This window comes from Balaenoptera musculus, chromosome 10, assembly GCF_009873245.2.
Source record: "Balaenoptera musculus isolate JJ_BM4_2016_0621 chromosome 10, mBalMus1.pri.v3, whole genome shotgun sequence".
Taxonomy (NCBI): domain Eukaryota; kingdom Metazoa; phylum Chordata; class Mammalia; order Artiodactyla; family Balaenopteridae; genus Balaenoptera; species Balaenoptera musculus.
This window is the reverse complement of record NC_045794.1, coordinates 43447463-43583311: the sequence shown is the minus strand read 5'-3', so window position 1 is coordinate 43583311 and position 135849 is coordinate 43447463. Positions and strand designations below refer to the sequence as shown.

Genomic DNA, 135849 nt, shown 5'->3' with positions numbered 1-135849 from the left:
TAACTGTCCCAGTGAGAGGAGAGACTGGTCCCTGGGGGCCAAGACTCAAATTGTGCAATTCCAGGACCCTGTCCAGCTGGGAGAATGAAATGAAAGGGACTGGGGGTTGGGGAAGGGTCTCAAGGTTTGGCCTCAAAGGTCTCTGGGCTCTGGGGTAGCAGAACAGACGAGAAGCCAGAGGCCCTCCATTTGGGGGCTTCTTTGACTGCTAGAGGGGGAAGGAGGGGGGAAGAGGGAATGAGGTGCGGGGGAGGGGCAGTCAGGAACAGATGCTTCCAGATCTAAAGAAATAATTTGAGGGGGAAAGGCAGGATCAAACGGAGGAAGACGAGGGGGAGGAGGGGGAAAAGGAAAGAGAACAAAGGTATAGTGGAGATTGGAGCCTCTTTGGTGGAGGAGAGATAAAGGGCAATCCGGGTGAGACGGCTAAACCAACATCTGCCCCGGGCTATAAAACCTTGTTCTATTTGCCCCTGGCCAAGGGGCCACTCTGGAGCGGTCAGATGGGCCCCTGAAGTGACCTGGACTGAAGGCTCAGCCAGGAACCTTTGAACCTCAGCTGTGCCTCCCAGGTTGTCGCCCCTACCTTTTGGTTCCTCTTCTGCTTTCTCAGTTGGAGGGGAGTTTGAGGAGGAGCACTGGGGCTGGGGATTGTCCCGGCAGATTATTAGGAGATGACAGGGCAGAGGAGCAAGAATTCGAGGAAATACGGAGCACAGAAAGCAGCAGTAATGCGAGGCTTCCTTGAAACTGCCGAGCAAAGACAGACAGACAGACAGACAGAGCTGGAGGCAGTCACATTCCAAAATGGTTCAAAATCATCAGAGAGACTGAGTCCAAGAAGAGAGGTTTCCAGCTGGGGGCCCACATCTCCCCATCTCACCTCTGAGTCTGATCAGGCAGGATAAGGGTGAGGTGGGGGGCTGGAGAAGGGCAGCTAAAGGCAGGAGCAAATGCACATGGGGAATATTCCGTACCTCCCGCATTTTCTCCTCTCCCCAGCTTTCCTTTCCTCCAGCTAGAACTCAACCCTTGTTCTGTAACCTTAATTACTAAGGTCTGTTCCAGCTGAGTGGAAAGACTCCACATGTACAAAGTTACAAACACTGGGTTACCGCCCAAAGGGACAGAGTCACAAACAGGAGCCAGGCAATCAACGGAGGGGGGGTAACACCTCAGAACAAGAACAAACTGGTTGGGGGACATCTCCCAAGTGACTCATTCCCACACCCCCGTGGATAACCCAGCCCTGTCCCCATCCATCAGATTGGAGAAGGTGCCGCCCCCTTTCGTAAGAGCCCTAATCCTAACTTGACATCCAGAGACAAAGGCCAGGGGAAGAGGGAGGCAATTCTCCCTAGGATTTGGGGTGGAGGTGGGGGGAGGACCCACTCTCTGCCTGGAATTCCTCTGATGGAGGAGACTGTGGGTTTGATGACTTGGATTCTTCAGAGTCGCCAAGTCCCGGCTTGGGAATGTTTACTACTAACTAGATCTCTCCTCTCCGTCCTTCCACACAGAAATCTTGAGAGGGTCCCATTTCCTGCTCTTGTAACTCAGAGAAAACTATCCTTTCATTTCCAGGAAATGAAATCTCCTTATTTGGCGGTGGGGAGTTGGTCGGTAGAGGAGCAATCGAGAGTCCGCTCCATTTTCCACGAAAAAATGGAAGGTGGAATAGGGGGAAGCAAAGGGAGCTTGGGCTCTAAAGGGCGAGTCCCCGGAGGTGGAGCGGAGTTCACCGCGCAGTGAACCCGCTCGGCCGGCCACGCAGCCCGAAGCCCCCGCCCCGCGCCCTATTGTCCTCCGTGCGAGCCCGGGGTCGTGACCCAGCTGAAGGCGACACCGCACCCACCCGGAGCGGACGCGGCGTGGAACCCGGAGGAGGAGCCGGGCCGCCGCCGGCCTCTCGCATCTCGCCCTTGCACCACGCTTTTGCCCGGGCTGGTCACATTTTGCCATCTTCCAGACCCTGGCCGCTGCGAGGAGGGGAGATGGGACCACCCCCACTCCCCCACCCCCACCCCGGCTCCGGCCCCGGCCCCGGCCCCGGCCCGCATGCAGGCAGTTGCTCTGTGCCCTGCTGTCTTACGCCCGGCTTCCTGGGAAGCCAGAGGCCAGGAGCGGGAACCTAGGGTTGGGCTGTTTGGCCGTGCCTCAGATACGCTGTGATTTAGGGTTTCTCCGCCCAGAAGTTCAAATATACTTCCCGCTCCCAATCTCTGATGCTGGAAGAGAGGGTCAGAAAGGAGTGAGTAGAGGTGACACTTCTTTGGGCTGGATCCATAGCCCATCACCATCACCACTGGCAGCTAGCAGAGCGGATCCTACAGGACCCTACATCTTAGGGAATCTGGCAATTGCTGATGGGGACTGGAAATTTTAAATAGTCCCTTTCCATTTATTAGACTATGTAACCCTATTTACACTCAAACATACTCTGAGACCCTCCCTACCCATCCTTGTCTCCCCTGCCTCCTAGTTCATCAGCTAGCTGGGCCTGCAGGAAGCGGCAGGCTGGAAGACAGTGCTGCAGAGGACCTTACCCCTGCTTGCATGGTTGTGGGCTTGGCCTCTGGATGGATCCTGTGTTCAAAGAAGCTACAGAGCTGACACCAGAGAGAAGAGCAGGAAAATCCCGAGGCATAGAGGGAGAGCCAAGCCTGAGAAGAGGCTCCTGGACGTGGGGGGCAGTGAGCAGACCTTGTTTTCTCTCTGCTCCCCAAGTCCAAAGGGGATCTGAGCTCCTGGAGCCGCACAGATTTTAAGATGGCTGAGGGAGCCCTTCAGGTCTCCGGTTCAAACAGTGCACCCTACCGTTTTTAATTCTCAAGAAGCAGCTAAAACTCAGACACTCAAAGCAGCCACACACTACAGGAGAAAAGTTGAAATGGGGCTAGCGAGATGGGATGCAGGAAAAGCAGGCTGAGGGGGGTGGTCAGTTCCATCAGAAAGATTAGTTACAGGCAAAGACTTTTTTTTTCTACTAAATCTCCCAAATGTTTATTTTGGGCCCCTACCCATCCAGATAAATCAAGCTAACAGATTAGGAAGTTCATAAAATTGTATTCTTAGGTAATGATATCCAGAGAGGTAATAAATATTCCCTCGGCACTGATGGCTGCTGGAGTTGGGGGTTCCTCCATCTCTTTTTCCAAGTCAGAGAAGGATTTCTTGAAAGGGGAACACTTTCATAAGAATTAGCTCTCCAAAAGTGGAGTGCCAGATAGAAGCTGTGGAAAACCATGAGAAGTGGCTTTGTGAACCACGCTCCCCCAGGACTGGGCAAAAAGCTGAGAAAAAGATGGTGAAATTGCCCCAGCACGCTGCTCCTCCCCATCATAGCACCCTCCATCTCAAGGACACCCTTCAGTCTCTTTAATCTCAGAAAAGCAGACAAATTGTGCCTAGCAGAGCGTACCCTGGCCCCAAGCTCCAGAGAACCCCTTAATTGTTTATCTTCCCTAGCACTCCCCCGAACGCGCACACATATACATACATCTAACAGCAGGAAGATGTCTCTGGATTGCAATCCGCCCAGTCCATGCTCAAAAAAAAGCTGATGCACAGATTGCAGAGAAAACTTTGTAGGCAACTTCACACAAGTGGCAGTGAGAGGCCCTCAGAGAAACAAAGTTCCCCAGTCCTTCCCCCCAGGCTCACTTTTTCGACTCTCTCTCTCCTTTTTGAGCCAAGTTTCTTCACTCCTCAGGTACACGACTCTGCACAGAAATTCCATTCTTCCCAAGCAGAAGCCCTCTGCTCCTGATTGGATTTCCCACCTTCCCTCCCCAAGACCGGGAGTTGAGATAAAAATTGAATCGCAAACAGAGATAGAGTTGAAACTGCTGTGCTCCTCGCCCCCAGAGCAGATCAGTGCTAACTACTTACACGTCAAGGGGATTTTTGACCTCTGGGGAATCTCCTGGTGCTTGGAGAGAAGGACCTTGGAAGACTGGTGTCGCCGTTTTCACCCCGTCTTCTTTTTACTTAGCCATTGGAGAGACACACAATACGCTAGCAGGCATTCATGCGCCTTGCCTCTCCCATTACTCGGGGCAAGAAATCCCCAGCCCTACAAAAGCAGTGGCATCCTATCTGGAGACCAGGGGCTGAGCAAGGGCTGGCTTGGGAGGGTCGGAGATGGGGGTGGGGGAGAGGTCAGAGGCGCTGCTGAATATAAAGGCAATGGGAGAGAAAATGCTGTGTCCTCCCCGTGAACCTGGGCCGCATCCTCCCCGTTCCCCCCCCACCCCCCCACCCCCCCGCCACCCCAGCCTTTTCCCACTGCTCAACCCAACTTCAATAAAAGCTCTGGCCCTCACCTTCCCAGTGAGGCTGTAGCAGCATCCAGTGGACCAAGACAGCTGGAGCTAGGGGCCCCGGCCCAGGTCGGTCCCCACACCCGACATCCTACTCCTCTCCGCCAGCCTGATCGCATTCTGGGTGGCCAGGTCCAAGGCAAAGGAGAGTTTTCGGGAAAGAGGAGAGAATGGAGCTCACTGGAGGGAAGGCCAGAGGCCAAAATTTTCCAAAAATCAAATGTAAGAGGGTTTAGTTTTGTTTTATTTGTTACAAACTAGGGATGTCTGATGTTTCCCCTTTTCAGACCGAGGAGGACAGAGGGAGGAAGGACAGAGTGACCACGTGTGTATGTGTGGGAAGAAGAATTAAAAACAGAAGCCCCTAAAGAAGGAAAAATAAAAGAACTGTCCCAATCCTTTTATGCTGCTTTTCCAGAGCAAGAGCATGTCCCTTCAGCAAGTTCAGGAAGAAGCGTTAAGACATAAAAGATAGTGAATTTTCCCCTCCTTGCTTTCACCTCTTCCACTTTAGGGAGGAGAGGGAATAAATTCCCCTGAAACCAAATGAGCAAAGTTAGGAAAGGACTATGGATCTTAATTTCCATTTTCCCCTCTCTTTCCATCTTAGCTTCCTTACAGGATTGGAAAGACACCCAGGTCCACCCCTCAGACCTTCCTTCCCTTCCCCCAAGCACAACTAGACCCCCTTTTCCTGCCCCAAAGTCAATTGCCTCAAGATGATGGGAGCCACAGTCAGATTTGGCCCCTAATTCACTTGATTACATAAAATCACTCCAGATGATTGTTGGCCCTGCTTCCTCACACTGTAGGCAGCTTGTTTTGCTGTCCCCAGGGCACCACTGAGGGAGGAGAAAGTAGACCTACAGGACTGATTCCCCCCAACACACACACACACACACACACACACACACACACACACACACACACACACACACACACACACACGCTAAGTACCAGCCAGCAAGTCATTCAAGAGGAAATAAATCCAAAGCACACCAAACAGATTTTCATAACTTGGTTCTTCTGTTGCCTTTCACTCCAGAATCTGGGGAGAGAGGACAGTGGTATCCATGTCTCCCCTACTTACCCCAGATACCTTCTCCCTCTCTCTTCTACTTCTGATAGCCCTCCATCCTGAAATTTGGTTAAACTGCCTGAGAAGCTCACCAACTACCCCCTCACCTTCTCCCAACGAACAAGCAAAAATTTGAGCAGGCCTTGCTCAGAGCCTGGTCCCCAGGACCAGAATTCTTTAGAGGCTTTGGCTTAAATTAATCATTCAGGTAATCCAGCTCAGTTTTTTGTTTGTTTGTTTGTCTTAGCCCCCAAGGAAACAATTAAAAAAATTTTTTTTTTTACAACCAGGCAGCCTTGTTCTGCCTATCCCAAGCCCTGCGGGGACCTGGGAAGTTGTAGGAAGAGGGGTGTTCCCTGCCTCTCCCTGTGTCTTTTCTCAACACCTGGCAGGTCCATGATAAAAGTTAGGGGGAAAAAATAAAAGTGCTTCATTATCTCCAGGAATCAGGCTTTGAGGCCTACCCATGCAAGGGGGCCTCCCAGGCCTCTGGCCTCTACTTCACCCTTCTTTCCAAGTCTAAACAAACAGAGAAGCCATCCTGACAGGTCACTTTGCTGCTTTAGAGTCACCAGCTCAAAATGTTTCTTCTTTTAAGGAGAACAGGCATGTGGAGTGGGCATCTTCCTTAATCCCTTATTCCCAAAGAGCTTCCCAAAGATGAAAACTCTTCTTCCTCCCAACTCCCTAAACTTGCCTTCTAGTCTGCAAATTAGGCAGGCCTACTCATCAGAGAGAAAGGAGAAGAGAGGAGAAGGAAATAGACAAAAGAAGGCACTGTGCTAAACTCTAGAAAAGTGAGACACCCCTCCCTTCCCAGCTCCACTCTAAGTACCCCCAGGAGAGTCTGGCCTCTGCAGAGTCAGGGAGAAATTGGCCCGAATCTTCCACATCCCCTCTCCTGAGATCCTCTGCCCCAAACCTTTTGCTGGTTCTTCTAAGGACCTTGGGAAACTGGAGTTGAGAGTTAAGATTTGTGTGTTTGCTTAGAGTAAACTTCGGCAACTATATGGAGAAGGTGGGATGTTACCAGGTCAGAAGGAGGAGGGGGATAAAAAGAAACCATCAGACATTGACGTAAAACTAATTCACATCCACTGGTTTATTATTGATCACGGGGCATTTCACATTGACACTAAAATTCTTTATTGCAAGTTTTACAATAATCAAGTAAATTCAGTCCAAAAACACAATAACCACGATGGGGGGATGAGGGGTATTCTACCTATAGACTGCCTCTCTGAACTGAAAGTTCATTTTTATTTTCTTTTGGCTCCTCAAACTGAACAGCTCTGAGAGGCTCTCCAGATGCATTTAGCTTTGTTTGCTGTCTTCCCCCCTCTCCTCCCAGCTCCCCCCAACAATAATACAAAAGAACTTCATAGCTTTGTTCTCCTTAAAATGACTTCCCCCTCACTAACCTCCCCTGGTGCATTTTCAATGCAAAAGGCCTAAGGAAAGAGCGGGGAAGGAGGAGGAGGAGAAAGAAGAAGGAGGAGAATTGGCTTAAAAATCTCTTTCCTTTTTTCTTTTCCTCATTTCCCCTGAAACGCACCTAAACCAGACCATCGTACCTTGCAATATGTAATTTTTGCAGCTTTTTTTCCTTAAAAAATAAATAACCCCCCAAAATGGCCTTAAAAAAAAACCCCAGCAGGTACCATGCTAAGACAACATCACATGCTTAAAAGGGTCCTTAACAGTGGAAAGGAGAGAAGGGCAGGGGGCTTGTTTGTTTATCTGTTTTGTCTGTTTGGAAATGACGAGGGATAAGGTGGGAGGAAGAGAGAAAAGAACCAAAATATATATATATATTAAATTCTATAAATAAGAGTCAGTTTGTGTGTGAGGGGAGGATGGGGGCCTGGGGTGGGGGCAGGGTGTGAGTTATGTTTTATAACCTGGTAATGTCCTCTGCCCGTTGCTGCTCCGGTGGCGTGGCGCTCTGGGAGTGGTCTTCAGAAGTGCCCGGGGTGGCTGCCGAGAGGGTGCTGGGCACAGCGCCCGCCGGGGGCGCTGACCTGACTTTGGTGTTGGGGAGTCGGTGGTCCTTCTTCCATTTCATGCGACGGTTTTGGAACCAGATTTTGATCTGCCTCTCAGAGAGGCACAGCGAGTGGGCGATCTCGATCCTTCTCCTTCGGGTCAGGTAGCGATTGTAATGAAACTCTTTCTCTAATTCCAGGACTTGCTGCCGGGTGTAGGCTGTCCTCGAGCGCTTGGGTTCCCCTCCGTTATAATTGGGGTTCACTGGGGGAGGGGGAGGGGAAAAGCAAATAGTGGGGTTCAAAGGCAGCAGGCTCCCTGCCCCCCACCCTCACCCCATCCTCAGCTCTGTTGTAACAGGAGGAGGGGGGTGGTGGAAATAAAGTCGTCAAGCTAAAGGGGTTATAAAGAAGTTGAAGGGAGCTGGAGACTTTGTAGTGTAATAAGAGGGGAATCCTCATTGTAACGACACTGAATTATTTATGCGCCCTTAGAAAGCGAGCATAGTTTTCACACATACATAACAGATCGTAGCACATGGCTCGGACTGCCCAGAGTAGCTAAGCCATAAAATTTATGGGGGATGTAATTACCCATTCTCGCTCGTAAATCCAGTTCAATTGTGCTAACCCAGAGTCGCTCCTGGAGAGAGAGGGGGAAGGAGAGAAAGGAGGACGGGGGCCGGAGGGGGCCGAGGAGGGTGGGGAGCGCTGGGGAAGAGGGGAGGGAGGGGGAGAGCAAAAAGCAAAGTTGCCTACCCGTGCTAACGTGGATTTTTTTCATCCATGGGTAGACTATGGGTTGCTTGCTGGCGGCGCTGGAGGGATGGTCAGGGGCTGGCTGGCTGCAGGCTGGCGGGGCTGGGGACGGGGAGGCGGAGGCGCCTGAGAGAGGCGCCGGCTCGCAGAGCGGCTGTGATTTCTCGGGGTGGTGGTGGCCCGCCTGGGCCGGGCCGTGGCCTCGCGAATTGCCCGGCCCCTGGAGACTGGTGCAGCTATACTGGCGCTCAGGGTAGCTAGGGCGCGGAGGCGGTGGTGGGTACAGCTCCTGGTGGTGATGCTGGAATCCCGATTCCCTGGTCCGGCCGTAATATTCCGGACTGTGTTCAGGGATGTAGCTATTTTGCGAATATTCTTCGCATGGAGGAAATTTCGGATCGATGTAGTTAGAGTCCATCAAATACGAGCTCATGATCATTAATTTCTGGAGTGGAAAATAATTTTTCTCGCTTTGTCGTTTTTCTGCTCCATAAAGCCCTCCTACTAGCTAGCGACCCTGTAAAGTTACTTTCACCATGTGACTCCGCCGGCCAATCACACGGAGCAACCCAGTCCCCGGATAAGGAACCGAATCGCTTTATTCAAAATGTATCCAATTTTTTTTGTGCGTGTGGTGGTGGTGGTGCTGGGGTGGGGGGGGGTGGCTGTGATGTGGGGTTAGCTGGCAGGGGCTGCGGTGCCCCCAATGCACACCCCGCCGACTGACAACCCTCCCCTGCAAAAGGAGATGGGAAGCCCCCAGCTCCCTTCCAAAGCCTGGGCATTGGGGGGCTGTCGGGAGGCTGTGATTCAGCCCCCTCCCAGGGTCTCCCCTTGGGCCTCCGGTGGGCCCCTCGGGCTTCGGCTCCCGAGCTTTTCTAGAGGTCTCCATTCATGGCGATCCTGTCTCAGTCTGCGTAGGGCACCGTGGCAGCGCCCCTCTTTCGCAGGAAGAGGAAGTTGAATGAGGACTGGAGTGGAGGTTGGATGGGGAGAGGCCCAGGCTGAGCCCAGGAAGCTGGTGAGCCTGGGATGCCCCCCATCCAAGGAGACCGGAGTCCAGCCCCCTCCCCCATACACACTCACCCAACCCTCTGGCCATGGGGCCGGCGAGGCAGGGTCCCAGCTGGACAGGGCAGGTAGAGGCAGCGGGATGCAAATGATTCTGACGTCATTTCTGGAGGTCTGGGGGTTGAGCCCCCGCTGAAGAGAGACAGGAAGTGGTTGGCAAAAGCAAAGTTCAGAAGCCTTGCCCTCCCCGAGTACCCACTAACCCTCCCTTCCCAGCCCAGAGCAGAGCATCTCTCCTGCTGGCCGCTGTTTCCACTCTCCATTCCGTCTGGCCTGCTGCTTTCTGACAACTGTCTCCAAGGCTGGTTCCCAAGGACCTGGAGCAGGGAGGAGAGCACTCTGCCAGGGGCCAGTGCCCTGGGATGGTGCCCAGCCAAGGCCCAGGGAGCTCTTCTTTCTCCATCCCCACAGAGGGCAGACCTAGCTAAGGGGGAGGCCTGCGTCTGTAGAGCCTGCTTCCGGCCAGGGATTGTATCCATGTAACACATGTGTTTACATGTAAACACGCATCCCCAAGGGCCAGCTCCAGGCCGCCTTCCAAAAGCTGAAGGGTGAGCTCACGAAGCTGGGGATGCTGGGCGGGACTTGGGGGTCTCCAGCCCGTTCCTGCGCCCTCCCCTCTCCCTGCTACCCACCCACAGGAATACCCTGATGGTGGGGTGGCAGGGCCGTGGAGGAGGGAGGGGGCAAGGAAGAGCTGCTTTCTGACACACACCCCCCTCAGCTAGGGGTGGCCACGTCTTGCACCAATTCCAATTAACTGATCCCATAACTCAGAGTCGAGGGGGGGTGGCAGAAGGGAGAGCCCAGGGAGGGAGCCGGGTCCCCTTGTTGCACTTGATAACAATTATAGTTTAAAATCATAGCTTGCCGGGGCTCGGCTATATTTTACTTGATAACAATAAAAGTGACACATAAAGTTAACTGTTTATGTTTTATTTATTAGACTAAATCTGCCAGCGGTGGTAGAAGCGCTTGCCTCGTCGCTACAGCTTTTATAGGGCTGTAAAACGTCATAAATCAGTCTCGAGGAATCGCCCGCACTCTTTGTGTCGGCGGCAGCGCAGGGCTGGCGGCCGCTGGCTGCCTGCTCCCTCCTTTCCACGAAAAGTCGTAATGTGATTTTTTTTCCCTCTGATTTTATTATTATGATCGCCGCTGTGATTAGTCAATCTACCTTTAATTCGCCGCCCTACGCTGCCTCCTCCCAACCCAGCCTGGTTGACACTTGAATAAGTACCTTTTAAAACGGCATAACAACTATTTGAGGGTTTAATTAGAACATCTGCAATTAAGGGAATGAGGAGGGGAAAGGGAAAAAAAATAAAACCCTTGTGAGAGGGGAGGCTGAAGGCGGGAGATTCCCTATCTGTCTCTCACCACCTTTGGGATGTCAGAGAGGGTCCCCACTTCCAAATTAGGGCTCACCCTGAGGGCTGGAATGAGAGCTGGGCCACAGCCGGTGCCCAGAGGGACTGATTCGCCCTGCCTGGGCCCCTGGCTGCCTTCCCTTCTGCAATGCTCAAGCCCCCCACACTCACCCCAGGCTCACCAAGAGCCAGTGCTTGGGGGTCCCTGGATACCCTCTCCCCAAGAGGTCAGTGCCCGACCCCTGCCACCAGATGGGTGAGAGAACCGGAATTCCCTGGAGGTTGACCATCTCTTAGAAGAGGTTCTCAGATTTCCAAAGTTGGTTGAGAACTCCTGCCCACTCCTGTCCGGGACCCTCTGCGTGTGAGGGCTGGCTGGTTTGGCTGGAAGAGGAGCTTGAGACTGTGAGAAAGGGAAGGCTGCTGCTTGGTTGACAGTGATTTGGAGTGCGTGAGGGTTTTATTATTGGTGGGAGGGGGGTAGGTTAATTATAAGTTGTTGGAAGTGGCAGAGGGAAACCAATGCTGACTGCTGATCTACATAAAAATTCTGAACCCAGCCCCAGACTGCTGCCTGGGGAGAGGCAAAGCTCCTGAGAGCTCAGGTAGGGTGGGAGGAAGACTGCTGAAGGAGAAAGCCTTCCAGCCCCACCCCCATCCTCCCTTCTAGGCCTGCACCTGGATCAGGCTGCCCCACCTCATCCTGGCAGGGAATAATCTCTGCTCCACCTGGCTCCCCTCCTCCCAGTCCTCACATTCACCTTCTACCAGCCCTGCCCCCACCTCAGCTCGCTTTTCTTCCATCTCTTCACCCTCTTGGGCTTATTAGGGAGTCCTTCCCAAGGCATTGCACATCTTACACCACCACTCCCCAGGATTCTGAGCTCCTGCAGGTGGGTCGAGGGAACGGGAGCAGGAAACCCACTTCGGGCCAGTATGTGTAAGTAGATCCAGAGAGTTCAGATGCCTCCAACCACATGTCAAATCCGTCTTTGGTTATTACTGCTAACAAATATATATGCATTCATACTATTCATATTTATTAATGTATTAAATGCCTCCTTATGCAGCCATAAATCTGTGGAGTTTTCATTCCAGGTTTCACAGCTAATTCGATATGCACATCCAGAAAGTGAAATCTGGGAGATTCCCCCAAGCATGCCCACACTTATCTACATCATTTACCAAAACCCTCTCTTTGGGCTCCTATATCTTAATAGCAAGAAACTTGCCTATGGGGAAAATAGCAAGCCAGGCTCTACCACACACACACATAAGAACATTTTCACCAGGATATTATTGCAAGCACAGAAATAAGATCCCTTCGGAGGGCTTCTGTACTTAGCACTGGCTTAACGGGTTGGGGAGGGGGGCAATAAAGCGGTTCTTGGCCGTGATGAATCCTTGTATCTCCTTTTGTGCTTCGCCCTCCTGTCTCCTCAGCCCAGGGATCTCCAACCCCTGCTCTGCCCTCCACCTCTCTCTGCCCCAATTTTATTTTTTATTTTTTCTGATCACCTTTTGCCAGCCTCTAAGCAATCACTGTCTGAAAGCCCCCCTCACCCCATATCCTTTCTAAATCTTGATCTGGTTTCTCTTTCGGAAACATGTTTCAGTACAAAGCGCTTTCCTTCTGACACCGCTGAAGAAAAATATGTGTCCATTGTGTGCGAGGCCTTATTGTGCCCGGATTACCATACTGACCGTTGGATAACCCATATTCCTCCCCTCCCCAGTAACAAGCTGCCGGCTGAGAGACCTCAGCGGCTCCACTGATTCTGCGATGCCTTAAAATCTCACCTCTCAGAATCCCTGGATTTTCCTAGGGAGAAAAATAAGTGGGAGAACCAACTCAGGACTTGGAGGGCAAAGAGAAGGAAAATGAGGGTCATTCCATTTCCCACTCTCAGAAGTGCAGGATGTGGGTGTGTGCGGGCGCGCGTGCCCGTGTGTGTATGTGGTTTTTGTTGTTGTTTTAGAGATTAAAAATTGCAACATGTCTCTTTCTTCTTCCTCAAATAAATTGACTTTTAGATGGTATACAATCAAGTAATTCATTTCATTTTTATTTTTTCTCTGAGCAACTTGAAAACCCCAAACTAAAGCAAGGCTCCCATTTTTCCCCCTGTGTGTGTATATGTATATATGTATGTGTTTTGTCCCTTTCTAATGCCAGCAGGCAGGGCTAATGTATGCAAAAGAATATGCAAATGCTTAATTGATTTTTTCTTAAATCTCTTGTCAGTAAAAGTAATGAATTGGTCTAAAATGATTTTAATAACCCAGAAGTGTCACCAGAAAATACTCAACCTTTTTTTTTCTCCTGGAATCGCTTATAGTCTCAAAAAAAAAAAAAAAGCAATCATGGAATGTTAATTTGCCCCCCTTTAAATATTAAAGATGAATCTCTCTTGTTTGTTCGGAGACCATAGGCAAGGTCCTCTCATGGATTTCCCCCTCCTTGCTTTGCCTTCCTTGGAATTCAATTTTCCTCAAATCTCGTTTAAAGTGGCTTTTTAAAAAGTGGCTGCATTTTAATATTGGTTAGACAGAGTGACCTGCATTTCACCTCGGGTGTTTGACTTGTTCCAATAGGTCACTGCCATGGGGTTATTGATGGGGAAACTCCATTGAAATTTGTCTCTTCGCAAATGGCCTTTAGATCTTCCAGCGAGTTCAATAACTAGTTATAATGTGGAAGGGGAAAAAATGAAGGCCCTGGGCTAACGAATTTGATGTTTCATTTTTATGCTGGAGAAATTGTTAGTTAGAGGTTGGGTTCCCCACCCCCTTCCTTGCCCATCCTGGCCTCACTGACTCTTGTCAAGTGAGGCCCCCACTCTTGTCCAAGGCTGCTGGATTGTATCCCCTTTAAAATTGGGGTTGGGGTGTCCCTTTCTCCCTTTGATGCAAGCTTTAATTCTTCTTTTTGTTGTTGTTGTTGTTGAAAATTCTGACTTATGGCTGCAGGAAGCTTGCGCTGCTGAAGATTTGTAACCTGAACTTTCCTGTTAGAGAGGGAAAGGACTTTTACTTTTAAAGCTCTCTAAATGTGGTTTTGAAAGATCTAGGAATTAGGCTGGCTTAGGGGAGCTTACGGGGAGCTCCCTGACCTGGTGCTCCCAGAATTAAGAAGCCGATAGGAAGGTGGGATCCCTTTTGGGAGCTGATGAGGGCATCTCAACATGCTCTTGGCCTCTGAGCTGCCAGAGACCCATGGGATCAGACACCCAGGACCAAGGAAGGCAGAGACTGGGAAAGGCTAAGGATAGAGGGAGAATTCCAATATAGCAGGCAAGAGAATCCTGGGTCTCCTCCAGGGTCAGAAACAGAAGTCATGGGGACTTGGCCCGGTAACTGCTTGCTGAACTTCCTAAGAAGGGTGCCCGGCAAAAGCCCAGTGCCCAAAGATGATGCATTTTACTGAACTGGAGAGAGCAGAGGAAAATGATGGGGGGAGTTGAAGAGTTTATAAGGTTTCCCCTTTTTTTCTGGAGTTCTTAAGGAGTGGGAGAGGAAAGGGCAGGGAAAGGGAGGAAAGGTCTTCATTTTATTCGCCCCAATCACACCCAAGTTGGGGAGCCGGTGACTTCTCCAGAGAAGCCTCTGTGAGAAAGGGCTGTGGAGAGCTCGTTCTCTCCAGGCTGACCCAGCCATACCCGATCATTACCATCATTAACCTCAGTAATAACAAGAACATCATTCCCTCACAAACAGAGCTCCCTGCGTGCCTTATTTTTTTCCTCCAGGAACTGTTCCTTCTCTTTCCCTGCCCAAAGGGGTCCAGTTAGCTCAGGCCCAAGTTTCCCCTTAATAAGCCCACTCACCTCCCTTCCAAACCTGGATCCCTAGATGAGAGTCATTCCAAAGGCAAGCCTTGATCCCTGGGGTGAGGGAATCCAGTCCGAAGGCAACATGTAAGTGCCTGAAACTAGGCTGCCACTTCCCTCTATCCCCTTAAACCCAGAGGCAACGTCTTGGTGCCACTTGCGCTCTCAGACAAACCTGCCTGGACAGATCGGGGCACTCCAGGGATCACCACACGCCACAACCCCATGAAAATGGGGGATCCCGGGAAGGGCCCATCGGGCGGCTTCAGGGTCCGGCCTGCAAGAGGACACACAGCCTGCTCTTTCCAGCCAAGCGGGAATCAATAGCGATCTGCTATAAACTTCGCCGCAGCCCCTCCGCGCTCCGGCCGCGGCGGGAGAGCCCCATCCTCAGGCCGCTCGCCCACCTCGGCCCGCACCTTGGCCGCCTCCTCCGAACCCCGGACCCCCAAGCTCGGGCCTCGCCCTCTCCCCGTTTTAATTACGTGATTGATTTTCGCTTTGGCCGCGTCGGGACGCCTCTGCCTCCGACTGTTTAAATCTTTCGGCTCCCTGTTTTGCATTTCCGAGTCCTCCTGATGGGCTGTAATTTAGAGACCGGCCCTCGGGCGGCTGGGTCCGGGTCCGGGCTACGGCCTCGCCCTACACTCCAACGAAATGGTCCTCCCGGGCTATGCGGCGCGGCCCGCTCTGCAGCCGCCTCACCGCGCGGGGCTCTCACACCGTGCTCCTGCCCATCCGCCTTGCTGAATTATTTTGTGCTCCGTTATTCTCTGATAGAAAAATGTTCCGCGTTGGAGTTAGCACTCCATGCCTGGGCTCGGAGCCGGGCTGCTCAGCGTTTTTGTTTTCTCTTCACCCGAATGAGGTGTGTATGTATGGGAAGGTCGGGATCGAGACCCCGGGAAGCACGACGCCCGGCTCCAGGCTCGGCGGGGAGCTCCATACGCTTCCCCCAAAGACCCGGCCCCGCCGGCGGCCCTGAAGCGCCGGGAGAAGCGAATTCGGCCGCAACTTTCCACCACTTCGGCGCGAGTGGGACCGCAGGGCCGGCGGCCCCCAGCCCGCAGTTGGCCGTTGGGTCTGATTTTGCTCCCCAGCCCCAGATAGAGGCCCCATCACCCCGGCAGCCCCAGCGGGCACCGGAGCAGCCTCTGGGAAGTGGCCGCGGTCCCACACCGGAGGGACCGAAGGTGAGGAGAAGTAAGGGAAGGAGGGGAGGCACTTCCACGGACGGGAAGACTAGATGCGGGGTGCGGAGAGGACAGGGGAGACGTGAAATTTTAAAAGGGAGCCCCTTCTCCCACCGTGGCTGAGCTTCCCTTTCTCTCCTCCGGAAGAAAAAAAAAATCCCTCTTTTTCCTCCCTAAACCGCTGGTCTCCCGCTTAATCTCTCATCTATTTACAACTAATAAACACTTCTCTGATTATTTCCCCATGTCCTGTTCGTTCTTTGATCCTTTTCAATGAGGCGAGCTCTGAGTTACTATTAGCACTATTTTATGATTCTGCTTTTCCCTCAGGGAGAGGAGGGAGCTGGGAATGTCTTTCTCACTGGGGAAGAAGTTCAGTGAAACGTGAGTTGGTCACAACCTTCTCCCTGTCCCCCCCCCCACCTGCAACACCCCAGCCCCAGCTCCCTCAGCCCCTCTCCCCCCACCCCTTCCCGAAGAAATGTTGCCGGGTAAATAAGAGTCCGCCTGCCTGGCTATTAGGATTCTGGAGACGTTGGCATCTGTAGCAATCATTAGTCAAAGCCGCGCAAGCCAAAGGAGCCGAGGAGTTGGACAGAAAAAATCTTGGAAATGATATACAGGAGCCGCGGAGGCATCAATCCCGGCCGATAAGAGCTCGGCTGCCGGGAGTGAGGCGGCCGCTTAATTGGGCCCTGGGCACCAAGAACAATTGGGGAGGGGGCATCTATGGGTCGGGCAGTGACTCTGGCACCACTTGGGCACCCTACAAAAATAGTGGGGGACTTGAACGCTCTTTTCCCCAAATTTCAAAGGCCCAGTTGGCGTGGGGGGACAACACCTCCGTCAGCCTCTCCACCCTGGGAGCCAAGGGGAGCGGAGCTAGAGGGCTCTTCCCTTCTCTCTCCCTTCTTAGTGGCTGTCTTGGGAGGTACTGCAGGTTGGGGAGCCTGGGCTGGGATTTCAGGTCACAGGGACAGCCTGGAGGGGGCTGTGGTCCCTAGAGCAGGTTTTTGGAGGCAAATAATTCATTTGGACTCAGCCTTGGAGATAGCAACAGAATCACTCCCTTTAATAAGCAAAACAGCCCAAAGATATTTGTTCCCTATCCCCACTCACCTGATATCTTTATTGACACATAGATAGAGAGACAGAGAGATGCAGTTAAGTTTCAGTCCTTCTAGAGGGAGATCTATGCCCCTACATATAGATACAGGCATTATGGAACCATCTCTAAACACACTTTCAAATATTTAAGTTTGCAGCAAAACTGCAAAGACTATAAAGATCTCCAAATGTGTAGCTTCAATATGTAGCTATTTTATTAGTTGGGACTTTTGCATAAATCTAGATAAAATTTTCAAAATAGAGATTGAGCAGCACACGCAGAGTTCTTTCCAACCGAGGGAAAAAACTCACCAATTATTCATCCAGGTATTTAGGGAGAGCTATACCAATACATCCCAGCTTATACATCCAACACTATAGAGAGATTGGTAATGTGCACACAGGAATTTGACAGAGGACTGTTACGTTCACTGTGGATCTATAAATCTAAATATCTATAAATCTGCATTTAAATGTGGAGTAGAGAGGGATGTAAAACATACATCCTGTTATACACAGGGCAATCTATAAATACATTTTCACGTATACAGCTATGGGATTGCTCAGCTCTCTGTAAAGACACGTGTATTTGCATCGAGTCTTAGGAATGAGGGAGATTCTCTGATGCTTGTGGGTTTGGGATGCCCCAGCCCAGACTTCTCTGGGAAATAAATGAGAGTAAACGGAAGCCTGTGCAAGTAAGTGCTAAGAGGGCCCAGGGACTCATATAATCTATGGCCTTATTTCCAGCATATGGGGCATCTCTCTGGCGATGGATAGGAGCCCTGACAACTGGGCTTGAAAGCATCCTGACTTGATGTAGCCCAAACTGAGACAGAGGTAGAGGACTCTTTACTTCTTTTCCCTTTAGCTCCCTAAGCCAAAGCTGGGGGACAGATCCATGGGAAGCTGGGGTGTCTTTAGGAAGGGAAGTCTCATTAACATTACAAAATGGAGCCATTTAGGTAAAATATGATTTTTTTTTTTTTTGCAACAGCTTGGTTAGAGAGAAATGTGAGAAAGCTGTGGGCTTTCACACACAACCCTGCACCCATCTTAATTACATAAAACCCAGTCACTGACTGCAGAGAGTTTCCTCCATTCATACAATGCTAGATGGGGTCGTCTATATGCTCCCCTCCCATCCCCTCTCTTCATGAGCTCTCTCTTACACACCTGAATTCTCACCCTGTCAAGAAGGGGTTTTGGGCTCAGGAAAGACATCACAGGGAGACAGTGGCCCCATAAGAGAGTAGAGCCCCCAGGAGTCATGGTATCTACCACCAGGCTCAGAAGCTGATTGCTTTCCATGTTAGTTCCTTTTTAACTAAGAGGCTGGGGGAACCAAGGTCTGTGTGGGCAAAAGAAAATAAAAGATGGCATGATTTTTAAATCTGGAGTTTTGAGGGGGAAAAATCACCAATGAGCCCTTTTCTTATTGGAGGCAGAGGATTTGGGGGGCCCTGGACTTCCTTTGAATTTTCTGCTTTGGTTTACTGGGGAAAGGGAGGTAAGGAGGGCCCCAGGTGGGCTTGGAGAAGTGCAATCCAATCTAGTTGGCCAGCTTGGGGGAGAGTGATTTACAAAGCAAAAGCTCAAATGCTACTTCCTGAGAAGTCACCAGATCAAAACAGCCTCCTCTAGGCTTTATGACCCCATCTCTACTCCCAACAGGAAAAGCACCTTCAATAAAACCTCAGCCCACGCCCCCATCCTCCACCCAGAGGAGGGGGAGAGACACAATCTAAAATGAGGGACCTGACCCTTACTCGCTTCATACACACACACACACACACACACACACACAAACACACACACACTGGGTTTTCCAGCCAGAAAGTTGACTTTTTAAAGAAGTATTTACTAGACAAAAATTTTCTCCACTATCTGAGCAGAGAAGCAGCCCTGAGATATTTGGAGTTGAGCCTGAAGAGCAGATTTGATCAGATAAGGATCTGGCCTCATAGTCCCACATTACCTTCCAACCCCCTACAACTCAACAGGCCAACAGGACACTAAAGGTCACCAAGAGCCTGGCTGACCCCATCTGTGGGGGCTGCTCCAGGGGGTTGGTTTTCTGGGGAGGCAGAAGGGAAGAAACTTAACAGATGCCTAGGGCTCGAGGGCATGAGTGGGGAGGGGAGGACAAATGGTCTTCAGGCTGGGCTGATGGGAAGAATCATGGGCTACTGGGAAGTTAGTTTAAGGCTGGTTTACTGTGTCCAGCCTGGGCTTCAGACCTCTTTCATACCCACTTGGACACATACATATACTTTGTCTGTTCAGGTGTGGTGTTCTGGGCTGGGGGCTGAGAGAACTGGGGATCTTTCAAGGGCAGAACCCAGCCTCCTCTACCTCTCTGAGAGCTGTGGCACATGCAGAGCTGAAGGGATCCCAGGGAACTGAGCCCACACATTCCACACCCCCCTCCTAATATGGGGCTGCAGATCATGGCACTTTCTATGCACTTGTGTCAGGTGTAGAGAAGTAGCCTCTGTCCTGCACCGGCTCCGCAGCATGCCCAGAGCTTTCTGGTCAACCTCTCATTCTAGCTTCTAAGGCCTGGTCATCAGAGGCTGAACAAGGTCCTGGATAACCTAGCCCAACTTCCCTAAGTCCCAAATTTCATTTCCTTCCCACCCCCACCACCACACAGTGAATCTTCCCAGGAGTGGGAGAAGAAAATGGATCCCAGGGTTCTTCTGTAGGACTCAAGGACAAAGAGATCTCTATCACCTCAGTTCCTCAGTCCAGACTCCTTGGGCTCCTGGGACCCCATCAAAGCAGTGAAGGGAGGTATCACAACAGACCCACCATTCTGGGTTACAAAGACCCGACAAAACGGATGTGATTTTCTTGGCCCTCTTAACAGCTAGCCTCTTCATTAAATTGAACCTCAGAAAGCCAAAAAGCCCTAGCTTGGGGTCCTGAATCCAGATTCTGTCCCTTCTCCACTTCTAAGGGCTCCAGGGTCTCCAATCCCACTGAGGAGGAGGCTCAGAGCAGTGCCTGTCTCTCCAGGAAAGGAAAGCACAGAATTAAAGCCCAGGACAATGATGTTTCAGCTCAGAAACTCAGCCCAAAGCAATTACACAAAGAGAGTGAGAGTCAAAGACACAGATAAAGTTGACCTGGATATTAAGAGGGGCTGAGGCAATAAAATCTCTCTTCCCAGTGCCTGCTTAGAATGAGCCAACACTCCTGCCCTTTCTTTCCTTACTTTCCTAGAGTCTGGAAACTCCAGCATGAGATATCCACATAGAGATGAGGATTGGTCTCAGGCAACACTACCACACCATCTACCAGGGAAAGATAAGTTTGTGTGCTCTAATAATTCATGATAGAGGTCAATGGAGTGGTGGGATTGAAGGTGACTTGGGAAGTGGGGGCTCAATGGTTTCTGAGAAGAGCTGCCCTCCCTCTGGCTTCTCATTCTAATCCTTCCCACCTGACCTGTGGCATTGGCCCCAAATCAGCCCCACCCAGAAGGCAAATTGACAGGGGAGTGCTGACAAAGCCCAGCTCAATCTGGGCTATCCCTTGACACCCCCAGAGGAGGGCTTAGAGGTCTGGGTGGCACAGCCCATCAGAACTCTTGCTCCTCAGTCAGTTCAAGGAGGGCACGAGTTCAGGAGGAGGAGGAGGAGAAGGGGAGGGGAGGGGAGGGGAACTCAACCAGAAAATCAACCCTGGAACAAAGCCTTGGAGACTGGGGGATGGGGGTGGGGGGAGAAATGCCTGGGTCTGGACCTGAAAGTCAAGTGTTCAGGAGACATGAGGACAAGCACTCCTGCCATACATGCGCATTCTCTGTGCCATCAGATGGTCTTGCTCAGAAATAGTTTATCAGCCATTGCTTGTTCTGACCTAACCCATGTATAAACACAAACACCAAAATCCACACCTTCAGTGGCTGTGTCCTTTGATAACCATTGGCCAGGACAAAGGATCATTTTCATCATCATCATCGTATCTTGTTAGAAGAATGGAAAGGAAGGGGACTTAAATCCATCACCTGTTTAGTATGGGGGCAGGGAGGGGGAAGGGTCCTGGTTTTCTGTGCTGATTCCCTTTTCCAGAATGCTTCTTTCAACTGACTTGAAGTTATTCAACAAACTAAAGGTACCAAATACAACTTTCAAAAAGTCTCCCTTCCCTTTTGCTCCCTTCCCCAACCATGCCAGAGACACTTTGATAAAGCTAATGGCTTCTGGAGCATTTCCAGAAAGATAAATCAAAAGAGGTCTCTTCTAATCACTCCACCTGTCCCCAAGAGGATCAGAAGAGAATGAAAACGAAAAGGTGTGCAAGGTAAGTGTATAGGGAATAATCATAGTCAGAATTTGAATTCAGGGCTGGAGTTTGTATCCACACCCACTGTACAGCCTAATCTAGAGTGCATTATCTATAAAGTCCAGGGAATTGGGTAAGATCACACAGGAGAACATGAGAATAATACAGAGGATGCCCCACAACCTCAGATCCCAGTACAGTTGAGACTGATCTCGAAGTATAACTTTGTTAGAACTGGAGGACAAAAGCCAAAGACTCCCCAGAGCTGCGTCAGGGACAGAGGAAGAGGGCTAGAATATTCTCAGCATCACTTATCCCCTTCACATCAGAGACATGGAGGACCCAAGAACTAAAGAGGGTTGTGGGGAGAGAGGAAGAGGAGTGTGGGGAAGGCCGAAACTGAGACCCCAGTACTTTTTGGCTGATTGGTTGCTAAAGACCATGTGATCCTGCTTAGCGCATTTCTGATTGGTTGCTTGACCTCTTCTAGGGTTAAAGACCTAGGAACAAAATTAAAAGCTTTCCGGGTTAGTTGGGGCACCTTGGCACCTGATGGACCGCCCATCCCCCTACTCCAGAGAAACCTCAAATTCCAGAATGGGGGAGAGGTGGGAAAACCAAGAATCTCAAGGCCCGTTTGTATTTGTACTACTGCCATTTGTATTAGTCCTACAAAACAGCAAAATAAATAAATAAACCCACCACCACAACAAAAAAACAAACAACAAACAACAACAACAACGCCGTGGCAAATTATCTGAGAGGAAAGACAGTCTGCAATTACTGCGGTGGGAAGAAGGGGTGATATTTACATGGAACTTTTGAGCCTAAGAAACAGGAAAAGGGGGCGAGGGAGTCATAGAAACCCTCCGAGAGACGCTGTGTAAATCTGTAAAACAGAAACACACTCACTCACCCTGCTACACAGAGCTGAAGGGATTGGGACTGAGATCTGGCCAGGAGTGGGGGAAGGCAGCGAGTCTTGCTTGGGTGTGGGACTTTGGCCCTGGTTAAATTCTTGACTGAAGACCATTAGATTCGCTCCCCCAGACCCAAGGGAGGCTGGAGGGAGGGGGGGAGTCAAGTTATAGACCAAGGGAAACTCCCATCTCCCTGCTGCTTGGATGGAAAGTTTCCAAAAATCCTCAAAATCAGACTGGGAGGGAGGGGTAGAGTCGGGGAGGGCCCGTAATGAGAAAGGGAGAACACGAGAGTTAATTCTCCAATGAGTTACTGGGAAGAGTCCGCTGGGATCCTAACGCTTCTCCAGAAAATAAAGGGGTGGGAGGCTGGAGGGGGAGGCGGGTGGTGAGGGACTGAGGCCCGGGAAGGAAGGCTTTGGAGAGTTCTCCACCTGGGAGCCCCCCATCCCCCGCTCTTCAGCTCCTCACGCATGAGACAGTCCCCTAGAGCGAGGGATGGGGCTCCAGCTCTGACACCAGGTGTCCCTGGGTCTCTGTCCCCCATCACCCTGCCAGAGTCTGCCTGGGCTCCCTGCCTCTGCCTGATTCCTGTTTCTTTCTCAGTCTTTTGGGCGACAGGGGCACGGTAACAGCGTCCTCCTCCTGTCCCCCAACTGCACCTCTCCACCCAGTGGGCGCCCAGAGCCCCTTGCCCCCAAAGCATTCCCTCCCCCTCTGCTCTGGCTCACCCCCTCGCTCCCCTCCCCCTTTCCCCTGGCCTAGATGCCTTGCCCTCTAAGGACCCGCTTTCCACTCTGCTTTGGAATCCCTGGCCCCTTCAGAGAACCTGCGTTCCTATGTTGTCATTTTCTTGGTTTAGCTCCCAGTGAAGCACGGGCAGGTGAACACTACGCGTCCTCCACACCTGCGTGTGGAGGACACGTGCCTCCGTGCCCAATGCCTCTGCTGTTCCTTCCTAGAAACCTGAAGGGAGTCCCAGCCTGAGATTGGCCCCAGGGCACCATGCCCATATTGGGTCCTGAGGGCTCCATCGCCCAGAGGCCACTCTCTCCTCGGGGCTAGGGGACTTTCCTGGCCAGCCTAGTAAAGACATTGCCTCCACTCCCATGCCCATTTATACTCCACTCACAGCAGGAGCCTCTAGGCCTCCAGGGCCTAGTTTTACCTCAGGCCAGCGCTAGGGATGCCAGGAAAGACCCCGACAGTTAGAGGGAGGGGGAGGCATGAAACCACACTGGCCCCAGACAGACTAAGACCCCAGACTGTGGAGACTGGGACAGCTGCCCACCCAGGCCTGGTGGTGAAGAGAGAGAGAATGTTTCGGGACTCCCTGGGCTCCACCCGCCAACTTTAAGATGCTTCCGCCATTTCAGTTCACAGCCTGCGGGCTCAGTAGTCCCAAAGGCCTCCTTCCCTGTCCCCCTCCCCAGCTGCCTGCCCTGCCTGGACTCTGGGCCACTGGCCAAGGGCTGAACTGGCCCCTCCCCAGAACAAGGGCCCCAGAGGCCCTTTGCACTTGTGCCTAGAGTTTACACACTCCTAACAAACACCAAACATCCCTGTGTCTGCCGCTGTCTTTCTTCCCAGCTGAGAAGGGAGAGGGGGTCAGGGAGACCTGGCAAAGCTCTAAAGGACACAGGTCTCTCTTTACCCCAGTCGACTTGCAGCTGGAGGGACCGAGGGGCTGGGGAGGGCTGGTCTGGGGAGACAAGCTCCCCCATCCTCCTACCTCCCAGCGGCTTCTCCTCTTCTTCTCCCACCCTGGCCTGGGGAGGCCTTCTTCCCCTCCCTTCATGAGTGGGAACTGCCTCCTCTTTGAGGGGGGGGGATTAGGTAAATGAGAGAAAGGGTCAGAGATAGAGAAAATTAACTTACAGCGTTCGTCTGGGATTCATTTGCGAAGATGTAACCTCTCTCACCATCATCCCCAGCGCCGTAATCCCCTCTAACTGCCAGGCCCTCTGTCCCAGCATTAAACCTCACCAGCAGCTGCGTGGCTGGACAGTTAAGATTATATATGATGTAAATATATTGTGGGTTTGTCAGCTCTCCCTACACCATAAAACTTGGTTTAATGACATCACGTGGTCCCCCAAGAGCCACTCATGGGCTTGCCTTCGGGCCATTCACATAAATAACCTCCAAAAGTTTCAAACTCCTAAATTCACATAGAAGCAGTGCGTGTTTCCCTAATGCTCAGTAACACTAAAAGCCCTTGTGCTGCTCCTTGGCCTCACCCCCATACCCCCCTTGCAGGGTGGGGAGAGGGGAGAGGGTGGATCTTTATTTATTTACTTACTTACTTCCATAAGGACCTGTCGCCTTCGAGGTCATGTTGATATTTTTTTTTCCTCCTATTTTTTTTCTCCTCTCTCCTCTAATTGCTCAGAGTGGGCCGTGTCCCCCTCTTCCCACTCCCCCGGGAAGGTAAGTCACGCTTCTTCCCCTTCTTTCTCACTGCCAGAGGCGGTGGGTTCCAGGGCAAAGTGGAGAAGCAGGCTCCGTGGTCTCTGTTTGGGACCCAGAAGCCCCTCCACTAACTCCCCAAGAGCAATGCCAAACCCTGGTACTTGAAGATTGTTCCAGGAGGCCGGCTGGTGAAGCAGAAGCCTCTGCTCTGGGAGAAAGCAAGAGTCTGGGCCGCACCCACTCGCAGTGCAAGGGAGTATGTCCGAGGCCTCTGTCTAGGTTGTGGTCGCTGATGCCGCTGAAGCAGAGGCTGGGCCCTGAGCGCAGGTCTGCGGACTGTGACAGAGGGTGGAAAACTGGCAGGCACGGCTGTGTCTACCCAAGTCTGGCCGATTGGAGTCACTACTCCAGCTCCTCCAGGGAAAGAGAGACCCAAACCCTGCGGGGAGGAGGCATCAGTGCACAGTGGGGCTGGTGTACCCTGCCCAGCGGGTCTGAGCCACACTGTCCCCACCCCTGGCCAAGCTCCTGGTTCTCCTCCCGGGGCGATGCATCCCCTCACCCCACCGCACCTCAACCCCCAGGAGGAAGCGCAGGGCCTCGGCAGTCAGGGAGGCTGGGGTGGGTGATGGTGGGCACCACGACCTCTTTCTTAGTTAACTGTTACCCACTGGAGACGCCAGTGCTTCTCCACACCTCACTGCTCGCCCAATAGTTTTACTCAGCATGGAGAAAAAATTAAAATAACTCCCTGAAGAAAATTACACATTTTATTTGAGAGAAAGGAGACAGATGAGTTGGTGCAGGGCTGGGCTGACTGCTGAGCGCTAGTGGAAGAGAGACATTACAGGCTCCCTAAACTGGCCTGAGTGCAGTGAGAAGGGGAAGGGTGTGGCCATGGGTGCAGTTCAAGAAACATGTGTGGAGACCTCCTACATGCTAGGCATGGGGTGAGGCAAGGCTCTTGGGTCTTTCAGAAAAAAAAAAAAATGACAGACTGGCAGCTTAGGCAGTGGGATGCAGAGAAGTCAGTCCTTATAATAAATCCAAGGAGCATCAGCATTAATAATCATAAATATTCTCCTTGCCCCTCCCCAAAGCCTCTCTGCTCCCTTTCCTCTTGGCTGCTGGAATAGACTTCTAGCCCAGATACCGAACTGGCCCCCGCCCCCAGTGTGGGGGGCCTAGGCTTGGCTCCAGGAAATCACCCCGTCGTGGGAGGCGGGAGAGGAAATGCAGTAAAGTTTTATGAACCCTTCCCGCATTTGTTTCTCCTATAAAGTACTTCCTCCCCCATCCCATCCCAGGAGCCTGGGGCGGAGCAGATCTTTGGCCTAGGCCAGCCTCAGGCACCACCTGAATTATCTGCCTTCTCCCCTTCCCTTTAGCTCCCCCTCCCCCTCCACACAAAATCCCAAAGACTGAGATAAATGATGGCAAACAGACGCAACTCAGGCACTGGTCTATGCAACTCCTCTCCCAGCTAATTGTCCTGCATAGCCCTAGGCCCTAGGAGGTGGGGAAGACAGTCTGAACATTTCCTGCCAGGCAGGTACACACTGCAAGTTGCCCCACTGCTTCCCCCCAACCTTAGAAAGCTCACACACCTCCTCCCACAGCGCCCCTCTACTGAGCAGTACCAACTCTTTCTGAGCATCCTTTTGGGACCAAATAGGCCCCTAGGCTGAGGGCTCAGCCCTTCCTCTATGTCCAGCGAGGCCCGGGGACCACATAGCCCTGAGAGAGCTCTGCACAGGCCCAGAAGGGCCTGAGTCTGAGCACCGTGGAGCCATGGGTCCTTGGTCCCTGCAGATTAGCTCTGGCATGCTGTGGGGCCGCTGCCAGTCTAGAGGCCTCAGATCCATCCAGCCAAAGTGGGAGTGGGTGCAGAGGCCTGAATGCCTGGGACAGCCACAGCATGGGAAAAGCCAGCACAGACGGCTTGGGTGCCCTCCCCTTCCCCGAGGGGTCCTTCTTGGAGCCAGGGATTGGGAAAAAAGCTCAGTTTGACCTTCCTCTTCTCAATACTCCTAGAGGTTCCTAAAAATTATTTTAAAGGAGAGGCTTAAAGGCTGCGGGCCTCCCCCAACACCCCATAGCCCATTTAGACAATTTTCCCCAATACATGTCCCCCAAACAGAGAGGAGCCGCTGCATCTTTAGTCCTGTTCTCTCTTTGTCTTTATTTGATATGACAAAATATAGTTTCAGGAAAGACCTGGAGTCAATAAATAGTTGGGCAATTGCAATGAGCAGAAGGACACCGGAAGTCGTAGCAGGGACTGCTGGGGCAGCCAGGAGCCTCTAGGACCTTTGCTGGGGTCCAGTAGCAGGGAACCCCAATAGTTGAGCTAGTTAGCGGTCTGAGGCTGGGGGCCTGAGAGGGCATGCAGAGAGCGCAGGCTGGACAAGTTCCCGGGCTTTGGGGTGGGGGGTGCAGGTTGGGAGAGCATAGGGCAACCAAGGGGGCCCTAGGCAGGCAGTCAGTCATCTTCCCCCTTTCATATGCAAATCATTTAAAAATGAACATCGAGTTTAGTGGCTACAAGGAAGCACCCCGAGTCTGGTTGCCAGACTCCGCCAGGCACAACCATCCTCTTACCGAGCCCGCAGCCTGGAACAAAGGGAGGGGCGAGGCCGGAGGGTCCGGGCGCGGGGCCTGAGGCGCCCGCAGGGCCCACCTGAACCCCGGCGGCCACGCTGGGGCAGGAATCCTGAGAGGCAGCCCAGGCCGGGTTCGCTCAGCACCAGCCCTTATGCCACAGCCCTCTGGGGATCCTGCGGATAGCCTGCCCTGGGACCTCGGTGCTGAGCAGAACTGAGGGGAGTCCGGGCAGCGCGGGCAGCCACGCGGGAACCTGGGGTCGGTGGGGATGCGGAATGCCAAGGGAAAGAGCTTTTGTCTATGAGGCCGGGGAGCCGATGCTCCAAGCCCCCGCCCTATACCGAGAGAGGAAAACCGAAAAGGAAAGGCGCAGGGACCGAAGCAGGCTCGGGGTGCTCTCGGCGGGCCTCCCCGCTGCCTCTACAGAGCCTCTTTGCTTTTCATTTTGGAATCTTTCTTCCACTTCATCCTGCGGTTCTGGAACCAGATCTTGATCTGTCTCTCGTTGAGACACAAGTTGTTGGCGATCTCTATGCGCCTGCGGCGAGTGAGGTAGCGGTTAAAGTGGAATTCTTTTTCCAGTTCCAGAGTCTGGTAGCGCGTGTAACTGGTTCGGGACCGCTTGCCGTCAGTCTCTGGAATATAAACCCCCCAAGCCAGGAAGGGGTGAATAGCGTGCAGCGCCCCAGCTTCCCCACCCCAGCCCCAGGGCCCCACCCGCAGCCGGAGGGAGAAGACGCGAGCGGGGCAGGACAGGCCCGGCGGGCCGCAGGCGGGCCCGGCCCAGCCCGGGCCCAGCCCAGCCCAGCCTGGCCCCGGGAGAGGCGCCTCCGCCCAGGCAGGAAACTTCCGCCGCAGCCTTCACTCAGCAGGCCGGAGGGGCGTGAGGGGGTGGGGGGGAGAGGGAGACCCAGGCTCGGACCGAACAATAAGCACCCTCGAGATCCGAGCACCGGGGACCCCCCTCCCCCCCCTCCCAAGTCGCTGAAATCTTCCGGAGCGGCAAGCGGCGGCCGAGCCGGGCTCCGCAGGGGAGGGAGGAGGGACCGGGGGGATCCCCGCTCTGGAGCCCCGCGCTCCATCACCTTCAGATTCCTCTATTTTTTTAACTCCCTCCCTCTCCCCCCAAAATTGAATATTGCCTTTTATACACGTTTTGTTCCTATGATCCAATTATGTCGTCGTAAATTTGGGCGCACACAGCCTCTAAGCCTTTTAGTGGACAGTTTTACGAGCCATTGATGCCTGGATCGTAAAATTTATGGCCGCAGGTTTTTTTTCTTTATTTGCCCCGCATGGCCTATAAAACCCAGGCGGACCCGAGCGCGCAAAATGAAGTCCTAAAGTTTACCGTGGCTCATGTGCAGTTTGGTCATCCACGGGTAAATCTGTGGCGGGGCCGGTGGCTGGCTCAGTCCGGCGGGCTGCCCTGTCTGCGCCTGCTCCTCTTTGATCTCCCCACTGCTCTTAGCTCGCTCCTCCAGCGCTGGGCGAGCCGCCTTCTGACTGTACATCCCGGGGTTCAGAGGAGCCGCTTCATCTCTGCCCAGAGCGTGTCCCGGAGCGGCCGCGGCGCTGCAGGCGGGGCGGTCGGGGTGAGCCCGGGGGTTGGCAGCCATGTCTACCCCGTGGAGAGAGTTGGAAGGCGCAGGCGGTGGGAAAGTGATGCTTAAGTCCAATCCGCCGTAGCAATACCTGGATGCCTGCACCTCTGAGGCCGATCCATAGTTCCCACAAGTTTGCATGTTATAGGCAGGGATATTGGGGCTCTGCTTATAGAATGAATTGGCTACGTAGGAGCTCATGGCGGGGAGGGCCCAAAAAAAATTTCTGCACCCTTTTTGATTAAGGGTGATTTGTGACTCTTTGAAGTTGAGGGGTTTTTTGTTCTCCAAAGTGCACAATTTATAGGTGGAGATATCTCTTTCTTTATCCTATGCGCTCTTCCCAAATAAGGGAGCCTTAAATAGAGTCACGTGACTCGAGCGGCCACTCATAAATTTGGCTTGATGACCTCCGGGAGGTTAGTGATGGAAGCCGGCGAAACGCATCTTGATATGTTGGCAAAGCCCAACCAAGGGGGAGAGGGAGTGAGGGAGAGAGAGAAAGAGTGAGAAGGGGGAGAAAAAAAAAAAAAGGTTCTTGGAATTGGGGGGTAGGCGGGACAACGAGCCCACAGCGACACCTGGTGCCTCCTTGGAGGAATTGCAGCCTGGTTCGCTGGCTGGCCTTCAGGACTCTGGATTTTCCACGCTGTAGAGGAGAAGCTGGGTGTTGCTGCAACAAACCACTGAAATGGCCTTTTAAATTGTATTTAATTTTAAGGGGAGATGAGGCTTCACTAGGATGCACAGAGGGTTTGTTCTGCTTTTTGGTTTTTTGTTTTCTGTTTTTTCGGGGTTTTCTTGGGTAACGGATGGCCCCATTCTCCCCAACCCCGGGGTCTTTCAATGTTCAAAAATGGCTGAGGGAAGGGGATTGAGGTAGGAGAGCCCCTACCCAGGCTGGAGGGGGCTTATCTCAGGTTCTCTAAACCAAGGGTCGAAGTCCCTTTCCTTTGAGGCCCCAGGGCCCTGATACTGCTGAGGAGGTGCCTGTCAGCCTGAGAAAGTGAACCCAGCCTCTGCAGAGGTAGGCAGGATGCCCAGGAGGAGGGGTCCCGGGTGGGCAGAACTAGATAGGGGGCTCATGGAACTGAGAGTGCTGCGGACTCTGGGATGAGCCTGGAGGTGAGGAGCCAGGGGAAGATGAGTAGGCCTCCTCATCGTGCCAGGGACCCCAGAGTAGCAACAAGGCAATTTTCAATTGTGTGAGTGGGTGGATGGCTAGCTGGGTGGGTAAAGAACCAGACACAATGAACTGGAGGACTGCTCTGCATCCCTGTGTATGACCCTGATGTGGTACCCATGCCAGGTATTTTGGATGGAAAATAGATGTTAATTGAGGGCATGGAGAAGCAAGATTCAAGCTTCCACAAATATTATATGAGCAGGGCAGAGGAAAAGGCCTGTTTTGTGCCCTTTGGAGGAAAGGCCTCTGGACCAGGCTTTCCAGGGACCTGGGTTCAAAAGGTCCATAGGAGAGCAATTTCTGAGCTTTCTGAAGGTGTCCAAAAGGATCTAGCTGGGGGTGGGGGGATGGGGGTAGGCAGGGCTGGCGCCTGGGCCACCTTCACAGCCTGTGACCAGGGGCTCCGCAGCTATTCGGCCCCTTTACATCCCCCCTCCACTAGCCCCAAGTCTTATTCTTTCCTGCCTGCCTCTCCCCAGGAAATATCCGCCCCGGCCAGGAGAAGCCCCCCTCCCGCCCCCGCTGGCAGAGGCGCTGGAGGGGGCGCTGGCGGGGGATCTGGAAGGTCTGGAAAACTGGCGGATTTTTTCCCTCTGGGAGACCCCCTCACTACCTCACCCCCTAGGTCCACTCAGGTTTCTCTGGCTGGGCTTAGGAGAGAAGGCCTGAGCTGGGGAAGGGCTAGGGTCTGGCTGCGCTCCTCACCGGCCTAGTTTGAGGGGAGAAGAAAGAGTGAGGAACCAGACTGGGGCTGGCGCTGTAAGGAGGAAGGAATTTGGTCCCGGCCACGTCAGGAGTCCCAGAGCAGGCGAGAGCTCAGTTTCCAGGCTTTCTTTTCCGAGATGTCCTTGAATCGCTCAATCTCTGCCGAAGGGCTTGGGTCCCGCGGTCTCCTCTTTCCCTGGGTTCTCCGCCTCCGCCACGTTTCGCAAGAGTCGGCCTGGCGCGGGCCGGGGGCTGCCCTGCTGGCTTCCGGCTGCGCCTCCCTCCTCGCTCCGGGGAGTGGGCGGGGGTGAACTGGGGCCTGGATAATGCGTCCTTTCTGGCCTTTGGGGCCCGGGGTTCAGAAGCCGAGGACCCCAGACTACCAAAGGCAGGAAGAAAGGCCTGTGTGGGGCCGGAGACCACACCGACCAACCCGGGCTCCCACTCTACCCCCAGCGAAACCCCGTGCGGCCCTTTTTGCGGGGCGAGGGCGTTGCTCTATGTGGGGAACCCGGAGAGGCCTCTCAGCCACCAGCGCGATCCCCGGGAGAACCGGGAGGCAGGGCTCAGCGCCGGGCCGGGCGAGGCGCGTGCAGGGGGCCGGGGGCTCGCAGGCGGCGGGCAGACGCGGGAGCGCTCGGAGCCTGTTCCAAGTTTCACCCCGAGGCCGGCAGGCGAGCGAAGTAACAGAAATCCCGATATAAACTTTTAAAAATAGTATCAGTTTTATTAAATATTCGAGAACGGATCCAGAGGTCGGATTTATACAGGAGGGTAACACGACGAGATTTTTTTAATTTATTTTTTTTCTCCTACCGGCTAAACAAACGTCATTCACTATTTTTTCTTTTTGTACTTTCCCCTCTTTTTTTTTTTTTTCCTTTTTAAGATGGGATTGGAACACGGACGGTGCTAAACATAAATATAAATACAGAGACCACAAATACAGCTAAAAATATTCACACAGAAATGGTCACAGTTTGTAATATGCCATAATGATCCCCAGGATTCTTTAAATACAATTCGCCTGGGCTGGGCATTTGCTGGGGCAGAGGGGCCGGGCGGGGGCTGCGGGCAGGCCCTGGGGGTTGCTGTGGGACCACCACGCACCCTACTTGGGCCTCCCGCCCTCCCCGGCTGCCACGCCAGGCCCTGAGGCCTGGGAGCGGAGGCCCCCGGGCCCGGGAGCCGGCTGTCTGCGCGGGGGCGGGGGTGGGGGGCGCCGAGAGGGTGGGAGGCCAAGTCCTCGTTTGGAGGGAGATCTGTGGAGTCTGAAGCGAGGTTCAGGCACGAGCCCCAAGGCCTGGGCGAGGGAAGGGGCCTGCAGACGAGCCGAGAACGAGCTAGCGAGGGAGCAGGAGGAGCAGGAGGAGGAGGCGCCTTGTGAAAGAGTCTGTGCGGTGAGGGAGGGGGTCCAGAGTTGACTTTTCAGGTCCATATTTGACTCCCTAATTTTGTCTCAGGAAGTCCAAACATCAATTGTGCCAGTGATAAATACAGAGTGTTTGATTAGGAGGGAGTTGGGGGGAGCGAGGGAGCAGGAGAGAGAGGGGTGGCAGGGACAGTCCTGGTCACTCTTTCTGCTTCTCCTCTTCTGTCTCTTCCCGCTTTTCCTCTTTTCCGCCCAGGCTGTCGACCGCAGCCCCTCCGCCGCCCCCTGAGAGCGTGGACGTGAGATTAGACTCTTTTTTCCACTTCATCCGGCGGTTCTGGAACCAGATTTTGATCTGTCGCTCGGTCAGGCAGAGCGCGTTGGCGATCTCGATGCGCCGGCGCCGCGTTAGGTAGCGGTTGAAGTGAAATTCCTTCTCCAGTTCCAGGGTCTGGTACCGCGAGTAGATCTGGCGACCGCGCCTCCGGTCCGCTCCATAGCCGACCCCTAGAGATCCGGGCACAAAACACACTAAAAACAATCAGCAAGGCATCCTCCGCAGACGATTTAGCCTAGCACAGCCCTGACCCTCCCAACTTGGCCAGCAACTCACGGGCCCCCTCGGGCTCCAGCCTTCTCCTCTCTGCCCTGCCTCCACCCCCACTGGGGGTACTACAGCCAGGATCCCAACTTCATTCAGTCCCCCCCCCCAGGTTGGTAGGTGGGTCCCAAAGAAAGGTGGGGGTAGGGTGGGGGACAGAACCAGGCAGAAAGCTGCAAGTCTAAAGGCTGATTTTTGAAAAATCCCAAACACGGGGGATGGGGCCCCATTTCTGTACGACTGGGTTCCCCCATCTCCCCAAGCGCCCTAGCTCCTTGGAAACTTCTCCCCACTTCTCTGTCCCCTCCTCTCCCCCTCCCTTCTCCTCAGCCTGACTCGACTTTGGGGGGGCTCCCCCACCCCCGCCCCTCATCCCCTGCCCTGTTCCTGCCCCCTCAGCTCGCCTTGGAGCCCTCCAATCCGTCAGGGGCCGAGGGGGCCAGGCCCCTGCGAGCAAGCGGGAGGCGAGCAGAGGGGGCAGAAGAGGGGGCCCTGTCTCGGCGTCGGCGAGGAGACGAGCGTGATTGTTTTTATGGGGCCATAAAAAACTCTCTCCGCCCGTTCTTCTAGGGAAGCCGGTCATAAAGCCAGTTCAGTTTATTTAATTTATATCTCAGAGCTGTAAAACTCACCACTGTGCGAATTCATTCGCTGCATCCAGGGGTAAATCTGGATACTGGCTTTCTGGTCCTGGGGCGCAGTCCTGCCCTGCTCAGAACTAAAATCCTGAGCGATTGAGGTCTGTGTGTTATGTCCTAAGGTGTTTTGTCTGCAGTTTGAGAGCATGTCTTTCTCCTGGTAAAAGGAATTAGATCCATAGTCATACGGCCCTCGGCTGGAACTGAACACGACATTCTCCTGTGGCGAATAAAAGGGAGTCGAGTAGATCCGGTTCTGGGCAACGGCCGCTCCATAGGTCGAGAAATGCCTCACTGGATCATAGGCGGTGGAATTGAGGGCGACGTTGGGGAGGACGTCCTGGCCCCCGGCGAGGTGGCAGGATAAGGAAGGGTTAGTGAAGTAGGAATTCATCCCTTTGCCTTTACCTGGTCGGGCTATGATTTCTTTAATATTTATTTCTGTCTCCAGTTTGTACTCGGAACTAGATGGTTATAGGGACGGCTCCAATCCAGGACAGACAAAATGACAAAGTCAGCTGACCCCCTCCCAGCCAATCGCAAGCCAGATGTCAAGAAGGGGGAAAAAAATCGCTTCTGCTTCTGTTGATTCCCTAGTTGAGACTAAGTGTGTGCTTTGAAAGTAAGACTTGGATTTCTTTTAAAAATATATATGTAAGGGAACTGATTTGAAGGTGAAGGAAGGGTGAATGTCCCCGAGCAGGGCCTTGGGGCCCAGAAAAGGAGAGCTGCACTCCCAGGAAATCTCTCAGCTCCAGCTAACTTTGCTGTGCTGTAGCCACAGCCAGGGCTGGAGAAATCCCTGTATTTTCAATCTGATTTCATCTTTTATATCTGCCCCCTTCTAAAATTACATCTTGATTTCTCCATGGGAGGAACTCCCTCCCAGCTCAGGGGGATCCCCAGAAATCCTACAGGAAATCCTGGTTTGATACTCCATGGAGTGAGTCCACATCATTAAACCAGTATATTTTTCCCAATAATTTTTTTAAAAAAAATCAAAAGTGGAAAGAAATTGCATAAAACATGGTGCTCAGAGGAAGGAGAGTCTGGGGTGAAGGGAGCATGTGGGGAGTCCCTAAGTCTAAAGAGGGAAGAGTGAGACTTCAGGGTGCAGTGGCAGAGCTGAGGTGTGCAAAGTAGCCATGCATCTGCTTCCTCTTCCTCCTAGCCACCCCCCCGCGTCTACCTCCTCCTCAGGACCCCTTTTGGGGGAAACTCTTGAAGCATTTTTGCCTAAAAGGGAAGATTTATTTTAAAAATAAACAGGAAAGGAAGAGAAAAAAGTAAAAGGTGGGAGAGAGAGAAAAAAAGGAAGAAAGGAAGAAGAAAGAACTCTGAGTCTTTCTAGACACATCAACTCCTGTTTATGTTGGTGAGAATTTATGATTTAGAGCCAGCCAGGGCCGTTGGGGTAATTCACATAGGATCCAGCCAGAAAGAGAAGGCCGGCGGGGTTTTGATGGACAGTGTGTGTCTTGCAGGCTCAAAGCCCCTGCCCAGGTCAGAAGCCCCTGCCCCCTCGGACTCTCTGTCCTGCCAAGGGAGGTGCCCCTGGACCTGAGCTCTGGGGCTTGGAGATTCCAGCCAAGGTTTCCCGGGGTGCTCTCACCCAAGGGCCGGCCACACCTAGTGGGGCCGTGCCTCTCAGCAGCCCCTACCTCCATTTTCTTCCCACCTGGGGGCTGAGAAAAAGGAAGAGAAGGTTAGGAAAAGGCGGCTGTGTCCGAGGCTTCTGAGGGAGCCGCAGTGGGCAAACAGAAAGAGCGGAAGGTGTGCAGATGTTCTTTTTTTTTTTTTTCCCCTGATTAATCCAAACTTATTTTGATATCGTAACATAGGCTGAAAATGCTTTGAGTTGACAAAGCGGGGGTCAGTGGGGCAAGCGAAGGGAGCAGTGGAAGCTCATATTTTCGCCTCACCATTTTTTGGTAGTGGGGGGATACTGGCTATAACAAGAACCCGGATGTCTCCGGATTTTATGATCTTTTCCTTCTGTGTAACAAAGCGGAGTAATCAATGGGTAGCAATAAAGCCATAAACGGGACTACGCTGGGAAAAAAACTCGTTTATTCATCTTCTGTAACGTTAAGGGTTTCCCTGGAGTGTCACTAGGGGGGAAAAATAAAGTTTCGAACCCAAAAGCAGACTGTGTGGGAGCTGATGGAGACAACATGTTACTTAATACATGATGAACCTCGTTAAGGGATGGAAGAGTCTTCCTGCGAGACAATTTGTGTTGGCTTTTAAAAATACAGCCCCAGTCCTTCAGAAAGGAGAGAAATGTGTTGGTATTTAGAAGGGCAGGGGGAAGGCCCCTATAGTTATTAAGGTTCCCCCTCTTGGACCATACTTTCCTCTCCCCAAGGAGATGAAGGTGAAGCGTAGAGGAGGATTCTTAAATTAAGGAAGAAATTTTGAGATGGGTTGTCTCATTTTGGGGTGCCATGGCAGGTACACAAACAGACACCAGCGTAAGCTGCTTTTCGCTCTAGAATCCAGCTGTCCTCGAATTGAATTCGTGGCATGCCTGGGCAGTGGTTTCCAACAGCTGGCTGGGGCTCCAGGCCCCCTGGAGGGCAAGAGGGAGAGGGAGAGAGAACTGGGGAAGGGGTGGAAGACCGAGGGGTCTGAACTAAGGAGCAAGTCAGTGCACCCCTGGATACAAGTAGCCGCTCTCAGAGTTCCCATCCTCAATTCTGCCCTAAGGGTAGCAGTGTAACACGTAAAAGAGGCCGGAAGAGAGAGTAAATCCCCTCCCCACCCCCACCTCCTTTTCAGAGAGAGATTGCTAGAGGGATAAATCATGTCAGTGATATTTCCTTCAAGATATTAAATTGTTGCAATGTACAACAAATTGAATGATGGAAGATAGGATGTCTTAATGAGATTTCGCTTTCAATGAGTGTTGATTTTCTATGTATTTTAAAATCTCTTTCATGGGTGGGTGGGGGAAGGAAGGACCTTGAAAGAAAGAAGGGGCTTCTGGGGAAACATGTGCTGCAGCTCCCCAGCAAGGATGCCTGGGTTTCCTTGAGCCCCTCCTAAACCAAGTCTGGAGGGGAAAGGGGCCCCAAAGTTGGGGAGAGTCTCCTTTAGGGCCTAAAAGCGGTGGGCGCGGGGGTGGGCGACCTGAGGAACAGAATGTAAGTCTCAGCCCCGGAAAGTTAAGTGTTTTATTACGTCCCTAAACAGAGGGCAGAGACTGAAAGGTCTCACCGATTTATAATGAACAGGAACCAGCTGCTGGGGGAAAGAGGCAGAAATGCTGGACGGGGGGAGAAGGGGAAGCAGAAATACAAATAAATTCCCCTACTGCTTAAAGACTTTCGGCAAAATTAATTTCCAACACACTCTTCCCCCATCACCTTTCATTCCTGAGGAATGAAGCCTTCTTCTTTCAGTTGGATCTTTAATTATGCAGCTGAAATTTGCTGGAAGGATTCGCTCCATGGGGGGAGAGCAGGTCAGATGAGCCGGATCTTCCCTCCATTGGATTATATTTTCCTTTTTTCATTTCATGATAATTTAATTTTTTTGGCAAAAGAACAACTGTCTATGGGGGGAAAGCTGGGACTTGGGGTTTTCTAAATATATTTATATTTTCCTGTTAAATTTGTCTGAAAACAATTATGGAAACTCATCAGCAGAAGCAAGAACAGATGTTTTATTAAAACTGCAGTTGAGCTCTGTAAATATGCACAAGTCCTGGGAAGGAGGGGTGAGAACTTGTTCTTTGTTTCTATAAAACAAGCCTAGAGAAATCGGAGAACACTCCCCATCAGGCCCATAGGTCTCCGACTTGGTCTGCCCCCTTCGGCCTCCGGAATCAGGCATCGGAGGGGGTTTGGCAGAAAGAGCGGTTCGCTTTCAGAGCTGGAATTAGTGGATTCAGAAACAGAATTCCAAAAACACAGAAAAGGAATAAAGGCGGAAAGTTGCCTGGCTCCCTGCTTCAGCCACCCACCCCCATCCAAAACACATGCTTTTCATGAGTGCTAGTTATAGGAGAGAACTTACTGTAGGTGCCCTGGGCCTGAGTGGGGGGCAGTCATTGGTCTGGAGTCCCCAAAGTTGCATTGGAGGCTGGGCACTTGAGGGTTTCCCAGGGCAAGTATAGGGCTCCTACTCCAGCCTTACCCCGCTCCAGGCTGGGGGCTGGGGGCCTGTGTAGCTCTGAACTGGGGAGAGGGTGGCTGGGACTGGACGCTGGCCCTGGAGGGGTTCATGGGCAGGCCTCATCTTGCCTGCCTTTGCTTTCCACTCTGCTCTGGGAAATATATTAATTTCTTGGGTAAGGGTATCTGAAGTGAGAGGGATGAGATCTGGAATTTTTATTTGGGGACAATCTTCTCCAGAGGTCCTGTTTAGTTTGTATTCTGCCAGTCTTCTCTCTCTCCCCAGATCCCCCAACTCTGCACCGATGTCTGTGACTCGCCCAGCCTCGCACACAGATACACACACTCCATTCCTGGCTGCCGGCGCCACCAACTACAGCTCGGCGCCTCTGGAGGCTGCTCAGGGACGTGGGCACTGGAGCCGCAGGACTCAGCACTCGGCCTGAGCGCCTGGCTGCCTGGAAGCCACTATAGCTGCCGACCCACCCCCTCAATCCTCGACTTCCAGGGCGGGAGAGGAGCGGTTGCCCCACTGGTCCCTTTTGTGCCACTGGGCGAAGGCTGAAATCCCTCTTGCAGAGAAAGCTGAGTTTCAATAATTGTTCAGCTCACCTCACAATAGCACTGTTTGGTTAAGGCTTTGCTGTTCTAGAGTGACTGCTCAGTTGGCCCGACTGACTTATGATTGGATTTTTTTTTATTTAAAAATTAAAAAAAATAAATCCTACTCCAAATGCCTAGTGTTTTGTGTACGAGCTCCTTTGATCTCCACAGAATCCGGTAGAGTAAAAGGATTGCAGAGAGAGTTTTCCTAGTCTGCCAGAGAACCTGAACACGGGGAACGGGGTCTGCTTGGGGATACCAAAGCATAGCTGACGCAAGGAGCCCCCAGCTTCTCAAAGATCCAGTGGGGAAATTGTCTGAGCTCATACCTCCCCATACACACATTGCATTGCAAAAAAGAATGCTGTTTTCGTCTTTCAAAGTTCAGGCGTGGAGAACACTTGGAGAGAAGTGAAATTTGACACACCCAACCCGGAAATGGATCCCATTTGGGGGTGCTGATATTCTGGGACAGGGCCCAGGCTGGCTAGCTGAATGGAGTTGGGGGTCAGCAGGGAGGGGGGGAAGGAGGAAAAGGCCAGATGGGGGCATGTCAAGTGCCTGAGAATGCCCCAAACACCTCAGAGGCCTGGGCTTTTGAGCTGAGAGGGTTGAGAGGCTGCCCAAGCTGCTTTTGCTTATTGCAATTAAACACAGAAGAAAGGTACCTGGAGGGACAACTGCTAACTTCACATCATATTTTCTCTTTTCCCTCTCTCTGTCCAGATTTCTGCCTGACCTTTCCTTATCACCACTCCACTCAATGCTGCTACCATTAGCAGACACAAACTCCCACACCGGCATTTGTTTGGCTTCTCAATTCACTTCTCTGGCTGAAGGTTAAAAAGTAAAATAGGTCCTCAGCATCTCTGTCCCATTACACTCAGCCCTGAGCCCCTTTTGGCTCCCTCTGGAAGAAATCATTTTTGGCTTTGGGGGCCTGGCCCCCAAGCCTCCCACCTCTATCCCAAGCAGCTGAATATCAGCTGAGGTGGGGGCGTACAGAGAGACTTCGGACATTGTATCTCATCCCCACTGGGAATGGGGAGGGAGCTCAGACCCTGAGTGACACTTCAGGGAGGGAAAGCAAGTAGCCATGCTTGGCCCAGGAGGGAAAATGAAAATCCAGAATATTCAGAATATTTTTGGCCCCCAGAATAAGGACAAAGGATCCCCAACTTCCTGGCTTCTCTTATACCCCTCCGCACCGAGCACTGTTTGGACCCCTTTTGGAGGTTTATGAAAATTGTAAAATTCAAGAACAAGGCATTTATGACGTCACAGCGAGTTGTCATGAGGAAATTGTAAATGTCATAAAAGTTATGTACGACTAGGTTCTGTGTGTGGTTCCCTGCCTCCCCTCACTTTCCCCCTCGCTTTCCCCTTCTTCCCCTGGTCTAAGTTTTCCCACTTGAAAATAAAATATTATGTTCTAGAACAATAAGCCAACAATGAAACATCATCCTCATTTCCCTATAAATAATTTTATCCTTTATTGTTTGCAGACCTGAAAGAACCATTTAATCTGCGCTGGCGAAAAGAGGGAGAGAGATGGGCAGGGGGGAAATTAATTTCAGAAACTAGAATATTACTTACTTCAATGATACTCTTTCAGATTTGATAGCCAGGAGCAAAATTAGAGGCGAACAGCGGCCTCTCCGACTCTACACCTGGTGGGATTGGAGATTTATAGGATCTTTAGTGAAGGGGCAATTTAATTTTGTAGGATTTGCTTAAATTCACTGCTATTTTGGGGGCTGAGGAGAAGGGAGGGTGAGGGGAGAGCGACATGCTTTATCTAGCTTTATGAATCCGCCAACATTACCCTGATTTAAAACCCCAACAACCTATGTCTCAGGGAAAACTGCAGAAAGGAGTGGGGTGAGGGGGACTCCACTTTCTCAATGAGTGTGGCCCCCTTAACCAAGCAGTTGCCAGGGGGAAGGAAGAAAAGCTGGAGGCTGCTCTGTCTCTCCACCACCAGGACACCCGAAGGTTTATGGTGTCCCCATAATTCCCCCCACCCTATAAACAGCTGCCTTATTTTAGGACGATTTCTGCTTCCTCCCCTCCGAAAGGGAGAGTGAGGGAGATGCTAATGGCGGGAGCAGGGTGCCGGAAAGGGGAGGGAGTTCAGGATAGCGCTGTACTTTGTTCTCCTGGGTGAGTTTGCTGGTTTGGCGGGTTTCTGACGCAGGGTGGCAGCAGACAAAACAAGTAAACAACTCACAGACACAATAAACAGGGGCGGCTGCGGCGCCGTGGCAGAGGCCTGGGTCCGGGTGAGGAGCACACTTTGGGGGTAATGTCACCCTGGCACCCGGGGGCCGCCCAGGCCTAAAAGCTCAAGGCCGCCCTTGGTGCCGGTGGAGAGAAGGTGGGAGAGAGCTGCACGCCTTGGGACCCACGGCAAGTCTGGACAGGAGATTCTTGGGAGGAACTTGATCACCTAGGGAGTGGAGGAAAAACACCCACGAGCCCCTCTCCCGTCCTTACTTTCTTTCCTGGGCATTTTAATGGACATTTATACTCCCCCCCCCCAGCTCTGTCTTTCCCTGGGCCCAGAAGAGAGAAAGAAGGCTGGTTAATTCCCAGCCCTGGCCCACACTCAGTGCTTTAAGCCTGCAGGCGGTCAGACCCAGCTTCTTCTGCCCCATCAGCCGTCTCCCCGGCTTAGGTAGCAGAGAGGATTAAAATAAAGTCCCACCGGTAACCAGATCTGGGTATTTGGGGAACTTAGAGAGCCCCTAATCTGCCCTACAGATGACACAGGCAAAGCTGGGGCCCCGTGAGCGGCCAGGGCGAGCAGGGGCGGGGGAGAGATGTTCACCGCACCCCTACCCATCTGGCTGGCTTTCCCCAGAGGCCTCTCCAGGCACCCTAGCTGGCAGCCGCCCCAGACCACCGCCCAGAGGCCACCTTCTTAACCACTCCAATCCCCTCCGCCACCTCAGCAAGGCTTCAAGCACCAGGGCCCAGCGACTGCTCAAAACTGCTCACAGGCCTACCTCACCCGTGAAAGTTTCCCACCGAACTCACTTTCAACACAACGGGGTTCCCCTGCTAAAACAGTCCTGAGCTGGGGAAGATTGCAGGGAGGTGTGGAGAGAAAGCAGAAGGGAGTCAGTCTTTCCCCAGCCCGGCTACTTGGACAGCGAAGGCAATAAGGTCTGAGAAAGCCTTTGTGGCATCCCTTGGTTACTGACACCCGCATACTCCGATTCCAGCACGAACACATTTTCAGCAGAGCACGCACAGAGGGCACCCAGTGCCTCCTTGAGCCCATGCCCATCTAGTGAGGGCTAACAAAATTTCACACGCACATAAAACGGTGTTTGAGCGAATATAGGTATGGTTATATACAATTAACCATTGAAGAAATATGAGTCTGTATATATTCATGCATAAGTCTGCGCCTGTACATTTCAGCCTCTATCTAATAAATGTATAAAGCTACTAAGCCTGGTTTCGGAACACAACAGCCAACCCAACAAGGCCGCCTTCTCCAAACAAGGTCTCGTTCTTCGTGGGGATCACAACTGTCAGACCAGGGAGAGAAAGGGTTTGCTTTGCCCACTTCTCCTTAGCTAGGAGCTGGCGCATGAAATACAGCCCGTGGCAGGACTGACAAAGCCCCGTAAGAGGCAGGCCTGAGGTGCCCAAAAGAGTGGGCTCAGAGGAGACTGCTGGGGGCCCTGGGCTCCAGGGAGTGTCACCAGACCCTGACCCACGGATTCAGGGCTTCTGCCCAGCCTTAGTTCTGGGTGTGCAGAGTCCTTGAGCCTGATGCTATTCTCAACTGCCCTGGCTATTATTAGACAATCACAGCAGTGCTCTCCCTCTCTAAGGACCTTGTCTACAGGGAATCTGGCCTGCAAGGAGGCTGAGGGTTGCCAAGGGTGGCCCCTCTTGTGTTTCAGTTTGAGCACCATCAAGGGAAAGAGAGAAGGGAAAGAAAATCGAAAGTAAGGAGGGAAGGAAGGGGCTGGCATTTGGGGCTGGGTTTTTTCCCTGGCCAGACTAGAACACAGAAAACCAGGGCCAGTCACTGTTGCTATGCTGTCTCTGCATCTCTCTGTGTCCTGAGGAGGAGTCTAGGGGTGAAGGGAGTGAGGGCCTGCAGGACCCTAGCCAGGAAGGGACAGAAAATCAACTGATAAAAATATTATATAAGGACGTTTCAGGACGGTGCTGTTAACCCGACAACCACGAACCCTAGCACGCTTAAGTCTCACCAGCCACGTTCGGTTAGATCCCTGTAGGCCGAGGGGAATACCCCAGCCTTGCCCAGGCCCACCCCTCCAAAGGAAGGGGGCCCCTCTAGTATTCCAGGTGAAGCCCTACTGGCCTGAGAGGCCTTCTCCGGAAACTGTTGTCCTCAGGGGTGAACAAAGGAGACTTGTCCGTACTCCCCACCCCCCGTCCCCCCCGCAAATCAGTAAGGCCATCTGCAGGCGTGGGGGCAGACAAAATACAGCGAAAGAGGAATAGAGGCCTCACCGATCGGCGGTTCCCACAGTACGCCAGGAGAAAGGCTCCCATTTTCAGGCTTCCGGGGCCCCTCCACTGGCCCACTGTACTCCCCTTGCCTCTTGCAGGTTGCACGGACTCGGGGCCTCGGCGGCCACAGCCTGGCTCCCAGGGGCGTCAGCCCCTGGGCCGCGCCGGAGCGGCGGGAGAGCGCGCGGCCGCCCGAGCAGGCGGCGGGCTGGGCCCATTTGGGAAGAGCCAAGCGCTTTTCTCGATGGTAAACAAGGAACGCGAAATTAGCCCCTCGGCAGACGCCTCTGCCGACACACACAAGTCCTACTGGGGGTGGGGGGGTGGAGGGGGTAGAGAAAATGCCATTTCTTTCCCCGGGAGAATACCTCCGAGGCCTTTATGTGGGCTGCGAAAGGGGAATTTTGGGGGGGCAGGAGAGGAAGGGAAGGGGATTGTGGGGGTAGGGGAGGGAAGATTCACCGTCAACTCGGGCCCAAGGGGTTTGATTTGAATGCAGTCGAATTATATTTTTAAGAATTTGATAAAAACAGGTTATCCACCCCCTCCATCCCCCCCCCAGGCGACCGGTCGGGGTTTAAACAGGAAATCGAGTAGTGATCCCCTCCCCCACTCGGGCTTGGCGGAGAAGCCCAGTCGCACGGTTGGAAGAAGATGGGGGGGGGGTGCTCTTGGCTCGGACTGGAGGGGACTCTGGCCCCCAGACTCTTGGATCTCTCCAGGAATATGCACCCCCCTCCCCCAGCTCTGGGGTGTGTCTGCCTCGGTGTGTAAGCGATTGTGTGTGCATCACCGCCCTTTATAAACAGAAGCTCACACATATAGGTGCCGCCTCGGACCCAGGCCAGGGAGCAGGGCGGGGTCATATATCAAGCTGCAACACATTCAGGGCTACGTACATTTGGAAGAAATTAAGCCACTGTGTTATGCAACCATGTGTGTTGGGTTAAGACTATACAACACGCCATTAGCACCAATTATTAAGAAGCTCCCGAGCGCCCGGGACCCTCCAGGCCGCCCAATTCTGACGTCCCTACCCCATGAGCCAGCCGTGCCTTGAGTCCTCACTGTCTCCGCTCACCCAGGAGGCCCCGCCAGCGAGGCCTGGTCCTGTCCCCACCCATCCAGGGGCCTCCCCAGTTCCCACCTCCGCCCCAGACAGGGCAGATCCCAGCCCAGAGCAGCCAGGCGACGCGGGTGAAGCAGCCCAGTGGGTATCCTGGGTGGGGTGGCGGCGGCTGGGGGTGGGGGACTCCGGGCCGCGGGGAGAGAAAGCAGATTAGCCCCCTTTCTCCAAGCACAAGATGGCTTTTGAGTACCGAGTACCGAGTCCCCCAGCCCCACCCCCACCCTTCCACCCGCAGCGCAGAGCACCTCCCATCTTTCCATCCGCTCGAGTGGGGGTGGGAGCAGGGGTGGGCAGACGCTCTCCCCTCCGCCGACGCGCACCAGCCACCAGCCTCCACCCTAATTGCCAATTAACAGGCCCAGCCGCCCGCCTAGCTGCGCTCTCTTCCTCAGCTGCCCGGCCCTGGGCTCCCACTGCGCATGTGTGAGCTCTAGCGGTCGCGGTCTCCCGGAGACAGGGAGGGGGCTGCGGAGCAGGGAGGGGGCGCTGGAAAGTTTGTTTGGGGGTTGGGGGGCTGACTCTGCTCAGGGAGCAATGGTTACAGCCTACAGGTTTTCTCACCTGCCCTGGAGTTTGAGCTCCGGGCCCCCTCTGTCCCAGTCCCATTAGCCAAGAGGCCGCAGATCTATAAAACGTAGGGACATGGTCCGCGCACTAGACCCAGGCCTTGAGCCCCACCAGTGCAGTCCTCTGCCCCCCCGACCCCCAATTTCAGCGCACAGTGACATAAGGACAACACACTTCCCCCACTACCATATTCCAAGTTAACCCAATTTCTTCTCCTCCCTCCCCTCCCCCCCATAACTGCCCACGCGCCCACCCTCTCACCCTCTCACCAGCCCCCTCTCCTCTCTAACCAAGACAAGCCGCTGCTGTCCTTATCTTGAAACCGCCACCCAGTTACGGACCATTAGTTACATATTTGAACCAATAAGGAAACACTTACCGGGCGCTGCTGTCACTCTCCCTCTCCCTCTCTCTCTCTCTGCCTCTCTCTCTCCCACTCTCTCTTTCTCGTCTTCCCTCATTCTGTGCCGCTGCCGAGACTGTTTCAGCTCCACATACATATATATACTTTATATAAATTTAAAAATAAAAAAGAGTAGTCCCAATAATCAAAAAGCCAAATAAATTTTAAGCAGAGTTGCGAGAAGGAGGCAGGAGGGAGAGCCTGGGAGAGGGGAGGGGCGGAGGCATCTGCAGCTCCCTATCTCAACTCCTGCTCCCGCATTCCTCCTGCCCCTTGGGGGGCTAGAGGGTCGGGAAGGGAGAGAGGGGTGCCCTCTACTCCTGCCTCTCCCCCCACCCCGCTCCCCAGGTGCTTCCAGCTTCCAGCAACTCCATCTGGGAGGAAAGAAATTAAATGAGGGGGAGAAAATAATTATTAATCAGATTAATTTAAAAAAAAATACTGGTAATGAAGGGAGCGCCCAGCGCAGGTTTCCCTGGCAATGGTTAGGCTCTTACAGGGAGGACTGTTCTGCGGAGCGCTCCGAACGGACAAACCACAATAAAAAGTTCACGTTCATGGATGGAATCCACATGACTTCTTGTGGCCAATCCAACTTGTGAGTCGATCGTAAACTTTTATTACTCAGCTGTAAATTTTCTGCAAACAACCGGGAATGCGATGCATTTGTGTAGCGTGTGCAAATGGGCGCCACGGTCGCCATGTTTACCCAATTCTCTCGCAGAGGGAGCATCCCCAGACCCCCACCCCACCCCCACCCACCGCCCACTCCCCACGGGCCGGGCTGCTCCTGGGTAGCGCGGAAAGGGCAACGGGAGGACGTGACAGGAGAGAAGGAAGGATTCTGGCTGCTCAGTCAGCTGCCTCCCTTTGCCATACCGAATTTTACATATTTTCCTTAATAAATGGGGTATTAAGGCTGGCTCTGGCGGAACCAAAGCTTTGCAAAGGTTTGTGGCATTGGGGCAGTGCCGGTGGCGGCGTGAAGGGACTGAGAAGGGATTCACTCCCTACCCCTGCTCCCTCCCTACCCCTGTTTTTTCTAGGAAGAGAACAACATCCTTCCCAATGGGGCGTCCGGGAAGCCCCCCCCCCACTTCACCCTAGCTGGGAACGGGAGGGGCAGGCGGCTGGAGGCCTAATAACCAAGCCTGACCTGGCCACGGTCTGAAGAGCAGAGAGGGTTGAGACCGGTCCTGGGCAGTCCTGAGGAGGCAGCAGGAGGGATGGGAAGGGGGGGAAGCCTCTAGAACCCCGAAAGCGCCCGTCATCCCCAGGTTCCTTTCTCAGAGAAAACGAATGACATTTTCCCCCAAGACCATCCCTAGTGTCAGGTCTCCTCAGTTCCTAGGTTCAGACGGCAGCTTCCTCCTAATCTTTCTAGAATTAAAAATAAAGGCCCACAATCTTGGCTCCCACTTCTTTTTCCTTTGAGTGCATGGTCGTGTGAAGCCTTTTCTGTCTTATCAGGTGGCCCACAGCCGCCTGCCTTTTTCGGAAAAATTCTAGTATCTGGGCAGCTGGGACACACCTTGGAGGCTCTGAAAAAAGAACCAATTCTTCCCTAAATTCCACCTTCCATGCTAAACACCGAGCACCCGAGACTCCAGACCCCTGATTTTGGCAATGAATCCAGCGTGGGGGAGCCCAGAATAAATTCCCCCATAGAGACTATTTGCCAACCAGTCGCAACCCAGCCACTTTCCCCACCAGCTGGAGATCTGAAGGCGCAAAGTTCTTCCCTTGGTCCCAAATTAAGCTGGCATGGGGACTTCCGTGGCTGGGTGCCCCCACCCCAACCAACAGGGGGTCCCTCATCCCCTCCCCAAACTTCCTCCACAGTAAGAGAAGCAGTTCCCTCAGCCGGATGCAGAGACCTTGTTCCTTTTACAAACCCACCCATAAATTTTATAACAGGTAGTTAAAAATTACGACAAGGAAGCGCTGGCCCAGCTTTTCACAATGGGCCGAGGGGAGAATGGGGCAGCGCTGCGGGCAGTTCACCGGAAATTTTACTTCTAGTCTGTGGCATAACCTGTCCTGAGTTCGCTTTAACTGGGGCGGGGTGACTCTCTCTAGCCAACACGCGGCCGCTGGGGCATCTCATTTAGGGAAGCTGAGGCTGGGGAGGCCAATCCACTCTCCCATCTCTCCCAAGGAACCCTTTAGGGCACTCACTGCCTCCCTCACCCCCCAGATCCCCTGCAGGCCCGCTACTCCCTTGGCCTCTGCAGTGAAGTGGGGAGGGAGAGAAAATGCCGAGAATTTTCAAAAATGCCAGAGAAACGAATTTGCCCCCCAACTTAATAGCTGCATTATCCCTTCTCTACGGTTGGGATTAGAATAATAAATGCAAGGCGAAATGAGCGAGATGCTTCAACTCAGCAGTTTGAAAGATACTATTTTTCACAAATCACAAATAGCTTTCGGAAGCCACTTTGATTGGCTAATAAACAAGTAAAGAATGGGAGAAAGTCCTATCTGCTGCAGCCGAATGGTCCCCATTCCGGTAATGGGACGGCGGGAGCATTTGGGAGGACGCGTTTCTAAAGAGAGTACAAGCCGCTCGCAATTAAGTTCCCCCATAAAACGGGTTTTGCCTCTTTTTCTCTCCAAACGAGAAAACAGAGGCGGTGGGCACCAGGCGTGGGGGGTCGGGTGCTGCAAGAGGGGGCGGCTGGAGCTCTCTTGGTCTTGCCCACCCGATGCTTCGCATCTCAAGCGATGCCGGGTGCCAGACGCACCCAGCCCTCCGACGCCGGGCTTGGGGCCACCGGCACTGCACTGCACGGCCGGGGTTGAATGGGGCATTGGGTGTGGGGAAAATTCGGCGAGGTTCTTCGAAGCCACTTAGTGTAGGGTCAACCCACTCGGCTACCGGGCCAGCGATTTGTATTAATAGCAATCAGAAGTCCACATTTAAAAATGAAACGGCCCTCGCCGGCCCTCGGAGTCTGGACGCCTGTGGGAAGGCCTGACGTCGGAGCGAAATGCCTCCCCGGCTGGTTGCCGGTGTTTCCCGCAGCAGACGGGGTTACCTGGATGCCCCGCGGCTGGCAGCAGGGACCCCAGGTTCCGAAACATTTCCCCCAGAGCTGCTCAAAGCTGTTCCCGGCTGCCGGCAGCCTGCGCTTCCAATCGGCAGCCTCGCTGGGGCCGCAGGAGTCCCCCATTAATGACGCCTGATCCAATCCTGTGTTCAGGACCACTTTGAGTGGGAGCCAGGCACCCAGATGCGGGTGAAATTACACAAAACTAGAGTCGACCTGGGCCTAAGTCTGGGAAAATCATTGACCAGGGAACAGAGAGAGAGAGAGAGATAGAGAGAGACAGAGAGAGGGATCTGGCCTCAAAAATATTTCAGTCTTTGGGGGTCTGGTTTTTAAGACCAGAAGATCCCTTCCCCTCCCCTCTCCCCCTCTCATGACTGAATCAGACGACTTGTATCTCTGGAATTTGGTATTATTTGACCAGGATCTTACTGGCATAAACAGATTTCTCTGTCTAGGACCCTCCAGGGAGGAGTGAGAGACACCTTGCCCCCTGAGTCCCTTAGCCTTTGACCCTTTATTTTGGGGAATGAGGAGTCCAATGAAGACTGTCCTTACCCTGCTGTGGCTGGGGTGGGGGACTGTACACTCAGTAGCACCCCCCAACCCAGGCCAATTGACCCACAATGTAAGGCCAGGGCAGGCTGCCCAACTGCCAAGGTGAAGCCAGGAGCGGGCTTGAAACAGCCAGAACAGAGGCTGGAGTAAGTGCAAGCAGGCTAGGTGACAGCGATGGCCCTGTGCTGGCCGCATTCGCAGTTCAGACTGTGGGCCCATGCTGCTTGGCATGCCAGTCCACTCACCTTCTCCTCTCCTCTCCCCTGGGCTTAAGCTTCCTAGCCCCCCCACACTCAGGCTTCTTCCAGCCAAGCCCTCCAGACTGCCTTGAGCCTCACATCCTTCCCACCCTGTTCATGGTCTAGTGCTGGGTGCTGAGTACCAAGGGTTGGCCATGAGGAGCATGTGGAGATCAGAAAGCACCCCATTGCCTCATCCTCATCCTCAGCCCCTGGAAGAAAAAGGCCTAGTTGCCAGAGGGGCACAGGGGCAGATTTTTGGTCTGGGCCCAGCCCAGGACGAGGAGGAAGAAGAGGGATAAGTGGGGAGAAGATGCTTTCTTCCCATTGGGATCCTGGCATCCAGAAACCCACTTTGTTTGGAGCCAAGGTTCTCCCAAGAGCATCTTCCTCTTCCTCCTCCTCCTCCTCCTCCTCTTCTTCACCTCCCCCCTTTCACCTGCCCTCCCAGTCCAGCCTGCCCTCTCAACTCTCCTGCCCTTTTCCACGTGAGTGCTCCCAACCCCAAGTCAAATCAGTGGAGGAAACCTTTACCAGAGTGTTCAAAAAGAAGGATAAGGAGGGGAGGGGGGTAGAGAATGGGGGGGGGTGTGTGCTGGGAAAAAACAAGTCAGTCATTGCAGCTTCAACTATTTTTCTCCTCTTTTTTTTTTATTATGACTCACGTATACAATACAAAGTACTTGGACCAGAAACAGGGCTGCTGGGACACAAAATCTACATTCATAGCTGGACATAAAGACAAATGACGAAAAATTATTATTATAGATATATTTTAAACGTTTTTTTTTCTTTCGAGCACATTGCATAAACAGAATTCAAGACAGAGTTAACTATACATTCAGTGCAATTTAGTTCTACTCTACTGGGGTTAGAAGCACAATAAAAGCGCACAGGACCGTCGGGCTAGGCAGTCTCAGTTGTTGGGTTTTTCTTATTGAAATAAGCAGCAACAAACGACAACAAATCCGCATTACAAATACTCTCAAAGCGGGATTTCTTCCTATAGGTAGTGATAAAATACGTTGGAGGTTTCTTTCTTTTTTTATTTAAATTTTTCTCTTTTTTTCTCCCATATTAGGATTTTTAAAAATTTCTCTTTTTTATTTTTTTCAAGATTATTGCAGGTTCCCTTTAGGTAGTATGTTAAAGATTTATTATCATTAGTATTATTATTATTATCAGTATTATTATTATTTTCATGATTATGGTGATTTCTGAGCGCTCACACCAACGCAGCTCAGAGGAAGCTGGGCCCAACAACAGAAATTAGACAGGAAAGGGGAGGAAGGCATGGGCCCGAGTGACCATGGGATGGCTAGGTAGGATCTTAGCGGGTGACTGCAGGCTCTTATCTACCCCGTGGAAAGGGAGGGGGGAGGGGGAGACCCCCATCTGCTTCAGGTTTCCATCAGGTTCCTAGAGAAAGTCAAGGGAGTCTTTCTAAGCGGGGAGCCCCAGGGAGGGAGAGGGGATATTCCTCGCTATCATTTAAAAAATGTCTTTGAACATCTTCCCTTTCTTTTCCTTCCTTCCTTCAATCTTCTGTCCTTTGGGGAAAAAAAAAGTCAATCTAATACACTAATCCTAGCTTGAAAACAAAGCCACGAGTCTTCTTCTGCAGTTTGAGGGGGTTCCCCTCTAAAATAAATACCAGAGAAGCAGGGAGGTGGCAGGGTGGCAAGACAGGGCCGGGAGAAGGGGCAAAGACGCCAGGTCTCAGACCTTAAAATCCAGGCAGGACTAAGAAGGGTGGGGGGACGGACAAGTGTGTGTGTTGGGGCAACGACTGAGACAGAGACTCGGAACTTTTCGCTGTGTCTCAGTCTCCCCCCTCCAGTCTCCAAACAAATAAAGATCGGGGGAAGTCCAAAGGTAATAAAACCCGAGCTGCAAGTATCTGACAGGTAGTTGGGGTTTTGAGTGTCATTCTATTCTCTATAAAAGCAAATGACAGTCGTAAACTTCTCAATTTATCCGCTACCATAAAACGAAACTTCAAGGGAGTTGCTAAAGGGGGGGGGGATGTCTCTCTTTTTTGCTCAGTCCTTGTTTTCTTCCTTTTCCTCCTCTTCTTTCTCCTCTTCCTCATTTCCTTCTTCCTCCACCTTCTCCTCGTCTCGGGCTCCCGGCAGTTTATCCTTGTTGTTCTCCTTTTTCCACTTCATCCTTCGGTTCTGGAACCAGATCTTCACTTGTCTCTCAGTCAGTCCCAGGGCGTGAGAGACTTCAATCCGGCGCTTTCGTGTCAAATAAGGATTAAAGAGAAACTCCTTTTCTAGTTCCAAGGTCTGATACCGGCTGTAAGTTTGCCTTCCGCTGCGCCGCCCCGGAGCTGGACAGAACAGAAGCCCAGTCTGGTTATGTTTGGGTGGGGGCCTGGCTTTCCCCTGTCACTCTTCCTCCCCTGAAGTCCCCCCTGTGGTCTCCCCAGTTCCCCTCCCTCCTGCAGAAAAGGCAAGAGTGGAAATCAGGCAAGGGCAGGAAAGTTTGGGGGTTTGTTTTGGTCTGGCTTCACCTTGGGAGGTGGGGGGGGCAGGGGCTGGGGTCTGTCTGGAAAGTAGGGGCTGGCAGAGGCCAGGGGAGCACTGTAGAGTCCCCCCAGGCCTGCAGTCCCAGAAAACTGGCCCTTGCAGCTTTGTTCACAAGTGCAGAGGGGCATTGGGTGAGCAGGGATGGGGACAGAGTCTGTTTCCAAAAGGAAGGCATAAGGGCTGGGGGTGAAGAAGTGGGGCTCTGTTCACTGCCCTTCCTCGGATCTCTCTGCCTAATGCTTTTCCAGAAGAAAAAGAATTGATCTCCTGGAATGTATCACTGCTTGGCCTGATTGCTAACTGGAGACCAGCAAATAAATCACGGGCCATCCCCGCTGGAACTTGTCGCCTTCTCGCGTCCCCTTTTACTTCGAAACTGGGCTCTGAGGGGCCACCCTTGGAGGGGCTCATCACCTGAGCTGCCCTGAGGGTCTCAGGGAGACCCCGCAAGCCTTTGATTGGGGACAACTTGGCGAGGGTCCCCCGGACCTCAGAGCTCACTAATCTGCATGGCCTCCATCCTTTCCGGGACACTTTTTTCTCCTCTCTGGCTCTCTCTTCTCTCCAACTGAGGGAAGTAAAGCAAAGTTGGGGTAGTGGCCCTAAGGCTAGCGCTCTGAGAGGAGGTGGTGGGGGCCCCAGACAGGCAGAGCACCTGTCCTTGGGGTCCCGCCACCCTCTGACCCAGCTAGGGGAGGGAAGCAGGGGTCTCCCTTCACCCCAAGACAGCCTGGCCACTGTCCTGGACTGAGGCTGTCTGCCTTATGGAGAAACTGGCTTGCTCCAAAGGCTGATAACCTCAGGGTCCCCGGCCCCTTCCCAGCCACCTCCCCAACTTTGACTAGAGATGGTGAGAGGGAGAGACAGAGGGGTGGAGGGGAGAGAGAGACAGACAGACTGACTGACTGACAGAAGTGGAGAAAACGTTTTTTTTTAACCCTTTGCACCCAGACACCACCTTTTCCCCCACCTTCACCCCAATCCCCCAAATCTCCCAGGCGAACTCCGTGCCCCACCCCCAGCTGAACCTCCCAACCTCCAGAAACCCACTCATGCCCGGGGGTGGGGCCCGAGAGAGCCCCAAGCCAGGAGGTAAAGCGAGGGCAGACAAAAAGGAGGCAAGGGGCGGGGGGGGGGGGACCCCGGAGCGCGGGAGACCAAGGGGGAAAGAGAAAAGGCTTCTCACCGTGGGGTCTCATCCATGGAAACATGAGGCTGGGAGACGAGTTTTGATTTAAGTGGCCTTGTCCTTCGCTACTGTTAGTGTTGGCGGAGGATTTACAGTCGGGATATTGCACCACGCTCGCCTCTTGCTGAGCCCCATAAAGGGACTGTCTGGGGAGCGCCTCGTAGCCATAGAATTTGGAGGCGTCTCCGTGGCAGCTCAGCGAGCACGGGTTCTGCTGGTAGCCCGAGTTGGAGATGCCCGAGGTGCCGTGGTGGAAGAAGTCTTGGACGTGGTGCGAGGCGTGCTGGAAGCCGGGCGCCGAGCCGCCGGGCCCGTACACCAGCGCATGGCTCCGGCCCACGCTCTGCGGGAAGCGGCAGTCGTAATAGGCCGGCTCCAGGGACTCGCCGCCTTTGTACTTGGAGAACAGGGGGTTGACGAAGTAGGAGCTCATGCTGGGCACATGAAAACCCGCCGCCCTCTCCCCTCTGGCTCCCGACTCCCCCGCCCGGGACCCCGAAACTGCCCTCCCCCCCCGGGAGCGATCCCCAGGCCGGCCGGCTCCCCGGGGCGGCGGGCCGGGCTGGGCAGGTGGGGGGCGCCTGGGTGCCGGCGGGGCGGCGCAGCTCCCGGGCTGGGCGCGGGCGGCGGCGGGCGAGCGGGCGGCGGCGGCGGCGGCGGCGGCGGCTCTCTTCACTGTCGGTAGGTAGAGCTCGCGCTCTCGCACTTAGCTCTTTCCTTTAACAGCCCAGGCGAATTCCTCAGACTCCCCGGCGGTGGCGGCGCTTACACGCGATTCGCGTTCATCAATCCACGACATGAAGACAGGCGAGAGGGAGAGAGGGAGAGAGGGAGAGAGAGAGAGAGAGAAGAAAGGGAGGGATGGCGGGCGGGTGGTAGAGGGGTTCAGGGCTGGGGGGGGGACTGGAAGAAGGGCAGGGGAGGAAGGGGGAGGGATGGGGGTGTGGTATGTCGGGGGGTGGTGAGCCAGCCCTAGCTAATGACTAGGGCCAGCTTTTCCAAGGTGCGCATTCAGATTTGAAGGTGCCTCTCCCCCCTTCTCTTTTCCTTCCTCTCAGAGAGAGACAGAGAGAGATACCTGAGCCAGCAGGTCAACTCAGGTTACCTCAACAGGTATAAGACCCCCGAGGGGTTGAATGCCAACAAGATACAGTTGCTCCCCTAACCCCCAAAGATGGGCTCCCCAGGGGGGTCCTTAAGTCTGGGGACTCTGAGGAGGAACAAGCGCATCATATCCCCAAACACTTCAGGCCTCAGAACCCTCCATGACTCTTGCCCCTCCCCAGGGTGGGAAGCTGCCCTGTCTTCCCTAGATCCTTAAGATTCTCTTGCCTGCCTGCCTGCTGTGGGTAGTGGAGAGGGCCAGAGGCAGGGGGCACTCCATATACCCAGTCAGGGCTGCACTGACCCTTCAGACACCAGCTCCTGCCTGAGGCAGGAAGCCCGGGCAATAGCCACGAGCTTGCTGGAGAGCAAAGCTGCTGGTGGGGACAGAGAAGGAGAGGGCAGCTGGTGGGTCCCTGGCTTCTGGCTGGGCTGATCCAGGAGGTTTCTTCTCAGGAGACCCCTTGTATCTGGGTTGGAGGAGACTAAAGCAGGCCTCTTAGCTGTCCCCACATACCCTAACCCCATAGGAAATGCCAGTTCGGCTAGGAGGGGCCCCCTGGCCTCACCGCACCCCCCCCTACACTTCCCCAGGCAGGCTGCCCAGGCCAGGATGTGGATGGGAACTGTCAACAGACACTCTTTAAATATTTACCCACACTTTCTCTGGGGGGCTTCCCCCATCCCCAAGACTGGGTAAATTCAAGTTAATTCTAATGGATAAAGGAACCTTATTCCATCAGCACCCTTTCCTGGCCATAAACATGTACAATTATGTGGACTTAACCCAGACAGAGAGAAAAGGGAGAAAGTCAGAGAGCTGTGGATATGTGTGCTGTGTGCAGGCGAATGAAGACGAGCAATAAGAATGATTTTTCCGGTCCTCCCCCTCCACAGTGTGTGAGGTTGTCATACACAGGGCAACGCGGGGCCATACTCGGGATCCACACATACTGTATGTGCTACCTTCCATTCTGAAAAACATCAAATCCATGCTCACTCAGCTATCACGCATGCCGGGAAGCACCCCTGTCACCTCAGACACTGTGCACACACATGCACATCCAGGCACATATGAAAATAAGACCTGATAAACACACATGCATCTTTAGCTCTTTGCATCATGAAAAAAATTGCTACCTATTTTCCTTCCACATCCTGGGGTTTCAGGGTTGGATGAGGAAGGAGGCGGTTAGAAAACCAGATCTTTTTCTTCCCCATCCAGAGCCCAGCTCTGGGGATGGAGGAAGAAATGAAAGTGCAGGGGAGGATGGTGTAGAGAGAATGAGCTTCCCCCTTTTGTATCTAAATAATTGCTGAGGAAATGGCCACTCTCAGCCAAATTCCCAAAGGAGAGTCACTGGTGGCCCAGCAAGAGACGCTTCCAGGATCCCCTGAATTTGGAAGAACCTACCCCCATCTGACTTAGGGACCGCCCAAACTCTGTGACACCCAGAACTCTGGCCCTGGAGCAGCAGGAGGGGAGGGTCAGCGGAGGGCCGTGCCAGGGCTGCAGGCCTCCCCAGGGTCCAGGGCAGTAGAGGGCATGACAGAGGTCTCCTCCACTACCGGAGCACGCTGCAGCCTTGGTTCTGGCCCTGCCTTTTCTGAGCCTGTTCTGTGGCTACTGAGCTGAACGAGACAGACTCTGGGCTCCCAGCTTCTAGGTCACTGGGGACTGTCATAAATACTTTCTCTTCCCCTCCTGGAAAGAGGAGGCTGGGCAGGCCGGATCCGCTCTGGGGCCTGCGCCTTATCTTTTAGGGGCTGGGGGGATATCTCGACACTTCATGGTCCAGCGAAAACCCTGCCACAGAGCTATTCTTCCGGGCCTTTGTGTCTTGGAATGCGACTGTCCCGAGTGTGCTGCCAGCACCGTCTGCTCCGAGAGCCCACCAGTCCCGAAATCCCGGGTTGGACTTGGTTTCCCCTTTCGGGGTGGAGGGGGGGGCGTCCCTCGCCTTTTCTTTCTTTTGTTCATTTGATTGTTTTTTTTCTTTTACACGTATCTGGTTGATTTCGCTCCGGGAGCCTGGAAATAAAGAAACCGCAAGCAGCCATCCTTGCTGGGGCGTCTCTGTCCCTCGCCCCGAGGCCTGCACCGCCCTACTAGGTACCACGGATTTATGTTCGTTTGTCCGGGTCATTCTGCCTTTTCGTGATAATTACGCGCTGCCTGCTTCGTGCTTATCTCCTCCGCAAAGCGATTATTTTCGGCGCCCGCCCTCCTGAGATTCCCAAGTCTGCTGCCAGAGCGAGGGCCCATCTCCCGCCGCCACTCGCGATTTATTTACACCTCACAGGTGAGAGGATTGATTTGCTCAGAGCCAGAGGGGCCGGGCTGGGCCGGGGCGCCGGGCCTTCTCGTTGCTGCTCCTCGGGGCCGGGCCTCAAACGTCAGTGCGGCCAGGCCGGCCGGGGGCACCGCCGCCGCCTCTAACATTGAGCAACAGCGCCACCTCGCGTCCACTTGCTCCAATGCAGTCCGGCCGGGAAAAAGCCAACAGCTAGAGCAAGCAGGTCCCCAGGCTTGACCCAAAGGTGGGAGGTGGGAGGAGAGAGGAAGGAGTTTCCAAATGGGTGCGCGTGAGAGGGGTCCCCGGAAGGGATTTCCCTCCGGACCGCTGCTCTTTTGTTTTCTAAATTCTCGAAATAAGCCTTGTCAAAGGTTTCACACTATTTTCTCTTTCTGTCATCCTCCCTTCCCGCATTAAGAGACACTGTGCAATGGAACTGCCGCGATTTCACCCGCGTTCAGGCTCATTTCTGGCCTCGGAACACCTCCGCGCACGCAGATGTATGCCCCGAAGCTCCCGCGACCGCCTGCCCGCGGCGCGCACCCTAAACTCCTCGCTCCTCTTACCCTGCCGCTGGCTCCGCACCGCCTATTCCGCTGCCGCCTGCAGGACTTTGGGGTGGGATTCTGACTTCTCCCGGCTCTTTGCCCCCTGGTTTGTAGCCCATCCCTCTCTCTCACGCGCGCGCTCTCTCCACCTCTCCCTCCCAGCCAGTGAGGTCCTGTTCTCCGTGGACCATAGACAAAACATTCCTATAATCCGATTTCAAAGGAAAGAGTGTCCACCTTATTTAAACCATAAAACAAGCCCAGACGTCTAGCCAGCTCCACGCTGCTGTTTTGTTCGGCCCCATTCAGAATCCAGCGCAGGGAGACAAACAGCGCCATAAAAGAGGCATTTCGGGGCCGCGGAAATGTACCTATCCTCTGCCTTCCCAAGTGGAACAACCTTTAGGGTTTTGTGATTCTGACAAAGGAGCAGAGGAGAGGTGGGAGGAGAAGATTAGGGCAGGGGGGGCGTTTGCAAGCCCCTCTTTCCTCCCCAGCTTTCGTTTCTTTCCCCAGATGTGTGTTGTGTTGTTGTGGTTTGAGCTCACAAATGACAATAAATAAAAATAGAATCCAATCCTGACCTGCAGGCTGGAGGCTGAGCTGGTACTGAACAGTGGGCTGGACCGGGTGGGCCTGCTCTGGATCCCACGCTCTGGTCAGGGCCCTCCTTCCTGCCCGGAGCAAGGCCGGCTCAGGCGGGCCGCAGGAAGCAGGCCGCGCTGACGGACGGACGAGGGGAGGCGACAGGGCCTTGGAGCAGGGGCGGGGTGGAGGCCCGGAAACGCCGCCGAGCTCGGGCCGGAGAGAAGCCTGAGTCCCGGCGGTCAGGATCGAGGGAGACGGGTGCCTTGTCCTCCGCCCGGTGCGGAACTGAGGCCAGGGTCCCGGAACACCAAAATGGCCCAGGGGAGGAGCGAGGAAGCGAGAAAAGAGAGAAAACTACAGGCAAAGCACCTTTCAAAAGGACTGAGAAAACAATCGCTTCTGGAATTTGGGGAGGTCTCTTCTTAAGCGGGGAAGACGAGAGGAAATATTATCAAAACAAAATGTTCACCTCTTCCCACCTTCTTCCAGCCCCCGAAATTGGAGAATTTAGTAGAAGGAGGGGGTAGGAGATTCAAATGATGGGGAAGGGGCTGGTCCCTACAAGTGCCTCACCAGTCCTGTAAGGTGATGCCATGGAGGGAGCTGCACAGGGACTAGGGTCCCCAATTATTTTCTTCTACGGTGGTATTCCCCAAGTATTCAGAGCAACACTCTGCACCCTCCCCAGAATGGGCAGCCCGAGATATTAAAGGGCTATATTTCAAGCAGTCTGAGTTTAATAGTTTCCAGATTGGGGGATTTCCGAGAATGGGGGCGCCGGGCCGAGTCATACCCGGCAGCTTGAGTCTGCTTCTGATTAGCAGATGAAAACTGCCGGTTCTGGGGAAGGCGCTCTGGGGTGCTATGCAGCCAACCAGCCCCATTGGGCTGTTACACACACATCCCCACATCCTTGCCCCTTGGGTCCCACAGCCACCAGAGAACCCTCCACTCCTGGCTAATCCCTGACCAGCTTCCTTGGGCCCTAGCTGCGCCATCTCCCAGGAATGCTGCAGCCGCTCAGCATAACCCCGTCACCCCCAGATCAACATTCAAACTAAGCACGAGAGAGAGAGATTGATTAGAAAAGAGAGAACTAGGAGGTGGAGAGAGAGAGAGAGAGAGGAGCTGAGAATACATTGAGAAGTAGAAACTAAATCTAATTCTGATTCTGGTTTTACCATCCTTCTCCTTCCTCCCTCTCTCCCTTCCTTCCTTTTCTTTCGTTCCCTCTTTTTCTCTTTCCTCCCTCCCTTGCCCCCCTTCCTTCTTTCCTTCCTTCCTCCTTTTCTTCTCTCCCTACTCTCTCTCTGCATCTTCCTTCTTTCACTCTCAATGCCCAGTGCCTGTCCAGCTCGCTGAGGTCTGCTGGGCCTTCCTCCTCACCATTCACCACACACCCTCCCTAGCACTGCCCGCACCACCCCCCAAGCCATCCCTCGAAGCACCGATGCAGCCGGGCAAGAATCCAGCCCGGGCCCTCACCCAGCACCCAACTTTCATCTTTACCTATCTCTTCCCTCCGATCTCATGTACTCATAAATTATTACAATTAATTACAGCCAGGGAAAACCATTCATGCCGTGCCCCCACCCCCAGGGACTCCATCGAGCTACCAGGAGACTCACAGGCAGCCAGCCTGGGCAGGCACAAGCTGGACCCGGGCCTCGGCAGCCTCCACTGCACCCCGGCAGCCCTCAGCCCCATCGCACCCTGCCTGGAGAAGCGGCGGGGACTTGCCCTTCCGAAGCAGAGGGAGCCCCTTGCCTGGCTCCCGCCTCCCCCAAAGGATCTAAGCACTTGCTTCCTCCACGCCAGAAGCCTGGGAGCCACAGGGAGGAGAAATAACGAGAACTGGATACGGTTGGGTTTCTGGTTTTTTAAGTGACTTCGATATATTAACACAGAGCTGTTCTACGATAACAAACAGAAGCACGTTACAGGACGGACTCTGGGGATGAGGAGACACTGCTATGTACACGCCAGAGGCGCTGGCCTGAGCCGCTGGACCCAGCCTGCGGCATGGTCCCTGGCCGTCGCCCCTCAGCTCCTGGGCTGGGAAGCATTCTTGTCTATATGTGTGTGTCTTTTTTTTTGTACAAAATCTGCACGCAGAGCACCCCAGGCCTGGGGAAGGATGGCCCGGACCAAATACAACACAGGAGAAAAAAAAATAGAAATATAGCGATTCAAGTACTGGCTTCTCTGAAGAAAGGAGAAAAAAAATCACATTTGTGTGTGTCATTTATTTCAGTTGCGCTGGGAGAAGAGAACGCGGTTTCTCTCCCGGCCTCCTCCTCCTTGCTGGGTAGAACTAACTAAAACACCAATTTCTCAACACTGAACCCTCCCAAATCGCAAGAGTTTTCCTTCTCCCCTTCCCTTTTTTTTCTTTTTAAGCCGATTGGCTTTTCTCTATCTTGCTCTTTCCTTTTCTTTTTCGTGCTGTCTCCCGCCTGGGTTGGGGTATTTTTGTGGGTTTTTTGTTTTTCCCTTGGCTGTGCCGAGGCAGCAGGCTGGGGCAGGGTTTAGGATTGCTCCTTGTCGGTTTTCTCTTTATTCATCTTTTTCATCTTCATTCTCCGGTTCTGAAACCAGATTTTGACCTGCCGCTCGGTGAGGTTGAGAACCCGGGCCACCTCGTACCGACGGTCCCTGGTTAAATACATATTGAAGAGAAACTCCTTCTCCAGTTCCAGCGTCTGGTACTTGGTATAGGGGCAGCGCTTCTTCCTTGTGGAGCGGGCGTGAATCCAGTTGGCCACGGGGTTGCCTGGAGGGCCAAACACAGGCAGGGGTCAGTGGAGCCCCCTTCCAGTCCAGGACGCCTGCCACCCCACCCCCAGCCTCAGCCAGGCTCCCCAAACCCAATAATTGAACCTGAATTTGGCCACGTTTTGCTTGAGGAATTTCCCCCCTTACTCCTTTTGCGTTCTCCCCCCTCCTCATCTTCCCCCTCTTCGGTTTCCAGCACCTAAAACGATAGGAAATCGAAGCTATCAAAGCCTCTACAGTCTGGTCCTCAGCTTCAAGAGTAGTAATTCGAGAATATCTCCATAAAAAGTCCAAATTCCCAACCGTTTCATAGGCCCATAAACACTTCTCTCTCTTGTTTTTTATTTTTATAGCGAGGTCTCTCTCCTCCCCACTTCCCTCCTCCTCTGCCCCCTCCCATCCTCCCAGCCCACGACCAAGTCCTGAAATTTCAGCAGTTCTGCTTCCTGACCCTGAGAGTCCCCAAGCCCCTCACTACCCTCTCCAGCGCCCCATCTCCGCTCTCTCAGAATTCAACCCTGATGAGGCGAATTCTCAGAGTGATGCTGGGATGGGAAAAGCCTTTCTCCTCTCCCCAGGGAGCTGCTGGCCTTGGGGACAGGCTCCCCTATATCTCAGCTTCCCTGTTTGGCTTCCAGTGCCCCCTCTTCCTGCCAGCCCCAGGACAGGCTCTGCAGGAGCCAAGCCTCCAATTTCAGGTTTATGGGAGTAGCTGAGGGCAAGGAGGGAAGCCTTCAGAGGGGTATAATTAGGCCCTGGCCCCTTATGGGGCTTCAGGAAAGGATTTCCTGCAACCCCCTCCTGGGACTCCCCCAGACACTTCCTCACACCCAGGGGCTGCACCCCTTACCCTGCTGTTTTCCCTTCTTTCCTCTTTCTCTGGACCTGCAGCTCTCACCTGTCCCCCCACCCCACCTCACCCCACCTCACCTCACCTACCCCTGCCTTTCTTTGCAATACTTAGAAGGCTCCTGTTTCCCTGATTGGTGTGTGTGTGTGTGTGTGTGTGTGTGTGTGCGTGTGTTGTGTGTGTACAATTCTCTAATCTGGGGAGATACCGCTTCCCGCTCCCCACTCCTCATCCCTGACCCCCATTCCCACCCCTCTCTCCTGCAGACGCTAAGAGGGCTCTCAAGTTTAAGGAGACTGGGACCCCACTTCTCTCCCCCAACTCTGGAAGTCCTGATCTCTCCAAGTTCCCAGGCTGGGAAAGCCCCCAGACCCCTCACCCAGGGTTCCTGGGGGAGAAGCCCATGGACCCTCTGTTTTATGAATCTCTAGTGGGATGAGGACCCCTACACTGCCTGGGAGGTAGGGGGTGGCTTTTCTCCTTGGGGTTATTTCCTCTCTGCCCCCAGTGTCCTCCCCATCTCTCCCCCATCCCACCCCAAACCATAAAATGAACCTTGCCCCCACCCCATCCCCTGGCCCTGTCTGCATTTCTTTGAAAGTAGCGACTGAGCCAAAAAGCCTGGGCCGGGGGTGTGAGGGCGGGGGTCTCATCAAAGCCAGCTCCTGGGAGAGGAGCCCCCATCAGCCTTCTCCCAACCTGGCTCCCTGGGCCCCCTTCTCAGACCTTCCTGCCCCTGAAAGCTCCCCAAGGTAATTCGCTTTTATTGAGTCCTTGCCCCCTCTCCCGCGCTCCCTGCGCCGCTCGGAGGGGCTGTAATCCGGATCCCCCCGCCCGGCCTCCCCTCCCCTCCCGCTCGGGTTGTAAAGGAAAATTGCTCCCAACTTACTGGGGTCCAGGTCGGCCTTCTCCTCTTTGTGCTTGCTGCCGGCGAGGGCGTCCGCCTCGGGCGAGGGCAGGGTCTGCGGGGCGCGGTCGCGCAGTTCCCCGGGCGAGCCGTACATGTAGTCCGGGTAGCTGCGGCCGTCGCCCGGGCCGCAGTCGGCGCGGCGCCCGGGGTAGGCGTCCGGCTTGAGGGCGTAGTGACGGCCCCCGGCCGGGAAGCTGGGAAAGGAGACGGCGCCGGACAGCGGCTCGAGCCAAGTCCGCATGTAGCGCGTGTCGGCGCCGAGGTGGGGCTGGGGGCCGTACGGGTGGTAGACCACGGACGACTGAGAGGGCACGGGCGCCCACGACGTGCTGAACACGGCTGGCTTGGGCGCGAAGCTACAGGACGGAAAATCGCTACAGTCCGGCACCAAACCGCTGGGTCTGGCGGCGGCGGGGTGAGCCCCCGTGGCCGGAAACCTGGACGCTAGGAGGTCTTCATTGTCGTGAGAGATGAGCGAGTCCACGTAATAGTTACTGATGGGCCCCGTCGCCGACATCGTAACAGGGTTTTACATACATAAGATTATTGTATGAACTGTATATGTACTTTTTATCTGCTCACAGAACAATCAAGGCAGGTAATTATTTTTCCAGCCTTTTCCCCGCAGCTCATTGGCTCCCCGGCCCCCACGTGATCGTATTTACCCAAAAATACGGCGCGGATCAATGCGCAGGGGCTTTTTTTCCTGGCTTTTTTTTTTTTTTTTTTAACCTTCTCCCACCCCCTTCTCTCTGCTGATCCCCGCGACCTGCGTTTTCCTGGGGGTTCGCAACTCTGGACCCAAGGACCCGGCCACCCCCTCAGGACAACTCGCATCTCAGCAGAGAAGCCCCTGGCTCGTGTCCACTCCTAAGCAGATGGCCTCCGCCCCCACCCCCGGGAGGATTTCTTAATGGTGTGCAAGTGCCACTCCCCGAAGCCAGGGTTTCCGGACCCCCGGGGCCGAGCTGGGCGCGGGAGCCCCGCAGGGGCGGAGAGGCCGGCCGAGGTAGGTGGAGGAACTATTTCTTGACGTAATCCGTCTCTGTCGGCCCCGACGCTCCCGCAGTCTCTGCGCGAGCCTAGATCAGCGATTGTCAGTTCCGAACGTGGCTTTTAAAAATACGTTTTTAAACAGTGTGTATGTATGTATTTCTTTCAGGAGCAGCAGCAGCGAGGGAGGGAGAGTGGGAGGGGACTGGGGAAGCTGGGGTGGAGGGAGGGAAGGAGGGGAAGAGGAGCGTCCTTCTGCCACTGGCCAACTCAGCCCCCCAAATTTGGGGCAAGGGAAGCTTGGGGAAGGTGGTCTGCGGGTGGGAGGGGTAGGACCTCGGGACCTCGTACACCTTTGTCACCAGAAGTCCTCTCTTGGCTTTGGCACAGATATGCAAACGCCTTTATTTTAAATTTATTGTCTGTATCTATTTATCTTTCTTTGCCAGCCTGAAGTGGAGGAGAGACCTACACAACTTCAGTGGGGTGTCCCCATCCCGTCTTCCTGCTCGCCCTCCTTTGCCCCCAACTCCATCTCTGAGACATCCTGCCCTCCCCCGCCCCCCAGAAAGAAGTCACTCCAGGGCTCTGTCTGCAGAGAGCCAGGGTGAGAGCGGGCAAGGCAAGAGAGCGACCTCGGTCGTGGGCAAGTAGCTTGTTTTTACGTCCTTCAATAAAAATTTTATGAGGATCATTTGATTGTTCATAAATGTGTCTTTCATTAAATAAAATTGTAGGCTGTTTTTGGAACGGGAAAAAAGCTACAGAGGAATGGGAGAAAGCAATTTCTTTGGAGTCAGACACAGGAATTCTGGAGGGGTAGTGTGATTGTAGGGAAGATCACACAACTTGGATTCCCCCCCCCCGAAATAAGTTGGTCGCTACCCTCCTCCTTGAATCTGGGGTTCATTGCCCAGCCCTCTGCTTTCCATCACACTGTCCCATGGTGGTTTAGCAAAAGTGGGCTTTAGGCAAGCAGGAAATTCTCAATGTGGGTGCAAGAGAGGGGGCAGGGAAGTTGGCTGGGGGCGGGGGAGAAGAGCAGGTGATGTCCCCAGAGACAGATGCACCCTATGCAGGGCAGAGTGAGTTTGAAGGAGGGGTACAATTTCAGGGTCAGCAGGAAAGAGTCCAGTTTGCGCTAGGGGAAATAGGCAGGAGCTGAGGCTAAGACACAGGCTCTGAGGCAGCAGGGAAGGACGAGTTTTCCCAGATCCGAGACGCCTGCCCTTCTTTCCCCTCATGTTCCCAGGAAGGGACCAAATGCCAGGGGTGGGGGGCAGAGGCTGCTTCCCCCCCACCCCACATCTCTGTTGACCTGTCTCCTCTGGGGAGGAGAAGGGCTAGAGATAGGTGTCCCAGAGAGTGTAATATGTGTGTTTGGGGTGGGGGGAAGTTGAGGGGGAAGGATAGATCTGCAGCCCGAAGCACTGACCCCAGCCTGCCAGGCCCCCTCCCCAGTCCCTACTCCCCCCACACACACCCCCAACCCTGGTTCTGTCCTTTTCGGTCCAGCAGGGCTGGGATTTTGACGCATGGTGGGGGCGTGACGTGAGAAGTACCGGGCTGGGGAGAGACAACCCGGGACCTCAGCCTCTTTACCCTCGGCTCTGATTATCTTCTCCTGCCCCAGACTGGACTGGTCTGGGAAATCCAAATTACACCAAGAAACAGCATACCTCTTTGGCCTTGATGGAGTTGGGTTAGCTGTCAATCAAAAATTCTCCCTCACTAGTTCAAGGAAAAGACAGGAGATTCCCGTTCCCCTGCCTAGGCTTCCTCCAAATCCCCAGCGCCATCAGCACCTCCCCCAGCCCAGGCGGCTGGGGACCCTGCCTGGCTCTTGGGTGACTGCTGGCAATGCTGAGCAGAGCTGTGTAGCCTTCAGAGGGCCTGGGGCCAGACTGCGACCAAGAGGACATCAGAGGACAGAGCCTGAGACAGACTGAGCCCGAGACGGCCTGAGACAACAAGACTGAAGCACGGCACGAGGCCCATAGAGAGGAAGGGAGAAAGGAAGGAGGGAAGGAAAAAAGAAAACGGATTAGGATAAAAGAAAGAAAGAGGGGAGAATTACAGAAAAGAGGGGAGGCAGGATGAAAAGAGGGGGAGAGCAGGGAAAGGAAGGCATGCAGAGAGCGAGCTGGAGGAAGGGCGGTGACAGGAAGGCAGGACCGGGCAGGGCGCGGGCTGGCCGAGCAGCCGTGGCATTGTGCAGCCCGCTGGCTGGCCGGGCCTTTGCCGCGGGACCAGCTCCGGGCGCTGCGGCCACTTCTGTCTGGACACAAAGGAGGAAGAGGCCTCCTCTCCTGCCTCTCCCGGGCGACCTGCTGAGGTGGGTACACCAGGCCTCTGGGATATAGAACCCTAACTCGGCCCAGGCAGCCGCCCAGGCAGCTGGGAGCTGAGCCACGGTCTCGTCAAGGAGCAAAGAAGACATGAGGAAGGAGAAGGTTTCACACCCGCTCCTTCTTTGCATCTTCGCCAGGGAACAGAGCCCATCTGTCCCAACCTCAGTCTTCTTAGAAGAAAGATGCCCCTACAGCCCCTCTCCTGTGAGCCTCTACTATTTGGGAGAGCCCCCCAGACATACTGGCTGTAAACAGATGCCCCTTTCTCTGCTACCCACTTCGGTCACCGCTTTCTTTTCAACTCTTGAGCAGCCTGCCCACCCAGCAGAGGCAGCAGCAGTGGGGCAGCCTGGATCACCAGGCCCACGCTCTCCGCTGCCGTCAAGTTCCCTGTCAAACTGAGGGGAGATTGTCGCGCCTTCATTTCGGAGAGTGAACTCAGACCCTCCTCACTCAGGCACAGACACAGCTGTGGATTAGGAAGCAGGCCTCGCCCACAGCCCCCTCCCCACCAATGCCCCATTTTGCCTAGGCCTTGCTGAGAGAGGTAGCCAGGTGGAGGGGGGCTGGAAGAGGCTGGGAGTCCCTGAGTTCACCAGGCCACCAGGCCGAGGTCCCTCAGGTTCCACAACTGCATGTGGGTAGTACCCCTCTTCTCTGCATTTGGAGATGGGGTGGCAGGTCAGGGCTCTGAAGCAGACCTTCAGGCTCCCCCCAAATCCAGGCCTGTAGGTGTCCGGGCACAAAGGATGTGGGAGAACCAAGAAGGAGGGGTTTGTCTTCCCAGGTTCAGTTATGCCTGCTGAATCTCCTGCCCGGTTCCCAGCCTCCCTCTCACCCCCACCACTCCCTTCAATTCTCCTCATCACCGATGGGGAACCCAAGGGACTGGAGGCCACTGGGAGTCCCTGTTGGGGACGGCGGGGGGACCCCAGCTTTAGCTAGCAGCTGTGCATCCACTCTAGTTCTTAGAGCTCTCTTCTGACCCCAAAAGACAGCACTGGGCACAGGAGAGGCCCCGCAGGGGGAGGAGCACCCTTACTGCATCACCTCAGACCTGGACAGCTGGGACCACAATCAAGCTAGCACCACCGTGGGAAGGACAGACAGACAGAAAGACAGGCAGTTTATACTCATCCCCTCCCCTTGCCCTGCATCTCCCTTTTAGTGATTTAAATTCCCTCCGGTTCAATCCACACCGCCAAGTTCGGATTAAATTTAAAACAGGCTTTTCCCAGTCCCCCAGTGGGTCATCCCCACGCCCGCAGGCAGGGCGCCCGCCGCTCCCGGCTCGTCAGCGCGGAGGAGGCTGTGTGTACTCCATTTGCTTTCATTTTCCTTCTCCCCCTGAAATGGGCTCAGTTCACCTCTCCGCTGCCCTCTCCTCCTCCCCGCCCCCTCCTTGGTTCCCCTCTACTTTCCCCCCTTTTCTCTCCTGATCCCTCTTTGTTGGGAAAAACACACCCACACACACAACTCCTCCTAGCTCAGGCCTGCGCTGGAAGCAGAAACTGAAATCTCCTGGCCTGCCGCGAGGAGACCAGCGTCCTGCACCCACCCCAGGTGGGTACCCGCGATCCCTACACACTAGGAGTCCCGCCGCTAAACCCAGCAGGAGTGCAACCCCCAGGGGCTGTGAACGTGGCCCTCTCAACGCCACGGCCTACATTCCCACCGGCCCCTGCCCAGCCGCCCCACAGCGAACGGGGCTATTTCCGGCTCCCCCAACCCGGTCCGGTTTCCCCGCCTGTGGAGTGGCTGGAGGGGGAGCGGCCCCAGAGCTAGGGGTGCTCTGCGCTTGGAGCCCCCATGGCCTTGGGCGCCTGGTTACCCGATCTTTGTGTGATGTGTGTATCGCAAGGAAATTTGCAGTGACTTTGGAGCCCAGACTGAGGAAGCCGAGGTGGCGAAAGGAGAGACAATAAGGGTCCGAAGTACAATTAAGGGGCCAGAGCCGCTAGGCTCTCCCCCGCCTTCCCTGCCAGACTAGGAGCTGCCTGGCCTCAAACCTCAGGGCAAGCCGCGAACCTGGAGCCGGAAACTCAGCCCATGGTGGAGGGAACCAGAGGATCCGGCAGCCAGAAAGCAGGAGGAAAGCTCCCTCCAACTTGGGCGCGCACCAACCAGGTCCGCTGAGTTGCAGAGAATCCAGTGAATGAAAGTGTACGTTCCGACGAATTTGCCCGATTTTTTCCAGCCTTTGGAAGGACTGCCTAGGGTTTGGAACGTCTCAGACGGACGGACAGACAGACAGGCAGGCAAACCGCATCTCCGGAGGCAGACAGACTCACAACATGAGTGTGAGCCTGAAATCAAATACAGGTTCAACATTCCCCAGGCCTCTGTGCCGGGCCGCATGAGCGCCGATCTCCCTACCTTCTCTCCCCTCCAGGGCGTTGGGCAGAGACCCGGAAGACTCGGTCCCTCTGGCTTGGTCCAATCCCGCCTCGGGAAGCGCCTTCGTTACCTGCTCCTCGGCTCCCCACGGCCACAGATGCAGGGAAGCCGCCTCCGCCGGGGGAGGGAAGCCCCGGCCACCGCAGCCGCCGCTGCCCGCCCTCCTTCCCTCCCTCCCTCTTCCTCGCCCTCCCTCCCTCTCTCCCTCCCTCGCGCGCTGCCGCTCGCGGGGCCCTCCCGCGGGCAACCTGTTCTGGACCAAATCCAGGTATCTCCGAAAGAGACAAAAAAGAAAGGACCTCTTACGTGGAAAAGAAAGACCTTTAACTGCATTTATTTTTCACGCTCTGACCCTTGGTGGGCCTCAGTTCAGACGTCCTGGGCCCGGCCCTGCAGCTGCAGAGGTGCGGTGCCTGCCGCCTCGCCCACGCTGGCCGCCGCGCTCCGCGCACTGTGCGCTGCACACTCTGGGCCGCCGCCCCCGAGGCCCAAACACCAAACAGACCTCAAGGTCCTTACTACAGACTCAACCTCCGGTTGCCCGCCTCGCCGCTGGCCTCTCTCCGGGAGCCCGCTCCGCTCCGTCTGCGGCCAAAGTCCACACACAATCCACCTTGTTCGTGCTCTCGCGCCCGGCCGGACACCCTTCCTAGTCAAGGCGCCCACTGGCCACCCTCGGGCCGCGGCCTTGTCCGGGGCTGCAAACCTCCTCCCCTGCACGGGACCCACACAAAGCCCAGTGTCCTGACGCTCCCACCCGCAGCCCCCTGTCCCTGGCCCCGATGCCCTGCACCTGTTCCTGAGAAGGGCTGCATCTCCGGGCGAGCCGAGGCAGGCCGGTGGGCCCGGGCGGAGGGTGCTGGGGAGCCGAGGTCCCAGGGAGGCCACAGAGGCTCGGCCGGCTAAGCCGGAGCCCCCGCAGGCGGGCGAGAGATCTCAGAGACCAAGGCTCTCCTTGTCGAGCTCTTGCCTTTTCCTCCTTCTCCTGCAAGTCTTAAACACTCACACGCCGAGAGTTCAGCTCTATAAATCCTGCTCCTCTTTCCCATATCATAATTAAAAAAAACCAGTAGGGGAGGTTTTAACTTTTATTGCGATTTCTGGAGTTGGGCTGCGGAGCATATATTAAGTTTACGCTTATGCACTCTCGGCGGGGAGGGTCCTTTAAGAAATAAAAATCCATCTTAATATCTGCAGATGAGAGATAATTTTTTCCCTCCTCTTCACGCTGTTTCTTTTGAAGACTCCCTTCCAGCGAAGCGAATAAATAATCACCATTGCCTTAGCCATGATCCATGGCCCCAGGGCCCCTTGGTGGACTCTGGCCACCAGACTGGCCCTCACCTTGGCCCTGTGAGAATGTACCCCATTCCCCAGGATATGGGGGGGCACCCAGACCCATAGCTCTGTGGTCACCCACCCCATAAGCCCACCAGCTCTGAAACAGATATTGGGGCAGAGAGACCCAAAGCACAGAAGTCGTTCATTGGTGAATTTCGGCCCATCAGGGATGTTGTCTCCAAGCCAGGCACTCCTGAGCACCCAGCCCCTGCCTGGGACTCCCTTCACTCCAGCTGGCCCCGGGCTTCTGACAGCCTGAAAACTCAGAGACTGCTAGGGGCTCCCAAACTGGGGAAGCCCTTGCCTGCCTCGCACCAGCTGGCCTTCCTCTCTGAAAACCTCCCCATTTCCCCAGGATCCATAGGGCGATTTGAGCACTTCCTTCCAAGGGAAGAGATTTTTTTCCCCTACCAAGGGCTGGGGGACAGACAGAAAGACGACTGACAATTTCAGCTGGGGAGAAGGAAAGCCCTATTCCCATTTTCCCCTCTAGTCTCCATGGGGTCTCTTCGTACAGGAGACAGGGAAAAATACACGAGTGTGCACAAAAATATATACAGGGGATCTGAGAGAGCCTGGAGGAGACAGAGATATAGAAACAGAGAACCACACTCATCCAAGGTTACATATAAGCACCCAGCAGAAAACTGCGTGAATACAGAACTCCATGTACATATTGTGTTCCGGGGATGTGATTTTGTTCCCTCGTCTGAAAGTTTATAATGTTTTAATAATCATAATAATTCCAAAGTAAGAGAACCAAGAACCTGGCTTTCTCTTTCCCAGTCTCTCTGAGAACGGGGGTGTATCTCCCCATTCTCCCTGGGCCTCCTCAGTTTTCTCTGCAGGCAGAGAAACCTCGCTGGAGAGCCCTCTCTCTAGTAACCAGGACCAGAATTGAGCAACCAGAGGGGCCAAGGAGGGGAAGAAGCTTTGCAAAGTTGCACATTGCTTGGATTCTCCCTAACCCAGACCCTCCCCTCCTCCCCCTGGCATCAGCCAACAACTTCCCCAGCAATATGGTAATGGTGGGCGCTGGTAGCCTCCTTTCACCCAGACATTTCCACACAGCGCGAAGACAAGCAGCTGCCTGACAGGCACAGACACAACACACCAAGGCCTACGGGCAACAGACAGCTAAAAAGAGACCAGAGCCAGATTCTTGCCCTGATGTTTCCCAGTAGGGTAGGTGTGGGGGGTTTCTACTTGGACTGGATGGCTTTCCTCCAGCCTACTAACACCCTAAATATGCCCGTCTCCTGGCGATGGAGATATAGAAGGGGAAGGCGAGGTGGCTGAGCTGGTGCTCAGAGTTTCCCAACTCTTAGGACCCCAGGCACCCCACTCTTCTAAGGAGAAGCTCCAGCCCCAGCCGACTGGAGGCAGATTTTTTTCCTTGGAGGTGGAAGGTAGGAGAAGCTAACCCTTCCAGAGACTCCTTTCTCTTTCTGTGGTCTTCTCTCTCCTAATCATCCTGCCCCACCCTGCTACCCAACTGAGCTGGCCCGCCAGGCCACCTCTTACTCAAATTCCTGAATTTCCTTGGAATTGGTTAGACCTTCTTTGTCTGTCTCTATCAGGTGGGCCCAGGAAACAATAGCTGCAGGAAAAACTCCTCTCCCTCAATCACGGGGATGGGGACAGGCTGAGGAATGGACAGGATAAAGCGGGGTTCTCCAGACTTGTGGTGTAGCCCCACTCACAGCTAGCCCGCCTCAGTCTGTACCCACTTTGCCCTATCTAGGAGGGGGGCTGGGGGCAGTCCCACTGGGGAGGGTAGGAGCAGGATAGGTGGGTTGGGGGCCCTCGACGATAACCGACTGATGTAACTCAGGCAGTTTCTTGTTGCCGAGTTCAAAACTCAATCCCAACAACATGAAACTACCTAAGCCACAGATCAGCTGAGCGAACAGGGCGGGAGATTCAGCTTTGCATCTATCAGGAGGAGAAGGGAAGGGGGTTGGGGAAGGAAGAAATTCAGCCCCGTCCCCCTTTCCGCCCTCACGACCTCCCTAAGGACTAGAGAGTAGACTTTGGGTGGCTGGGTGGGTAGGGGATCTGACTGCCTCATCAGCTGCTAGTCTAAACAAATCGCTCAGAGAGACTGGTGAAATGGGACCTCCAGCTGCCAAACCCCCGCCCCGCCCCCAGCACCGCAGTGGAGCTACCCCCCTGCCTCTGGCCCTGGCCCTGGGGGAAGCTGGAGTGTCCTTCCACTCTCCAGCTGGGTCCCCTGTCTTGCCCTTCTGGCTCTCCTGTGCTCTCCTCCTAGATTCCCTCTGATCTTCTCCGTCTCTCAGCTGGGCTCTGGCTTCCCTTCGTCTATGTGTGGCTGAACCACTCCAGAGCCTCTTCCAATCAGGCCACTTGCCTGGCAAAGCCCCACGGCCAGGCAGAGTGGGGACCGAGAGCCTGGCTAAGGCTCACGTCCAAACCAGCAGAAAGCAGGAAAACCTAAGCTTCAAGCTCCAACACTCTCTAGCTCATCCTCCCTCTGCTTCCCCCAGCAGACGACCAGAATGAGAGACATCTAGACCCATGTGTCGAACTCAAGGCGACCCTAAGTGACCGAGTAAAGAAAGAAGCCAAAAACCACCAATTTACCCCTTTGACCGCCGAACCCCACGGCAACGGGCTGGGGACGGGGAGCTCACGGCCACTGCCCTCCACTGCGAGCCGCCACAAGGCAAGCCTGGGCTCTCAGCAAGCGCGGATGCGCGAAACACCTTCCACCCTGCTCTGCCCACTGCGCGCTGGGCACCTGGGGACGCCGCTAGTCCCCACGCCACCGCCAAGAGAAGAACAAGAAACCGCTTCTCTTACCTTGTCGCTGCCTCGTCCTCCTCCTCCTCCTCCTCCTCCTCTTGCCACTGCCCGTGCTTCTGCTGCTGCTGTCGAGGGGGGGTGGCTGAGCTCCTTGTCCCCCTCCGGCGGTTAAGTTTATTCCTTTCCTTGGATAGGTGGGGGGCTCTTGGGGTTCCCCCGAGCAGCGGTGGGGTGCGCCTGGCCCAGCACCCCAGGCAATCAGATCCGTCTGCTCCTCAAGATTGCAGTTTGCTCTCTGCCTCTTTCCCTCCTCCAGTCACCTTTAAATGCATCTTTTACTGCAGCACCACATTATATTTGCAGATCATAAAATCCACCTCTCGCGCGCACCAAGACCGTCCTGACATTACTGTTTTATGACCTTGACTTATTGTGGTCACCTGGATAATATTTAAATCAACGTTATGGTCTCTCACTTACATTAAACCCGCCAAGAGACGTTCTAGAAAGGCTCTAGGAGATGACTCAAACACAAAACACACATCCACACACTCAGCCTCTTTGGGGGGAGGGTGTCGCTAAAAAAACGCTAAAAACAAAAAACCACCCATTTGAGGATTATGATTCTGGAAATTTATTAGGATTTTTTTCTCCATTAAGGAAGCTACATGCAAAAGATACAACATACAGAATATCTTTAAATAACACAACTCCCAGGCAGGGACAGGGCGATATTTGGGGGAGGGGCACTCTGTCTTTGCTTCACTATGTTCTATTTTAAATTAAAAAAATTTTTTTTTGCTCCTCTGGATGGAATTTCTGAGATGGCAGTGCATGGGGGATGTAGGGGTGCTGGGAGAATGGGAGAAAAGCAGAAAGCAGTACAAATACGAGACTTCAAGCAGATTCTCAGAGCGATTGGGAGGTGAAGACACAGAGAGGGTTTGGTGCAGGCGCTGGACGCTACGACAAACACACAAACACTAGCCGAACTTTCCAAAACGTCTATTATTCTAAGGAGGAAATGCAGCAAGGAAGGAGCGATTCTGACTGTGCTCTTCGAGATTACAGACCTTCTCTGGTTGATTTTTTTTTTCCTTTTTTTCCCTATAATTGGGTGGATTCGACCTTAACTTTGCCTGGAGAACGGGGTGCTATGTGTGAGTGCGTGGGTGAGTGAGGGGTTGACACACACACCAGCCACACTCCCACCCTCGTCTATGCAGGCACACCACACCCCACAACCCAGCACCCCATTTCTCATGCTTTAGGTGGACACATCTTCGCAGCACGAACCATGGGTCCCTTGAAAGGAGTGTCTGAGGTCTTTGCCTTTTTTGCAGGCGTGTTGCATTTATACTCAGGGAGGAAAAAATATATATACCACCAGGCACAAAGGGAGGAGGGGCGGGGAAAGGAAGGAAGGGGGGGAAGAGGGGGAGCGGGAGGGGAGGCCCCTCGCTCAGGTGAAATTAAAATTGGAGGTCAGTTCCCGGATTCGATTCTCTCGGTTCATTTTCTTGAGTTTCATTCTGCGATTTTGAAACCAGATTTTGACTTGTCTGTCTGTAAGGTTAATGGTCTTGCTAATCTCCAGGCGGCGCTCTCGTGTCAAATACATATTGAACAGAAATTCTTTCTCCAATTCCAGCGTCTGGTGTTTAGTATAGGGACACCTCTTCTTCCTTCCGCTCTTTGCTGTCAGCCAATTTCCTGTGGTGTTTTCTGCCTTTATCTCCTCTGTTAAAAATAACATTATTTACATAAGTATCCCTCGAAGAGGCAACCCTCGCAGCACTGCAGCCTTGGCCAGCTTGCAGTGGGGGCAGCTGAGGGAGCACAGGGGAGCTGTTCTCGCCCCACGGGCCTGGCTGGTGGGGTCCTCTTGGCCTCAAGGCTCTTAGAATTTCTTTGGGGTCTAGACTTACACGGGAGAAAGACAGAAAGTACTGCCTCCAACGTGTCTATTAAATTTAATCACCCAATCCACCTTGACCTAGCATGTTCTGAGTACTCCTGCTCTCCCTTGGCTTGCTGACCCTGGTGTGCACTCTAAGCCTCACCAGACCCCGCCTCCTCTCTGTTCCTTTCCAGCTCTGTAAAAATCCAACCAGAAGGAAAAGTGTTTTCCAGGCCTCAGACCGGGTGGCAGAGGCCACCTCGCTGCCCAGAGCAATTTCCAGAGAGCTTTGACCCCTTTCAACGCAGTGGAGGGATGTCGCCCCAGACTCTGCAGCCAGAGGCCATTGCAGCCGTCTCTGCACCAGATCCCCAGCTCTGGCTCCCACCTGAAGTGTCACAGAGCGACTCTACCCCACTGGATCTCCCATTGCCAGCTTTTCCTATCCCGGCCATTTCCCCCAGGAGTAACTGAGGCAGGGAGCTTGTGCAGGCAGCAGAGGTCAGGGGCAACAGCTCTGGGGCATGCTGAGGAGTCCTCAGACAACTGCCCTGGCCAGAGACCTAAGGTCAAGGGAGAGAGAGATCCTGAGGAAATGCAGCCTCCTGGAAATCTCCTGCCTAGTCTATGTAGATATGTATGCGTGCATGTTCATGTGTATTTCTGCAGAGATACACACTCCTACACATATGTACATACACACAGGGATATGTACACATGTGTCTATTTATATCAGGAGATGCTATAAGTGTGGTGTGTATTTCCCTTTCCCTTATCTACAGCTTCTCCCCCCAGCACAAATTCTTGCTGAAATGAACCAGCCTTGCTCCTCAAGCAGCAGAAGAGACCTTGGCCATCTTTTCTAGGGAAAAACCCAGAGTCCAGAGACCCGAGAGGGGCACCCAGCAAAGGACTCTGCTGTTGGCTCTGTGCTCTATCTCCCCTTCTATGCCAAATGAAACTGCCAGGTTCCTGGATCTTAGCTTGATGGGGAGTGGGGTGGGGGTCCTAGGGGAACCAGGAGGCATCAGAAAATGCAAACTTGAGGCTGCAGTTTAAAACACTTGAATGTCCTTAATTCTGTTCCCACCTCTGCACCTGCAGCCTCCTGCCAAATTGTTTAAAGGCTCTCCACATCTAACTCTGTGCCATTTATTTTTTATTGGGGTTGTTGGGGTCTGGGGGAAGGGGAGAAATTACAAATGGGGAGTCTGGCCCAAAGCCCTCTTGCCTCTGGCCTGGTGGAGGCACCACAATGAAGGGGGCAGGCAAGAAGGGAGCAGGCAGAGTCAGAGGGATTAGTTGGGGTGGGAGGGTTTAGATGGTATGGGGATGGCAGGAGAGAAAGGGGAGCCTACCGGAATGGGGGCAGTTTGAGCTAGGAGGTAGGCTTGTTAACCTTGACTTTTCTTTTGGTGGGGCTAGAACACAGCTTTTCCTAACCCTAAATCTGCACCCCAACCAAGCTCGGGGTGTGGGGAGATGGTATAAAATTAAACTTTTGTGCTGCACATGTGCCACCACCAAGGCTTCGTGGGTATGCGTGCCTCTCTCCCCCTCCCCCTCATGAACACACCCGTGCCCACCTTCTGGCTAGGGTCTCCATGGGCTGATTTGCCAAGGCCACCTTTGATTTGCAGAGGAGACCCAAGAGGGCGAGGGTCTGCCCTCACCCGCCAAAAGAGTGCGTGTGCATGTATGAGAGGGCATGCGTGAGTGTGTGTGAGTGTGACACAGGTCGCCTCCGGGCATACGTGTGGACCGCATCCATATACAAAACACCATAAGACCCAGGCTGCCCCCAGTCTGCTCAGTTTTCACTGTTTCATCTGCCTCTGCACCCAAAGAGCCCTTCTTACACACAGCCTCCAGTAGCCAGTGCTGTGGGGAGCAGGTTTATCCCCTGCCCGCACCCCCCACCCCCGCCCCGCCAGTTGGGCCTTTTCTGATACTTTTTGCTCCAACTTTTCAGGGAGAGTCCCCTCAGCCTCCCTCCACTGCTCCCGTTTCCTCCACATTTTCTCCAGGTGTCAGAGAATGGTCCTGAAGGCCCCCAGTACCTGCAGCAGAAATGAATCTTGAACCCCGAGCTTGAACTCTGGCTAGGCTTTCCCTCGCCACCAAAATTACAATAAAATCCCAACTAAAGCTCACTCCCTTTCAGAAGAAAACCGCTTACCATGCACACAGAAATTTCCCGACCACTCATTTGTAAGCTGCTTTTGGAAACCAACGGGGAAAAAATTTTTTTAACGTAACTATAAAAAAAAAAAGGAAAAAAATTTTCAAAGGGGAGACAAAAAACTTACAACATTCCAAATGCCCTGTTCCAACGCCATACGCAGCCTGGGCGTCTGGGGGAGGGAGGGACGTGGCGGGCAGCCCTTCACCTCCACCTCTTCCGGCCCCAGCGCGGCTGCCAGAGGCCCCCGGCCGAGCCAAAAACCGCAGGAGCCCAAGCCACACGCACAAATCAGACCCACAAATAACAAATCGCGCCTCGAAGGAAACAATTTTCAACTGGGAAAACGCAGTAAAGCGAAATGCCCCTTCTCCCAAGCCTTTCCTAGTCCCTGGCCCAAGATCGCATTTAAAGCTTTTGCATGCTTCTGACCTGAGCGGGGGTGGGGGTGGAGGGGTGGGGAGGGGGGCATCAGCCTCCCAGGACACCAACGCAGAGCAAGCAAACCAAAGCCAGCACGCGCCCGGGATCGGTCCCCCGCCCTGGGCAACACAAGACGCTGCAGGCTGCCCGCCGTGCGCACCACCCCGGTCTCGGCGCCCACGGCCGCTGCCGGCCGGCACCTCCACTTCGCCGCTTACCTTCCCTAGCCAAATGAGGCGCCACCAGCTTGGCGCTCAGCAGGCACGAGTCTCAAGCCGGGGTCGCATTCCCAAGACCGTCCAGGGCCTCCTCGGCCCAACCCTCTCTCTGCCCCCGCCCCGGCCACGAAGACCAAGTGCCCGAGCGTCCCAACCGGGCCACGGCCCAGGCGGCCTTACCTTTCGCTTCGTTATCCGAGGTGTCTGGGCTGGAGTCGGCGGTTTTGGCCCGATCCTTTTCGCTCTCCAAGGGGCTGCCTTTTGGGCCCGCCAGGCTCTGCTCGGTCTTGATCTCATTGGGGCTGGGGGTCTGGCTGTCGGACTTGGGGGTCTCAGGGAAACTCACTTTACCCCGGAGCTGGGGAGACTCCAGATGTTCGGCGCGCGGGTTGAGACTGGCCCGCTGTTCGAAAGGGGCTTCGAAGTCGTTGGCCCCGGCACAGTGGGGCGGCTTGTCCAGCGCGGAGTAGCTCGGGCTGGCGCGGTAGTAGCTGGGCACCGGCACCTCGTGCTCCCCGAGGCAGGACTCCTGCAGGGGGTGGGAGTAGAGAGCTGCCTCGGGGCCACTTTTCGCCCGCTTCTCTGCGCTGTACATGCAGCAGACACTCTCCTCCTTGACACTAGGTGGGTAGGAGCAGGAGGACAGCGGCCTGCCAACAGGTTGTTCCAGGCGGTAGGCGGCTTTGGGGTCGCCCCAGGAGTCCAGCTGCGAGAGGTAGGACGGGTAGGTGTTGAGGGCGAGGTTGGGGCTGCTGCCCTCGTCCCTCTTGGAGAGCGAGGGCGCGAGCCCGCAGCCCCTCATCACCCCGCAGTTGAAGTCACTCCCAGATTGCATATACATGCCTGCGCTCCGGCTATAGCGCTCTCCTCCGCCCGGCGCAACCAAGGGCTCCGCGTACGAGTTCGGAGTTACATTGCGAGGGCATGTCATTTTCAGAGACAGGGGTTTTTAAGGAGCAATACTACTGCGGAGGAGCTGACATCTTTTTTTTCCCCATCCGGGAGGGGGGGCGGTTGGAGGGGCGGGAGGGAAAAGAAGGGGAGGGGGGGAAATATCAGCTCCATAATTATCCGCGCATTCGGCCCTCACCATGTGACGGCTAGACCAATGGGATTTGAAAATGGCCTTGATGATTCAGACGGCCGTGACGTCAGCGGGGTCAAGTTGTCTGCAGGCGGAGCGCGCAGCGTGGAGTAACAGCGCCACCTAGCAGCCGCCTCGAGGTAGGGGCGCCGGAGCCCTTCCCCGCGAACAAAGGAAGGGCCCCCGGGGCGACTGGGGCAGGAGTGGGGTGGAGGGGGGATGAAGGGGTTCTAGGGAGAATGGGGTTTGTTTACCCGGGAAGCAGCCTGTAACTCTTGGGGAGAGGGGAGCGGAGAGGGGGAAAATGCGGGACAGAATGAGAGAGCGAGGCAACTCGGGGCTCAAAACAGTCACATTCAAACTAAAAGGTCAAGACACGATTCAGGTACTTCTTCCCCTCCTCACCTCCTCTTTTCCTCGCCTTGGCCCCCGCCCCCACTTCTTCCCCTGGGATGGGAGTGGGGTGAGGTTTGGGGGAGGGATCCTGCGGGCCGAGAAAGGGAGAGAAAAAGTTAGGGAATCCCAAACGGAACTAAAGTTTCTCCTCTCCTGCGTCCTCCTTCGTCGCGCTCGGCCCTTGGGGCTGGGAGCTCAGCTCGGGACCTCCCGTCACGGAAGTTGGTTGAGTTGCAAGTTCCCCGTGGGGATTGACGGGGAATCTCCAGTGTCTGGGGCAGGCCAGGGAGGAGGTCAAGATGACTTAAGGGCTGCTTGGGAGAGGGGGATTCCGAGGGGATTTAGGGGTCGCGGGAGGAGGAAGCCGGCAACCAAAGGCACCGGCTCCCCGACCAGGGTGTGCGGCCTGGGCCTGGCTGGGTGGGTGGCTCCTGGGTTATCAACTCAGGGGCAGGAAGGCTTTGGCCTTGGAGCCGGTTCGGCTGCTTTGCTCCAGGCCCTGGCGGCCCTCGCTTTCCAGTTGACCTTGCCCCCACGAAAACAGGGAGCATTCCCAGAGAGAAAGAGGGAACCCGCGGGGCCTCAGGCGGTTTGGGGGAGTCACGTATCAACCGGGAAACCAGGGCAACGGACGCGACAAAATCCGACCCAGAGAAGTGTCCTTTAACAGAGCGAATGAGCTGGGGGCGTTTTTGAGAGGAGAAGACGGACCAGTCTATTTTTGTGGTTATTTTTTTAATAAAGGGAAGCGAGAAATAAGGGACAAGGTATGTTTCAAATAGTTATTTCCGTTTCTTCATCTCCTTTCTCACAAAGCGAACTCAACTCTCCACCCTTTCCTCAGGAAACGGAATCTGGAGTATAACTTGTCTTTCAGGTCGCCCCACATTTTCCCCTGGACCGAGCCATGGGTTTCGACTTTCCGAAGGGCTGGAACCTGGCCAGGAAAAGACCAGCGCTCCAGACACCCTGGCGCGGAGGAGTGAGGAGGCTGGATCGCTTCTAGGGAGGCCCAAGCCCGCGGCTGCTAGAAGACGACTTCGGAAAGAAATCCGCCGAAATCTGTCATCCAGAGAGTGAGAGACAAGGCGCAGGGGTCCCCGAACCCCGGGAAAACTGGAAGAAAATGTGTAATGTGTGACTTGCTGGCAGGGCCAGCCAGGGGAGATTTGAAATGCTTTCGTGTTTTCATTTACAGAGGTCGCCATGGGCTCGGCACAAGGGGTTGGCCCCGGCAAGGTTAGCCTGTTTAGGCCCCAGATGAGACTTGGGACGGCCCCGGTGGCAGTCAATCCAGGGAGCCATTTGTCCCACCCCGCGGGAAACGCGCAGACTTTATGGCCACTCTGTTTGTATTATCTGCGTAAGTCTTTCCCCGCCAGTTTGATCGAAACTGTTCGCTTTTACGAGGACCCAACGAAAATTCCCCGTCATATTTATCAGCCGAGGATAAAAATTTAGTATGGGAACTGATATTTCCTCATTTATGGGGCGATGAAATTAAAGACCAAAGCAATTGAGAATTATATGGCTTTGGGGGGGGTTCCCTCCCCCCGCTTTCACATCTCCTTTATTTTCCTGCCTGGTGTCCCTGTCCCTGGAGTTTGGCATCCCAGTCTCCTGCCCTTGCCCCCTATCTTGGGGTCTGCTGGGCCCTCTCCCCCCGACCCAGGTGCCGCTTGACCACCTCAGCTTTTCCTCGTCTTTCTCTCGGTGTTAGTAGCTGGGGGCCGGGACAGCACTCCCTGAGCCTCTCTGCCCAGGCCAGGCTGGGATCGGCTGGGGCTGTGGAAGGTTTCCAAGAGCCTCGAAGGGGAAGGGTCTGAGCCCAGCCCGGGAGGGGGGGAGGGAGGCGGCAGAGTGAAGGAGACAAACTCCAGATAACCTCTCAAAAACATCATGCCCCACAGCTTAACCTGGGGAACCAGCGGGAGAGAAGCAGAGTCACTCGGCTTTGAGACCTGTCTCCCCTACCAGCCCGACCCCCATCCCAAACTCACTCCTTACCTCAGCCCTGGGTGGGGATGGAGTCGCTTTCAGAATCCTTGCTATTATTAATGGAAATAATCCCCCTGGGAGAAGGAGCCTCGCGCCTCCACTCCCATCTCCTCACAAGAACGAATAGTGTTTAAAGTTGAAATAATTAGAAGTATGATAAACATGGCCCATTAATGAAAAAAGAAATCAAATTCATCAGCCTAAGTGGGACCCCCGGTGGGACAAATGTTTGCCTTTAATTACGCAGGATAAACGCAAACCCGGAGCTGTTAAACAAGAACCCGAAGACGCCGACTTGAATAACTTGTTGGGTTTTTGCAGACTTGGGATTCTGCACCAGTGGAGACGAAAGGAAGGAAGACGTGAGGGTGAGGACGGGGAGAGGGGAGCATTTGTGTGGGCCTGGGAAAGTACAGTCAGGTGTGGGTCCCAGCCCTGCCCCCTTGGGCTCCGTCTTTCCCGAGGCACGAGCAAAGGCTGTTTCCGTCCTATTGTCCGGGCCTGGTGTTCAAAGGCATTCAGGCTGCCACGGCCATCCCACTTGCCGCCTGCCGCCACTGCTGGGCGCCTACCGGCCAAGCCCCACCAGGCCAAGACCCTCAGGCCTGCACCCCAAGGGAACTGGATTGGGGTCCAGAAGAACTCTATGCTGCTAAAATCACCCTGTTAAGCCATTTCCCCAACTTTCCAGGAGTGCTGCATCTATGCCTGACTCCGAGGCTCCCTCTTCTTGCCTCAACTTGGGGGATGTGAAAATCCAGGGGCTTCAGGCCAGAGCGGGCTCAGGCTGCACCTACCTTTTGACCAACACCCCCTACCCTAGAGCTCTGGCCCCCTGTGCCCTTCTTCCCGGTACCTAGACCCTGGAAGTGCAGCAGGGATGAGCAGCTGGGCCTCCTGCCGCCAGTGGGACTGTGACCAAGGGAGAGGTGGAGGGTGCGCCTCGCAGACTTCAGGGTGGTCAGCGGGTTCCAGACGGCAGGCTGAGGACTGGGGCGCTAGGGGTCCCCATGTGAAAACAGAAGAAGGAGAATCTAGTGCTCGATGAACAGAAAGGAACCTCGGCTGCTTTCCAGGCTCTAGCCCTCAAAGCACCCCAGAGGCACCCTGATTTCTCCAAGGAAAATTAGTGGAGCTTCCCCACAAGGCTAAGGACGTCATCTAGGAAATTCCAAAGGTGAGGTGAAAAGAAGAAAGAGTGTCTTTCCCTTTGGGATAAAATAATAAAATAAAATAATTATACAGTGTGTGTGTGTGTGTGTGTGTGTGTGTGTGTGTTGAAATCTCAAGTGAAATGGAAAACAAAATCACACCAGTGGTTAAAATTGCAGGGTTTTTCCCTCTTGTTTTGGAGGCCCAAATAAATCATTCTCTTCTCAAAACTTGAAGGAAAGATTTGCTTTCTTTTTCTTCACTAACACCGGGCTCTGCTCCGGCTGAATTGGGAGCAGAAAAATCCCAGGCAAAAGACAGAATGCACCGAAGCCCCCCAAACGGATTTTCAAACAGGTACAAGAGGAAAGTGGGAGGCTGAGGACGCTTGGAGGGGCCTCTGGTCTACTCCGGATTTCAGTGCCACCCTGGCGGCAGCCTGGCCATCAGAGTCGCTCTCACATCTGGACGTTGTACACGTTTGCACCCAGATGCTATGGAGGTTACCGCCTAGACACGTAATTGACTTGGAGCTTGACTGTATGTACACGGCCACAAATATTCACTTTTACCCAAAAAATGTACTCCCTACGATCCCCGCATCCCGAAGCCTGATAGCCAGCACAACTGCTTTCTTGCCCTGCCGAAGCCAACCAGTTATTTAACTTTGCCTGCTGAATTGAAACCAGACAGCAAACACATCCAGTAGAAGCTTTGGGAGGAGGACGGATGGGATGATGTCTTTGGCGGGCGGGAGGGGGGAAGCCTTGCTCCCCACTTTATGGTTTGCGCCCAAGTTGCCCAGTGGGTCGTGTTTCCAGCCGGAGTCAGGGCTGTGGTCTGCCGGCTTACTTCGGAGAAAATCGCACTCCTCCCTTACCGGCTAACTTCCTTTTCGAAGATCTTTGTTTTCCATCTTTTTCCCCCCTCTTTCTTTCTCTTTCCATCTTCCTCCTTTCTCTTTATTTGCTTCTTTCTCTTTTTCTCTGCAATTCATTTGTTTCCCTCTCTTTTTCTGATTCTTTCTCTTTCTTGTCTTCCTTAGTTCTCCCTTCTTTCTTTCTTTGTTATACAATTTATTCTTTACTCTTTTCTTTCCTCCTAAATGCTTTCCTTCCCCTTGACTTTCTCCCCTAGCTCTTCTTGTTTTTCTCTGTTGCGTTGGGCACCGTGAGGGGGAGCGCGCCAGGCTTAGTAGCAACCCTTCCCAGCCCCACTGCTCAAGCTTGGAGTTGACCTTCGCCCGCCGCCTTCAGCCTTAACTCGGCTCCTCACAAGGCGAAGTGTAGGGCTGGCAGCCGCTGGCCGCCAGGCCTCAGCAGTCACTATTAGAGGGAAGGAAAAGCAGGCGCTGGGGCACATCCTGACCAACTCCGCTGGCTCCCTGAAGTGCTCAGCTCCAGGGCTTAGGTATCCTCAAGTCCATCACCCTGAAGAAGCCTCATCCACCAGGCCTGTCTTTGGAGAAGTTGCTCCATCTTTGTCCTGACTTCCAGAGATGAACATTAAAATAGTCCCTGTTTGAGCCCACTTGATACCCCAAGGCTGGAGCTAGGGGAAATGAAGGAGTGGGGTCTGTCAGTCCCAGGTGAGGGGCAGATCCAAGGGGTCACTCGCAGGCTTAGCAGTCCAAGGCCACGTCCCTATACAGGCAACTTTGTTCTTCGAGCATCTGGACTGCAGCCCGCTGGCCTTCCTTCTCTCTCGGTCGGTCCTAGAATCACTGCAACCTCTGGGCAGGCATTTCTTGTCGTTTTGAATTCTGTCTTCCATCAAACCTTTTGTGGACTTTGCAGGAGGCAGGGTTGCAGGGCTGTGTGTGCAGAGACTCTCCCAAACTTAACGGTCTGAGTCAAGGTTATGGGTCTCCACTTTGTGCAGTGGGTTGAGGGTGTGTGCAGGGCTGTGTGTGTGTGTGTGTGTGTGTGTGTGTGTGTGTGTGTGTGTGAGAGAGAGAGAGAGAGAGAGAGAAAGAGAGATGCCTACAGGAGAACAAGAGGATGTGATGGGGAAGACCTGGTCTAATTGACATTGTCCGAACTTTGGGGTTCTGTAAGGGTGTGTCTCAACAGCAGAGTGGCTGAGACTTTCCTAGCAGCCCCCAAAGCTGGATCCAAGGTGGGCCTCAGGAAGGATTAATCCCAACCTTTAAGCCTTGTTTTGCCTTAGTTAGAGATACAGCTCCAGACACCCGCCTCCCACCAGGAACCCAGAACCTCTCTCTCCCCAACCTCCCAGAGACCCTGAGACTTCGTTCCATGGCAAGACCAAAACTTTAAGTTTTTTAAAAAGAGAGGAGGAATCTTGTAAAACTTTTATGCCAAACAAAGTTATAAAAACTTCCCGGGCGTTGCCTTTTCCAAAGGTTTATATGAATAATAAAGAGTGCAGTCGCGTGCACACAGTTCTGGCGGGCTCTGAGCTGGAAGGGTTCAACAAACAGCATTATCCAGCCTTAGGGCAACAGGAAACCCCAGGGGCTGCCCCCTTGAGGGAATATTGGCCCAGAAACGAATTGCCCTACAGATTCCGGAGAGGGGCGGGGAGAGGGAAGGGGTGGCGCCCTTGACTCCCTTGAAGTTCAAAGTTCTTTGTCCTGGTGAGAAAAACCCTCTCTGCCTTCAATCCACTCGAGAAATTATTCCCCAGGTAGTTTCTCCTCCTCCGATTGAGAAACGGCTCCAGGTATCCCCAACTCCATTCACCTTTCAGACACCTAGTCTGTAACTTTCTTGCTTGCCTAAAGCAGAGCTCCCCATCTTCCCCATCTGGGACACCTAGAACCTGCGGGCTTTCTCTCAGAGGCGCTTGGCTGGGCTCTGTGAACCGTCTTTCAAGGCGCCCTCGCATCGCCATCCCCCAGCAACCTGGGGGTCTGCGTGACAAAGAAACACCAAACCCACTTCTCCTTTCAAGTCCCCCAGGTTCCCCCTGCACCCCCAAAGCCCATAGTGGGAGGGGGAGGGGCCCAGAGTGCTCTCTCAGCCCACACCACTTAATACCCTTGTAAACTCCCACGTGCGCTATAAACTTGGATTTTTACAACCAACATTCCTCCTTAGCTCCGGGAAACTTTGAACTCGGCCTCGGGTTTATTTACTGGTGTGGGGGGGGGTTGGGGGACTGGGAGCTGAGAAAGGCTGGAGGAGAAGAGGGGGGGACGGAGGTTGCGGGCAAGGGGGTAATGGAGTGGGGGTATGGGGTGTGTTGGAGGAGCCAAGACTGTCCACTGCAGATTTGTTTACTATTTAGGGCGGAAGCGTTTTCTAACACAGGCCAGATTGGGTCGTTAAGGGCGAAATGAAACTGGGTTTAGAGGCGCGGGGTGGGGTGGGGGCACTTTATGGCGGCGTCTAGACGAGGCTCTTTTGTTCCCGGGCAGAGCACGGCTGGAGGGGATTACCCGAAGAGGTTGAGCCCAGAGTGCCCCTGACCGCCAAGGGGGGTCGGACATCCCGGGGGCCCGAAGGTGGGTTTGTTGGGGGGGACAGAGACCTCTTTTTTCTAATTTTTAGAAGGTCACCGAGGACTGGCAGCTTCCTGGGCTTGGATCATAGAAAGCTTTTGTTTTCCTTTCACCATGACACCCGGCCTTCCTTCAGAAATCCCTTCTAGAGCTGGGGATCTTTTCTGGGCTGCATATTGCAGGGAAAGTGGTAGCTTTGGATTTTAAATATTTTTCTCCAAAATCAAGAGCCATTTAGAGATCAGTATTTTGCTTTATAAACAGGTTCATTCTATATAGTTATCTCCATCCTATTTTATTGGAAACAAGGCTGGCAGGCCAATATCCCTTGTTATGACTAGTGGATAAACATCATACCTAGAGATATCTCTCGTGCACAAGTGCACACGCATGCAAATGTGCATGCACACACACACAGGCGATCCTCAGCTGCATTCCTTCTGACACTCACTACACACTGACAGTGGTTACACACCTCAGAGGACACAAGCCCTAGATGTGCATGTGGTCAGTTTTACTCCATACTATGGGCAAAAGCGTACACATTAATATTCCTTTTCATGTGCACCCATAGGCATCCGACAAATATTTGTGTGTGGGCATATGAGGCAATTGTGGGGTTGTATATACACCCCAGCTTGCAAATTTTGTCTCAAGACCTACATTTACAAATTGGAGATTCAGATACCCCTGTCATCAAAAACGACGGAACCTAGATGCAATAGTCCATAGTCATGGTGCTTTTTTCTTTCACTCAACAGAATTATATTGACGAAAACATTTTCTTCGAATTACAGAAGAGCAGTTCCAAAGAAAAGGGAAAGATGAGAGAATTGGTCCTAAACCTCTGCCCCCAAATAACGAATTTGGAACAGAGACCGCCAGAGTGCCCTCAACGAATGCGCTGAAAGGACTATGGTTATCTTTATGCAGAAGAAACATGCACCAAATATATATATGGGTGTGGTGACCATCCTCATGGGTCACCTCCTTCCCCAGCGCCCCACCCCAAGCCAACCTCTTACAAAACAAATCTCTGGGGCTTTCTACGCTGGGAGACTTATGTATAAACATCAGGGTGGCCCCAGCCTAGGGTCTTGTTGTGTCTGGAGGAGCCTGGCCATTTGTGCTTGAGGGGAAGGGGCCCAGCCCTACCCTCCCACCCTCAGGGGCTGGCGCGGTGAGGAAAGGGAGGGGGCTGGTTTCTCCCCCTCTCCCTTCCCTCCCTCAAAACTGTATATAAAAATTCCAATACAGTCTTCTCATAGAGGGAAAAAGAAGAAAAGAAAAAACGAAAGCCCTACCCTCAACCCTACACATTTAACTGCCACAGACGGAGACATCTGGTGGGAGGGCGGTGGAGCCAAGAAAATTCCTATAAATTTAAATTCGATGATGGTTACAATTAACTCCACAACAAACGTGTGCTTAAACGGAAAGCGTTGCTGGGCGTTTGGACGCAGCTCGAGCTGCACGTGAGAAATGAGAGCTTTAGGAGTCGCAGTGGAAAGTCCTCAACTTGAGAGCAGGAGGAAGCTACCGCCATACTCTTGCCCCTGCCCGTGGAGAGACGGGTGCAGGCCCGCCAGCTCCAGCCTACCTCACCTTCGCACGCCTGTCCTCCTCTGCTGGGCTCTGCCTGCCTGCTTCCACCTCCTCCGCCTTGGGAGCATTGAGGGTTTTAAGAGGAGAGGGGCTAATAAAAGGGTCAAATAAAATCATAATATTGAACAGAATGAAATATCTTTATTTGCCACCAAAAAAAAAAAAAAAATTCACAGCAATCCCTCTGGGACAGGAGCCGGGTGGGGATTGCACACGTACACACGCACTCACGCACAAGGAGATGGGTGATTCAAATCTCATTCCAGGCGAGTCCTCCCCATATCCCCTCCGGGTAGAAAGAAATGCTTGTGAAATTTATTTACAAAAATTCAGGCCTCAGCATGGGGGAGGCGTCCAATCCCATCTCCCTACTGCTTCTTCCACCCCGATCTTTTTTTTTAAAAAAAAGAAGGTAACAAATGCATAGACTATAGCTATAAATTTGCGGAGTGGGGCACAGCTTGGAAAAAGGTTAGGAAACCTCAACGCACCAGTTAAGAAATTTCAAAGGAGGGCTCTACACGTTCAAGGGGGAGAACAACTAGGCTTGGGCAGGGCCTGGGCACAGACAGAGGTAGGACACGACTTTGCACACCTAACACCAGGTCAAAGGAACAGAAATTTCACAGCAAGGCGGGATCACATTTAGCTGCCCCCCAGCAGTGGGGCGTGGTGGGGTAGGGACGGGGAGCCCGCCCGGGAGGTCTCCCCTCCCAGACACGGTGTCCTAGCAGATCTTCTCACATGGGCAAGGGAAGGCTTTCAGTTCAAGGATTGTTCGGCTCAGGCGCCCACTCTCACGCCCCTCCCCCCACCCAATCCGAGCAGCAAGACATTGTCGCGAGGTGTGTTTTCTTTTAAATAAAGATTCTTGGCCTCGGCGCCAACGGTGTCCACTCGCCGTGGATCAGACACTTTCCTTCACCTCCCTTTCCAGGCCCGGTCGCTGTCCCACACTGAGTCAGACCAAGGTGAAGGAGGTTCCGGAAAGAAGTGCGGGCAACGGCAGTGGGGGCCAGCCCTGGCCACAGTCCAGTTTTCCACCCGCGGAAAGAAGGCGAGTTAGAAAATAAAAAATAAAAATAAAATAAAATAATCTCCCCCTTTCCCCCCTCCCCCCAAAGGGCCCGGTCTGCGGTTACAGCAGAGGATTTCCCGAGAAATACTGCAGCCGGTCTCTGCTTAGTTTTTTTTCTTTCATCCTTCTGTTCTGAAACCAAATTTTCACTTGTCGGTCCGTCAGGTTCAGCATCCGGGACAGCTGCAGCCGCTTCTCTTTGTTGATATACACGTTGAAGAAAAACTCTCGCTCCAGTTCCCGGATCTGGAATTTCGAATAAGGGCAGCGCTTCTTGCGGGTGCGGGGGGCGTCTGGAGGGGAGGGGAGGGGAGGGGGCAAGTGCGAGGAGAGGGGGAGAGAGACACGTGAGACCCGGGCGACCCCAGCCCCACCGCCGGGCAGCCCTCCCGCGGGCGCAGCGCTGGGCCGAGCCGAGACCCCTGGCAGGGCGAGCTCTTCCCCCATCCCGGGCCACCGTGGGACCCGCGTCCCCTCCCCTCGGACGACGGCCGGGGCTGGCGGAGTCTGGGGGAGAAGGAAGCCAGCCGGGGCCAAGTGCGTCCCCGTGGAACCCGCCCCCCCGACTTCTGCTCAGCCGGGCTCCTCTGCCCCTTCCTGCGCTGCCCTCCTAGTGACTCTGAAAACCTACCGCCCCCCCTCCCCCAGAAATCTGGGGGAACCGCGGAGAACAGGCGCGAAGAAGTTAGACCGGGCGAGAGTCGTGGGGAGGCGGGGAAGAAGCGAGCGAGCAGGCACCAAAGACACCCGAGAGTTGCTTCCGGGGGCCCTGGCGCCCCGGGACGCCCGGCGGGCCGCGCCTTCCCTGCGGCCAGGCTAGGCCAGCGCAGAGGCCGCGGGCCGCAGAGAAACGCTGAGCCCCAGGCCTGGAGCAGAGTGGAGCCCTGAGCCGCCTCGTCCCCACCCCCCTGTCGTCGCTGACCCCCGGCTTGCTCCGGGTTCTGCTCAGGGACACGCGAACACAGTTTGAACATTTGGAAAATAGTTTTTGAAAGAAGCAGAGCGGCCCTGGCTGGCCTCCCCGGTCTCAGGTTCTGCTCCATTGCCTCTCTCCCCCACCACTCCCCCTCTCTGAGTTTCTCCCTGTCTTTCCCTTGCCCTCCCCTTTCTCCCCCTCCACCCCTCCCCTCCCTCCCGCCCCCCGGCAGCCGGGCTCCCCATCCTTCCTTAAATGCTCCTCTAAGTTCACGATCAAAGTTAATATAGCCCGCGATGGTGGCGCTTTTAAAAATTTCACAGACCGAGGGAGATAACGGGGAGGGGGTTCACCCGACTTTTCCAAAGAGCCCTTTTCCCTCCCGCCCCACCCCTTCTCCATCGTAAAAAGTCGAGTCGTTGGGAGAGAGGGCTTTGTAGGTTATAATAAAATCCTTTGAATGCTTATAAAACTCCACATAAAATCGGACTGACCCAAAACACGAGGCCGTCCCCGCTCCCCTCGCCTCCCCCCCTACTCTCGCCCTCCCTCTCTGGCTCCCTCCCTCCTGCCCGCCTGTTTCCCGGCCGCTGCTACCTACTGGGGGCGGCTCCCTTGGCCGGCTCCTTGGCCGCCGAGTGGGCTGAACCGGACGAGCTGGGATTCGTGTTTTCCTCCTCGGCCTCGGCCTCGGGCCCCGCCTCAGCCCGGGACGCCAGTCCCGAGGCCGGGGGCGCCTCGGGCTCCCCCTTGGCCTCCCCCTTGCCCGGGCAGGGGGGCTCGGCGGACGCGTCGCCGCCACCGCAGTAGGCGTTGTCGAAGAAACGGTCGAAGGCTTGGGGCAGGACGCTGTTCTTGTTGACTGAGGAGTAGAAGCCGGCGGGGGCGGCGTGCGGGGCGCTGGGGTGGTGGTGGCCGCCGTAGGAGCCTTCGTTTTTCATGAGGATCTCGGTGACGGTGGAAGGAGGCAGGCACTCCCGGTGCATGAGCTCGTCGGCCGCCGCATAGCAAGAGGAATAGCTGTTCCGGTGGTGCCACTTGCCGGAGGGCTCCAGGCCGTAGGAGACCTCCCGGACCGGGGGCACTTGGGCCGGGTAGGGATAGGAGATCTGACGAGAGGGGGCCTGGGGCAGGAAGGAGGAGACCGTGGAGAACTCGGGCACGTAGTAAGTGCAACTGGGCAGATAGAGGTTGGAGGCGCAGCTCCCTCGCTCGCCGAAATCAGCGCCCCTCTCCTTGCGCGACGGCGAGCAGAAGTTGCCCAGGTTGACCGAGTTAAACATCGTTCTCTTCTCCTGCCGGCTCCAGATGGAGGTTTTGGACCTGATCTAGCGAGGGGGGAAAATTTGGGAAGGCGAGATGACGCGTTATCCGTCTTAGTCTCTCTCCCCGAGCACGTGATCCAAAGTAGATATTGTCATATATCAGTTCGGAGCACTTCGCAGTCGTAGGAGGGGTTCTCTCTTAGGTAAGATGGGGACGTTCAGGCGATTGGTTTGCAAACACCGCAGAAACATTATGAAAATCAATTGCAGATTTGTATTCGTTTTTCTCTTGACACTCCCCTCCTCTCCATTCCACAGAGCGAGCAAAGGAGGAGAGAGAGAGGGTTGGGGTGGGGTGGGGTGGGGTGGGCGGTGGGATGGACGGGGGCGGGGGCTAGGAGGGGGTAATTGTATTTTTTTCTAGCTGCTGCTCTTTCCCCCCCCCCCCCAGGATTGGGAGAAGGAGGAGGGTTCTCACGTATGGTGGGGGGGTCTTGCCTCCTCCCCGTGATCAGCCCAAGACAGGGCTAGGGATGAGGACCTCATTCCCCACTGCCTGATTCTGCCAGAGATGTGACTCTTTTCCCCCAAGTCTCAGGGACTCTTACCCCACCAACCTGAAGAGGGTCACAGCGCCTGTTTACAAGAGTTTGAAGAAGTCGATTCTTTTCCTGGCCAGGGCTGGGTATCAAGGCTCCCTTTCCCCTTTGGAGAGACTCCCTGGAAGTGTATCTGAAGTTTCCCAAAGGTGAGGCGGCCCAGCAGCAAGCCAGTGTCCCAACTTTGTCTGGCTTGCTGTGCTGCTGGCGGCTAGGGACTCAGATTAGTCATAAACAGTGGTAAGCAGTGAGCCAGCCGCCCAGCCGGTGCCTGGCGAAGTCTGGGAAAAACCTTCTCTAATGTTGTGTTAAATATTTAGTACGACAGAGTGGCCCTGGGTGAATATTTCATGCCTGACTTTATTGTCAATCAATGCACAGAAAGCTACATCCACTGTGGATTTTTAAGTCTCAAACCCGCAAGAAAAAGGTTGGAATGAGAGTCCTGTGTCTTCTCTGTCAGGGGCCCTTTGGGTTGGGGGCTCAGTCTCAGCTTCTTCACTGAAAAGAAGCCCAGTGTCGGCTCTAGGAAGGATATGGTGGGGGGACTGGGTTTGGGGCTCCTATCCTTGGACGATTTGGGGGCTGTGAGGTGGACGGTGGGGCCAGGTACAGGTCTCTGGAATAGACCAGCAGGGCAGTGGAAGGGAACTGAGGACCCTGGGTGGGCTGGGCAGGGCCAGGGCTCACTCTCTAGTGGAAACCCCCAGCCCCGCTCCCCGCTCCCCGGGGGCTGCAGCCAGGCCCTGGTGGGTGCCACTTTCCTGTTTCTCAGTCCTGCCCTTCCCTGCCAGCCTCCTGGATGGCTGTGACCCCAGAGGTGGGCTCAGTGGTTCTGAACTCCCTTGCCTTCCTTCCCACAGGACACATCTGGGCAGCTGAAAATCAGTTTATTGAAAGGTTCTAGACTGGGTACTACAGCAACTTCCCACAAGCAGAAAGCAACCTTGCATCCAAGGAGGAGCCAGCAGGGCATGATCTGTTCTGTTCAGATCAGCAGGAGGAACTGAAGCCCCCAGGGACGCAGTCCACCGCACCCTTAGGAAAAGCCAGAACTGGCCCAAACCCTCTTTTAACCCCTAACTCTTGTTTAAAATTGGTTTCCACTTTAAAAATATTATTTGTATTTGATTTTCCTTGTTGAACTTGACAAGGTACTGAGGCCCCAATACTAGATGGGGAAGACACAAAAAATGGTACCTTGACCCCAAATACAACCCCTCCCCAAATCATTCTTTCCCAACCCTCCTGTCTCCTCAAATTTGCTTTAGAGCAACACCTGGGTTGGAACAGCCTTGGCCATGGGTCCCATTCTCGGGGAGGCTCTGGCATACCCAGGGATAGGTCTCTGGCATCCCTCTACACATTCATTGCTGGGCACTGCTTCCCGAGCTCTCCTTTAGCCCTGGCCAGATCTTAACTAAGGGCCAGATCTTAACTAAGGGCAAAAAGGAACTAGATTAGGGCTTTGCTAATGAGAAGGCTGCAAGAAAAAAAAATCTGTTGCTTTTCCTCTTTCCCCTACCTCTTTTTATAGGGTGTACTGGGGCCGGCATTTTTAATTATAATGATGGGGAACTATGGACTATGGCTTTTATGGGGTTCGTGCTCTCCTCATTAAACTCGAGTTTATTGGAGGCAAAATGCTCCCCAAACAGTGATAGGAACTGGTAAGAGGGAGCTGAGAGGTACCCCTATCCCTTGCAGAGGTGTGGATGAGCGTTCAGAGTCTCCGCTCTGGCTTTCCCCACGTCCCCCCAGGGCCCTGCTTCCCCCTCAGTCCTGGCCTCCTGGGCCTTGTGGGGCCCAAGCCCCCAAGGCAAATTCTGCACCGCCAGGGCCGACAGTGGGGAGGGGGTTCGCTTCCTGTGAGGAGACAGCTGTGGGCCTGAGCACTTGAATTTGACCACCAAAGTTTATTCCAGGGCCACCATAAAAGTGAGCCAGGCTGCTACAAGGAGCTGCTGGCGGCTCTATTTCCTTGAAACAAAAAAGAAAGGCAAGAAAGAATGTCAAAGGAGTCGATGTTCAGGAAATTCTAGGGTCTCCCAATAGAGGCTTCTGAACATTAATATTTTTCCCCCTAAAATTAAGGCACAAATTTCAAAAAAATTTTTTTCTAGTTTTGGTCTGACTTTTAATTTTTTAACAACTTAAAAAAATCCCAACAACTGGAGGTTGCTGCTGGGGTCAAGGAGAGAAGGCCTTTGCTGCTGACATCAGGGAGACATTGATTGGCAAAAGTGCCTACGGTGTGGCCGAGTGGCCTCCCTGCCCAGTCCTAGGTCCAGGCCACCCTGAAGCATAGGCTGAGCTGCCTGCCTCAGCCGGCATCCCTGGGCATCACTGCCTCCCCCGACGTGAGACCCAAAATCCAAAATCGGTTCCCAAATTGATTCCCAGGAGCCCTGGCAAGCCCCACGCCGCGGAGAGGAGGCGGCTTTCCCCCCCTCATCTCATGGGTGCCTGCGGCCTCTCCACCTACTGGAGTCCCAGCTTTCACCTGAAATCCTCCTCAGCAGGGCCATCCTGCCCGCCCCACTGGCTCTGGGTGGCCTCATTCAGCACCGCCTGCGTGCCCGGCGGCTAGCAGGCAGCTGCGGTCTGGGCAGCTGCCTCGGTACTCTGGCCAGGGCCACGACAGACTCTAGTACACTTCCTTTTCACACACAGACACCAGAGGTGCCTTCAGAAGGGGGCAGTATCTCCAGGTCCCAGCCCAGCACCCCACACACAGTACTGGGCCCCCTCGGAGCTTGTCCACCTCCTGCTGCTGCTCTGGAGAGAGCAGACTGCGGTAGGGAAAGGGGCCCACCCCACAGACCAAGAACTGGGAGGAAACCCCAGTTTGGAGAAAGGGGGCCCTTAGAGCTCTCTGGTCTGTAAGTTCAGTCTCTGTGGGGTCAATAAAGAGATAGGCAATCAGCGCATGGACACCCTCAGTGGATCCGAGGCTGGGCCAGCGAGGATTGAATCCTTTTGCACAAATCTCTCTCCCTTGCAGTGCCACTGAGTTTAATAATCCCTTTAATGTGCTTGGGGGTTTTCAGGCCAGCGGTTTATCCTGCACCCCGTGACACCTCCCACCCCCAGCCAGGGAACTAGAAGGGAAAGGGACCGCCAGTTCTCAGACTCCCATCTCTCCTCAGCCCTGGCCATTGCCCCAAGCCCAAGGCCCCAAGTCAGGTCACCTAAGAGGACGCTGCTCCAAGGTTCCTCCGGCCCCTGGACAGGATAGGAGGAGGGAGAAGGGCAGCCCCTCTGCCCCCGCAGCCCCACCCCCTTTCCTCCTCGGCGGAGGGATTGTCCCAGGAGGCTAGCAACGCGACCCCGTTTCTCCCAATAAAAGTCCCATTTTACGAGCCAGTTTCACTGGCCCCTCACCAAATGCTCTAAAATCAAGGAAATGTCTTAAAAGCAGTCTGGAAATGGAGCCACTACCATTGGACCTTGGTCTCCAAACTCAGCTGCAACAGCACACACACACAAAAAATGCCTTTTCTGGGCAGAACTGCAGTGCTGAGCCACGCGGATCTCCGAACCCTTGGCCCAGTGGAGGCCGGGTTGGCCGGAGCCGCCATTCCCCGGCTTCAGCGCCTACTTAGGCTCGGACCCAGTCCGCACAGATCAAAGTGAGCTGGCGGCATTTTTATGAGATCAACTTCAGTGGCTCTTTACTTGTGATCAGATGCCTGGGTCAAAAATGCAAAAGGGAACAGCCCATCAACCCAAAAAGGAAAAGGAGAGAGAGAGAGAGAGGGCGCAGGCGTGGGGTGAAAAAATTCAGGTGACACATAGCAAGAAGATTCCAGTCACCCACAAAAGAGACCCTTTGCCTGCAGCAAGAATTGTCTGTGGGTCAGTCCCAGCCTCCAGGCCCTGCCATTTCTCCCCAGTTTCGGGAGCCAGGAAGCCTGACTCGCCTGGTTCTGAAGACTGATCCGAAAGCTTCCACAGTGTGGACCTGCCACGTGGGGCAGAATGTGGCCGCCTGCACTCCCTTGCCCCAGCGGGGAAGTCGTCTTCTGCTCACGATTCAAAAATCTCTCCCATTTTGCTGCTCTCCTCTCTGCGGTCTCCGTGGTTCTCCCGTCACTACAGCCAGAAGTTGAGTTCCAAGAAGATTCGCCAGAGATTTATCGCCTGGCCCCAAACTTGGAGAGCCTCGTTGTCATAAACAACCGTCTATTGTCTAGACTTTTATCTCCGGGTATGGATCGTGCATTATTGAGGCTCAGGAGACACGGGCCTGGCTCTGTGGGGTGTGTGTGCAGCTGAGTGCTTGCCCCCTTGCCCCCAGGGGTTTCTGTGGGTAGGTTTAGGAGGGTTCGCAAGTGTGTGTGTGTGCCCTTGGAGCTGGGCAGGTATACCTGAGTGTCCAAGGGTGAGGGCTCAAAATGGGGAAGGTCTGTCTGTGCCTTCCCCAGAAGGAACATTCTGGTGCATGTACTTGTGTGTTGGGTGAGAATTTGTCACGGTATGCTTTGTTTCTCGGGCATTTTAAGTGTTCCTGTCTGGGCTTTTGCGGGTTTTATTAACCTGTATCCGCTTGGCCTGTTATGTCCCTTGGAAGCAGATCATCTGGTGTTTTTCAGTATTGGGCCCATTGTGTGTGTGTGTTTGGCTTCTCTGAGAAAATGGGTTTGGGTGATACCTTTCCAGTCTCGTTCCCTCAGATTCCTGCACCACCCTAAATCACACCTCAGCCTCTGCCTTCGCCACAACATCTTGCCTTGCTCCACTCACTGCAAGTCCCTACATCTCCCAAGTGACTACCAATTTTCTGTCACAGACACAAAATACATTTTTGCAGGATGAGGTCTGGCTATCTTTGCCTTTCCCTCACTAGGGGAAAATGTCCCAGCTCGTAGTAAACTCCCTCCCTTCTTGGGGCTCCCCTTCTCTGGGCTGAGGGGGACATCAGAAAGGGCTTCCCCAGTCCACTCTGACCTTTAAAGATACTCTCCAGAGAACTCCAGATAATGCCAGAGAGGGCCTGCCACTCCCTCCCTGGGGCTTCCTGGCAGCAACTGTCCTCACCCCGGCCACCCCCTCAGCCACTTGAGCCCAGGCAGTAGGACGTTTGCCCAGATTAAACGTCAGTGGGAGAGACACTTATCACCTTAGATCTCAGGGTCAGAGGCTGTTTTTGAAAGCCAGGCTCCTTTAACACCAGCAGAGATAATCAAATCCTCCCACTTTGTTTTTCATGATCAGAACACAGGGTGGCAGGGCTCCAGGCATACAGGCCTGGGAGCTCCCTGACAGCCCCCACCGCTCCTGGCAGCTCCCACCTGGGCCCCAGACCCCACTTCAGGTCCCAGATAGCTCTTAGGCACCCTCAACCAGGTAGGTCAAGTGAGAGGGGACTGATTCCAGACTCCGGTTGGTTTTCCAGTTGAGAAGGGTGTAGGTGACAACCAGCAGGGGTTTGTAGGGCATCAGATTTAACCAGAAGCCCCCCATCAGTGCATCCCTCCCTTCCCTTGCCATTAGAATTCCCATTTCAAAAGCAATGATTAGGCCTAAAAAGGGCTGAGTGGGCGCAGAGCAGGCGAAAACAAGCTGTGAGGTCCTGGAAAGAGGTGAGCCCTTCACAGACACCTCCACGTCATATTCATTCCCTCTCTCTCCCTCTCTCTCCCGTAGTGCTACCCTGGTACCCTGGAGGGAGAGGGCCAATGATTCCACTTCAGGCTCCTTTCTTCGGCTGCCTTCCTTCTTCCTTCGCCTGAGCCCGCCGGCTGCCCGCTGCCCGCAGCCCAGCCCGCCGCCGCCTCCACTCCGGAACTCGCTTTCCCTCCAGCGGGCAGGCTGCGGCGTCGCCTTACTCCGCCTCTCTCCCTGCCTCCCTCCATCCTTGCCTTTCCCCCACTTCTCAGACCAACAGATATCTCATATACTTGTCTGTCCGCACCCAAGGCCTAGGCTGAGCCGGCTCAACGCTAGGGGATCGCAGCCGCGTTACAGGGTCCTAGCACGGCGCGCTTCGCTCCCCGTCCCTCGGCTGCAGCCTCCTACTTTGCTAGTTGCCGGGTTCAACAGCTTCTCTCTCGCTTTGCCGCTTCTTCCCCCATTCTTTCCGCCTCTGGATATGAGAAATAAATAAATCCAAGGCTCCTGCCTCATCAGCCCTCCCCACTCCTGCTGCCTCACTTCCCCTCCTCCTTACCGAGTGTACCGCCTTGTTTTCGAAGAAAATCTTAATAGTCAGACATCTAAGTTGTAAATGAACATTTTTTTCCTTTGTGACGGCTAATTTTCTCTCCAGTTCTTACGTCCTGCTCCGCTTCGCGGTGGAATGGAACGGATTTAGAAGTCTGCGTATGGGAGGGGGGAGTGGAGAGATGGAGCCCAGAGTTACAGACGGTGGCGAGAGATACGGAAGACGGAGAGATACGGAGAGAAAAAGAGGCATTGGGGTGGGGAGAGGAGGGAGGGAGTGGGAGGGAGGGAGAGAGGGAGGGAGGGGGCCCCAGCTGGCGGGAGCGGAGCCAGAGAGAGAGAAAAGGAGAGAAAAGTTTCCCGGAGTCTTCATTAGTTGACTTCTCTGTCCACTGCTTCCCCCAGCCGGCCGAGCTCACCCCCAATAAAGGAAGGAGGGGGGGTCTTTATTTTTTTTTTTTAAGGCCCCAAAGAGTCCAGTGTTTACAAGACCAGAAATGCCACGGCCACGTCCTGGCAGAAAGAAAGGCTGAAATGGAGGACTGACGCCTTCCTTATAAGGTACGATGCTAACTTGACCTTCACTTTGTCAGGGCGCCCCCCGCCCACCCAGACCGCTGCAGGCAGCCAGGCAGAGCCCAGGCGACCCTGGCCTCTGCCTCCCTACTTCTTTTTCTCTGTCAAATCTCTCTCTTCTTTCCTTTTTTTCCACTTCCTCTTTTTCTCTTTTGTCCTTTTCTTCCCTTTTTCCTACCTTTTCTTTTTTATTCCCTTCCTTCTCTTTTTCTCCTGCTTTTCTTCTTCCTGCCCCTTTCCCTTCACTCATTCCTTTTATTCTTGGCTGCTGGTTTCATGGTTTCCCTTGATTCTCTCTTGCCCGGCTCTCTATTGCAATCTCTCTCTCTCTCTCTCTCCTGATCTTTTGAATCCCGGAAACAAGAATAAATATTTTCAATACTCTCCCATCCCCACCCCAAGTGACCTTCACAGCCCTAGCCTGGCCTCTGCCCCCATCCAGGTATCCCTGGGGAAGAGGGTCCAGGAAAGAAGGCCAATTTGGGATTATAGGGGCTTCACTCTGGGCCCAGTGCCCACTTGAGGATGGCAGTGAATTTGGTTTTGGTAAGGCTCTGTCTTCCTCTCACTGGCCTCAGCCGCCAAGTCTCTGTGACCCTAGTGGTCTTGAATGGAGGACGCAGCCCTTGTTCGTGGCGGTATGGGGAGAGCAGAGACCACTGCTCTTGAGACTAAGGGGGAGACTTAGGACCAAATTGTTGTTTGCCCTTCTCTCAGCTTCCAGCCCCTAAAATCCTAGAGATTTCACTTAAGACATTTGGGGCAGGAATTTAGAGAATTAGGGATTTCTGGAGATTCCCACACACATGAAAATAGGAAACAGATTATGCAGGCCTCTCTGCTTTGCCTCTTGTTGCCTCCCAGGCTCCAACAAAGCCTCCGACATTAACTCTAATCATATCTTGTGTGGCTATAAAATAAATGATATTATGGACACCCCTATAATTATCTATTATTCACTTACTTGTGATAATTACAATACTGGATGAGGCAGATCTATGCAGACAATGTAAAGCCAAGCAAATATCCTGGAAAATGAAAGTGAATCTGTGTCCATTCTTGAGTATGTTCCAGAATCTGTAAGCCTGCCTAGGACCTCCTTGATTTAGGAGTAGCCAGCTTGTAGGGGATAGGGTCATATTGGGAGACCCTACCACTTCCTTTTCCCCCTTACATCTCACTTCTCCTCCTCCTTTGCACAGACACCAGAGAGGATCAGACAATCAAAGGGAAATTCTTTCTCTCTCCCCCTACAATTATCCAGATAATTGCATGAATTCTTCCTTGAATATTGCTGTGTAGTCAGGGTTGAGATTTCAGCGGGAAGTGCAAGGGACAGGATTCCAAATGGGGGAAGCTGAGAGAGTCCTGTGTTCTTACATTCCCATACTTTATAGTTCTGTCTAGTGTTACATTGTTTCTTCAGGCAAAGATCTTTGTTCCCTTTCAGTCATATTTCTCCCTTCCCCCTCCCTTTCTCTCTCTCTCTCCCTCCTCCCTTTTTCCGGTCCCTTTAAAGGAGACCCAGATCATCCTCTGCTCTTAATAGATGACTATAAAAGTAAAATTAATTCCCCCCTGCCTTTTAATATCAATATCTCTCTGTTAAGTATGCACATTGGTGAGAATAAACAGAATTAAGTGCTGCAACCCAAACCAGCGATTAGATCCAAGGGTTTTTTGGGGGGGAGTGTTTCGTTGTTGTTATTTGTTTTTTTGTTTTCCATTGGGCTTATCTGGGTGTGTTTACTCTGCCGAGAGATAACCAGGGGGTATTTGTATTATTTTTACAAGCTCATTGGGGCCTGAGCCAGTACCAACCTGGTAGAAAAAGCAACCATGAAGCCAGAGAGAGAGCCAAAGGAGGGAAGAGAGCGCCAGATGGAGATGAAAAGGAACCACGCGGAGAAATGCAGGGAAAGAAGGAGGCGGCAGGTTCCGGAACAAACGTGGCAGAGGGCAAGACAGGCACTCATGGACAGAGGTTTATGTATTTTTATTAAATTTTTTTTTTAAATTTGGGGCTCCATGAAGAAAAGGGACAACTCAGGAAAGGAGAGGGGAGAGGGAATTATTCGAGTCACAGCGTGACCACCCCAGAAGGGGAGAACACTGGATACACCAGATCCTTGGTGATCCTCGGTGCTGGTGCTGGAGCAGGAGCTGCACTGGGCTCGCTCTGGTTCCGATTTGCCGCCGTCCCACAGCCCGTTGGGCTGGGCCATTGAAGCCCCCCCTCGCGGCCACCAGGGCTTCCTTGCTCTCCTTATCATTCCATCTTTATGACGAGGCTTGTTAACAAGACCAGCGAGCTGGCCACGCACATCTATCTCTGCCGCTCGAGCTCAGCCAAGCAGCGGCCGGTGGGGGCGGTGGGGGGGGGACTGGTGAGGCACTAATTAATTGATTTCTTTGGACAGTAAAGTATGGCCGCATCTACATGGAACCTATCGATTCATAAACAATATCTCTGTTGGGTGTGAGTGTATTGTCTCTCAAAGAATTTTTCCATAGGCGTGTGTCATGTAGCCCAGGATTTTTAGCTGCTAAAGAGAGACCCTCTCATTTTTAGGGGGCCAGATCGGAGTTAGCTCAGCTCCAGAAAATACTTTAAGTTATGACTGCCTCTGAAAAGGCGTTGGGAATGGGTTTTGTTGAGAAAAACTTGGGTTATTGGATAACCTTTCCCAGTTGCTTGTGTAGACCCGGCCAAGGTTAAGGATGGGAACTGGAGTCGAGGAGTTGGGCAGGCCGGAGTCCTCTTCCCGGTCGTCTGGGACGGAGTGGGGCTGCTCTCAGATTTGAGAGGAGCATAGAAGACAAGGTCCAGCCTTTACTTCATACTGCTCCCTGGACTTGAGTTTTTAAAGTAAATTTTATAAAAGTTAAACAAACCTTAGCTTTCAAGAAGCCCTTGCATGCCCAGCACACAGCCAGAGCCTGCCTGTCACACACTTCACCTGGTTGCTGGGCTGCCTTCTTTCCCCCTTTCCTAACTGGCAGCTCAGAGTGACTATATTTACATTAGGTCTAGAAGAACACATCCTGAGACAGAAGGGGTAACGTAATTATACAATGCTAATTTCATACAGGAGTGATTATGCAGTCAGACTCTGCCGCAAACAGGACCTAGGGCTCTAAATATAGACCCTGACCTCAGACAAGAGAAGCAACAGTTAAATAGAGATAGAAGACCACTCATATAAATAATCCATGTAGACACAGAAGGGGGTTTGTAAAAGACAGAAATAATAGAAATACAGGACAGAAAAGAGGTTCAGCTGATAGAGAATGTCATTGCCAATGCCTGAGCTTCCTCCTGCTACTGTTTTTAAGATTGCCAGAGAAATGTGTATTATAAATACAGTAATATGTGAAATCAAAGTATGTACTTCAATGTATTTGGTACACATACACCATGTATGCAAACATAATTCACAGAATATATTTTTCATACACTGGGTTGATAGGCAGTTTGTGTATATATAATAACATGATGTATATTTTCCATGCAGTTTTTTAATGTGGATATATTAATATCTGGATGCATTGTCCATGTACTGATTTTATATGCCCTTTATATGCCTACATCCATGTAGCTAAATAGATGTAGGACTGTACCTTCCCTGCGCAGGATATGTGCAAGTGTACTGTTTAATCTATGTAAATGAATTTTTACATGTGATGGGTATACATGCTATATGTAATCTTTTCCCAGGAGGTTGTTTTCCTATAAAATAGAAAAGAGTGCCTCCATATGTATATTTTCTAGAGAAATATATTTTCCATGCCCAGAATGTACATGTAATATAGATCTCTGTGCATTTTAGACTGTTTCAGTATATCGGTTATGTCGGCAGTATGGCCAAGCGTGCATTTTGTGGAACATCTTTTCCACGCTCCGAATGTGGACTATGCGTCTTTCACAGGGAGCTTTTCTAGCAACAACTGCCGGTGAGTTCCGCACAGACCGGTCCTTGAAGGAAGTTCTCCACTCCGGGTCAGGGAAACTGACAAACGGAAGGCTTATCTCGGAGTCCCCAGGAAGCGGCTCCGGCTCAGAGAGGAGAAATCACCCCCAGGCAACCGGCTGGGTCACACTGGCTAAAGGTCCGCTGCGTTTGGTCTCATCCAAGTCCAGTTCCTCGGCTCCGGTGCCAGGCTCTCTCGGGCGGCACAGGCTTTCGGAGCCTGGGGCAGAGCCGCCGGCGGTGACGAACCCGGCGGGAGGGCGGGCCGCCGCTGTGGGGACGCCGCGTGCCCAGCAGAGGGAGGGCACTTGGGAGAAAGGCCTGGTTCCCGCAGCCCGGCAGCGCCTCGGACTCGGGCTGTTCTTCGAGGTCACCCACAAACCCACGGAGCGTCCCCCCGCCCCCGGGCTGGGGCTCAGGGCCGAGCGGCTGGGCGGGTCCGGGTCTTCGCGGCCTCCGCGGATCTGGCCAGCAGGGGTCATCCGGTCCTTCGCGGGAGCCGGCGGCCCTCGCGCAGCGACCGGAGCTGCCGGCGCTGTTCGGGCGGCGGGGCCGGGGCTGGGAGGCGCGCCGGGTTTCCTCTCCCCGGTACCCCGGGCACACCGGAGCCGAGGCCGGGCCAGGCGGGCGGGGAACTGGGCTGAGGCCCCGGAACCCTGTCCGCCGGGCCGGGGCACGGAGCGCTCCGGGCGCGGGGCGGGGAGCGAGCGGCCAGGCGCCCGCGTCGGCCACCAGCGACCGGCGGGCCTTTGTCTCGGGGCCTCCCCTGAGCGGCGATCGCGAGCTCGGCCCCCGGCTGCCGCGGTGCTGGGCGTCCGGGACGCACGCTTCTCCGCGGAAAACCGGCAGCTCCGTCACGACGGAGGCAGATACCGAAGGGCGGCCGCTCGGGCCTGATGCTCGGCTTATACGCGGCTGCGGGATCCCAGGCCTGCAGCCCACCTCGCGCTGAATTACACCGGGACCTTTGGCGCCTCCCTGTGCCCGCCGCGCAGAGAGGGTTGGGGGCTCCGGGGTGCGTTTCCCGCACGGATCGGGGGCCTAAAAAACGCTCCTACTTTCCTGGTAATGGCGGGGAGGATGGGCGGGAGCTCCGGCCGGTCCGGAACCCAAGGTCCCGGGGGTTTGATTTTTCGAAGATCGGGGCCGGCGGTCCCTGCTCTGCTCTGGCTCTGAGCCATCGATCGCGCCCGGTTTCCGGCTGCATTAGCATCCACAGAACCCGGGCTGCCGGGCCCATCTCCCGCCCGCTCGATAGTGGCTTTAAATACCCTAGCTGCGTCTACGCAGCTCAGAGTGGAGTAGAACTGGGTGCTAATCAGGGCCAAATACACAACGCATTTGAACGGCATAAGCTTACACATACACAACAGTGAAATTATTTTTCTACCTGAATTATCCAGATAACTCTCTCCTTTTCTTGTTCCTCACGACCCAGTTAGAGACACAGGGTGCTTTGTCTTAAATCAGTGGAGTAAATTGTAGTTCGAGGGCTTAAGCCAAATACTTGCAAAATAGATGCAATCTTTGCCCAGATCCAGAGCTCAGCCACGTCCTGGGTATTTGGGTTGTGGCTCCAGCCATGACCTTCTCTTTGGCCAGGAGACCCAAGGACTTGTTATTCAGCCATTGGGAGGAGGTTATAGTGTTTTTCCTTCTCTGACAGCTTCCCCAGTTATTGAGTCTCAGGGCCTGCATAGACAAAACCCAACAAGGAACCTTCTCTCTCAGATCTGCAGTGTCTCTGGGAATAAATCAAGGGAATAAATTAAAGGCCAGTTATTCCTGACCTCTCTAAATTCCCTCTTTCCTATTTAGCCAGAAATGCCTTCACTGTTAACACTTCCTGTATAGATGTGGCTTAAGGAGAGGGTAGTCTCTTGCCTGGATTCACTGGGATTCAGACCTCCCCCCACCTTTATTCAGACTCAAGGGCAGCCACTCAGTCCCTCCCCTACACCACCAGCTCAAGGCTGCCAGAAGCTATCCAGTCCCCAGCCTCCCCTGAACTCTGTGGGCCCTTTATAGGAGGACTCCCAAAGCTTGAGATCTCCTTCCTGCCTGAATCCTTCAGATGCACACTCAGCAGGGGATTGGGGCAAAGGGAGGATGGGATTTGGTCTAAATCTGCTACTTTTCCTAGTTGCAGGAGTAAAGAAAGGAGGGGAGAAAGAGAAAGAAAGATTTCAGGGCAGGAGGCGTGGCTCGGGAGGCTGGGCTCTGTGGGGGGCTCTTGTTATTCTGGAGCAGGCCCAGGAGGGTGGAGGGGGAATTTGGAGGAGACTCCGTGATTGGAGGCTGGCTGTGAGAAAGGGAAACTGGGGGATCAGAGGCTCACGGGTGGAGGCAGAGGGAGGGCATCCCATCCATAAGGAAGGAGTGAGGTGGAGGTGCAGAGGACTCATGGGCTCAGCTGGGACTAGACTCTGGCCTGGACCTGGGCCTCTCTCTGTCATGGCCTGGAGGGGCCTCAGCTGACAGAGGCGGAGCCTATTTCACCAGCTTCAAGGGGTCTTTAGTACCCTCTCCAGTCATCTTGCAGTGCACAAAATGTGCTCTCAGAGTGAAGCCACAGGGTTAGAACCATCAGGGTGAAGTGTGGACCCACCAACCCCTGCCCCTACCCCGTGGCACTCTCACCATCCCAGCTCCAACCAGCTCTTGCCCCTACCCTGGCTTCACTTCTTGGAGATCTTGCAGCTCAGACTTCCTTTTTGTGGTCCTGAAGGTAGTTTCAGCCTCCTCCGGGCTGTCCACATTATTTTTACAACCCCACGACTCCTCAGATATCCCTCTCCTCCCCCCTAATCTACCATCCCCCAATTTTCTCTCTGCTAGTAATTGCTTGGGACTAGAGATGGTAGCTCATCAACAGATCTTGGTTGCTTGTATATTTTTGTTGCCCCTGCAACCGCTCTTCCTTTATTATTATACGTTTATTATTTTTATTATTCACCTGGGCTGGAAAAAATAAAGTTGGGGAACAGCTAGGAGGTTGGGGATCCCATTCTTTCTGGGCATAGGAGACCATGTGTATGGAGCCAGTTTAAAATTTTTCTCTCAAAAAAATCACATCATCATACCATCATGTTTTAATTATTATTATTAATATTAATATGATGAAGCAACTCTGTACAAGGACTATATAAAGGGAAAACGTGCTAGAGACAGACATTTGCATAGGAGGGCACACTACAGAGAGCCGGGGAGGGAGGAAAGGAGGGCATCTACCCATAGGGATCACACTAGGTACTAGCAACAGACACAGAGAACAGGACACAGATTGACAGAGAAGCTCACGGAAATCAAGTTTAAAGCGACAGGAAGAGAATATTGCATATCTTTGTCCCCCCACCCCTTTTGGCGTGTTTTGGTCTCCTTTATTAAGCTGGGAGAGTCAGGCTGGAGTGGTGAAACTCAAATCCAGCACCCCAGAGACCAAGAGGTCACAGGAGGGGCTGTATGAAGGGGTACATGGGTGACCAGGCAAAGAGGGGAGTGCCTCATACCCAGCGCCAGCCCACAGGGGAGTGTGCAGACAGCTGGAACGGTGGTGATTTCTGCAAACTTGTACATAGGTTAATGTGGGTGGGGAAGTGTGTCAGGTGCCCAGTGGGGGATGAGGGTATGTGATTGTACGGCTACTCTGCAGGGCTGTATTTGGGGATATGAGGCTGCCTGTTTGCAAGTAGAGTCAGGAGAGTGGTGTGGGCCGAGTGCTGTACTGGGCAGCTGTGCCTATATGTTTGCCCATGCCTCTGCACAATCTTTCACAGGGACTTGAAGCTGGTGGGAGAGTGAATTGCCTTTCCAGGGTGTGGAAGGAGAGACTCTCCCCAGGTGGGAAGAACTCCAAGCTGGCAGGCCAGTTTCACACTGTCCAGGCTGGGCTTAACTCCCATCATTCCCCTGCTTCTCGCCCTCTTGCTCCTGGCAAGGGTGGGTCAGCAGATGGGAGGTTGGGGGACTCTCACCAAGGGGAATAAAAACAGAGTGCAAGAAGGCAGGGGGGCTCCTTCACAGCTTCTCTTTCGGAAGCCAGCCTGGGATCTGCTGGGCTGGGGCTGAGGCCTGAAGGGGGCTATGAATAAAAGGCCCTCGGCTGGAGAAGCCACTTTCTGGCCTCCAGTGGGTTTTTGGGATGTGCCCTTCCCTCTGCTCTGGTCCTCCTAATCTGCGGTTCCCTGGCCTGGGGGCGGAGACAGCGGATCCTGAGACAAAGGGCGCCGTTGGGGAGCAGGTGGAGTAGGGGTGGGTAAAAGAGAGAAAGGAGTTGGGTGGGGGGCTGCAGCGCCCCCTCCTTCATTGTCACCAGCCTGGGAAACCCGGGCTGAGCGGGGGCCTCCGCGGCCGGTAGCCCCTTTTAGGGGCGGATTCTCCTCCCGCCTCGTAAATTACGCCGGGCCAGCCTCCGGCCGGCCGTGACCGTGAACGCCAGCGGCGAAGGGAGAATCTGCAGCGGCTGCCAGAAACTCTCTCGGCCAATCAATGCCGCGCTTCGCAGCTCCTTTTACAGCTTCCTGGGCTTCCCGGAGGGCCAGGTGGGGGTCCCTGGGGTGGCTACTGAACCTGAGGCTGCGTCCGCTCAGCTCTCAATTCCCCGCTTGCGGCTTCCGGTCCGCAGCCGCCTCAGCGGCAGGAAGAGTGGATGGCAGCACACCTGTGAGCGAATGGGCGCAGGGGGCTCGGGAGAGGGCTGGGGACCAGGAGACGGTTCGGGTAGCCTGCCCTAGAGGGGACAAAAGCCTGATCATCACCTTGTCCACAGCCGAGTCTGCCAAATGCTTATGCCTCGGCCTGCTCTGCAGCCAGGCCTGGAGGACCCAGACCCCAGCGGACTTGGACATTGCTGATCATTCTGTTCTCCCAAACCACACTTCCTCCTAGGTTCCCCCACTTCCTTCTGCCCTCCCAGAGCTACCCTGACCCCTTCCCTGCTCTCTGCCCATCCTCCACTCTTGCTCCCTCCTCTCAGCCTCTCCTAACCCCAATAACTGCAAGTTCTGAGAGCCTTGGTCCCACTGTCCCCACCCTCGCCTACTCCTGCAGGCAGACAGACCTAAGACCACGGAAGGAAAGTGGTGGGAGGGGACGCCTGAGTCACCTTTCCTCCAGATCTTCAGACGGAGGCCCAACGCCCCAGTCCCACGTCAGACTAGCCCCTCCCCAGCGCCTCAGCCTTCCCTGCCCCTACCCCCTGCCTGCAGCTGTGGGCTTCCTCTCTCCCTGGCTGGGTTCTTCCCTTCTCTCTGGGACCTGGCAGGGTCTGCTGGGGGTGTGTGGGAGGGAACCACGAACAAAACAGACAAGAGGACGTCCCAGGAGGACCTGCCAGAGACTCCTGGCGTTCTAAGCGGGGACTGTGTCCCAGGCAGTGCCCCCTCTTGCTCTCTGCCAGAGACAGGCTCAGTCTGGGGCTGGTGCCCGTGTCTTGCCCCCTAAAAGAAGGAGAGAGCTTGCTCCCTCAACAGAAGTCTTTTCTTTTTCATTCTGCGGTTCTGAAACCAGATCTTGACCTGCTGGTCACTAAGATTCAAGCGGTCTGAGAGTTCCCTCCGGCGCTGCCTTGTGATGAACTCGTTCACCAGAAACTCGCCCTCCAGCTCCGCCAGCTGCAACTTCGAATAGGGTTTGCGCTTCTTCCGTGAGCGGCTGTGGATCGGGTACCAGGGCGCGCCTGGGTGGAGACGAACCAGCAGGGTTGGCCAGGGGACCAAGAGGTGACAAGCCCAGTACCGTCGGTCCTTCCCCAGCCCCTTTCACCTCGGCCTAACAGCCGACCCCAGGCTCTTCCTCTCCTCTCTTAGGAAGACTCCCATCCCTACAACTCCTCTGCCTCCATCAATCTCTTTTTCCCCTTTCACTCTTTCTCCTTGCCTCCCCTACTTCTCACTGCAGTATCCCAGAACCTTCTAAATTCCTATCCTCTCACTTCTCCCCAAACCTCTTCTTCTCCAGGATATCCTGGCCCCTTCCTCTCACATCCTCCAGGATGGGGTCCTGATTAGTTAGAACAGACATGAGCGAGTGACAAGAGTCAACCACTGGTCTTTCTTAAAAAAAAAAAAAAGTAGGTAATGGGGGCCTGTGGGAAGGTGGAAAGAGAGGCCCTGGGAGGGCGGGGACCAGGCTCTGGGTCCCCACCCCCCCCCCCAGGCCTGGGGAAGTCTGTCAGAATCCCCTTTCTCCGGAGCTCCCTGCCCCCTCCAGCTGCAGGCTGAGGAAAAAGGGAATCTCTAGTTCTTTTGCGGGGATATTTACATGTTTATAGGGCTTTCCCCCCTCCAACTCCTTTTTTTAAAAGAAGCGCTTCCTCACCACACAGTCTGTCACCCCAGGAAGCCCTAGCTCAGTCCTACACTGCCCGCCCCCCGGGTCAGACGTCCCGTCCAGAGTAGCCTCGCGAATGGGCCGGGGTCCTTACCGCTGGCCGCGAGGCCGCCGCCGGGGTTTAAAGGCGATACCAAGCTGCCGGGGTCGCCCGCGCCGGCGCCCTTGTTGCCCTCGTTAAGCAGGGACGAACTGGAGTCGGATTCCAGCGACTGGCACGAGGGCGGGTCGTGCGGGGGTCCCGCGCCACCATCGCCACCGCCGCCGCCCGCCGCGTAGTCGTACTTGAAACCGAGCGTAGGCGGCCCCGACGGCTCCAGCTGCAGCAGCGCTGCCCCGGGCCCGACTCCTGGGCCGGGGTCGCGCCCGCGCTCCTCACGCTTCAGGCCCCCGCCGCCGCCCTCGGCGCACGGCTCGCGGTAATAACCCTTGCTGTCCTCCACGCGCGCCAGCTCGCACGTGCGGCCGAAGGGCGGGTTGAGCGACACCGGGCTGCCGAGATAGGGCTGCGGGTAGCCATTGCACGGCTCCGCCGACGGCCAGGGCAGCGAGCACACGTTGTCGCGGCGCGGGTAGGACAGCGAAGGCAGCCCGGGCAGCTGCGCCCCGGACGCGCGGAAGTTGGGGAAGTAGAAGGTGTCTCCCGTGTGGATGTTCACCAGCGGCCCCACAAACCCGGGATTCAGGAGATTATGCTCGCCCATTTCCGCGGGGCCCGACCGGCAGCTTCTACTTTATTGCTATCTGACATTAAACATAGTTAAACCTGCACCGGCCACCCATTGGCCGTCCAGCTCACGTGGGCGCCGCCGCCAGGGGGATGGGTGGGGACAGAGAATCCCCCCACCCCGCACCAACTCCAACTTCCCCCTTCCCCAATGGGGGGGGGGGGAGGGAACGAACCGCGGGGGCAGATTTATTCGCTGGCTTCTGGTTTTTAAAAAATCATATAAAACCTAACGCAGAGATCGAGGCAATCGCCCGACACGGGGCAAGAGGAAAAAAGCCACACCAAAAATACCCGCACATACACGCTTCTGCACCCTGCACCCCCCCCCCCAGATGTATTATCTTCTCACCAACAGCTGGCCGAGCACAGCCCGTCCCTCTTTAATTAGCTCCTTTATTAACTAAAACCGTTGGAATTTACAATATCTCCCCAATAAATTACTATTAGATATTGTGTCATATAAAGTTTACTGGCTGTTTAAGGAGACGGATGAGCCCTTTGGCTCGGGGTTTATTTACAGTAGAGGCGAAGTGGGGGTAAAGACAGGTTTCCCTGCCGCTGTCTCTCCCAGCCCTGCCGCTGCTGCGCTCCTTTTCCTCAGCTCTTTCTCCCCAGGAATTTAGGGAGACACTTGGGGTCCTCTCCTCCAGGAAGGGCTCAGGGAGGGTTACTAACGCTGAGTCTTCCCCATTCTCCAGCTGGGAGCCACCCAGCCACACACCTTCACTCACCGTCAGAGGATGGATGCAGAAGAGAGGCAGAAGCAGCAGAAAAAAGAAGCGCCCAGCTCCATGAGGACTTGCCTGCCTGCTCCTGAAAATCTGGGGGCTGAACTACTCTTCCCCATGACTTCTGTGGGTCAGGGGGGCTTCTGGGGGGGGTCTCTTGGAGACTTTGCAGCAAGGGGCTCTGGGCTCCCAGCAGGGCTTGGCTGGCCCAAGAGGCTACTGATTCCCACTGTGGAGGAGACACTCACACCCCAGAACCAGCCTAGCATACCACTGGGACCATCAGATAACAGTGCCCAGCCCAATAGGTGTGCTGGGAGTAAGGGAAAGAATGCCAGAGAATTATCTTGTTGGGGGGTTAAAATTATTTTTATGGTGCTAACCTCAGCAGCTCCTTCCGCAGAAGGCTGAGAACCCAACGCTGGCCACAGGCGAAATTAATCGACATCTGGAAACCACAATCCGATCTCAACCAAGTCCACAGACACAGCCAAACAGATTAAAATGAAAAAGGAAACAAACCCCTCAAAACTAGGTGTATTCTATTGGGGTCTAGTAGACAAAATACTCAGATTTCTATGTGATTACTTCAGGCTCCTAGCAAAAGTGTGGCTTTAAGTAATACCAGGTGAGATCAATAGTTCAGCAAAAGTCTAAATATGAGAGAACACCAGAAGATTTAGAGAAAATTAGAGAGACGTGAGTCTGAGAGAATATGGGAGAAAGAAACCCATGTGGGTGAAAGTTAAATATCTGAGAATGAGCGGAAGCTACAAAAGCAGACCGAAGCAGAAGATTCTCATCTCCCTCTTTTTCTCTCTTCTGCAGGACATGGCAGAGAGAAACGCAGATTCTTCGAATTCCACAGCTCCCCGGGCGATTTCATATCCCAAACCAAAGCTGGGACAGAAATGTGTCCGCGCGGGCGTCGCCCTGCCCGGCACAGCTCGCAGCTCAGCACCCGCCCCTCGCCCTGCTTCCCCTTCCCTGCCCTGGCCGGCCAAGGTCCCTCCCGCCCCCCCCAGGAGCCCGCCCCGCGCCGGGCCCACTTGCCAGAACCGAAGCCAAGCGGTGGGATGCCAGCCCCGCGCAGTCACCTTCGGTCAGAACCACGAGAGCCGGGGCGGCGCCGAGGAGCGGGCAGGAGACAGACAGCCTGAATTGGCCTTTTCGTGCCTAATTGATTAAGGGGCTGCGCGGCTGCACAGAGGAGCATCCTTCGGCTGCAAAATGCACGTCACAGCATCTCCAACATCTTATTTATGCCCTCTTTTCAAGATGCATTAATGAGCGCTACTGAATATTTAATTTAAAAAAATTTATTTGGGGGTTATTTTTGGTCATAAAGATAAACAGGGTGTGACTTTAATATCGTTGCTGTTTTCAATCAGAACATTGCGCCGGCGGCGAGGTCTCCAGGCCTCCAGGCCTCGCGCTCAGCCGCTATTGTTGGTGTGGGGGAGGCCGAGTTGAGCTTTGCGAGATAATCACTAGTACTTGTGCGGTGGAGGTTTCTCCCCATTCTCTTTTTCCCTCCCAGATGACTCCAATCTCCTAGAAGGGGGACGCCAGGAGGAAGGTCTTAGCCTCTTCGCATTCCTCGCCAGCTCGAAAATCTCAGGCCCGGAGCTGTGCTCGCTGCCCTCCCGGCCAGGCCGCTGAGCACGCAGAGCGGCGGCCGCAGGGCGGCAGATGCAATGCCGGGGAAATGAAGATGGAGTGAGGACTTCCTTCTTCCAGACACGCAGTTTCTCCCAGTCCGATTTGGCCCCATCAAAAAAGACCATTTCCCCCAGGTTTCGGACCCTGGGCACTGGCACACGCACAAACCCCTCTTCCTTTCCCCTCTTCCTTCCGTGCAGCCGACCTGATTCCTCTAGGGGAGAGCTGCCGAGGACCATCAGCAAAATTCACATCCCCAGTGCCCTGCTACTCGAGGCTCACTAGGAACCTAGGAGTTATCAGGACCCCGGCGAGGACCCAGGCAATCTAGGCGCCCAGCCTCCTCGTGCACCACCGCGGTTCTGTGTGCCTTTAAGGCTCCCCGCCGCACACGCAGCTGAGGCGCCCCTTTCTTAACCCTACTCGGACTAACAGGCTGCAGAGCTCCGCTCCCAGCCTGGGTCCCCGGGACCGGCGGGAGGCTCGGGTGCAAAGCTTCAGATCTAAATCCAGCCTCGGCGAGAGCTGCTCTCCAGGAGCCGACGGGGGACTTGGTGAGGAGAATGCTTAGGACTCGCAGCAGCCCAAGGCGCTGGGCAGCGGCTTCTAGCTGGGTTTAATCCGCTGGCACTTCGCAGCTCACATGAAAAACTGTAATGGCCTGGCAAGGCTCTGGACCCGCGGAGCGATCTCCGCGCCCACTCTTCCGCACATTCATCAAATTACGAGATTAGAAGAGGTGGACTGCCTGCTGGCCCCTGGACCACAGGTTCCTGCTGCAGCTGGCCTGGCTCAACCATGCCCCGCTCATTAACTCAGGGGTTAACTAAAACTGAAGGCCAGGATGTGGTCCAAGGCTTTCCTTGAAGACCCGCGGCAGCCCTCTTGCTTCCTCGCATCCACCAGCTGGATGCGTCGCCGCCTCTCCCGCACCGACTCTGTTTAAGCCTCTGTCCCTCCTGCATCTTCGCGGGCTCTACGCTGGTCCTCGAGTCCCCACCACCGCCGAGCCAGGTGAAAGGAGTTATTATAAAATCTACGCCGGCTCTGGTGGCAGGGGCAGAGCAGCTGCGGGAGGCTTAGGCCACCGCGGAGTGGCTGTGAGCCGCAGGGTTCGGGCTCCCCAGACAAACCGAGGTCGAAATTATACCGCGCGGTGCTGCCTTCTCCCGGATCAGTCGAGAGGACAAGGCGGCCCAGTTCAAGGTCACTGCCTAGTTTGCACAAAACGGTTCTGCCGCGTATGCACATGAGGCAGGGTCTGGGTCTCTGAAGGGAGGTGAGCAGGAGCTGGGCTGGGCGGGAGCGGGGAGATGAAAAGCGGCGGGTGGGGAAGGTCTGGGACCCAGCCCGATCCCTCGGCTCTCTATGTCGCCCCTTTAGGGCATTTTAGGCTTGGGGCAGGATTTTGTCGGGTTCAGCCAAGGCTGACGGGTGGAGGTAGGGGGCTCAGACTCCTCTCTCTTCGCTTCACCAGCTCATCCAGGGGTCCGAGCCCACCTGGCTCCCAGGCCCCCTTACGGGCGCCTAGGACTTAAGGAGAAAATTAGGAGGCCCCTTCCCCTGTGCTGCCTTCCAGGGCTCTGCAGCCTGGAGGAGCGGGGTGTGAGAGGGACCTTGGGTGAGGGGCCCAGTCAGGCTTTCAGGCTCACACAAGCAGCCTGGGGTCAGCAGCGTCCTAACCTCCTCCAAACATTCAGTGGCTGGCTCCACTTGGCCCCCTCCCACCACAAGATACCAGCCCGATTGCCACTCAGGAAATGTGGAAGGGATGGGGGTGGTCCCAGGCAGGAATATCTGGGAGACCATCCCTCCACCCCTCACCTGAGCATCCCTAAGTGAGCCATCTTCCCCCATTTTCACTGTCCTTTCGGCGCACTAATAGTTAAATAATTTCGGGGTTCTGACATTTTCCCCCTCGCCAGCAGAGGATCTCCTCCACCTAGTGAATTACTGAGTGTCAGGAAAGGTGTGGGGAGTTATTAAAAAAAAAAAAAAAAAGCACCTTCTCCACAAACGCCACACCTACAGTCACCAGCAAAGTATGGGGAGCCCAGGGCCTGGTCTCCGTGGACCTCGAAACTCAGTATGGGGTGAGAACTACCCAGAGTGCCCTCTGCCCCACAGCCAGCCGCTCTCTGTGACCATGGCCTCTGACCAGGCCTAGCTCTGAGGAGGGGCTGAGTTCTGCCTGGGGTCTGATCTGCCCAGCTACCCAACTGCTACCCAAATCCAAGCCTCCAGTTCGGGGCGGGGGCGGGTGTGGCGCTGGGCACGGGCGGATTGGGGTAAGGGCAACGGGCCCGGGGAGGCTGGTGGGGGTGGGAGGATGCGCTATCCCCGAGGCTGGCTGGGCTGGAAGAGCGGGGGTCCACTTACCTTTGGAGACGGAAGAGGTTCAGAAGGGTGCGGGGCGGGGGTTCTCAGCCTCTAGAAACCCTCTGGGTCCCCCCTCCCAAGGCGGCCCGCAAGCCCAGCCGAGGTGTCTGAGGAGGGCGGGGCGGAGGAGGCGGAGGCTGCGGCCAGCGGTAGGCGCGCGGGAGCCGAGTTGCAGAGCATCTCTGGAGAGGCCGCCTTTTATGGGCGTTATTAGCGCCCCTGTCTAGACTGGAGACGACACCTCTGTGTGTAAACAGAGGCGGCGGGCTCTGGCGGGAAGGGGGATGACGCGTCAAGGGGGCGAGTGGCCCTCCCCTTCTCTGGCCACCGGAAGATCAAGGCCTTTTCCACCCTCCCCCCTTCCCTGTGCTCCCTGTGATGTCAAGGTCAGAAAGACCTAGTCACGGTCAAGGCTAAAAGAGGAAGAGCCTGGTTGGTTGCGAAAAGGCTCTGGCCCCCTCCTCCTCCCAGAAGCCCCTGGCTCCCCAGGGCCCCTCAATCCTCCACCAGCGCGGGTCTAGATACACATCTGCCTGATCCGGCACTTGGAGTTTTTTGAGGAGTGGGCTCCCGACATCATCCAAGTCAGACCCAGGTGGATCCTAGGGTGGGGAGTTCTCTTCTGAACAGAGGGGGCTGCTGCAGGGTCCCCAGCTTCAATCCTCCGAGAGATGGAGAGTGTCCCAGGGGCTGCCCCCGCCTTATACCCACACGGGCCTGCTGACCGAGCCGCCTGTCGAAAAGCCTCAGGAGCAGATGGTCTGGAGACAGTCGTGGAGGGATCTCCCGAGAACTGCTGGCCTTGCTCCCTCAGGTGGGTTCCTGGCTGTGGGACTGACTACCGGCCGAAAGGCCCATTCTGCTGGCCCTAGGTCTGAGGACTAAGATGTGGGTGGGGAAGGGGTTTTCTCCCCAAGCTCAGGAAAAGATCTAACTGAGCCCTCCCTGGCAGCCTGGTAGAGAGACCTCCGGATGGAGAGTCCCGTGAGGCTCCAGCTCACCCAGGTCCCCCAGCCCTGGCCACGGGGAGCCACAAGGAGCCGGGGATGCCATCGGATTATGAGAAAGATAGCAGGAACCTCAGTCCCAGAGAAGAGCTGTCCATTTCCCGGGGATGCCTCTATACTCACAATCCTTCAGACATTTTCTATCCCCCTGCACCCGCATATTTATTGCGTCTTCACTCTCACACAGACGCTAGGAGACTGGCCTTGGAAAGAAAGGCTTTTTATAGATTTGCATAAAGAAAAAAAACCACACTCTGCACCCTGAGATCAGTGCCGACTGACAACATTGCTACACGTGCACACACACAGGCAGAAAAGGCTGAGGAAATTCTGCACTGGCTACTAGAGGCTCTACACACACACATACACACAAACACACATACACACACACCTTCACAGGAATGTCTCACAGAGTTCCCCAATGAGAATGCCAACTCTCAGAGGAAGGAAAGGTAAGGAACCAACACAATCAGGGAAAGAATCATACTTTTTCCCAACTCTGGGAAGTGTGTGTCTCCCCAGAACACATACTCACACAATACCTGTCTCACCTAGGAGTTTCCATTCTCACACTTGCTTACTTTTATGGAAGAGGCATCTCCAAAATTGATCCAGGCGTATTTGATCCAGTGCATGGGAGACATCTTAAACACCCTGTGGCACACTGGGGCTCACAGGGACTCAGAGGGACCGCAGTGCTTGCCTGGGTCACTGGTGTCCCAGTGCAACCCCAGTGAGCCTGCACAAGCTTTCTTCTCTTTTCCATCGCCCCCTTCTGGGGCCTTAGGGCGGATCCCTCCATGTGGGAAGACTCGCTCATTTGCCCTCATGTGGATTTGTGTGCAGAAGTGGAAGGATGCCTCGGAGAACTATAGAATTCTCTTTCCCCACTGAGTCTCCAGCTTCCACTGACTCTACAGCTATGTCATGGGACTACCCCATGTACCCCCAAGTCAAGAGGGGTGGGGGTATCAAGAGAGCCCCAGGTCTCTTGTCTACTCAGGTCCTTTTTCTGACCAAACACACACATTTAATTTTCAATTCTTCCCACCTCAGGAGAGACACAGGGGTTTTGGAGAGAGGTTAAGGTGGTGAGTGGGGAGAGAAAGGAGAGATGGAATTGAGAATGAACATTATTCCTGGGAGATTCATCTATTCCCTCCTAGATCTGTACTGCCCAGCGTGGGATTCTTTGGTAGTTAACCCAGAGTTGAAATGGAGTAGAACAGTACTGGCAGCCATATCAGTAGCGGAGTCTCCACAGAGGGTGAATTCCTCAGGCTCTTTGTCTCTCAGATTCGGGGTGTGTGTGTGTGAGACACACACACACACCCCGAAACATTTATTTAAATAAAATTTTAAGAACTTCAGCCATCAGGCAATGTGAGATCAGAGAACTCTAATTTCCAACCCAATGCCTCCAGTCTTTCTGTGTCTCAGGAGCGAAAAAATATTATATATAAATAAAAATTGCTGCAGTAAAGATTTAATCTGAGATAACATTGTTTTAGGCTATATCGCTTTTTAAAAGTCTCTTAACCTGACATCTTAACGACCTCATTAACTCAGCCAGATAGGGAGATAGGCACAGACGGACGCGGCAGGAAAAACAAATTAGTGGAAGAGTCTACAGGGCTCCTGATTGCCTGGAAGACTGGGGTTCCCGAGAATGCTGGAGAATACAAGTGAGATTGGCTTAGAGAACTGGGGGCCCATGGGGCCCTAGCAGCCCGACCTCTTGCATAGGCTGGTGGGGAGGAAAAGGGAGCAGCTTGGGAATGCTGAGCTTGCAGCGGCCTCCCAGCAGGACAGACTGAGGGGACCCCTTCCTAGCTCCAGCTCTAAACTGTCTGGAGGGATTTGGGACCCTCTGGGGGCAGTAGAGCCTCAGGAGCCTAAGATTAGTGCCCCACTGCCGCCATGCTGCCACCACCACAGCATCCAGCTCCCAGCTGGGACACCACTTTCTCAGCACAGAGATCCAGCTCTGAGCTCTGACTATTAAGTGAAGTGAACCCACTCACCTGCTCCCAGGCCTTTTCAGTCGCTGATCACATCCTTCTCTCCCCAGCATACTCATCTATTTGGGGAATCAGGATGGGAAAGAGTTTTCTCCTGTCTAGATAGTATCAACAATCTGAATAAACTCACTTAAAAAACTTAAGTGGAGCAGAATATAAATTTGGGATCTATCCAGCTGGGGGTGTTCTCTCTACTCTTCCCCCTGCCCATTCTGGCTGAGTCAGGGCAACAGAGCCTACCCCAAGAGCCAGTGGATAGAAGGAGTTTCAGAAGGAATCTGAGCAATAAAATCAAGGCAAAAAAAAAAAAAGATTTTATTTTAAAAACAGGTTTGTGGGTTTTTTTTTCCTTTTTGCATTCAGTACATTGTCATTCAGACATCACAATACTATATACAGATACACAACATTTTTAAAAAGCCTATTTTGGATGAACATTTCAAAAGAACACTGTTTTGTAATGCACCAGTGGGAAGGGAGAAGGTGAGCCCCCATCCCCCAGCACCAAGTTGGCCTTTGAGGAGGGAAATGTCAGGCAGCGGCTACGTTAGCTGGCTAATTGGGAGCCAGCTATTTTGGTCTCCTGGAAGAAAAACTGCTGTCCTCTGGACAATGAGTAAAAGTGAAAATGTGAGGCCTTCTCAGCTACTGCCTTGATGGAGAAGCAACTGGAGAGGGAATCTGCTGGGGGACCGGCTCTCCATCCCCTTGGAAGAGAAGCTTGTCCGCTCCCTAGAAAAAAGTTCTGCTTCTGTGCCTGGCCTGATCCTCAGCCTCACCACAGAGAGAGAAAGAGAGAGAGAAGGAGAGAAGACAGATTTAGCAGCATGGTGGGAGTTTCTGTCTTCCCTGGATTTCCGCATGTTGATTGAGAAGCAGAACAGAGGAGGCCATGGGGGCAAAGGTGGCTCCTCAGAAACTCAGTTCCTTGGTCCAGGTCAGGGAGAAGGGTAGGTGGCTCCTCAGCCAATTCCAGCTTTTGTTGAAACAGGAAAGAAAGAAAACCTAAGCGCTGTCTGTACTCCAATCACGATGCCAGATCCCTAATACTTATCATTAATATTAATGTGACTTTTAAAATATGCACAGAAAAATCTTAACTGGGAAATCTTGCCTAACTAAAGAGTGCCAGAGGGACAGGGAACAGGAGGAAGGAGTGGAAGGAAAGTAGGAGCTCGCCAGGTCCTGCTCGGGGTCGCACCCTCAGGGGGGTCGTCTACCTGCCCGGGCAAAGGATGAGGCAAAAATGGGGTCATTCGGGGTTCCCCAACTCTGCTTTGGCTGGAATGATTGGGCTCTTCGCTGCCACTCGGCGCTCTGGCAAGGCGAGGGGCGACGGCCGGAGGGAGTGGAGGCAGGCTGCCTTCCTCCCACGCCCGCCCGGACCCACCTCCAAAGCCGCTGAGGCGGGGTAGGTGCCATCTGCATAGGGGTGAGGGTTGAGGATGGGGTGGGGAGTAGAGGGCGGCAGAGCACACCCTCTGATACCCTCTGCCTCCCAGCGGAGCGGTTCCTCTTTCTGGTTAACATTAAATATTTGTCTGTACCCGAAAAGCGTCCTTCGGTGTGTTCGGATATGGTACAAATCGGCGACATAAATAGACGGGGCGGGCGGCTGGGCGGGCGGTCAGGTAGAGTGAAGATGAGGCGCTTTTGATTTGCTGACCACCTTCTTCTCTTTGACCCGCCGGTTCTGGAACCAGATGGTGACCTGGCGCTCCGAGAGGTTCGTGGTAGCCGAGATGCGCCGGCGCTTCTCTTTGGTGATGAACTTGCTGGCCGCATACTCCTTCTCTAGCTCCTTCAGCTGCACCTTGGTGTAGGGCACGCGTTTCTTGCGCCCGCGCCGGTAGCTGTTGACCTCGGGCTGTAGGGGGACCACGTCTGGGGGGAGAGAGAAGGCGGGCGGCAAGAAGTGAGTCGCATGGTTGGACCCAGGACCCTGCGAGGGGCCTCAAGTCTGCGCGGCTGCGGAGGCACAGGTTCCGGCAGGGACTCAAAGGGAGCTGATGGATTGTCCCCAAATCTTTTGCACCTCTGTTATTAGCAAGGCCACGACTTAGGTGAGGACCCTGGGGTATTGCCTCTGGTGCAAACTTTAAAGGAGGGGGCGCCCAAAACTCAGTAACCAAGATAAATGCTATTTTAATGCAATGTTTTAAAATATATAAATGAATGCCCCAAAATCCATGATGAACAAAATATGAAAATTTTAAATAAATACGGGACCAGTATTACTGATTTTTCCTTTTGCCTCAGCTTCCAGCATGGCTCTACACAGCACTCCTTATTAGAATCCTCGTTCCCTTAGAGGGGTCCCTCCAAATTGCACCCTGGTCTGCTAGCCTGCAGGATTGCAGGTATTCAGGAAAATCCCTCTTTCCTGCAGTTAGATCATTTGGGCATGGGTCAGTTTATACTCTGCCCCATTATCAGAGGAAGGTGTTCTTTTGCATGTTTGAGGGAGGGCATGGCGGGCAGGGAGACAGTTTCAGTGGGCACAGACCCCCAAGTGGGGCCTCTTGCCTTTGGTCACTGGCTCTGCACTAGGAATCTGAGGCCAGCACCGACAGCTAGAGAGAAGAAAAGTGGCCAGGTGAATCCAGACTGCCTGGGAGCCAATCTCCAGGAGTCCAGGGTTGTGAGCCACTTAGTAACATCCAAGGTGGGAAGTCCTAGCACTGAGATGTAGGGAATCAGGTCCCTAGAAGTAGAGGGTCCACACCCGGGTGTGTGCCCACCAGAGGAGACACCAAGAGAGCCCTTCTTGGGTTGAAACCAGCTGTTCACGTAAGTCTTCTATAAAAAGAAATCAGTGCCCCTCCCTTGCCCCCATAAATGTCCACTCACCAAAACTGCAAATTCTGCTCCAATCTGCTATCCCTGTCATTCCTCTGAGGCTGAAGGAGACTGTCCCCACCCCATGCAGGAACCCTAATCCTAAATTCTAAATACCTTGTCATCCCACTACTAGTTCAATTTCTTCATGCTCTGAGAATGTCACAGGCAATATGTGTCACTTATATCCCCCCTTCCACTCCACCCTCACCTCTGTCAATAAAAAGATCATAGCAACACTTTCAAGGGGAAGTGGGGAACTAGGAAAATTATCTGAGTAACTCACCCTTCAATTTTTAAAAACGTAATTGGCAGACTTCTTCATGCAGGATTTAATGAGTAGGACTGAATATTTGAGATTTCCCCTTCATTCTTACTGCCCTTTGGAAGTGTAGACGCAGTCTAGAATGAGGACACAAAGCTCTTCCTGAAATGCTTGTTCTCACTGCCCCCCCCCCGATCCCGCCCTCATGAAACACCTTCCTTATACCCTTTCTCACTGGGTCTGCTCTCTCTCAGGGACCCTTGTCCCTGACAAGGATGGGGAGAGAAGAGGTCACCATCAAATGCAGGGGGGGAATAAAGTACACAGAAAGAATATGGGAGAGAGGGGGTTCCAATGGCCTTGTCTGGCTGTCTTCACGACGACAATTTTTCAGGAAAATTGTGGGACTTGTCACTTTTCTCTGCCTATGTAGGAATAGGCCAAGTTTTTGTTTTTCTTTTTTTTTTAATCTGCAAAACAAAACAACTTCACTTTAGCAGAGCAGATCCTTTATGTTAAAAAGGATTTTTTTTTTTGCACAAGATAATTTTTAAAAGTCTCTCAGTTCTCAAATGTGTCTTACTCTTACAGATGTAACTATGATTTGAGAAATTGATGATTCTGGAATAAGAGTAAAACAGAGAGGGTCAGTAATGATACCGTGAGGCTCTTTTTTAATCCTCGGAACATTTTTTCCAGTCTTATTTTATTAAACCCATTTTACAAGATAAGGAATCTGAGGCTCAGAGTAGGTAAAAGAACTTAAGTGGCAGAGCCAGATTTTAAACCCAGATTTTTGGACTCAACATAATGACACAGTAAGTTCTAAAATGGAAACAGACCACCTGGTACAATTTAGCTTTAAAATACCTCCTTTTTCCTGGAGAGCAAATGGGATAAAAGTGGGTTTGGTTTCCTGAATTAACCAGATAATTGTCCCTGATTTTTTTAAACTTCACTTTCTGGAAATGCTCACAATTATCTACCCAAGTCTGGGTCTCCTAAACCCCAACTATAAATTTCCAATGAGGCTTAATCAACAAACCCTAAAAAATCAGTTTAAAAAAAAGCAGATAACTGGTCCAAATTGGTTATTTTTCTCTACAGAATGCCAAGAGTTGATTTGGCCAAGTTTTTCGTGGATCAGACCTAACGGCTGGTTGTTTTGGCCAACTGGGGAAATACCTTCAGTCTTGCCTTCTCAAAGAAGCCCCTTTCATTGTCTGCTGTCTTGTCTGGAAAGGAAGTGGGATCTGCAGATGTGGAAACATCTGGAAGCTTAGGCCTCGAGTTGTGTCTATGCTGCCTAAAGTAAGTAGAGGACTTGGTGATTAATTTTACAATCAACCTTTCCCTAATCTCCCTTCAGAGCGTGTGGGCGCACACACATACACACACACACACACACACACACACACACACACACACCCCACTTCATACGTGGGAACCTAACAGACACTTTTGAGGAGCAGATAAAAATCAGATCAATGCTCAGCCATAGCTCTCTCTTGGGGTCCTGTGTACATGTTCCTACTGCCCACTGGCTCTTGACCACCCACTCCCAAAACAGGGCTCTGGTCCTCCGAAGAGGACCTTGTTCAGCTAGAAATCCTAGCCACTCTTCTCAACCAAATTCCAAAGACTTGTCAGTAGAGACTTCCAGTATGGCCCAAAGAGCCCATTATTTCCTTCTCTCTCTTACTCTCTCTCCCCATCCTATCTGTCTCTGTCTCTCCCTGTCTCCCTCACCCCGCCCCCCTCCTCTCTGCTTCTCTCTTGGAATTTCTGCCTCTCTCTGTCAAAATTAAAAACTGTCTATACGCACTATAGGAAGAAAAACAAAGAGCAAAGAAGCAAGGGTCTAGATAATTGGGTGAAGGAAGAAGCCACAACTCATCTTGGCCCTAATTATCTGGATCTTTCTGAACAATTGCCTTCATCTCCCACACCAGCCCAGACTGCCATAGATGAGGTCTCTCAGAGCCAGAGGCACTGAAAAGAGACAGTAGTGTTTATGCCTAGATGCTGCCGAACAAACCACAATTGCATAGACAGAGTTATCTGGAAATCTCACTACTTTAAAAGAGCTCTGTGTGGGTAGAAAGATGGAGGGTGTTTGAAGATAATTTCTTATTCATCTGCCTTTTGCCTGGACCTCTGCACTCACTGAGATACACCAGCCCGATTCTATTTCCACACCGGGAGTGTGTGAGCACATAGCTGTTGAGATACACTGGGTTTTTATATCCACTTCCATGCCATAATTTGCAAGTGTATTAAATCTCAGTTGGGCTATATATTTTTTTATGTCAAAGATATTTTTCTCTAGGAGGCTGTGATAAAAAAGTGCTTACTTTTAGTTTTTTTTTTTCTGGGAATCTTTAAGATGTTTATTTTGCTCAAAGATATTTCTGAGCTTCTCTCCAATCTCTCACTCCCACCTCGCTCCACATGCATACACAGCAATGCCAGAGCAGCTCCCTCTCATCCCCTCTTCACACTAAACCCACTGCCCACTGCTCTAGACTTGTGCCTCTGCCCACAGCGGGCTTGGTGGGCATCTGCCCCTCTGTCCTTCAGCTCCTTAGCATGGCCTGTTGGCTACCAGCTACTGATGCTCCAGGAATTCCTGCTAAACCCCCATCTCCTAAGCAGCTTCCCATCTGGGTGAGATGGGAAATTAAAGGGCCATATCTCCACAACACATTATTGTACACCTACATGTGAGTTGCCTATCTTCTAGAAAAGTGTTATTATGTGTTTCATATTAGGTGGTTAATAACAGAAATCATATTATATAAAAATATAGTCAGTGCAGAGTAGGTAACGCATGATACCATGTACTAAAATTCTATCATCCTAAATCTTCTGGCAGCCAGAAATTGGGTGTCTAGTGTGGGTCCCACCTTGGTCAGCTGTGTTATACTAAGTCATCTTATAATATTTACAAGAATGTTATTTGCTACACTTTCTAACATCATTCAGTAATTTTTTTTTTTAACCATCTGCCCTTGCCCCAATCCCGGATGCAGAGGAATTTCAGGCCCACCCTTAGGAGGTCTTCAGGTCTATACTTCCCAATGAAAATGTCCCTGGGTCCACATGTAGAGCTGGGAGGGGGGGGAGGCTCTGGGCAGTATGGGGAGACATATATGGCTGTTCTGGGGCCCCAGGACCCCTGTAGGCATCAGAATGGAGCCAGTCAGCCCTCTCCCACTGAGCTCTGCTTATATATAGCAAGAGCAGACTCAAGCTCTGGATTCACTAGACCCTGAATCCTGATTTCTCAGCACAAAGCTGAATACAAAGCTCCTGATGTGGTCTTGAGAAACCTGGAACTGGTCTTTTCCCCTGTGGAGTGGGGGGTGGTGGTTTGCAGGATCCCCTCCTGTTCAGAGATAGCCTCAATTGGAAAGGGAACAGAACACCAGTAAATTCCAATCCCCCACCGCATATGGAGACAGACAATACAGAGGGGTCCCCCGCCTGGGCCTGGACCTCAGATCCTTCCAAAGCAGGTCTCCCCCCCACCCGCCCCGCCCCACCCTCATCCTCACTCCCCTCTAAGAGAAAGAGACACTCCCCTGTGTCTAAGGCATGGGTAACTCTCTTTCTCCCCCGCATTTGGGGGAGTTGGTAGTGCGAACACCCACAGGATTTGAGCTCAGTACACCAGAGAGGCAAAGAATTTTATAATCCAGGAGAGGGATGTGAACTCCCTTTTCTCCACACCTTCTCCAGAGATTTTAGCTCTCTTGTTCCTTTAACAATCAGGAAATTCGTGGCCAAATTCTTAAAATAAATCAAGAAAAGAAAATAAAAAAGAAAACATCCTACATTTCTGTAGATCCCGGCAAATTAGACCCCTATTTAAAAACAACGACAACAAAAACTGTCCAGTGCCTGCAGTGCCTGAATGATCTTGGACGTTCAGGCAAACAAAATGTTTGGGTGTTCTTATTTTTTTCCGCAGTTAATCGGTGGGTTGAGCGTTTTGTCCTAGTGGTTTTGGATTCCAAGGCACCCAAGGCCCACCCCACCCCCCATTCCTGGCCGGAAGCGGGCTTAGGAGGCCAAGAGCCGCGCGTGAGACTGGAGCCCGCTGGGGGAGGAGGAGACAAGCTCCCGACTGGAGCGGAGCCGGCGGCCGGGCGCTCGGGCGCCTGTGATTGCTTCACTCTCCGCCCGGCAGCTCCGGGGAACGTGTCGGAGCAGATTTCTTCCCCGGCGCATTCCTCAGCGCAGCTCGCCCGGCCGGCTCCATCGGCAGCCCAGCAGAGCCGGCGCGCCGGGGCCAGACGGCGGGGGTGGCTGGGGCGCGGAGCCCCGGGGCAGGCGGGGCTGGGACGGGTCCCTGGCGGCGGCGGCGGCGGCGGCGCTCGGGCCCCTTCCTTACCTGGAAAGGGAGACTTCCAGAGGTGGGCGGACTGCGACTGCTCCTTGGAGCAGTACACCTGACTGTCCCAGCCGTTGGAGAGAGCCCAGTGCTGGTAGCCTTCGACGGGGATGAGCGCGTCGTGACGCGGCTCCGGGTGCCCGCTGATCCCAGGCACCACAGACACGTCCAGGTAGCCGGGCATCGCCTGGTAGGAGCTGGCGAAGCTGGGATAGAAGGCGAACTCCTTGGCCCTGGAGGACAGGTCGTCACCCGGCAGGGCGCCCGACGGCTCGGGGTACTTATCGCCCGGGTGGTAGGCGCAAGGCTTTTGCTGCAGGTTCACGTTGTGCGACAGGCGGCAGCCGTAGTAGCTGCCACCGAAAGGGTAGCCGTAGCCCAGGGTGGCGCTGGACGAGGTGGGGGGCGCCGGCGGCGGGGCGCATTGGCGCGCCGCCTCCGGGGCCGGAATGTCCGTGTAGACGGCGCCCTGAGGGGCGCCCAGGGGAGCCGGCGGGCGGCCCAGCACGGGGTGCGGAAGCAGGTCGCGGCAGTGGCTGGCCGGGCAGCTGCTGCCCAGCCCGTCCATGCTCGGGGCTTTGCCGGGGCTCGCTCCGCTGCAGCCACCCCCCGCGCCGCCCGCGCCGCCGCCTCCCCCGCCGCCGCCGCCGCCGCCGCTGCCGCTCTCCGCCGCGCTGTCCTCATAGACGTACATAAGGCTCTCCGGCCAGCGAGGATGCAGGAGCAGCGAAGTCGTCATGACATGATCTGCTCGAGCTTTTTAAAAACTCCACTTGCCAGAGGCTGCGGGCTGGGGAGACACCTCGCTCCCTTTTCCCCTCCCCCATCCCTCCTCCCTTCTCTCTCTACCCCTCCCCTCCTCCTCCTCCTGGTGCTTCCACCTCCCTCCCTACATGCCCTCTACGCATGCGGGGACATTTCATTAAGAAATCACCGGCTCCCGCCAGCCTCCCCTCTGCAACCCTCCCGCGCCCACGTGACGCCACCCGTGCACGTGATGCCCTGGCCGGGTCTCCTGGGGTTCCCACCCCTAGAGGTGGGGCGGGGCGAAAGGGAAGAGGTCTCTGCTGATTGGCTCTCAGGAGGGGCAAAGAGGAGGGAGCTGGGAGATTTAAAGGGACAGGGCAACGCCCCCTGGCCGGCCTCGGGGAGGGAGAATGAGGAGGGGGAGGCTGAATTTGGCCGACGCAAAGGGGTCTGGCAAGACCAGGACTGTTCCTGGGCGCCTCCCACTAGGCTTAGGAGGCGTGTGGGGGAGACTGATTCCTACCCAAAAAGATCGCTGTGACTGGATTGGGGCTTGGAGCTAAGAGTCGGGGAGACACCGTATTTTTTTTTTCTTAATAAATAAAAAAACTGGAAAGCAGGCGGAAGCGCACCGGCAGGGCGTGGGGAGCCCCGGGTCTGGCCTTGGCTGACTCCCTGGGAGCTCCGGCTGGAAAGAACCCGACACCGAGCAGCAAGACTTTGATGCCGGGATTGTGTTTCCATTTCCGACTTTCAGCCACTTTCCCCAAAGCCCCAGTTGTCTAAGAGGGACCCTCTCTAGGCTCGTTGCCCGCAGGTCTTCCTCCAGCGGAGCAGCGAAGGCTAGGAGGATGTAGTAGCCCCCAAACACAAACATCATCACACGGAGGGCGGGATGCTCTCAATGAAAAATTGAGATAGAATAAAGAAGAGAAATGGGGGCAATAGAATAGACGGGTATTTCAATATACAATAGAAATTAAAAGACTCGGAGTGAGATTTTTCAAAGAAAAGGGGGAGGAGGAGCAGGGATTCGGTCTAGGAAAGCTGAAAAGCTCTTGATGTGAACAAGAAGAGCACGCGCTCTCAGATCCGTGTACAAAAGGAAACGTGGGATGAGGGAGAGTCGGCAGCGCTGCCCCTTTGGAGGGACATTTCCCAGGCGCTACTCTGGGAGACCCCAGGAGGCCCGACCCCAGCCCGCGGATTCGCCTCCGCCCTCGGCCGCCTGGGTTGAGCCGGCCATAGGCTGAGGGGCCAGGCAGAGCCGGGATCAATGCAGTTCCCAGCTGAATAACCCCAACTTTAGCTCCCATAGCATTCTTGGGGTCACTCCCTTTTAATGTGAAGTGTTTCGATGCTTTGAAACTACCCAATCTTTTCAAAGAAAAAATTAACACCAACTTACTAATTTTCTAAAAAAGCCCCCCTCTTCTCTCCTCCCAATCTCCAGACTTGTCGGGCTTCCTGTGCTCAGTTTGGTGCCTCAGTAGAGGCACCCCTTTCCAGAGAGCATCTCCGTGGGATTGAGCCAAGTTCCCTTTCAGCACAGGGCCTCCCTGAGGAGAAGAGGTAATAAAGAGAGAGAGAAAAAAGGGGAGAGGGGCTACAGCATCTCCCTCTTTCCTGCCTCTGCCAAAGATTTTAAATGCTGGGTGCTCCTGTCCAGACCGCGCACAGGCCGTGGCCAGGAAATAGCCTCGGGCTAAGCCGAACCCACTGGGTCCCTTCAACTTGAGAGCAAATGGCCAGGTCTGTACTGAGATCTGGCCCACGGGCCGCCTCCCTTCTACCGGTAGGGGCAAGGTGGTGTTGGACGATGGAGAGCGCCCTGGCGTGGGTGAGTTAGGATAAGAGATACAATCTTTATCAGGGTGATCTTCATTCGGAAGGGTCACCTCAGAGTTCCAGAAAGCAGGCTTTGGACTGGGCTGGCAGTAGGAGGAAAAATATATCAGGAAGCTTGGAACATGAGCAGGCCAGCTTGAGTGTGTGTCGAGGGCGATGATGGTGGAAGGAGGAGAGAGGAGTGGAGGGGAAGGTGGGTCTTGCTGGGAGCCGGCTCTTGGCTAGGAAACTGGCTTCCCTGCCTCCGGAGTTCCAAGGTCAAGGTAAAAGGAGGAAAGCAAACATGGCCTGGCTAGTCTAGACTGGGTCGTGTGACCTTGGCCCCCGCGTCTGCCTGCGGCCTGCCTGGTGGGGGTAGGTGGGTGGAGAGGTCTGCCGTTTTTTCCCTCCGCAGGTGTAGGGGTGGTGCGGAGGCCCTGGCTTCCCCTCCTGTGCAGTGCGGAGTCCGGTTCCGCGTGGAGAACCCGGGCGACGTGGACCGGGCTGAGTGGGGCAACCGGGCGAAACAAAGGGCCTGAAATGGCCACCCCGTTCCTGGGGCTCCCTCCCGGGTCCGGGAATGGTCTAGCTCAACGCCAGATCCGTCTTCACAGGCCAGAACCCAAAGACGGGTCCCCCAGCCTTTGGGAGTAAGGGGCAGAACAGCAGAAAGGCTCTGGGTGCAGGCGGCCCAGCAATAAATAAAATCAATAGTAGGTTCTTTTCCAGGTTTATATAAGGGCATTAACTGTTCCTATTGCAATGAGATATAGATTTAACCCAGCAATTTTACAATTCCATTTATTAGGGGCTTTATGCGGCCAAAATTTAGCGAAGAGTGGAAAGAGAAGGAAAAGTTCCCTTCGTCAAGGAGACCAGCTGAAGAAGATGTAGGCCCCCCAGAGACCTGAGAGAGTGGGAAGGCTGGAGGCGAAAGTTCAGGACTCAGGGCGTTGAAAGTGCCAGAGAAGGGTCCGCATGCTCTGAACGATTTCCCACTCTTTCGCTGGGTTCCCCAAGACCTTCCGCGCCTGAAACTGCCGGGTCCAAGACTGGGGCGCACCCGGAGCAGGGAGGGAGGCGACGAGGCGAGAGCCTGCGGGCGGGCGCCTCAAAGTAGAGCCTTGTTGGTTAATTAACTTTAAGCCTGGGGTCGCTTCTCCCTCCTCCCCCGAAAAAAAAAATGTGAATCTCGCTGAGACACAAATAAAACCAAATTAAACACTCCAGGAGAATATGCACTACTGGAAACGTAGTAATTACATCGCCGAAGCGCTGAGGCGATCCCGCCCTAGAAAGCCAGGCGCTGAAACCCTCGGCTTCGGCGCTCACCCCCCGCCGCTGAGCCACACCTCACCCCGCCTGGGGCTTCGCGGGTGGGCCGATGGAGCTGGACTGAGGACCTGGTGGAGAGGAAATCGGGAGGAATGAATAGGAATGTGACCCTTCGGTCTCTAGCTGTGATGTTGGTGTGTGCGGGAAAGGACGGAGCATTTCATCACACCAAAGGAAAATGGAAAACGGCCCCTCTAGCCCCGTCTAGAAGCCCCGGGCTGCGCTCTCCGCTCTTTTTTCAAAGGGACATTTGTGATGGCGAGGCCACGGGAGCCGCTCTGCCCTCAGCTTCCTCTATGGACTGAGTTCCCCGCTAAGTTCAACTCTGAAATTCTTGTTTTCAAAGGCCCCAATATATAAAGGAGATATTCAATGTGCCTTCTCACTGGAAGTGTGTGTGTGTGTTTGCACGGTGTACGTGTGCACACGCCTGGCCTGTGGGTTTGTGATCGTGGGCAGCCTCCATGCACTGTTCCAGCACATGCCCCTGCGGATACGGCCCAAGTGTATTCATGAAAATACCCAGCCCTCGCCGAAATCCTCTCTATGCAAATAAATATCTCTGCTGGTCTGTTTATTTCTCTGGATACACACTTGATTTATATGCTCATCCTGCTCTCTACTTAGATATCCCCAGGAAAATGAAGAGGCAGATGTCTGTGTCTTTCTAAAGTTGAGGGGTGAAATTCCTGGCCCGCTGTGTTAGAGACCAAGTCGGAGGGGTAAGTTAGCAGCATTTGCAGCAGGAGCGTGCAAGGTTGCCGTACACACTCGAGGGCTGGGTGAAGCTTGAATGTCAGGCTAGGGAAAAGGGGATGAGATAAATGAGGTTGGCGTACCCCTTATTCAGGGCCCAGATTGCCTTCTTTGGAAATCAAGCATCAGTTGATTTCCCTTCCTCCCGCTCTTTCCTCTGTTTCCTCCATATTGCCCAGGAAAAAAAAAAGAGCTTGAAGCTCTGAAGCTCCTGCCCCCCACCCCCACCCGCTTTTTTTTTTTATGGGAGAAATTCCAGTTTAAAAAAAGGAGGGGGTGGGTTGAGGCTGCAGGAGAACAAAGAGCCTTACCACCATGGGGTCTGGATTCTCGCCCAGACTTGGGGCCTTGGTGGGCGGGCATAGAGTTTGGGGGGCCCTTTCCTGTCCAGGATACGGGCTGCATGCAGGATGGAAGAGATTTGTGGAGGATAGAGGACATAGGGCTTGAGCTATCTAGGAAAGAAAGGGATGTTTGGGATAGAGAAGTCACTTACAGGAAGGGTTGGGAGTTCCGGGGTGGGGGGGGGTGAAACTATGAGAGAGCCCCCTGAGAGTGCGACTGAGCTGGGAGAGCCTTACACACTCAGAGGAAATTAATTCCTGTTGGGTCACAAAGGGTGATACTGGTGGGGAAGGAAAGAAAAGTGGCTGATAATGGGGCTCCCTGGCCCTGCCCAGTCCCCTCCTCGCCTCCTTTCCCTCCACCTCCCTTGGCTCTAAAAGGTTGGGGGTGGCCCAAGGAGTGTGCAGATGCAGATGCCACTCCCAGGCTCCTGGATCCCTCTGGAACCTGCTCCGCTTTAATCTCTCCACCCCCACAGCCTGGACTCAGAGCAGAGCCACCCAGGCCTCTCCTCCCAGGCTGAGACTCACCTCCTGGACAGCAGCTGCCATCCTGGCATCGTCCACCTTTATTGTTCTTCCTCCTTGGGCCCCCAGCTTGAGGAAGATGGCACCAGGATGGGCTGAGGCATCGCTTTGCTCCTAGTTTCAGAGTTTTCTGCTCTCAAACCCAAACTTGCCTTCCTCCAGGCCCTATTCACTTCCCTCTCTTAGACATCAGGGAAATCCACTCTCTTCTGCTGTCAATTTAGGATTGCAATGTTAGCTGAGGGTTTGGGAAGTCACATCAAACTTTCCTCTATGGTTCTGCAGGGATCCACACGAGGGTCGGGGTTTAGGCTGCCATCACCAGTCTTTTCCTGGATTCTCCTCCAGCCTGCCCCCAATCACACCTGTGGTGCTCTGTGTTTGAGTGGGGAGATCAGGTAGCTGCTTCATGGGGAAGTCTCAGGAGCCTCCTCCAGTGGCCTCCAGGGTCCCTACCTCAGCCCTCATTCTTCCACTGCTTCCATCGCTGTCCTCTCAGCCCTGCCAAGCTCCTCACAGAGACCCTTCCCAACCCTCCTCATCCTCTCCTTCCCCAGACCCATCCCTTTTCTAATCCTCATTCCTCCTACTCCCTTTTCTTTTTCAGCAGCATCTCAGCTGGTCACTTGCCCTCCCCCCACCCCCATTGACAGAAGTTCCGGGAATAAACACAGAGTTAAGAAATTAACAAAGTATCTCTCCCGGCTTCTTGCCTCCCCAGAGTCCCTACCGTTACCCCATCCCTGCAGTGGGAGAGGGCCCTCTGTTCCCCTCCCCTCACCCCAGACACCTCCTCCTTTTAGGAAGCCCTTCAAAAACAGACAAATAAAATCTCTCCTGGTTTTAGGGCCTGTCTGAGAGGGAAGTCCAAGTTCATTTTCAAGTTAGACAAGGGAGTTGAGGGGGGTTGGGGAAGAGGTGGAGGAGCGTTTGCAGGGGGCTGGATTTGGCTTCCTTTCAGAGATCTAACAACGGGCCCTTTTGGTCAGAAAGCCAACAAACCGAATGCTTGGAAAAGGTATTTATCATTTTCAATCGTTTCCTCCATCTTTTAAAGTTAAATTTGCAGCTCCTAGAAATGAGACAGATCAATCTCTTCTCTTGTCTTCCCTTCTCTTCCTTTCCCTTTCCTTCTCTTCCCTTCCCTTCCCTTGCCTTCCCTTCCTTCCTTTCTCTCTCTCCCTCTCCCTCTCTCTCTCTCTCTCTCTCTCTCCCCCTCTCTCTTTCTGTGTGTCTCTTTAGGATTTCCAGTTACTTTAAAAGAAGATAATGGAAAATAACATTTTTCTCAGAAGGGGTTGTGGACCTCAATACAGCATTCTTCTGGATCAAAATGGACTGTTTATCTTATATATCATTTTATATAAGAATGACTAAATATAAAAGACATAGCTGAAGCACTGGACATTTCATCTCTAACTAGGTGAAATACTGCCCTCAATTCCACCATGATGCTGAGACCTGGAGTTTAGTGGGTCCTAAGAGGCAGATGGTAGAGGATGTAAGTATATTTCATTATGAGGAAGGAGAAAAATTATACCCTAAATGGATTACAGCCTAGTTCTCCCCATGACCAGATACCCTCAGAAGTCACAGCAGAAGATACATTCTAATCATTCTAATTTGAAAATAATTGAGCTGGACACCAGAAATAAAAGGACCTTCAAAAGATGCCTTACCAAAAGAAAGAAAATTTAATTTTCTTATCTCCAAAAAAGAGGGAAATGAAAACCTAAGACTCAACTAAAGGGCGAGAACCCCTCTTTGCTAAAATAGCCAATCTTGCTTGGGATCTATGGAGCAAAAATGCAGGAAGGAGCTTGAATGTCTGGGTACTTGGGACAAGATTCCTGCTGGTGGCAATTAATTCCGCCTTCCTAAAAAGATATAATTTGGTGAAGTATTAGTTACTGGAGGGAAACTATCCCTATGATATCCTTAGGGAGGGGGCTGCTAGATTTTCTCTCCCTCACTGTCTCTTCCCTCTCACCCAAATTTATCCTTCTCTAGGGAGTATTTAGAAGAATTTTTTCTCTTAGTTGTGGTGTTGTTTTATACGTACATGCAGCAAAGTCGATGAAATCTAAAGAACTAGAAAGGAAGATGGGGACATCCATTTTCTCTCTTCCCAAAGATTGCTGCACTCACTTGCATAGTCAGAGAAAATTTAACTCAGATAAGAAGAAATATCTTTCAAGGTATAAAGACGACCTCAGACTTCTTGCACTTGATGGCCTTCAGCATTTTGGGGGAGCATGACTGTTGAGTCCTGGTGTTTGAACCCTACTGGATAGTACACAGGCTGGGGGAACATGTACTGTGATGGATGTGCATTGTGCTAGCATGGAGACATTTATAGGTTGGTCATGACAGGGGTGCTGGTGAGGGCAGGCTGATGATGGTGAAAGAAAAGGAAATACAGTGAGGATTTGAGCTTGGGGAAGACCCCTCGAATCCTCCAACTCCAGCTCTCTGCAGTGGGGGCCTTCTCTCCTTCAGCTGAGCCACTATAAGCAAAATGGGAAAAAAGACCATCCTCACGTTTTTGCAGAGATGCTATTCCTAAGGCATTAAGGAAACCTTGTGCAATTCCTCTCCTACTCTGAGGCCTTAGGAAAACCGTTTTCTGCTAGAATCTGCATGTGTGATTTGAAGCACTTGTAACTCTCTTTTCAGTGCTTGGTTTATTAATGAATATCTCTCCAAAGAAGTAATGCAGATTTATTTCTCTCATCTATTATAGACCTATCATCTCTAGACAAATAAGTATATAATATATGCTTTGTTCGGTGTTAAGGGAACTTTAGATAAATATTAACATAAGATATGTGCCCTCAGATACCCATCTCCATCTAATTAGGTAATCTTTGTAAAAAATTTAAAAATATTTCCCTTGAATATGAAACATAGTCATGTTTAAATTTAAAAAATTTAAAGCCTTTAATTGTCTTTATGCCATTGCTGAGATGTGTGTGTGGGGTTTGGTGGACCTATGGTTTTGTGGGTAAAGATATATGTTTACACAGACACACAGGTTTGTTAATCCAACTCCACCAGTGTTTTCTCTGATGCAGAAAGCTATTAAGCAGACATGGTATTCAGACATATGTAAGGCAGAAATTCTTTTTTATTAACGATTTTGTTAAACAATCTTATATTTAAGCGAGGAATAAAGACACCATGTCTGAGGATATCCAGGGAACAACTTTGCAGTATATAATTCTCAGACCCATTTCCCCCCCAGCCATAATTAGCAGAATTATGCGCCTGCCAGAAACCAAATTGCTATCTCGCCAAATCTGCAGAATCCTGGCGTTGGCACTGTTCTTTCAGCGCAATTTTTTTCTCTTGCACAGATTTTTAGGAGATTCGGGTCACTTCCGGAGCCTGGATGGCGGGTCCCTTCAGCCAAAGCAGTCAACGCCGCCTGGCTCCGCCGGGAACACGGCGCCAGCATCTAATTCCTTTCTCTTTTCTTTCTGGATTGATCCCAGGACTTCGAGAGTTCTTTCGTTAATTACAACAGGCTGATTTTTAGGGTTTGTTTGTTGTTTTTTTTTTTTTTTTTGGTTGTGGTTTGTTTGTTTGTTTGTTTTTCCATGTAGTAATTATTTAGTATTGGATTTCACTAACTCCGACTAAACTGAAGCTTGGCGAGAGCCGCTTCCACACAGGACAACCAATGGCCGACACGGGAGGACCGCGGGACGAGGGCCCGCGCTGGGAAGCGCCTGCTCCGCTCCCGCGGCGCCAGAGCAGAACCGGCGAGCCAGGCACAATCACACCCGTAATCCTGACTGATGCACTTGCGTGCGCTCTATGGGCACTGATAGCTGAGCACACAGGTGGGTACTTTTCTTTGTGGGGCAGAGCAGACTCTAATGAGATCCCGGAGGAGCCCTGGGCATGTGGGGAGGCGCGAGCCGGCGCGGTGCCCGGGCATTCAGGACGTGCCGCTGCGAAACCGATCTGGAGGTTTGGAAGTTAGTACCCTGTGCCTCCAGGGGTTCCGGTGCTTATCTACAGGGACACATCCTAACTGCGGAATTTTTGTTGCTAACCACCACTGCCAGACCAAGAATCAGCCAGCTTTTCCCTTCCTTCTCTGCCTGTTTGCTTGTTCCTGTGGAAAGGGTACCTCCCAAATGGGGAAAGAAACCCTCCCCCTATTTTCTGTTCCTTATGCCCAGTCTTGGGATAGAGAAGTGGGTTGTGTGTGTGTGTTGTGTGTGTGTGTGTGTGTGTGTGTTTAATCATACACTGACAAAGATTTCTCCAAAAAAACGTTGAGAGGATCCCTGGTTCCAAAAAAAAAAAAAAAGTGCGGAGAAGTGGATGGGTAGATGGGTGGGTGGAAGGGCTGCAGGCCAGAGGCAGGGAAGCTGTGAGAACAAACTTCTGCAAACCTGGCTAAATCTTAGTTGGCGTAAGTGTAAAGGAGGAAAGCAAATTATTCAGATGTTAGGGATCTCAGTATTAAATTCTGGGTGGCTATGTTTTTGTTGCCATTTGCTCATATAGTACATATGAAGTGGCATAGTCATGTTTCATGTAGAGACTCATGATGACAATATCCCCATACAGTTGGGTATGCTTCAGTTGTACTTCTAAACATGGTGCATTGTAGGTCTACAAATTTCCTATATTAAGTTTTTCCTTTAGAATACTTCCTACTTTAAATAGCAGGGGCAGGCTCATAAACAGTGGTGAATTTCTCTTTTCAAACATTGCAAGAAAATCAGGCTCACTACCTTTTAAAGCTTAGCCCCACCCTTGAAAAAAAAAGTTTCCCAAATGTGATTTGTCCTAGGAAGAAGAAAGCCCAATTCCATCCCTTCTCCCCTCAAGATGACTGGCTCACTTAGTCTCGGGGTTCTGGCCCTCTGGGTGCAAACAGAACAGTGCCTCTTGCAAGGTCCAGAGACATCCCTCCTGTCTCCATGTTGGCCTCTCAAGGCTCACTCCTTAGGATCTGAACCCGACAGGGATCTTTCAGATGCTCTGCCCAGCTCGGAATATGGATCTGAATGTGCCAGTTGAAGTCAAGTGGAGTGATGCCCCAAATTCACTCTGCAAGTGCATATTCAGCCTAAGAATTAGGTGGAAGGGGCTGGTCCTACCCCAGCTTTGATCATCCTGGAAAAAATACCTGGAGGGCCAGAAAATTTGTTTTCCATTGACATAAGGAGAAAACCCATGTTTTCTTTCTCTCTAGCTCACTCTCTCTCTCTCTCTCCATATATATGCATTTTGCTAACTATATCTAGTTCTATGCCTTTTATTGCCACAGAAGCAATATCCTTTGAGGAACTGATGCCCCGGAAAGACAGACTCTGTCCTTTTAAACCAGGAAAAATGCACAGAGGACCCATTCCAACATCTTGGAGCACACTGCACCGGTCTCTATTAGATTTTCCTTTTTTTTCCTCTGTCTTTTTCCTCGCCAGGGGTGATGAACCTCCACAAGCAATCAGAATTCTCCTCTTCCTGCATCACACAAATAATCAAAAGTTGAGAGGAAGAGTTGTGGGAATGTTTTCACAATCTCGCTGTGATGGTGTTTTCTAGTACTGTCCCCCCACTCCCACCGACAACCTTCAGGCTGTGACCCGCCCCAAACAGTGAACCTGGAGAATGAGGTCCACACTATTTGAACAGGAAACCTATCTGTAACAACTTCAAAATCTGCCTTGGTTAGAAGGTAGCTTCAGTTTCAAGAATCTAAAGCCGCGGGGGAGAGTCCCCCATCTCAAGGCCTAAAAGGCCCCTTTTTCTGCCCTCGGGGACAGAGCCAGCTCGGAAGTACACGCTAATAGGAGGGGATTCTCAGCGGAAAATCCAGTGGGGTCATAATCTTGCTCCCGAATCTTTATTTTAGACTTCAGTCCAATTATTTAATTTTCTTCTCTCCCAGGGGCCTTTCAAATTGCTCGGGAATATTGCCTTGCGATCTGCCCTCGAAAACTGATGACCTCCTCCGGCCGAAATCAGGTGGAGGAAATGGCAGAAGCTGAGCGGGGAGCTCTGAGCTGAGAACTCGCCCTCCCCTTCCCGCCCCGCAGCCGCGTGCTTTGGCCCGCGCTTTCGGGGCCGCGACTTCGAGGGGTGCGGGCTGTGGTGCTTTGGGTTTTCTTTCCGTCCCACCCCTCCGGTGATCTGGGGTCCAGCGGTCCCGACGCCGCCTCCATGGAACCTTCCGAGGCTTTGGGCGGCTGGGGTAGAGCACGTCCCTCTCCGAAGGCGCCCCAGACGGTTTGCACAGCTCCAGACAGACGTCAGGTTCTTTTCTCAACCTGAACCAAACGAAATCTTCACGAGTCACAAGCTCAGTTCCCAGACCAGGTGGCGTCTGCCCGTTCACATCTTTGCTTTTTGAAGGGAATAGATTTAAAGGAAAAAAACAAACAAAACAAAACAAAACACCTCGAATGGGGAGAAACGTATTTTCAAACATTCCTAGCGTACCTTCCCAGAAGCGGGTCCCGCTGCAACGTCTCCACTTTAGGGGACCGAGTCACTTTCCCGCATTCGCCCTTCCAGGACCGATCGCTCCCCAAAGCCGTTTTTCCATAAGTTCGGCCCCCCTGTCCAGGCAGCGTCGGAACTTTGGCCGCCTACGGCGGGTACCGGTCTCCCGCCCCCGCGGGACGCAGCACCAGAGTCACCAGATCTTCAAAGCCTTTGGACCCAGCTTTCGCGTGGATGGGCAAGAAGGAGCGGCGGGAGTGAACTGAGGGATTACTGACTCCCGATGCCTCCAAAGACCGCACTTCGCAGCTTTGGAACCCCCAGAGCTGCACACGCTGACGTCCTGCTCCTTTATGCCATTGCGGGCATGGGGGAGTAAATTCAACCCCTAAGTGTCTACACTAACGGATTCTGTCCTCCTTAAGTCTCTTTCATTTTACTTAGCAAGGCTCGGCTGCTCTTTGCTTTGGGATTTGACAGACCTCCCCGCTCCCCCAGTGTGTTTTTCCAGCGTGCGTTCCAGATCATCTCAAGAAACCCAGCAGGGAAGGGTGCTTAAATGTAAAACTCCAGGGCAACTAGGGGGACAGGAAAACACTCACTTCACACATACATGAATAAGGTAGTGAGTGTCGCTGCAGAATGGTACGTCTGGGGGAGAATGGAGATGCCCTTTTATTTTTAATAGCGGGCTAGAGGCTCGAAATATAGGTAACAGAGGGGATCAGGTTGCTGGAAACTTTGCCTTCGGTGACGGGTCCTAAAAGCTGCTCCCACCAGGGGGTGAGACTTTGAGAGAAGCGAGTGGGTTTTGTTTTGTTTTGTTTTGTTTGTTTTTAATTGTAAATATTCAAACTCTTCTTAAGATGACCTCGTCCTTGCCAGATGTGTCTTCTGATCCTACCAGAATGAAACAATTTAAAAAAATTAAATCCAGTTTTGAATTAATCGAGTGTAAAATATGATTTTGTCTAGGGTTGAAAGACCAGACAATTCTTCTGCTTTCACTGAATTTTTTCTGGCCTCTGTGTCCAGTGGTAAGTTTTACTAGATTCTTTTCAATAACAAAACATTTTTTAGAGTTGTGTCCACTTCCAGGCTCCCCAAGACCCAGGGGTTTCAGGCACATCTTCATTACACAAGAGGCCAAGAAGTTCCATGGGAGAAGAAACCAGTCCTTGAGAGTGGAAGGTCTAGGTAGGCAAGCTACAGGATCCTGTCTATCTTCATGGCCACGTGATGGCGGTCATCTCTGTTCTTTCACAGGATCCTCTCTTTTTCCTCCTCATCTTTTCTCTCCCCCATTCATCAACACACACCATCTGGAGAAAAGTCTCTTTGGGCAGTGATGAGCTTCCTTTTGAAGAAAGAAGTATTCTCACAAAGGTGCTCTCTATAGTAGTTGAACCATTGGTTCTTCTTGAGAATTTTCCAGGTTGGTCTCTATAGCAACTATTTTCCCAAAATCTGGTAGCTCTTCACAGCTGGACTACATTCCCCAGCTTCCTTTGCAGTTTGATGTGGCCATGTGACTAAGTTTTAGTCAATGGAATGTATATGCCATTTCCTGGCCAAAGCTTTTAACAAGTGGATGTGTCCCCATCCCCTCTCCCAATGCTTTCTGTCCCCTTCCT

General features: G+C 53.7%; 9 protein-coding genes and 4 long non-coding RNA genes across 31 annotated transcripts; 4 read left to right on the top strand and 9 right to left on the bottom strand.

The window, feature by feature from the left end:
• Nucleotides 1–6478: 6478 nt before the first annotated feature.
• On the bottom strand, nucleotides 6479–8619 carry HOXC4 (homeobox C4). The gene is made up of 2 exons (XM_036865013.1): nucleotides 8145–8619; nucleotides 6479–7650 (listed from the first exon to the last, which is right to left on the bottom strand). Exons 1-2 carry the CDS (start codon nucleotides 8581–8583, stop codon nucleotides 7295–7297), a joined length of 795 nt encoding a protein of 264 aa, XP_036720908.1. The 5' UTR covers nucleotides 8584–8619; the 3' UTR covers nucleotides 6479–7294.
• A 17943-nt stretch (nucleotides 8620–26562) lies between these two features.
• HOXC5 (homeobox C5) lies at nucleotides 26563–28825 on the bottom strand. The gene is made up of 2 exons (XM_036865011.1): nucleotides 28296–28825; nucleotides 26563–27579 (listed from the first exon to the last, which is right to left on the bottom strand). The coding sequence occupies exons 1-2, from the start codon at nucleotides 28747–28749 to the stop codon at nucleotides 27365–27367; spliced, it is 669 nt and encodes a 222-aa protein (XP_036720906.1). The 5' UTR covers nucleotides 28750–28825; the 3' UTR covers nucleotides 26563–27364.
• A 2411-nt stretch (nucleotides 28826–31236) lies between these two features.
• HOXC6 (homeobox C6) lies at nucleotides 31237–66750 on the bottom strand. Of its 13 annotated transcripts, none has more exons than XM_036865004.1 (5): nucleotides 44347–44888; nucleotides 40002–40220; nucleotides 39368–39441; nucleotides 33045–33390; nucleotides 31237–32318 (listed from the first exon to the last, which is right to left on the bottom strand). In XM_036865004.1, exons 4-5 carry the CDS (start codon nucleotides 33196–33198, stop codon nucleotides 32011–32013), a joined length of 462 nt encoding a protein of 153 aa, XP_036720899.1. In that variant the 5' UTR covers nucleotides 33199–33390; nucleotides 39368–39441; nucleotides 40002–40220; nucleotides 44347–44888; the 3' UTR covers nucleotides 31237–32010. The 13 variants fall into 13 exon arrangements, with proteins under 13 accessions (XP_036720899.1, XP_036720902.1, XP_036720900.1 ...); XM_036865007.1 differs by having other exon boundaries at nucleotides 33045–33270; XM_036865005.1 differs by lacking the exons at nucleotides 40002–40220; nucleotides 44347–44888 and adding an exon at nucleotides 66733–66750.
• Nucleotides 48884–52501, bottom strand: HOXC8 (homeobox C8). Its single transcript, XM_036865010.1, has 2 exons — nucleotides 51938–52501; nucleotides 48884–50552 (listed from the first exon to the last, which is right to left on the bottom strand). The coding sequence occupies exons 1-2, from the start codon at nucleotides 52371–52373 to the stop codon at nucleotides 50260–50262; spliced, it is 729 nt and encodes a 242-aa protein (XP_036720905.1). The 5' UTR covers nucleotides 52374–52501; the 3' UTR covers nucleotides 48884–50259.
• Nucleotides 52250–56911, top strand: LOC118901652. 4 transcript variants are annotated; one of them, XR_005021433.1, is made up of 5 exons: nucleotides 52561–52621; nucleotides 52999–53053; nucleotides 55076–55157; nucleotides 55249–55347; nucleotides 55760–56911. It is a non-coding gene; the product is annotated as an uncharacterized LOC118901652 (long non-coding RNA). The 4 variants fall into 4 exon arrangements; XR_005021432.1 differs by lacking the exon at nucleotides 52561–52621 and adding an exon at nucleotides 52250–52361 and having other exon boundaries at nucleotides 55076–55347; XR_005021430.1 differs by having other exon boundaries at nucleotides 55076–55347.
• Nucleotides 58565–61606, bottom strand: HOXC9 (homeobox C9). Its single transcript, XM_036864995.1, has 2 exons — nucleotides 60992–61606; nucleotides 58565–59250 (listed from the first exon to the last, which is right to left on the bottom strand). Exons 1-2 carry the CDS (start codon nucleotides 61527–61529, stop codon nucleotides 59006–59008), a joined length of 783 nt encoding a protein of 260 aa, XP_036720890.1. The 5' UTR covers nucleotides 61530–61606; the 3' UTR covers nucleotides 58565–59005.
• LOC118901653 lies at nucleotides 63508–67941 on the top strand. Its single transcript, XR_005021434.1, has 2 exons — nucleotides 63508–65919; nucleotides 66749–67941. It is a non-coding gene; the product is annotated as an uncharacterized LOC118901653 (long non-coding RNA).
• Nucleotides 67942–71478: 3537 nt separating this feature from the next.
• On the bottom strand, nucleotides 71479–76606 carry HOXC10 (homeobox C10). Its single transcript, XM_036867628.1, has 2 exons — nucleotides 75764–76606; nucleotides 71479–72600 (listed from the first exon to the last, which is right to left on the bottom strand). Exons 1-2 carry the CDS (start codon nucleotides 76512–76514, stop codon nucleotides 72323–72325), a joined length of 1029 nt encoding a protein of 342 aa, XP_036723523.1. The 5' UTR covers nucleotides 76515–76606; the 3' UTR covers nucleotides 71479–72322.
• A 383-nt stretch (nucleotides 76607–76989) lies between these two features.
• Nucleotides 76990–84535, top strand: LOC118901569. 4 transcript variants are annotated; one of them, XR_005021415.1, is made up of 4 exons: nucleotides 77209–77830; nucleotides 77941–78426; nucleotides 79309–79429; nucleotides 84441–84535. It is a non-coding gene; the product is annotated as an uncharacterized LOC118901569 (long non-coding RNA). The 4 variants fall into 4 exon arrangements; XR_005021413.1 differs by lacking the exons at nucleotides 79309–79429; nucleotides 84441–84535 and adding an exon at nucleotides 76990–77052 and having other exon boundaries at nucleotides 77734–77830; nucleotides 77941–78589; XR_005021414.1 differs by lacking the exon at nucleotides 84441–84535 and having other exon boundaries at nucleotides 79309–80316.
• A 901-nt stretch (nucleotides 84536–85436) lies between these two features.
• Nucleotides 85437–88862, bottom strand: HOXC11 (homeobox C11). Its single transcript, XM_036866298.1, has 2 exons — nucleotides 87880–88862; nucleotides 85437–86655 (listed from the first exon to the last, which is right to left on the bottom strand). The coding sequence occupies exons 1-2, from the start codon at nucleotides 88559–88561 to the stop codon at nucleotides 86423–86425; spliced, it is 915 nt and encodes a 304-aa protein (XP_036722193.1). The 5' UTR covers nucleotides 88562–88862; the 3' UTR covers nucleotides 85437–86422.
• A 16430-nt stretch (nucleotides 88863–105292) lies between these two features.
• Nucleotides 105293–106888, bottom strand: HOXC12 (homeobox C12). The gene is made up of 2 exons (XM_036867315.1): nucleotides 106279–106888; nucleotides 105293–105531 (listed from the first exon to the last, which is right to left on the bottom strand). Exons 1-2 carry the CDS (start codon nucleotides 106886–106888, stop codon nucleotides 105293–105295), a joined length of 849 nt encoding a protein of 282 aa, XP_036723210.1.
• Nucleotides 106889–115004: 8116 nt separating this feature from the next.
• On the bottom strand, nucleotides 115005–122988 carry HOXC13 (homeobox C13). The gene is made up of 2 exons (XM_036864619.1): nucleotides 122211–122988; nucleotides 115005–116595 (listed from the first exon to the last, which is right to left on the bottom strand). The coding sequence occupies exons 1-2, from the start codon at nucleotides 122947–122949 to the stop codon at nucleotides 116339–116341; spliced, it is 996 nt and encodes a 331-aa protein (XP_036720514.1). The 5' UTR covers nucleotides 122950–122988; the 3' UTR covers nucleotides 115005–116338.
• LOC118901481 lies at nucleotides 122410–127073 on the top strand. Its single transcript, XR_005021400.1, has 3 exons — nucleotides 122410–122487; nucleotides 124411–124529; nucleotides 126747–127073. It is a non-coding gene; the product is annotated as an uncharacterized LOC118901481 (long non-coding RNA).
• The last annotated feature ends 8776 nt before the right edge of the window (nucleotides 127074–135849 follow it).

What these genes read in the sequence shown, in the direction of transcription:
- HOXC5 (XM_036865011.1), bottom strand. Translation starts at nt 28,749, where the DNA reads ATGAGCTCCTACGTAGCCAATTCATTCTATAAGCAGAGCCCCAATATC. An exon ending in CAAACTGCACATGAGCCACG is followed by an intron (nt 27,580 to 28,295) that starts GTAAACTTTAGG and finishes TTTATATTCCAG; the next exon opens with AGACTGACGGCAAGCGGTCC.
- HOXC12 (XM_036867315.1), bottom strand. Translation starts at nt 106,888, where the DNA reads ATGGGCGAGCATAATCTCCTGAATCCCGGGTTTGTGGGGCCGCTGGTG. An exon ending in CGGCGGCCTCGCGGCCAGCG is followed by an intron (nt 105,532 to 106,278) that starts GTAAGGACCCCG and finishes GTCTCCACCCAG; the next exon opens with GCGCGCCCTGGTACCCGATC.
- HOXC13 (XM_036864619.1), bottom strand. Translation starts at nt 122,949, where the DNA reads ATGACGACTTCGCTGCTCCTGCATCCTCGCTGGCCGGAGAGCCTTATG. An exon ending in CTGGAAGTCTCCCTTTCCAG is followed by an intron (nt 116,596 to 122,210) that starts GTAAGGAAGGGG and finishes CTCTCCCCCCAG; the next exon opens with ACGTGGTCCCCCTACAGCCC.
- HOXC6 (XM_036864996.1), bottom strand. Translation starts at nt 44,467, where the DNA reads ATGTATGTGGAGCTGAAACAGTCTCGGCAGCGGCACAGAATGAGGGAA. An exon ending in GAGAGTGACAGCAGCGCCCG is followed by an intron (nt 33,345 to 44,346) that starts GTAAGTGTTTCC and finishes CCTATGATCCAG; the next exon opens with TGAGGCATTTCTCGACCTAT. An exon ending in GCGAATGAATTCGCACAGTG is followed by an intron (nt 32,319 to 33,044) that starts GTGAGTTTTACA and finishes CCGGATCTCTAG; the next exon opens with GGGTCGGCTATGGAGCGGAC.
- HOXC11 (XM_036866298.1), bottom strand. Translation starts at nt 88,561, where the DNA reads ATGTTTAACTCGGTCAACCTGGGCAACTTCTGCTCGCCGTCGCGCAAG. An exon ending in GGCCAAGGGAGCCGCCCCCA is followed by an intron (nt 86,656 to 87,879) that starts GTAGGTAGCAGC and finishes CCTCCCCTCCAG; the next exon opens with ACGCCCCCCGCACCCGCAAG.
- HOXC9 (XM_036864995.1), bottom strand. Translation starts at nt 61,529, where the DNA reads ATGTCGGCGACGGGGCCCATCAGTAACTATTACGTGGACTCGCTCATC. An exon ending in GAAGGCCGACCTGGACCCCA is followed by an intron (nt 59,251 to 60,991) that starts GTAAGTTGGGAG and finishes TTGGCCCTCCAG; the next exon opens with GCAACCCCGTGGCCAACTGG.
- HOXC10 (XM_036867628.1), bottom strand. Translation starts at nt 76,514, where the DNA reads ATGACATGCCCTCGCAATGTAACTCCGAACTCGTACGCGGAGCCCTTG. An exon ending in CTCGGATAACGAAGCGAAAG is followed by an intron (nt 72,601 to 75,763) that starts GTAAGGCCGCCT and finishes TATTTTTAACAG; the next exon opens with AGGAGATAAAGGCAGAAAAC.
- HOXC8 (XM_036865010.1), bottom strand. Translation starts at nt 52,373, where the DNA reads ATGAGCTCCTACTTCGTCAACCCCCTGTTCTCCAAGTACAAAGGCGGC. An exon ending in TCCATGGATGAGACCCCACG is followed by an intron (nt 50,553 to 51,937) that starts GTGAGAAGCCTT and finishes TGTTCTGTCCAG; the next exon opens with CTCCGGGGCGGCGCAGCGGA.
- HOXC4 (XM_036865013.1), bottom strand. Translation starts at nt 8,583, where the DNA reads ATGATCATGAGCTCGTATTTGATGGACTCTAACTACATCGATCCGAAA. An exon ending in AAAAATCCACGTTAGCACGG is followed by an intron (nt 7,651 to 8,144) that starts GTAGGCAACTTT and finishes CCCCTCCCCCAG; the next exon opens with TGAACCCCAATTATAACGGA.